A 144,179-nucleotide genomic window follows, 5' to 3' on the forward strand; every position below is an offset into this window, starting at 1 on the left:
GACATACACAACCAAAGAGGCATAATGACCACTTGCTCAATGAAAGACTGGGGAAGCAGGATGGCCATCTGTTGAATGAAGTGAGACAAAGCAGCATAATGGCCACTCGCTTGACAAAAGGAGACAGTAGTGGCATAATGGCCATATCCTCTAAGCCTCTGTACACACGGTCGGAGATTCTGCCAACCAAATCCGTCGGATTTTGTCCGTCAGATTTAGTCTGACGGATTGTGTCCGAAACTGTTGCATACACACGGTCGGACTAAGTTGTCGAAAAATCCGATCTTTCAGAACGTGATGACGTAATTTCGTTACGATGAAACCACATTCAGGCTAGTAACCAATAGCTTTGATGTAGGAATTTGATCTGAGCATGCGTGGCACTTGGTCCGATCAAAATTTGCTACACATGATCGGAGTATGTCCGATCGAACCAGTTGGTCGGGAAATATTTTAAAACATGTTGGAAAATTGGGTCCGACGGATATTCGGACGTAATCAGTCCGATGCATACCACACACAGTCGGATTATCCGACGACACGGTCCGATAGAACACATTCCGACGGATTCTCCGACCGTGTGTACAAGGCTTAAGTCTGAAGCAGTGTGATGATCACTACAGGATGGATGTACAGGACCGATGCAAGTGACCAACGTACACAACCAAAGAAGCGTAATGACTACTTGTTCAGTGAAAAACAGGGAATAATGTTGGCCATCTGCTCAATGAAATAAAATGAAGCAGTGTGATGGCCGCTCACTGCAATAGGAGACAGAAGTGGCATAACAGGCATGGGCTCAAAGACAGGAGTCCAAAGCGGTGTGTGATGATCACTTGCACAAAGAAAGAAGCTGGAAGTGTTGTAAAAAGCTGACAAAAATCGACAAACTTCACCACTCTAGCAACCAAAATACACAACCGATGTATACAACCAAAAAGGCATAATGACCACTTGCTCAATAAAAGACTGGGGGCGCATGACTTCGATTTGCTTAATGAAATGAGATGAAGCAGCGTGATAGCTCCTTGCTTAACAAAAAGAGACAGAAGCATAACAGCCATGTGCTCGAAGAAAAGAGTTTGAAGCGGTGTGATGATAACTAAGCATGAAAAGTATAAAATGCTGCATGAAACCAATGAACATGACCATGGCACTGAGAAGGTATGCAATTTACAAACTCGCCCGATGTACATGACTGACGTACAAAATTGTTGTACAGAACCAATGAAGGCCACCAACATACACAACTGAAAAAGCGTAATGACCACTTATTCAATGAAAAACTGGAGAAGAATGATGCTTATCTGCTCAATGAAATGAGATGAAGCAGCGTGATGGCCACTCACTCGACATCAGCAGACAGTATTGGCATAACGGCAATGTGCTCAAATAAAGGCATCCAATGTGGCGAGATGATCACTGGACAAAAGCTTGAAACGGTGTAAAAAGCTGCAAGAAGCCAACATACACAACAAACATAAAAGACCAATGTACGGAACCGATGTACACGTCCAACATACACAACCAAAGAGGGTAGTGACCAATTGCTCAAAGAAAGACTGGGGACGCAGGATGGCCATCTGCTGAATGAATTGAGACAAAGTGTCAAGATGCCCACTCGCAACAAACGGGAGACAGTGGTGGCATAAGGGCCCTGTCCTTGAAGAAAGGCGTCTGAAGCAGTGTGACGATCACTTGCATATAAAAAGAAGCCTGAAGTGGTGTAAAAAGCTGCAATAAACCACAAAGGAACTTACCATATGTTCAAATGTGTTGAGGACTTCCTTGAAGACAGCCAATGGTAATGTGCATTTTCCGGTTTTCAAGCAGCTTGGTAGGCTCATCATGATGCTCATCGTAAGCCTTCTCCAAAGGCATTTCAGAGAATTTGGCAGTACATCCAACCAGCCTCACAACTGCAGACCACGTGTAACCACACCAGCCCAGGACTTCCACATCCAACATCTTCACCTCCAAGATCGTCTGAGACCAGCCACCCGGACAGCTGCTGCAACAATCAGTTTGCATAATCAAAGAATTTCTACACACACTGTCAGAAACCATCTCAGGGCTGCTCATCTGCATGATCTTCGTCCTCATCGGGGTCTCAACCTGACTGCAGTTCGTCATCGTAACTGACTTGAGTGGGCAAATGCTCACATTCAATAACATCTGGCACTTGAGAGGTGTTCTCATCATGGATGAATCCTGGTTTTCACTGTACAGGGCAGATGGCAGACAGCATCTTTGTCATCATGTGGGTGAAGTCAACTTTGTGGAACAAGTGGCCCATGGTGGCAGAGTGTTCTAGTTCCTGCCAATATACAGCAACTTCGCACAGCCATTGAAAAGGACCAACATTCCACAGGCCACAATCAACAACCTGATCAACTCTATGCAAAGGAGATTTGCTGCACTGTGTGAGGCAAATGGTGGTCACACCAGATACTGACTGCACATTTTAGAGTGGTCTTTTATTGTGGCCAACCTAAAGCACACCTTTGTAAAAATCATGCTGTCTAATAAGCATCTTGATATGCCCCACCTGTGAGCTGGATGGATTATCTTGGCAAAAGAGAAGTGCTCACTAACACAGATTTAGACAGATTTATGAACAATAACACACCGCGGTCCGTCGTCACCCGATCTCCTATAGGGGAGAGCGGCACTGTGACAGGTCCGTCCCTGTGCAGTGTGCAGAGCCGGACTTGTCCTCTGCCTGCTCAGCGGAGATCGCTCCGGCGATCACCCCTGGGCAAGCGGATATCCACGGGGTGGATCAGCACTGATCTGCCCCGTGTGAAAGGACTCTTAATTAGACAAGCAACCAAGTCTATACCTCATAACTGTCATTTTTTAATAACAAGTAAAACGTCATGCAATGTCCACATTGTATTCCTTTTGTTTATTCTTGAAACCATAAAAACGATCGATGAAAAAGAAAAGTGATCCTGTTCAACCTTTTTACAGTTTTCCTTTTCTTTATACATTTTTTTATTAACACAAGTCATGAGCCCAATGGGAAAGGTGTTTGAAATAATCACCTTGGTAAAATAATCATGTACTCAAATCCTCTTAAAAACTTAGTAATATGGATGTTTATGGTGCACAAAATGTCCTGCTCTACTTCTCAATGGTTCCCTAATTTCTTCATCCATTTCAAGCACTAGGTTTATTTAAATAAAGCTGTATATAAAGACAAAGACAAATAGAATTGTTGAAAATACAAACATTGAATATACATTATTCAAAGAAGTAAAGTAAAGTGGTATTCAATAAGCACAATTCACAAACCTTTTTTAATTTTTAATCTGTTATTTCCTTGATAGCGCATGCCTGCCCCATGTATTCTAAATCTCATTTCACAAAAATGCATAACAAGCTTTATTTATCCTGTCCTGTATGTAGTGGTATTTTACTCGACTATTATAATACTTTCACCAAGTGGAAAAAACTAAATCCAATAGCAAGATTCCAGTGTTTAAAAGGCAGAAAAGCTGCGAACTACAGGGTTACCAGTTTTGAGTTACAGGGGAGGTCTAGGGCTAGAATTATTGCTCTCATTATAACGTTCGCAGCGACCGTTTCTTGTATTTCCCCTTCTGTCCCATGCATTGTGCATAAAAACACACAAAATGTGCGTCATGCTTCTGGTGGCATTAATTCTTAATTTCTTACTGGCATTCCAAATTCAGGTAACAGTCCCTCGTTTTGTTGCACATTTGTTGCGCAATGCAAAACACATTTGACTCCGTGCCAAACAAGGTACATAAGCTACTTCATCCAAGTGGATATGCAGCCCTTTGCTGTCATATGACAACCGTGGCAAAAAAAATGCAACGCATTACGCCACTCAGGTGTGAATGCAGCCCAAAAGGCTCAGTAACGCTTAGGATGTGCTTTTTACCAGTGCCACTGAACTGCACTGAAGACAGAGTTGTCCATGGACACTCAGGCCGTTTCATTGAGGTATTCCCACACTGGCACAGTGCTATGCTTTACAAATGTGATCTGTGCTCTGCCGGCATCGAGACTCCGAATGCTGGTGGAGCACAGTAAAAATGAATGGAGACCTAAAAAAACAAAAAGAAAGAAACCAGGAGTAGTGCTATGCACACCATGGCCCAGTTTTTATGACTGAACAAATCACAGTACGCATGGCGAATCACAATATGACTTTGCACAGAACAAGGTTAGTAAAGACAAACTCTTAATGGAGCACCCAAACCAAATAAACTTAACATGATACAGTTCATTATAAGATTTATATATTTTAGCTTCCTTTTATTATAATTTGTTTATTTTATTTTTTATGTTGGAAAATACAGAAAAACATACAGGTACAGCTATGTTGCAAAACATCTCAAAATGCTTAGGTAGCCACATTAGATTAATATATTTTATATTTATTCAAAAATAATTCTATGGGGGAGATTGCAATGAAAAGGGTGGAGAAATACATTTTCCTAATTTATTAAATTAAAAAAAAATAGTTCAAGTAAAAAAGGACATCAAGCATAAAGTGCTATGTCGGCCAATACAGTGTAACAACTCATTGGATCGGGTGTGAAGAGCACAGACCGACCCAAGTAGGTAATTTCAATACAGTCAGCTGGGTGTCATACAGTGTCATTTGCAAAAAAATTACTTGATGGCATAATACACCTGATCTAATAATGTTCAGTTTTAAACCTTCTTCAGAAAATATAAGTTTTCATGTTGTGGACAAGTTTGAAAAAAAAAAGTATTATATACACGGATATTTCTTCTTTTCCTACAATATCTTTTTAATATCTCTCTTACATTTGCAAAATCAATCCTGTTTCCCAACATTACAACTGGCACATTGTCCACAGACAACTCAATTATTACAATTTAGTGGTTGAAATCCACATAACCGAGATAGGAAGCTTTAGAGAATCCGGAAAAATAGTGCATTTTATTCATAGAATTAAAATTGTTCAAAGTAAAAAAAAAAGGTCTAAAAACCAGAGAAAATACATTATTTTGAATAGTAAATACATAAAATTCTTCTGTTTCCTTATCAGATGGTGCTGCTGTTTGCCCTTATATGTGAGTTGAGGTGTGAAATCAATTCAAGAGTTTCCTGAATCCCAACTGTACTCTTCCATTTGGTGCACTCAGTATAATTCTACAAAAGAAGCAGAGAATGGGATTACCTGAGATAAGAAAGAAAATACAAACAGAGGTATGTTTTACTGGCCCAAGATAAAACTGACACCAGGGAGAACACTTCAAAATGTTGTCAGGTAAAAATGTAATCAAAGAAAGTGAAACAATAGCATTGAACCCATAAGGATAACCTATAGCATTGCTATCCTAAAGCATTGATGTTGATATAAATAATCTGGTTCCTGGGTGAGCGCTTCTACACCCCACAGCAATGTAACTAAAATTTAATTGAAGTGCTATACCACTGCTAAAAGGTCCAGATATAAATGTACTACAATAAAAGTCAGGGCAAAAATGTGAAGAGTACCCAACTCGTAAGCTTAAAGTGAAAGTAAACTCCCCTATCGTTTTCAGCCAAGGAAGCTGCCATCTTTGCCTCTGTTTAATCTGCAACTGCTATGGTGCTGCACGTGTGATTCGTTATGACACCAGCCATTGGATGGTTTGATAGTTTGGCTGAGAGCACAGCCAATGTGCAGTTAGCATTCCCGGCATGCCTTTTTTTTTTAACTGTTTAAATCGATGGGTTTACTTCCACTTTAAAGTGGTTGTAAACCCTATTCATGAAATTTGATCTAAGCACATATATCTGTAGTGTTTACTTGTCTCTCTCGAAAACGCTAATGCCGCGTGCACACAATAGGAATTTTGGCCAGCAAAGGACCGATGAGAGCGTTTCGTTGGAAAATGTGACTGTGTGTATGCTCCATCAGACTTTTGCTGGCCGAAAAAAACATCCAAGGCTTTTTCAACGAGAATTACGATTGTATGTACGTGGCATAAGTGTTGTTTCTCTCTGGTGCTTCGTTCCTCTGTTATCATCATGAGTCACTTCAGACAAGTTCTCCGACACATGAGATAACAGGAGATGGAAATGTGTGTCAGGGAGGGAGCTTAGATGGAAATAAGCACACAGCTGGTCTATTCAGACTACAACTTTGGATGTTCCTTCACTCCTCTGCCTATGTGGAGGGGGTGTGTCCCTTTCTTCCAATCAGCTCTCACACAGTGTAAGTGCAGTATCCACACCCACCCCTATGTACTGCTGAAAGATTTTTTTTACACAATCCACACTTTTTAAAGGGTGTAGAGAAGAGAAGACAGCAGATATACAAGTACAACTTATATAGGAGGATTTGTTTCATCTTTGTGTATAAGCTGAGGCTATTCACTTCAGTGTGCATATATGAGGGGTTACAACCACGTTAAGCTCTCTGATCCCAGGGCGGGAAAACATTTAAGGTAAGTGTAGAAAGAAAGTGGGAGATTTTGTGGGGGCCTATGATCTAGATATGCAAATATAAAGATAGGAGGGCAATGAAAGGATGTAGAAGTAAACAGTCTGGAGGGAAAAGATTAGTTGGTAGGTGGGTGGGGAACAAAGGAATGGGTGAGGAGATTAATGATGGAGGGGGTTCCCATGGAGGGTTCCTCAAAAAGCCATCATACACTCTGTAGAGAGCGTTGGACGGTGACATTTAACCCATGGGTCACAAATTTTAAGAAATTCGTCATTTGTGTATTTGTATGGATACTAGCAAAGAAGACATCAATGTGATTTCCAGCTTCAGAAAATAATGTGAATTATTTTTTCTTTGGCCAAGCTATTGTCGATTCACAACTACGGTAATTACATTTCAAAACAAACACCCTGTTAACCATTCTGTTAAAATGATCAAAAATTACCTCTTTTCCCACTAAGGTGTCTAACTTTTTGAAGTAATCTTTGACGGGTTTTCGAAGAGGATGGTTGTAACTCTCTGCTGGTACCTAACAAAGTATGATTAAAAAAGAATAAATGAATAGCTTAGCAGGTAAAAAATAACCTAACAAAGAATTAAATGTATTCTTTCATGTCAAGTGCATGTATACCAAGTAACTTATAAATGTAACACTTCTAGTAATTTATTTAGAGATCTCAGTACTTCTATCCCTAACGATGCCTTAATCTGCTTTTCTCTCCAGAAGGTCGGAACCATCTTTGTTCAGCGTCAACTTCCTTGTCAGATGTGGTACTGTCTTTTAAATCCTGATGTCTACATGGTTTTTGGCTGTGTTAAAAAATATTGATTTTGGCTGAACTGCACTCTCTGTGTGGTGTTCAAACCTCTTCTAAGCCTGCCAAACCCTCAGTGACATGCTTGTGATAGTGTTTACAACACCTGCTTCAGGCTCCATGTTTCCCTACCTTGTTCCTGTGCCTTGACCTTCATCTTTGCCCGAGCCCTGCCAGTTAGTTTGTATTTCCTTGTTGATGACCTTGAATTGGATTTTGACTACGCTCAGAACTCAACCTGCCGTTTGACCTTGGATTTGACCCTGACTAGTCTTTGAACTCTGCCTGCTATGAACCCAGACTGTCACTGTGCGCTGTGCTTAGTTTGCGCTTGTCCCGGCATGGCAGCCAGGCACTGTAGCATTGTGTATAAGACCTGGGGGAAACAGAGTACCAATAGGCCTGCTTACCTTATGGGAAATGGGGTTGCTATAGGCGAAGAACACAGCAGCCAACTATAGTGCCTGACTATCTATGCTACAGATAGGCATGACATATGTATTCACTTTTGTTTTTTTAATTTTTAGGGCTTATTTTATTACAAAATTTCTATTTTTGTTCTTCTATGTTCAGCAAATTGACCTCTTAATACACATTCCATGTTTGTTCATCTAGATAAACAGTGAAAAATCAAAATCATCTGCTTATTGGTCACTTTTCCTTAAAACTTTTGATCATTGGTTCAACCTGACTATGTGCCTTTGGTTTTCTAAATAGGTCCATAAAAAAAATGAATTGGCACTTGCGAAAATCTCCACTTGGTGATTTAGTGAGGTGAACGCCATACTTAATCACTTAGCAGTTCCCTATGTACTATGATGGGTGTGCAGTGCCCCATCTTCCCCAACTAGCAAGCCCTGCTCATTGAGAGGGATCTAATGTTGCAGTGGTTATGGGAGTAGAATTTCCACCCCTTGTGATGTGAATAGTCTAATAGGAAAATACTACATCTATTTATTATGTATTATCCTAATACCTGTGGACAGCAATAGCACAAAGGGGATGTTCTGTTGGGTGGGCATACCAAGCATTCTGTTGGAACCAGAAAAGAACCAGTAAGTAATCATTTGGCCTTAATTAACTAAGTAAATCAGATTCTCCAGATGAGCCATTCCCCATTTCCTTTAAGAACATCAACTTAGGCCAAACCAGTAGGAAGGATGACAGTTTAAATTCAGTTAAGAAGTGAATTGTTGATAGACTTACACATCCAGCCATTATGTTGGTGTAGTCATCTAAAATCCCCATCATTCTATTGTATTCCTCCTCTCTATAGCTGAGTCCTCGGTGGTGTAAAAGAAGAAACTTAGTAATTTCATACCCAGCTTCTTCAATAACGATAGCTGCATCCTCCACCTGAAAACAGAGTACACAGCAATAGGAATGGATTACATTTTTTCTATGTGAGATGGAGAAATATTTTTTTAAAATTCTGACTCTTATATACTAAAAGAGAACCATTAAAAAAAAAAAAAAAAAAAAAAAAAAAAGAACCTAAGGAGAACATTCTGTTATCGCAGCTAGTGATAGATCATACCTAGGGACATGAGACATAGTACCACACGTACTTAATCTTTTGAGAATAATGTTAAAAACATATATATATTCTGTAGTGAACTAAGCCTAGAGCAGACTATAAGGCTCTCTATATTGTAATTTATAAATAAAGCTCTTAATGAAACAGAACTCACTGGAATATTGTAGATTCCATCATCTAGGAATTCTGGGGCACCACAGCTGTCATTTGGTGGATTTCTGCCATAAGGACTCTAAAAACAAAAAAGAAAACAAAATTACTGATCAATGCTAAACATTCACCCAATGATAGTCAAGCGCAGGAGAGTAAATTACATAAAAGCCCAATTCCTGGGAAAGAACACTCTTGTGAAAACTTCAGAGATCAATAAAACATTTTTTTTAGAAGAAAGATAAACCTATAACATATACAGAAGATTGGAATGACCAAACTCATGAAAATATACAAGCTACAGTACATGTACGATGTTTCTATCTTTATCTATTAAGTTATATGACTCAAAAAGAATTACATTTTTATAATGAAAAAATGTATAAAAACAGAAAAGTATATATATATATATATATATATATATATTGTATGAGGAATTTAGAATCCTTGTCAACTTATTATTGCTGTGTTTGTCTCTGTTGAACATGTTCCTTCCCTTTCTATTTGGTAAAATTGTTGTCACCAAGATAGTAAGTGAGGGGAAATCTCTGTAATGGAGTAGCGCAAAGCAGTGAAAAACCTGACAGAGGTTCCAACTCTTCCAGACTCTATCCATAACTAAAAACAAATGGCTTGACATCGAGTTTAAAGTGTCACATATTCAGTAAAAATGTAATTTAGACCAAAAAAGCAAGACATTCTTACAAATGTCAATACATTCTGAAACTTGTGAATAATAAAAAGAAATATTAGAACAATTTTTGAAACAAAGTGTTACTCTGTGATTGATGATATCGAATTATCCTGATTACCTATGCCATTTTTAAACATTAAAATGTTACTCATTTCACACCTTTCAGCAAATACATTTGTGTAAGAATATAATCCATAGCCTTGAATAAACTAAGCCAAACTATTATGGTATTCGTTTTTTTGTTAAGTCTGTTTCTCCATCATTCTATTTTCTTCCAATCCTGGATGGAGAGACAGGTTGACCACCGTTAGAGTTTAGTGTGACACTACCAGCAAGCAATTGTTACCAAACACAAATCATTTTAAATTGGTGTCAGTGCATCATAATAAGAGTGATTTCTTACACTCAGACATACAGAGCTTTGTGTACCTGTCTGCTCTCATGCCTGTACAAATGTGAAATGAACTGAGCATGCTCCACATATAACAACTGTGTGGTTTGCTTCACACTAGAACTCTCCAATGTAAAGGTTTCCCCACCCCCTACATAAAAGACACAGCCCGCAGACTGAAGCTTCACACTTGTGGAGCTCTGAAAGCTGTGAACACGGGGCAGCTGAACTAAACTCTGTGGAAGAGAGAACATATTTTAGCTGCGGATGAAGCGACTCGTTACTGCAGCAAATAATGCTGTGCTTGAAGAAGACACACCAAGTGCTTGAAGGAGATTACAGAACACAACATACTACCCGTACTGAGAGCCTTGGAGATCTCTGACTTCTCCTCACTGGATGATTTGAGCTGCTCAATGAAATGAGACAAAGAAGCAAGACAGCCACTCACTCGAAGAGACTGAAGTGGCACAACGGCTGTGTACTCAAAGAAAGGAGTCTGAAGCAATGTGACAATGTTTGCACAAAGAAAGAACCCTAAAGTGGTGGTAAAAGATGCAAGAAACCGACGTACATGACTGTTGTCCCGAACGACATACACAACCGATGTACAAACCCCAACATGCACAACCCTAAAAGCGTAATAATCATTTGTGCAATGAAAAACAAAGAAGCAAGATGGCTGCTTGCTTGACAAAAGAAGTTGCATGTGCTCAAATAGGAGTCTGAAGCAGTGTGCCAATCATTTGCAAAAAGAAAGAAGCCTGAAGTTGTGTAAAAATCTGCACGGCCAATGTACAAAATCAAAGAGGCATAATGACCACTTGCTCAATGAAAGACTGGGAAAGCAGGATGGCCAGCTGCTCAATGAAGTGAGATGAAGCAGCATGGTGGCTACTTGTTCGACAAAAGGAGACAGTAGTGTCATAACCACAATGGAAATGACCATATAAGTGTTGAGGACCTCCTTAAAGAAAGGCAATGATTATTTGCATTTTGTGGGTTTCGAGCAGCTTGATGGGCTCATCAAGAACATAAGCATCACAAGCCAGGTCATGTTTGCATGCATAATATATATTCTCTGGCCAAACTTCTATGGAGTTCTACAGATCTTCATCAAATGTTCACATCTCTATATATGTGTCTTATGCTCCACCCATAGTAGCCCAATTTCACTCAGCCCAGTATGAAGAAAGAAGCCTGAAGTGGTGTAAGCTGAAAGGAACCGACAAATGCAACACACAAACTCACCCAATGTACATGGCTATTGTACAAGATGGATGTACATGACCAATGTACTAGGCCAACATACACAAATGAAGAAGAGTAATGACCATTTGTATGGTGAAAAACTTGGGATGGATGATGGCCATCTGCTCAAGGAAATGAGAAGCAGCAGCATGATGGTCACTCACTAAACAAAAGGAGACAGGAGTGCCTGAAGCGGTATAATGATCACTTGCACAAAGAAAAAAGTGCAAGTGGTGTAAAAATCTTCAAGAAACGGCTGAACACGACCAAGGTAGACATATGCAACTGACACAGAAGACCAATGTACAGCACGGACGTACACAACTGAAGAGGCATAATGACCACTTGCTCAATGAAAGACTGGGGAGGCAGGGTGGCCATCTGCTGAATGAAGTGATACAAAGCAGCGTGATGGCCACTCACTCGACAAAAGGAGACAGTGGCATAAGGGCCATATCCTTGAAGAAAGGAGTCTGAAGCAGTTTGACAATCACTTGCACACAGAAAGAAGCCTGAAGTGGTGTAAGAAGCTGCACGAAACCAGAAGGGAACTTACCATATTTTCAAAAGTGTTGAGGACCTCCTTGAAGACAGCCAATGGCAATTCACATTTTTTGGTTTCCAAGCAGCTTGGTAGGCTCATCAAGAGTGTAAACATCACATGTCGGGCCATGTTTGCTTGCATAAAGTATATTCTCTGGTCAACCTTCTCTTGAGTTCTATAGATCTTCACCAAATATTCACATCTATATATATATGTGTCCTAAGCTCCACCCATAGTTGCCCGTTTAAACACAGGCCAGTATGAAGAAAGGAGTCTGAAGCGTTGTGATGATAACTTGCACAAAAAAGAAGCTGGAAGTGGTGTAAAAAACTGAAAAAAATTGACAAACTCGACCATGGTAGCAACCAACATACGCAACCGATGTACACAACCAAAGAGGTATAATGACCACTTGCTCAATGAAAGACTGGGAAGGCAGGGTGGCTATCTGCTGAATGAAGTCATACAAAGCGGCGTGATGGCCGCTCACTTGAAAAAATGAGACAGCGGCATAAGGGCCATATCCTCAAAGAAAAGAGTCTGAACCGGAGTGATGATTACTTGCACAAAGAAAGAAGCCTGAAGAAACCAATGAACATGACCATGGCCCCAACCAATGTATGCAACCTACAAACTCATCCGATGTACATGGCTCACATATAAGATCAATGTACAAGACCAATGAAAGCGACCAATGTACACAACTGAAAAAGTGTAATGACCACTTTTCTCAATGAAAAACTGGAGAACAATTTTGGCCATCTGCTCAATGAAATGAGACGAAGCAGTGTAATGGTTGCTGACTCAAAAGTAGACTGTATGTTTTCAAAGAAAAGAGTCCAAAGGAAGCAGCCTAAAGTGGTATAAAAAGCTGTAAGAAACCGACATACTCAATGAACGTAAAAGACCTATGCACAGGACCGATGTACATGGCTGACAAACACAACCAAAGAGGCATAATGACCACTTGCTCAATGAAAGACTCAGGACTCAGGATAGCCATCTGCTGAATTAAGTGAGACAAAGCAGCAAGACGACCACTCACTCAGCAAAAGGAGACAGTAGTGGCACAAGGGCCATGTGCTGAAAGTAAAGAGTCCGAAGCAGTGTGACGATTACTTGCACATAGAAAGTAGCCTGAAGTGGTGTAAAAAGCTGGAAGAAACCACAATGGAACCTACCATATGTTCAAACCTGTTGTGGACCTCCTTAAAGACAGGCAATAATAGTTCGCATTTTTCGGTTTTCAAACAGCTTGGTAGGCTCATCAAGAGCATAAGCATCACAAGTCGGGCCATGTTGGCATGCATACAGAATATTCTCTGGTCACCCTTCTCAGGAGTTCTATAGAATGTTAGCAAATATTCACATCTACACATATGTGTCTTAGGTTCCATCAATAGTAATCCAATTTCCCACAGCCCAATTTTAAGAAAGAAGCCTGAAGTGGTGCAAGCTGAACGAAACTGCTGAACGCGACCGCAGTCCCAACCGACATACCCATTTTACGACCCCCCCCCCCATAATGTATAGGACCGATGAAACCAACCAACGTACACAACCAAAAAGCCTAATGACCACTTATTCAACAAAAACAGAATAGTGACAGCCATCTGTTCAATGAAATAAGATGATGCCTTGTGACAGCCTCTTGCTCGACAAAAGGAGGCAGAAGTGGCATAACACCCATGTGCTTGAAGAAAAGAGTCCGAATCGGTGTGATGATCACTTGCACAAAGAAAGAAGTCGGAAGTGGTGTAAAAAGCTGCAAAAAAAAGACAAACTCGACCACGGTAGTAAAAGACAAGCGCAACTGACTTAAAAGACCAATGTACGGTACCGATGTATATACATGACCGACTTACAAGCCTGACGTACACAACCGAAGAGGCATAATGATCACTTGCTTAATGGAAGAGTGGAGAAGCATGATAGGGATCTGCTTAATGAAAAGAGACGAAGCAGCACGTTAGCCCCTTGCTCAAAAAAAAGAGACAGAAGTGCCATAACAGCCATGTGCTAGAAGAAAAGAGTCTGAAGCAGTGTGATGATCACTTGCACAAAGAATCCTGAAGAGTGTAAAAAGCTGCAAGAAACCGATAAATGTGACCATGTCTCCAACCAATGTATGCAACCTGCAAACTCACTCAATGTACAAAACTGACATACAAGATTGATGTACAGTAGAAATGAAAGCGACCAACGTATATGGCCGATCTACAAGACCAACATATGCACCCGAAAAAACACAATGACCATTTATTCAATGAAAAACTAGAGAAGAATGATGACAATCTGCTAAATGAAATGAGATGAAGCAGCGTGACAGCCACCCATTCGACAAAACGGGACAGTAGTGGCCCCGTGCTCAAAGAAAGTAGTCCGAAGAGGTGAGATGATCACTTGAAAGAAGCCTGAAGTGGTGTAAAAAGCTGCAAGAAACTGACATACGCAACGAACGTAAAAGACCAATGAATGTGACTGATGTACATGACTGACATACACAATCGAAAAGGCACAATGACCACTTGCTTTAAGACAGACTGGGGAAGCAGTATGGCCATCTGCTGAATGAAATGAGACAAGGAGGAAAGATGACCGCTCGTTCGGCAAAAGGAGAAAGTAGTGGCATAAGGGCCATGGGCTTGAAGAAAAGAGTTTGAAGCGATGTGTTTAAAGAAAGGAGTCCGAAGCCACAGTAAGAAGACTAAAGTGGTGCAAAAAGCTTCAAGAACCAAATAACCAAATACAAACTCGTCTAATGTACGTGACTGATGAACAAGATCGATGTACAAGACCAATGAAAGCAGTCCCTCCCCAATGTACATGACTGAAGTACAGGACTGATGCAAGTGACTAACTTACATGACTGATGTACTAGGTTGACGTAAACAACTGAAGAAACGTAATGACCACTTGTTCAGCGAAAAACAGAGAAAGAATGAGATGAAGCAGTGTGATGGGCGCTTGCTCGACAAAAGGAGACAGAAGTGGCATAACGGGCATGTGCTCAAAGACAGCAGTCCAAAGTGGTGTGATGATAACCTGCACAAAGAAAGAAGCCTTAAGTGGTGTAAAAAGCTGCAAAAAATCAACAAACTCGACCACGGTAGCAACCGACATATGCAACCGACGTAGAAGACCAATGTACAGTACCGATGTACATGAATGACTTACAAGCCTGACATAGACACAACTGAAGAGGCATAATGACCACTTGCTCAATGAAAGACTGGGAAAGCATGATGGCAATCTGCTTAATGAAATGAGACGAAGCAGCGTGATAGCCCATTGCTTAAAAAAAAAGAGAAAGAAGTGGCATAAAAACCACGTTTTCGAAAAAAAAAGAGTCTGAAGCGCTGTGATGATCACTTGCACAAAGAAAGAAGCCTGAAGAGTATAAAAAGCTACAAGAAACTGACGTATGCACCTTCAAACTTGCTGGATGTACATGAGTGACCAACATACATGACTGATGAACTGAAGAAGCATAATGACCACTTGTTCAGTGAAAAACAGGGGAAGAGTGATAGCCATCTGCTCAACGAAATAAGATGAAGCAGCATGGTGGCAGCTTGCTGGACAAAAAAGAGACAGAAGTGGCATAATGGCCATGTGCTCGAAGAAAAGCGTCTGAAGCAGTGTGATGATCACATGCACAAAGAAAGAAGACAGAAAAGGTGTAAAAAGCTGCGAGAAACCAACAGACATGACCGTGGCCCCAACCGACGTGTGCAACATAAATCTCGCCCAATGTACCCGACTGACATACAAGATCGATGTACAAAACCAATGTACACACCCGATAAAATGAAATGACCACTTATTCAATGAAAATCTGGAGAAAAATTATGGGCATCTGCTTAATGAAATGAGACGAAGCAGCGGGATGGTGGCTCATTCGACAAAAGGAGACAGTAGTGGCATAACAGTCATGTTAGTGGCATGATCACTTGCAAAAAGGAAGAAGCCTGAAGTGCTGTAAGAAGCTGCAAGAAACCGGCGAATGTGACTGTGGTCTTGACCGACGTAGACAACCTACGAACTCGCCTGATGTACATGACTGATGTACAAGGCCGACGTACACAACTGAATAGGCATATTGACCACTTACTCGATGAAAGACTGGGAAAGCATGACGACCATCTGCTAAATGAAATGAAGGGAAGAAGATTAATGGCCGCTTGCTTGACAAAAAGAGACAGAAGTCGCATTAGAGCCATGTTCTGCAAGAAAGGAGTCTGAATCGGTTTAATGATAACTTGCACAAAGAAAGACGCCTGAAGAGTGTAAAAAGGGGCAATAAACTGACACACATGACTGAGATTGTGGCTGACATACCCAACTAAAGAGATTTAATGACCACTTGCTCAATGAAAAACTAGGGAAGCTTGATGGCCATCTATTGAATGAAAATATATCAAGCGGGCACTCGCTCGACAAAAGGAGACAGTGGCATAACAGCCATGCGTCAGAAGAAAGGAGTCCGAAGCAGTGTACACACAGAAAGAACAAGCCGCTCACACATTAGTACAGTGCATAGCTCCTCCACCTTGTCAACACTGAAATCATTGTGTTGTGTTGACTTTTCTTCCACTCAGTGAGAACAATTCTTTATCCGACTCTGACTGCAAGAGTGTGATGGTATAACAGAGCAAGCTGCACCGTGGTAGGACTGTGACATTGCATTACATTCACATAGCTTTTCCCTGAAGAATTAAACATTCAGCATGACTGTAGGTAATAAGAGAACATTGAGATTGGTCGTTCCATCCTCAACCCAACCTGTGAATCAGCTGAGACCAGGCAAGACTTCTGCAAAACGATATTCAGTTTCTCATTCATGTTCAAGCAATAGAAACATTCTCTGATTTGTGAGCAGAGAGATCTCAGCACTGAATTCTGTTTCTTTCCACTTGGTGAGAACATTTCTGTATCTGACTCTTGTTGCCTGATGGTGTGTGATCACCAAACAATGCAACTGTTGTAGAACCGCCACACCTAGTACACCCCCCCCAAAATAAATAAATAAAAGGGATTTGTAGGGGATCATGGGGGTGAAGAGCTGGCTCAGAGGCAGTCCAGTAAAATAAAAGTGGCTTTTATTCAGCAAAACAGCAAAAAAAAAACAAAAAAAAACATAAGACCAGACAGACTTGTCTTAATACACGGTGTGCACACAGGTACAGCTCACAGTTCATCAGCACACAGGCTTAGAGGTAACAGTTCATGGCTCCAAACATAGCTACAGTCTTTTTGTGGTTTAAGCTCACCCAGCAGGTACACCATCTAGCAATGAACATTTCCACACAGCGTGCTGCTGTGTCTCTCTCTCCTCCTCAACAGCTCCACACTGACACTTTCAGCACACCTGACCATAAGCAGGTCTGAAGGGGAAGTACCTGCCCCAGGCTGACCGTCTACAGTTTACATTGACTATTTTTACATAATTACTGTAATTGAAGTCAATTGTAGCATGTTAATAAATTGTGGAAAATGCCCAAAACAGAAATTTGCACTGCTGCTTGTGTAAAGTGGAATATGCATATAAATGTAAATCTCCAAATGCATACAGTCTGAACTTACGGCTGTACACATGTTCTACTCTGCTGTACCATTCATGTCTATGGCAGCTGATTACAGCACCAGGAGCACCCGAACATCAAAATACTCCTGTGTGTTTACACTGTAAGGAGAAATTATTCCTTATACAAAGATCTCAGATTTATACTTCTTTCATAACCCCTGACTAACGAATCAGTGTAATCGTTTAGGTGACAATACTAACAAGCACTGTAGCTGTTAGGAAATAACAAGTTTAATAAATAACTGTCAATGGATCATATTGCTTAAGCAGTTTATTACAGATGTTAAAATACAGAGGACAGAAAATATGTCTTCTCAAATGCCTATACAGACATGAAATCAACTGAGCATGCTCCAACCGACATGTGCAAAAGTAAAAAATTAATTTAGTTTCGCTTTGTTTTAATTCGTTAATTAATTCATTTTGTTTAGTTATATTCGTTAAATTCGTTTTCGGATTTAGTTATGTTTTCTACCGAATTCGAAAAATCCGTCGCATTAGAAAATATTTCAACCAAATTTGAAAATATTTCTACCGGATTCGAAATTATTTCAACCGCATTCGAAACTATTTCAACCGGATTCGAAAATATTTTGCGACCTGAGTTTAGGGCCATGTATCTCGGGGTCACTTGGGGCTAGAAGATGGAGATGTTGTAGTGCTAGTTTTATTGTGTTTGCATACCAAATTTGGTGTTTCTAGCTATAAGTAACCCCGAGATATGTGGCCCCAAACTCGGATCGCAAAATGTAATTCGCTGCTGCAGAAAAGTGCTTGGCATATTGCCCACATCTGGGGTCACTTGGTGGCAGGTGACATGGCAAGTGGATAATCCACAACTTGTTCACATGGCAGGTGTCGTGGCAAGTGGACAATACAAAACTTGTGGCAGGTGACGTAGCAAGTGGACAATGACATACAGCATATGCACTTGCCTTGCGATCGACATCTGTGACTTCTTCAATCAGGCATGCTGACAACTTAATTGATACCATAAATATAAATGAAATAAGATGCGTGTGTTTTTTTTGCACTGGTACACTGCAAGTATGAAAAGTTGATGTGACAGATGTATATAAGTACGTATAAGTAACTAACCATCTTCCAAAATTTCTAATTCAAATAGAAAAGATTAGAACAGAATAGAAAAAAATATAATTTAATAGAATAAAATAGAAAGAATATGCAACCATCTTCTGAAATTTGAATTTGAATAGAATAAATTTTAATTTCGAATAGTATGAATTCAAATTTTTTAATTAATTAATTTTAAATTTTAATAGAAAAGATTATAATAAAATAGAAAATAGACTAGAAAAACGATAGAACAGAATAGAATATATTATATTTTATTCTCTTCTGTTCTATTGTTTTTCTTTTATATTCTTTTATATTCTATTAAAATCTTTTCTATTAAAATCAAAATCATCATATACTAAATTCGAATTTCGGAAGCTGGTTATATATATATATATATATATATATATATATATATATATATATATATATATATTTCTTTCCGACATTTGAATTTCATATAGAATGTATTCGAATTTGAATAGAAAAGAAAAAATTAGAATAGAAATAGAGAATAGACTAGAAAAACAATAGAACAGAATAGAAATAGAATAGAAAAAACACACACATCTTATTTCATTTATATTTATCACATCAATGAAGTTGTCAGCGTGCCTGATTGAAGAAGTCACAGATGTCGATCGCAAGGCAAGTACATACGCTGTATGTCATTGTCCACTAGCCACAAGTTGTGTATTGTCCACTTGCCACGCCACCTGCCACAAGTTGTGGGGTTCCTAGCACCAAGTGACCCTGAGATACGTGGCCCCAAAGTCGGGTCGCAAAAATGTCATTCTCTGCTGCAGAAAAGTGCTTGACATTTTGCGACCCGACTTTGGGGCCCCGAAACTGGGGATCACTTGGAGCTAGGTTTCTAGCTCCAAGTGGCCCTGAGATACGTGGCCCCAAATTCGCGTCGCAAAATGTCATTTTTCTAATTTGATTCCAATTTCATCCGAATTCGGTTGGATTTGTTAGCATTGTAATTGGGATGCATCCGAATGTCTGAATAATGAAAAGTCGTCCGAATTTCGATTCGGAACGAAACAAAATGCACATGTCTACAACTCCAGAGACACCCCCAGCTGCTTTGGAGGTGCTCCCGGCTGCTTTCCTTCACTCAACCATCACATTGTGAAAACCACTACTTAGTTGTTGTGAGTGAAGATTAAGCTGCCACTAAATAGAGGACTAAAACCTTTTCATTCCATGTAGAAGTAGATGAGATGAAGTTGAGAATGTTGAGCTTCTTCTTCTCCCATTGTAATGAGAAGTGAGTATGATTCATTCAAATTAACCTTCTGCAGAGCTGTGTTCAGCCGCTCACACATTATTACAGTGCACAGCTCCTCCACCTTGTAACTACTGAGATCTTTGTATTGTATTGACTTTCTTTCCAGTTGGTGAGAACATTTCTGTATCTGACTCTTTCTGACTGCCGGAGTGTGACGGTATATCAGAGCAAGCTGCACCATAGTAGAACTTTGACTTTACATTACATTCACATAGCTTTACTAACACATAGTTGTTGGATAATAACAAAATTAATTGTAGCAATAACCCCCAAAGGAGCTGCTGGTTATTTTTGGGCTTACCGTTACCTTCTGTTCTCCTGGTTGCAGGTCTAGAGGATGTCCCGTGGTAAATAGCCCAGTAACTCGAGACTGACAACAGATCCACTTGAATGGATTTTATTTGCAAAACTCAGTCAATTGAACAGTCTTTCAACTTGGGATCAGAGGGTTGGGAGGGAAGTTCAGGTACTCTCAGTGTCAAAGTCAAAAAAAAGTTGAAGAACTTGCTTACTTTGACTGCATCTAGAGCTGGATGATCACTCAAGTTGGACAACATGGTACTTACTCAAGAATAATGTCCCTGTCACAAACGTTGTTGTAAAACACGTAGGGAAACTAAGCTTGAACACTTGTAGGATACCTGGATCTTTCAGCCTGGTTGGCAATATCCACAAGTCCAGATTCTCTCGGTTACTTCAGCCCTTCCAGGCTCTTGTTAAGAAAACCAACCCTTACGTGGTGTTCTTCTAAAGAGTCCTCTCCTGGAATGCTTGAAGTACACTGGGTATCTCCCAAACCGAAGATGGCACCCAACCACCTCAGAATCCTCCTTTAGCTTCCTTGCCTTGGGGTAGCCAGCCCCGAGACATTAAAGTTGGGTAGATCCGCACCCCAGGCCATAGCCTTCCTGGGGGCTGGTCAGGAGGACCAGGACCATGAAGTCAGCACATCATTCTGGACCAGAACCCCGAACCACCTGACGTCTGCATCTTAAATACCCTCTCCCAGAAAGCACAGTGAGAGCGCCCCTCCCACTGACCTGGCTCAGAGAGAGAGTAACTTAAGCATCTGACCAGACCATAGTTCCATGCCTGCCATACGAGACAGTGCCCCCTGTGGCCAGGCTGAACATCTACAGGTCCAATCAGACTGATGCCGAGGTCCAATTTAGACAATTATACCCAAACCAAACTGAAGTTTAGGCAAAGTTTAACTTTGAAAAATGTATAGCGCATGCTCTGCAGAAGCTGCCGCTACATAATAAATAACTGTCAATGAATCATTTTGCTTAAGCAGTTTATTACAAATATAAAGAGCACAGAAAACATGTCTGTTCACATGCCTGTACAGACGTGAAATGTGCTGAGCATGCTCCAACTCTGGAGATGTCCCCCCCCTCCCCTAGTTGCCTTCCTTCACTCCACTGTCTCCTTCCGAAAGCCACTGCTCAGTTGTTGTGAGTGAAGATTACTCTACCACTGCATAAAGGACCAAAGCATGTAGATGGTGTAGCGCAACTTACTACCTGTAATGGGAGTCTTAGGGATTTCTCAATTTTTCGTTTCATCAGCTGAGAAGTAGAAAATGAGATGAAGTTGAGAATGATGAACTTCTTCTTTCTCATTGTAATGAGAAGTGAGTCAGATCAAATGAACCTTCTGCAAAACTGTCTTCACCCGCTCAAACATTAGTACGGTGCACAGCTCCTCCACCTGGTAAACACTGAGATCTTTGTGTTGTACTTACTTTCCTTGCACTCGGTGAGAACATTTTTTTATCTGACTCTTTCTGACTGCTGGAGTGTTATGGTATAACAGAGAAAGTTGCACTGTGATAGAACTATCATATTGCTTTATCCTGAAGAATTTTACATTCAGCATGACTCTGTAGACAAAAAGAGAACATTGAGCTGTGTCTTTTCTCAAACCAACATGTTGCTCAGCAAATTGGCTCAGACCAGATAAGATTTCCCCAAATCTGTATTGAGTTTCTCAGACATGTTGGTGTGATAGACACCTTCTCTGCCTCTACACAGGTGGGCACTGCTACAGCTCAGACCCGATCAAACTTCTGCAGAACTGTATTCAGTTTCTCATACATGTTGGCATGATAGAGACCTTCTCCGCCTTGTAAACACTGAGATCTCAGGACTAAGATCTTTTTCTTTCCACTTGAACAATTCTGTATCTGACTCTTGTTGCCTGACGGTGTGTTATCACCAAACAATGCAACTGTTGTAGAACTGCCACAAAAAGATTCTATCAAAGAGTTTACATTTACTAAAAACTTTGATTTGTAGGTTTATGGAGTTGATTTATTCAGTATAAAGTGTCCCAAAAAAAAAAATGTAATGCAAGATTTCACATTTAGTAAAAATGTAAGTTAAGCCAATTGTGGTATGTTAATAAACTGTGCAGAAATGCCCAAAATAGAAACTGACACTGCTTTATGCGTAAAGTGGTATATACGTACAAATGTAAGTCTCTCAATGAGTTCAGAAACTTATGGAACACGTGTTCTAATTTGCTATACCTGTGTACCGCTTTCTACAACCATTCATGTCTATGGCAGCTGAGCACAGCACCAGTAGCTCACGACTCTTTCTGACTGCCAGAGTGTGAGAAAGCTGCACTGTGGTAGAACTGTGACATTACATTCAGTTCATATAACTTTACCCTGAAGGATTCCACATTCAGGATGACTCTGTAGCTAATAAGAGAATGTTGAGATGCACCTTTCTTTCCCTTTTTCTCAACCCAACAAGTCGCTCCTTGAATCGACTCGGATCAAATAAGACTTCTGCAAAACTGTATTCAGTGTCCCATACATGTTAGCGTGATAGAAACCTTTACTGCCTCTGAGATCTCAGCACTGAGTTCCATTTCCTTCCACTTGGCAAGAACATTTCTGTATCTGACTCTTGCTGCCTGACGGTGTGTGATCACCAAACAATGCAACTGTTGTAGAACTGTCATGTTCAGTACATTCAGGATACATAGATCTAAGATTTACCCATGTCTGCTCACATGCCTGTAAAGACATGAAATTAACTGAGCAGAGTAAGTGGCCCCATCATGTTACCATTACCACCATATAATTTATATACTCATAATTTTTTCGGCCCTTTTTTAATCTTAAGTCTTTATCTTAAATTGATAGTTGGGGGTGGGGGCTCCCTCTTCCGTTGGCGGTTGACAGGGAGTCAATCCCTGGTATAGATAGCTAAAACGAAGGTTGGAGTCAGTGGTTAGAGGTTTGAATTTCTCGGGGAACCCTTGGCAACCTCTGGAGGAGCCCCAATTGAGAGAGGCTGTCCTATATTCTTTACCAGATTGATCGTTAGTATGTACCTCGGTAAAAAAAAAAAAAAAAAAAAAGAAATTAACTGAGTATGCTCAAAATCTGGAAACACTCCCAGCTGCCTTACTTCACTCCACCTTTACAATCTGAAAGCCGCTACTCAGTTGTTGCAAGTGAAGATTAATCTGCCACTGCAAAAAGAACTAAAGCGGCCTGACAATTGTATAACACAACTTACTACCCATAATGGGAGGCTCAGGAATTTCTCACTTTGTTATTTCATCAGCTCAGATGTTGGAAATGAGATGAAGTTGAGAATGTTGAGCTTCTTGTTTCTTCATTGTAATGAAAAGTGACTCAGGTGAGATGAACTTTCTGCAGAGCTGTGATCAGCCACTCACACATTAGTATGGTGCATAGCTCCTCTACCTTGTAAACACTGAGATCCCTGTGTTGTGTTGACTTTCCTTCCACTCAATGAGAAGATTTCTGTATCTGACTCTTTCTGACTGGCATAGTGTGATGGTATAACAGAGCAACTTTCACCGTTGTAGAACTGTGACATTACATTATATTCACATAGCTTTAGCCTGAAGAATTCTACATTTAGTAAAAAAAAACCTTAGGTAAAGTCAACTGTAGCATGTTGATAAATTCTGAAATGCCTGAAATATCTGAAATGTGTAGCTTTGAATTGCTGGGTTTATGCTGTTTGGTTTATTTTGAATAGTTTTCACTTGTCACACTCAGTCATAGGCTGGGAAAGTAAAATAAGGGTTGCCCCAAACTATAGGCGTTGATAAGGTAAAAGTCATTTTTTTTTTAAATTATTCTTTATTTATGCAAAAAGAAAAGAAGGAAAACAACGTCAACAGAGAAAAAAGAAATCACATCCTATGTCCATAGGAACATACACATTTCTTTTCTTATAGTCTTGCGGATTAAACAGAGTTAATATTCCTCCATTTATAACCTTCAATATATATACATTTTCTTCTTATAAACCCCTAAGTATTCACCTCTTTTCACCCCTGACTAATTGCATTCTTTTCTTCTTATACTAAGCAACCAAATACTTCCTACTCCTCCCTTCTATTTTATCTTTTATAACAAATAACCCAACTCATAATCAAACCCCCTCCTCTTGACCCCCTTCCCTTCTATGGAGGGTGAGCAACCCCCATATTATTATAGAATTTCAAGAGACTCAAAGCTTTCAGGGGATTAAAACTATTCAAAGACGGGCAGACTCAATCCTCTATTTTATTCCCCAACAGTTTCTTCCCTTCTTCTGAGTATACAAATAAGTTCCACGCTGTCCAAGCTTTGGTATACTGCTCTTTTCTATCTTGGCCCGAGAGAACTAAGTCCTCTATAGCACCAACACTTCTGACCCTATTAAGTCACATTGCAATTGAAGGTGGCCTAGGGTCTTTCCAACCGAGTGCAATACCAGCCTTAGCAGCATAACTAAATGACATAAAACAGATTTCTTGTATGTCTGTAAAGGTATTTGTGAGCAATGTAGCAAAAAGAGCAGGGTCATCTGGTATTGGAAATGCTGTAAATTTTTTGAAATCCTTTGTACCTCTAGCCAGTATTGTCTGATGCTAGGGCATGACCAAAATATATGGATCAAGGTCCCCTATTGCTTATTACATCGCCAGCAACAGTCTGAAGCCTCTGGAAAAAATTTACAAAGACTTTACGGGGTATAGTACCACCGCGTCATTACCTTGTAGTTAGACTCCTCGTGTACAGACTGATGAATTCAACGCAAGATATATTACCTTCTGACGTTGTGCTGGCATAAAGGTCTTATCAAGATCTCTCTCCCACTTCCCAATGCCAGGCATCTTAAAATCATCTGAGGGAGCAATTAGCATCGCATATAACTTAGAGATCGTCCGAGGAGGGGGTTCCTTCTCCTCGAAGTATAGTTCAAACTTAGTTGTCGTCGATAATTTGTTGCCGGTCCTAATGATTTAAAAAAATGGAGAAACTGTAATGCCTGCCAAAAATATATTTCAAACCGCCCCCCCCTCCCGTTGTGTCAATGAGGTGACCGTGGGCCAAGTCTCGGAGTGCAGTTACACTCAAAGTCAAATTTTAAATTCAGTTTAAGTGACCCTGTGTTCACTTCAAGCATCAAATAAACCTGCAAATGTAAGCTATTAATTTCTGTTTTGGGGCATTTCACATTTTTTTACATGCTACATTTTACTTTTATTAAAGTTTCTAGTAAATGTGAAATCCTTCAGTGTAAAAATGTGGCAATTCTACAACAGTTACATGTATAAGAAATGGAACACAGTTTTGCAGAAGTCTCATCTGGTCTGATCGGAGGAGCTGTGCATCGTACTAATGTGTGAGCGGCCGAAACATCTCTGCAGATGGTTGATCTGATCTGACTGATGTCTCACTGCGAGGAAAGAAGAAACTCAGAGGTCTGAGATCTTGGTGGTTACAAGCCAGAGGGGGTTTCTATCACACTGATAGTATATCACACTGATGTACTGTATGAGAAACTCAATACAGTTCTGCAGAAGTTTGATTGGGTGTGAGTTGTAGCAGTGTCTGTGTAAAGTCAGATACCAAACTTTTCTTGCCAAGTAGAAGGAAACAGAACTCAGTGCTAAGATCTTGGTATTTACAAGGCTGAAATGGTCATCAGTTCTACCACGGTGCACCTCGCACTGTTATACCGTCACACTTCAGCATACAGAAATAGTCAGATACAGAAATGTTCTCAGTGAGTGGAAGGAAAGTCAACACAACACAAAGATCCCAGTCTTTAAAGGGTGGAGGAGCTGTGCACCGTACTAATGTGTGAGTGGGTGAACACAACTCTGCCGAATGTTCATGTGATCTGATCTGACTCATTTCTTATTACAATAAGGAAAGAAAAAACTCAACATTCATCTCATCTACTTCTGAGTTAATGAAATGTAAAAGAAAGAAATCCCTGAGGCTACTGAAAAGTAGCTGTTAGAAAATAACAATATTAATAAATAATTGTCAATGGATCACATTGCTTAAGCAGTTTATTACAGATGTAGATCTACAGAGGACAGAAAACATGTCTTCTCACATGCCTGTACACACATGAAATGAACTGAGCATGCTCCAACTCCAGAAACGCCTCCTGCTGCCTTCCTTGACATTAGAAAAATCACCACTCCGTTGTTGAGCGTGAAGATTACTCTGCCACTGCCTAAAGGACTAAAGCCTGACGATTGTAATACACAACTTTCTACCCGTAATGGGAGGCTCAGGGATTTCTCACTTTTTCATTGCTCAGACTCGAGTCAACTTCTGCAGAACAGTAGTTCGTTTTTCATACACGTTGGTGTAACATAAACATTTTTTTGTCTTGTAAACACTGAGATCTCAGCACTTCTGTTTTTGCAATGTTGAGTTTCTTCCTTCCTCAAAGTGAGAAGAGAGTCAGGTCAGATGAACCTTCTGCAGAGTTGTGTTCAGCCGCTCACACATTAGTACAGTGCACGGCTCCTCCGATCAGACCAGATGAGACTTCTGCAAAACGGTATTCAGTTTCTTATACTTGGTGTGATATAAACCTTCTTAACCTTGGTGGGAACATTTCTGTATCTGACTCTTGCAGCCTGACGGTGTGTGATTGCCAAACAATGCCACTGTTGTAGAACTACCACATTTAGTACATTTACAATTATTTTACACTCAAGGGTTTCACATTTACTAAAAACTTTAAGTAAAGTCAATTGTAGCCCAAAACATAAATTTGTAGCTTTGATTTGCAGGTTTATGGAGTTGGCTTGTTTTGGTAATTTTCAGTTGTCACCCTCAGTCTTGGGCTGGGAAATTAAAATAAGTAGTTGATGCTGGAAGTGGACACAGGTTCACACAAACAGGAATTTACATTTTTTTCTTATCAATGCCTATAATTTAAAGCAACCCTTTTTTAAGTTTCCCAGCCCATGACTGAGTGTGACAAGTGAAAACTATTCAAAATAAACCAAACAGCATAAACCCAGCAAGTAGGCATTTCATAATTTATCAACATGCTACAGTTGACTTTACCTAACGTTTTTTTTACTAAATGTAGAACTCTTCAGGATAAAGCTATGTGAATATCATGTAATGTCACAGTTCTACCGCAGTGCAGCTGCACTGTTATAAAGAGTCAGATACTGAAATGTTCTCACCAAATGGAAGGAAACAGAAGTCAGTGCTGAGACCTCAGAGGCAGAGAAGGTTTCTGTCTCACCAATGTGTATGGAAATCTGAATACAGTGCTGCAAAAGTCAAGTCTGAACTGATTCACAGAGCGACATGCTGGGTTGAGGAAGGACACATCTCAATGTTCTCCTGTTGTTGAATGCGGAATCCTTCAGGGTAAAGTTATGTGATATCACAATTCTACCACAGTGTAGCTTGCTCTGTTATACTGTCACACTCCGGCAGGCAGATACGGAAATGTTCTTGCTGAGAGAAAAGGAAAGTCAACACAAATATCTTTACTTCCACTCGGTGAGAACATTTCTGTATCTGACACTTTCTGACCGCCAGAGAGCGACAGTAAAACAGAGTAAGCTATACTGTGGCATTACCTTCACATGGCTTAACCCTAAGAGATCCACCTTCAACATAAGTCATGGCCATATCTGAGTTCTCAGCATTGAGTTCTGTTTCCTTCCACTTGCGAGAACATTTCTGTATCTCACTCTTTCTGACTGCCGGAGGATGACGGTATGACAGAGCAAGCTGCACCGTGGTAGAACTGCAAAATCCCATTCCATTGAAACAGTTTTACACATTCAGGGTGACTCTGTAGGTAATAAGAGAACATTGAGCTGCACCTTTTTTTCCACCTTCATCTCAACACAAGACATCACCCTGTTAATCAGCTCAGACCAATTAAGCCTTCTACAGAACTGTATTCAGTATCTCAAACATTGGCATGTTAGAAATGTTCTCTGCCTCTGAGCTCTCAGCCCTGACTTCTGTTTCCTTCCACTTGGTGAGAACATTTCTGTATCTGACTCTTGCTGCCTGACGGTGTGCGACCGCCAAACAATGCAATTGTTGAAGAACTGTCATGCTTAGTACATTTACAAAAAAAATTACAATGAAAGAATTTATATTTAGTAAAAACTACAAGTAAAGTAGCATGTTAATAAATTGTGAAAAATTCACAAAATAGAAATTTGCAAGTTTATGGGGCTTGTATAACCACTTCCCCCCGATCGCCATCATATGACGTTGGGGACTTGAAGTGGCGACATCTGAATGATGCCTGCAGCTGCAATCTCTGTTCACTTCAAGCATCAAATAATTATTCAAATTTTCCAGCCAGAGTGTGTAACGCAACTTACTACCTGTAATGGGAGTCTTGGGGATTTCTAAATTTTTCATTTCATTAGCTCAGAAGTAGAAGATGACATGAAGTTGAGAATGATGAACTTTTTCTTTCTTGTTGTAATGAGAAGTGAGTCAGATCAGATGAACCTTCTGCAGAGCTGTGTTCAGCCGCTCACACATTAGTACAGTGCACGGCTCCTCCACCTTGCAAACTCTGAAATCTTTGTGTTGTGTTCACTTTCCTTCCATTTAGTGAAAACATTTCTATATCTGACCCTTTCTGACATTAAATTCACATAACTTTACCCTGAAGGATCCACATTCAACATAACTATCGCTGCCTTGTAAATACCGAGATCTTATCACTTAGTTGTGTTTCCTTCCACTTGGTGAGTCTCATCTGGTCTGATCGGAGGAGCTGTGCATCGTACTAATGTGTGAGCGGCCAAAACAGCTCTGCAGAGGGTTGTTCTGATCTGTTCTGACTTCTCACTGTGAAGAAAGAAAAAACTCAGAGTTCAGAGATCTTGGTGGTTACAAGCCAGAGGAGGTTTCTATCAAACTAATATGTACTGTATGAGAAACTGAATACAGTTCTGCAGAAGTTTGATTGGGTGTGAGTTGTAGCAGTGTCTGTGTAGTCAGATAACAAACGTTTCTTGCCAAGTAGAAGGAAACATAGCTCAGTGCTAAGATATCTGTATCTACAAGGCTGAAATGGTCATCAGTCATTGTGAATGTGGAATCCTTCAGGATAAAGCTATGTAATGTCACAGTTCTACCATGAAGCAGCTCGCACTGTTATACCGTCACACTTCAGCATACAGAGTCAGATACAGAATTGTTCTCAGTGAGTGGAAGGAAAGTCAACACAACACAAAGATCTCAGTGTTTACAAGGTGGAGGAGCTGTGCACTGTACTAATGTGTGAGTGGGAAACACGGCTCTGCCGAATGTTCATCTGATCTGACTCACTTCTTATTACAATAAGGAAAGAAAAATCTCAACATTCATCTCATCTACTTCTGTGCTAATGAGAGGAAAAAGAAAGAAATCCCTGAGACTACTAAAAAGTAGCTGTTATAAAATAACAATATTAATAAATAATTGTCAATGGATCACATTGCTTAAGCAGTTTATTACAGATGTAGATCTACGGAGGACAGAAAACATGTCTGCTCACATGCCTGTACATACATGAAATGAACTGAGCATGCTCCAACTCCAGAAACGCCTCCTGCTGCCTTCCTTGACATTATAAAAATCACAACTCAGTTGTTGAAAGTGAAGATTACTCTGCCACTGCCTAAAGGACTAAAGCCTGACGATTGTAATACACAACTTACTACCCATAATGGGAGGCTCAGGGATTTCTCACTTTTTCATTGCTCAGACTCGAGTCAGCTTCTGCAGAACAGTAGTTAGTTTTTCATACACGTTGGTGTAATATAAACCTTTTTTTGTCTTGTAAACACTGAGCTCTCAGCACTTCTGTTTTTGCAATGTTGAGTTTCTTCCTTCCTCAAAGTGAGGAGAGAGTCAGGTTGGATGAACCTTCTGCAGAGCTGTGTTCAGCCGCTCACACATTAGTACAGTGCCGGGCTCCTCCGATCAGACCGGATGAGACTTCTGCAAAACTGTATTCAGTTTCTTATACATGTTGGTGTGATATAAACCTTCTTAACCTTGGTGGGAACATTTCTGTATCTGACTCTTGCAGTCTGACGGTGTGTGATTGCCAAACAATGCCACTGTTGTAGAACTACCACATTTAGTACATTTACAATGATTTTACACTGAAGAGTTTCACATTTACTAAAAACTTTAAGTAAAGTCAATTGTAGCCCAAAACAGAAATTCTGAGCTTTGATTTGCAGGTTTATGGAGTTGGCTTATTTTGGTAATTTTCAGTTGTCACCCTCAGTCATGGGAAATTAAAATAAGTAGTTGATGCTTGAAGTGGACACAGATTCACTCAAACAGGAATTTTACTTTTTTCCTGTCAATGCCTATAATTTAAAGCAACCCTTTTTTAAGTTTCCCAGCCCATGACTGAGTGTGACAAGTGAAAACTATTCAAAATAAACCAAACAGCATAAACCCAGCAAGTAGGCATTTCATAATTTATCAACATGCTACAGTTGACTTTACCTAAAGTTTTTTTTTTTTACGAAATTTAGAATTATTCAGCATAAAGCTATGTGAATAACATGCAATGTCACAGTTCTACCACGGTGCAGCTGCACTGTTATACCGTCACACTCCGGCTGTCAGTTAGAGTCGGATACTAAAATGTTCTCACCAAGTGGAAGGAAACAGAAGTCAGTGCTGAGACCTCAGAGGCAGAGAAGGGTTCTATCTCACCAATGTGTATGAAAGTCTGAAAATGATTCTGCGGAAGTCAGGTGTGAACTGATTCACAGAGCAACATACTGGGTTGAGGAAGGACACATTTCAATGTTCTCCCGTGGTTGAATGTAGAATCCTTCAGGGTAAAGTTATGTGAAGTCATGTAATATCACAGTTCTACCATGGTGCGGCTTGCTCTGTTATACTGTCACACTCTGGCGGTCAGTTACAGAAAAGTCAATACAACAAAAAGATCTCAGTGGTTACTTTACTTCCACTTGGTGAGAACATTTCTGTATCTGACCGTCAGAGATCAACAGTAAAACAGAGCAAGCTATACTGTGGCATTACATTACCTTCATGTGGCTTAACCCTAAGAGATCCACCTTCAACATAACTCATGGCCATATCTGAGTTCTCAGCATTGAGTTCTGTTTCCTTCCACTTGGCGAGAACATTACTGTATCTCACTCTTTCTGACTGCCGGAGGATGACGGTATAACAGAGCAAGCTGCACCGTGGTAGAACTGTGACATTACATTACATTCACATAGCTTTACCCTGAAGGATTCCACATTCAGCATAACTCTGTTGGCAAGTAGACAATGTTTATAAGTGCCTCTTTTTTTTCTTTTCTCAACCCATGTCGCCCTCTGAATCGACTGAGACCATATAAAACTACACATTGGCATGATAGAAAGATTTTCTGCCTCTGATGTCTCAGCACTGACTTTTGTTTCCTTCCACTACAGCGAGAACATTTCTGTATCTGACGCTTTCTTACCCCCAGAAGAACAACAGTACAACAGAGCAAGCTGTGTTGTGGTGGAATCGTGACTTTATATTACAGTCATGTGGCTTAGCCCTAAGATATCCACCTTCAACATAACTCATGGCCATAGCTGCCTTGTAAATACTGAGATCTCAGCATTGAGTTCTGTTACCTTCCACTTGGCGAAAACATTTCTGCATCTGACTCTTGTTGCCTGACGGTGTGCGATCACTAAACTATGCAACTGTTGTAGATCTATCACACTTAGTACATCCTCAAAAAAAAATTCAATGCATTTCACATTTAGTAAAAACTATAAGTAAAGTCAATTGCAGCATGTTAATAAATTGTAAATAATGTACAAAACATAAACTTGCACAGCTGCTTGTGTAAAGGGGTATAGGCATACAAATGTAAAGCCTTATACACACGATAGGACTTTGTACAAACTTTCCCTTGGATTTTTGTACAAAGGGCGTCGGCCGAGAACTTGTATTGCATACACACAGCAGGACTTTTGCAGCCAACTTTCACCAAATCATGTGGTTTTTCTGCTCTTTACCGCCACCTTTGGTCAACTTCTGTATTGTTGTCTGATCTTTTGCATTGGTTCTGAGCATGCCTGTTTGTACCTTGTACAAAAGTCCTATGGTTTTCTGTACACACGATCAGACTTTGCTCCATCAGACTTTTGTTGCCAGAAAGTTTGTCCGTTCGCACAGCCAACAAAAGTCTGATGAAAACCAAAAAAGTTTGTCCGATGGAGCATACACACGGTCAGATGTTGCTCCAAAACAGCTAATTTGCATGTTTGTTGTCAAAAAGTCTAATCGTGTGTATGGGCCTTTAGTTTCCAAATGCATACTGTCTGCGTCTAGAGATTGACGACTGTACACATGTTCTACTGTGCTATACCTGTGTACAACTGTCTACAACCATTCATGTCTATGGCAGCTGAGCACAGCACCAGGATCTCCTGAGTGTCAAAATACACCAATATGTTTACTCTATAAGGAGAAATGAGTCCTTATACATAGATCTGAGATTTATAGTTCTTTCGTTACCCCTGACCAACATATCATTCTCATAGTTTAGGTGACATTACTAAAGGTGTAAAAAAATGAATCCTTCCTAACACGGTTCTCTACACAGCACAAACAAATTAAGAATATTTTTGAAAGACATTGGAGCATCCTAAGGAACGATAAAGTCTTTGGACCTCTCATACCGGAAAGACCCAAGGTGGTCTACCGGGGTTTACCTGCATTGAAAAGTAAGATTGCCCCCTCTATCATCAACCCCCCTGTAAAACCTATGTTCTTTCACAATTGGACAGGTTACTATCCATGCAAAAGGTGTACAGTTTGTCATCATAATAGCAGTGGACGCGGCAGTACTAAGGAATTTAAATCTACCGTAACGGGCCGCACTTATAAGATCAAACAGTTCTGTACCTGTGCCACAATAACCATAGTGTATCTACTGACTTGTCCTTGTGGCAAACAGTATGTAGGTAGAACTATAAGATCATTCACCACTCGTGTGTCGGAACACATTAACTTAATAAAACTCGGGAGCGTGAAACATACTGTTCCGCGTCACTATTGACAACACCATGCTCGAAATCCTATGGGAACTCAGTATCTGGTCATAGACAGATATATTGCACCATGGAGGGGCGGAGCTAACACCAGGGGTGTTTCAAGACTTGAAACATTCTGGATCTATGAGCTACAGACTTATCATCCTTTTGGAATGAACGTGGAGCTAGACATAAATTCATTTATTAATCAAGCATAAGGACAAAATAACAACTTTTTAATTTTTTTTTTTTAATATCTTTTTAGTTATTCATTGGCCCTCCCCTGATTGATCTACATTTGCATTAAAATCGATTGTTATTCAGTCAAACTATGTATATTTAATTTGTAGTGATTGCATGATGTACTCACTACAATGGTTTATTGATACAATACAAATGGTAATTGGTGGGAATACTATTTGATTGGTGGCCAATTGTTAGTTTTAATTTGTTTTAGTAGCGTGACTATTTTTATTTTTTTATTTTTTTTGGAGAAATTAATGATCCCCTGGTGAGGTAAATGTTTTATCTCCCCTTTTCTCCTCCTTTTTTTCCCTTATGGTGAATATGTTCATGTGAATATCTGTATATATATATACTTTGTATATCTACTAAATATGTGTAAAGTTTATATTGATGCCCCCCTTAAGACCATGACTCCGGCAGACGCTGTATGTGATATGTATGGCACCGCCCTGTTGCAATAGAGTTGCTTGATGCCCCCTATGGGGAGGTTATGTGGGGCGGGTTCATATACACACAAGCGGACAGTATGCGGCTTGATAATGATTGTTGCAGCCAGTCCGTGGGTTGGGCCGCAGCTGTGACAGTCTGGCCTCGCTTTCAGAGTGAGGCTTGACTACGTTGTATGCTGGAGTTTTGATGGCCTGGCCTCATAATCAGAGCGAGGCTTGGTTTTCAGAATGAGGCTTGAATATGCTGCATACTGGTGTTTGGATGGCCAGGCCTTGTGATCAGAACGAGGCTTGGTTACGACACAGGATGGATGCTAGTATGAGGCCTGGCCTCATGATCAGAGCGTGGCTTGGTTTTCAGAACGAGGCTTGAATATGTTGCATGCTGGTGTTTGGATGGCCAGGCCTCGTGATCAGAACGAGGCTTGGTTACGACACAGGATGGATGCTAATATGAGGCCTGGCCCCATAATCAGAGTGAGGCTTGACTACGTTGTATGCTGGAGTTTTGATGGCCTGGCCTCATAATCAGAGCGAGGCTTGGTTTTCAGAATGAGGCTTGAATATGCTGCATACTGGTGTTTGGATGGCCAGGCCTCGTGATCAGAACGAGGCTTGGTTACGACACAGGATGGATGCTAGTATGAGGCCTGGCCTCATAATCAGAGTGAGGCTTGGTTTTCAGAACGAGGCTTGAATATGTTGCATGCTGGTGTTTGGATGGCCAGGCCTCGTGATCAGAACGAGGCTTGGTTACGACACAGGATGGATGCTAATATGAGGCCTGGCCTCATAATCAGAGTGAGGCTTGACTATGCTGCATGCTTATGTTTGGATGGCCAGGCCTCATGATCAGAACGAGGCTTGGTTATGACACAGGACGGATGCTAATTTATGCCCAAGATGTGGAAAATCTTTCATATCCAAATATTCAGTCTCGTTTATATTTTGGATATTTGGCGGACATCTCTGATGGGGATGATGCTATATGTAAGGATAATAAATATATATGGAGGAGTTTTTAATATATACACTTCCGAAACATGTGACCGGAAGTGCCAAGTGCTTCCGGGGTCATTGGTTATTTTGGGGTCATTTTGTACTTATAAGCGATGCTGTTTGGGGGGGTCCACACCCCAGAGGATGACTGTTTAGTTGAAACGTGTGGGGTGGACCCCCTTAAAGACATCACTACTTTCTGACTATGTTATTACGATTGAACCAAATGTGAGTGTAATTTTATTATTATATTTTAATAAATTGGATGTTAAAACGGTATCACGCTATGCTAGTTTTCTACTTCCATGGTCTTTGATACCTGAGCCCTCTATTTTCGTGAGATGAGCACTATAGGAGGATCGCTACGGATGATTTCATGACCTGAAGACTTGCGGGAGATTACATACTAGATGTATGATTATCTGGTTTGCTAACCTACAGGCCCATATGACTCGAGAGGCGTAAGCCTTCCTCTGAGTCCACGTCATTTGGTAAGCCTCCTCTCCCCTTCTTTATCACGGTGGTGGTGGTATTATTCTACACATCAGAAGTTGAATTTCACCTTTTTTCACGTCACCTCAAGTTTGGAATTGTGATTGATATTACACATTTCAAGGACTGTTAGACGTTCACTTGATGGACTGTATATGTTAAATTAATTTTATTTACTTTAACCTTTTGTGTGCATGAGGTTCATGCACTCTTCCACCTGGGAGTAAGATCTCTTGATATACAACGGAATTTACACATATTTTCTTTTTTTGAAGTGTATGTAATTTTCTTTGCTTAAATTAGTGCCTTACTGGTTCATGTGGTTTGTTGCCACCTAAGCGCTACACTTTTTTGTTTTAATAGGTGACATTACTAAAAAGAAGCTGTTAGATAATAAGAATATTAATAAATAACTGGTAATGGGTCATATTGCTTAAACAGTTTATTAGACGTAGATATATAGAGCACAGAAAATGCGTCTGCTCACATGCCTGTACAGACATGAAATGAACTGAGCATGCTCCAACTCCGGAGTGGCCCCGGCTGACTTCCTTCACTCCACCGTCTCATTCTGAAAGCCACTACTCAGGTGTTGTGAGTGAAGATTACTCTGCCACTGCATAAAGGACTAAAGCCTATCGATTGTATTACACAACTTACTACCCATAATAGGAGGCTCAGGGATTTCTCACTTTTTTATTTCTTTCGTTCAGTAGTAGAAGATGAGATGAAGTTGAGAATGTTGAGCTTCTTCTTTCCTCATTGTTATGAGAAATGAGTCATATCAGATGAACCATCTGCAGAACTGTGTTCAGCCGCTCACACATTAGTACGATGCACGGCTCCTCCACCTTGTAACCACTGAGTTCCTTGTGTTGACTTTCCTTCCCTGACTCCATGAGGGTGAGAATATAACAGTGCAAGCTGTACCGTGGTAGAACTGCAAAATCCCATTCCATTCTCATAGCTTTACACATTCAGGGGGACTCTGTAAGTAATAAGAGAACATTGAGCTGCACCTTTTTTTCTCTCTCTAGCTCAACACAACATGTTGCTCTGTTAATCAGCTCAGACCAATTAAACCTTCTACAGAACTGTATTCACGTTCTCAGACATATTGGTGTGTTAGAAACCTTTTCTAACTCTGAGATCTCAGCCCTGACTTCTGTTTCCTTCCACTTGGTGAGAACATTTATCTATCTGACTCTTGCTGCCTGACGGTGTGCGATCGCCAAACAATGCAAGTGTTGAAGAACTGTCATGCTTAGTACATTTACAAAAAAATTTACAATGAAAGAATTTATATTCAGTAAAAACGACAAGTAAAGTAGCATGTTAATAAATTGTGAAAAATTCACAAAATAGAAATTTGCAAGTTTATGGGGCTTGTAAAACCACTTCCCCCTGATCGCCATCATATGACATTGGGGACTTAAAGTGGCGACATCTGAATGATGACTGCAGCTGCAATCTCTGTTCACTTCAAGCATCAAATAATTATTACAATTTTCCAGCCAGAGTGTGTAACGTAACTTACTACCCGTAATGGGAGTCTTGTGGATTTCAAAATTTTTCATTTCATTAGCTCAGAAGTAGAAGATGAGATGAAGTTGAGAATGATGAACTTTTTCTTTCTTGTTGTAATGAGAAGTGAGTCAGATCAGATGAACCTTCTGCAGAGCTGTGTTCAGCCGCTCACACATTAGTACGGTGCACGGCTCCTCCACCTTGCAAACACTGAGATCGTTGTGTTGTGTTGACTTTCCTTCCATTTAGCAAAAACATTTCTATATCTGACTCTGACATTAAATTCACATAACTTTACCCTGAAGGATCCACGTTCAACATAACTATCACTGCCTTGTGAATACTGAGATCGTATCACTTAGTTGTGTTTCCTTCCACTTGGTGAGTCTCATCTGGTCTGATCGGAGGAGCTGTGCATCGTACTAATGTGTGAGCGGCCGAAACAGCTCTGCAGAGGGTTGATCTGATCTGACTGACTTCTCACTGTGAGGAAAGAAAAAACTCAGAGTTCTGAGATCTTGGTGGTTACAAACCAGAGGAGGTTTCTATCACACTAATATGTACTGTATGAGAAACTGAATACATTTCTGCAGAAGTTTGATTGGGTGTGAGTTGTAGTAGTGTCTGTGTGGAGTCAGATACCAAACGTTTCTTACCAAGTAGAAGGAAACATAGCTCAGTGCTAAGATATCTGTATCTACAAAGCTGAAATGGTCATCAGTCATTGTGAATGTGGTATCCTTCAGGATAAAGCTATGTAATGTCACAATTTTACCGTCACACTTCAGCATACAGAAATGTTCTCACTGAGTGGAAAGAAAGTCAACACAACACAAAGATCTCAGTGTTTACAAGGTGGAGGAGCTGAGCACCGTACTAATGTGTGAGTGGGTGAACACGGCTCTGCCGAATGTTTATCTGATCTGATCTGACTCACTTCTTATTACAATAAGGAAAGAAAAAGCTCAAGATTCATCTCATCTACTTCTGAGCTAATGAAATGAAAAAGAAAGAAATCCCTGAGGCTACTATAAAGTAGCTGTTAGAAAATAACAATATTAATAAATAATTGTCAATAGATCACATTGCTTTAACAGTTTATTACAGATGTAGATCTACAGAGGACAGAAAACATGTCTACTCACATGCCTGTACAGACATGAAATGAACTGAGCGTGCTCCAACTCCAGAAACGCCTCCTGCTGCCTTCCTTGACATTACAAAAATCACCACCAGTTGTTGAAAGTGAAGATTACTCTGCCACTGCCTAAAGGACTAAAGCCTGACGATTGTAATACACAACTTACTACCCGTAATGGGAGGCTCAGGGATTTCTCACTTTTTCATTGCTCAGACTTGAGTCAACTTCTGCAGGACAGTAGTTAGTTTTTCATACACAATGGTGTAATATAAACATTTTTTTGTCTTGTAAACACTGAGATCTCAGCACTTCCGTTTTTGCAATGTTGAGTTTCTTCCTTCCTCAAAGTGAGAAGAGAGTCAGGTCGGATGAACCTTCTGCAGAGCTGTGTTCAGCCGCTCACACATTAGTACAGTGAACGGCTCCTCCGAACAGAGCAAATGAGACTTCTGCAAAACTATATTCAGTTTCTTATACATGTTGGTGTTATATAAACCTTCTTAACCCTCCAATCTTAAAATAAATTTTCGATAAATCTTATGCCCTAAATGTTTCCTTACCAGCAGAGACAGTAGCATTATGCCAAGCCAACTTTCCCTTCTCCTGGAATACCAAGGCTATATCATACCTTGGGATTCAACTCCCAACCGAACTTACGGACCTATACTCTTTAAGTTTCTCACCAATACTACATACGATCAAGACCTACATAAATGGGATAATCCCTCATTCTCCTGGTTCGGAAGAGCCACAATTCTTAAAATGAATATCCTACCCAGTACTCTATATGTCATGCAGGCCATACCTATCCATCTACCACCAGCATTCTTTGCTACACTTAAAACCTTATGCTCCAAATTCCTTTGGCACAATAAACGCCCCCGCATAAAATTTGAACTCCTTGCAGCACCCACTTCTAGAGGGGGCATAGGCCTACCCGATCTACCGAACTACTACAGGGCCTGTATGCTTACTAGAGTAGTTGACTGGAACCTACATGCATCCACTAAACAATGAGTTGAATTAGAAGAACAGTTAGCAGAAACACCCCTAGCGACAGCACCATGGCTACCCTCCAATCACATCCCGAACACAGCCTACAAACATATTCTTATAGCCCCCACTTTGCGTTGCTTCCACAAAGCATGCTCCAACTCGCAACTAGCAACAATAACGGGCCCCATGACCCCAATCCGAGCCAACCCAGATTTTCCTCCCGGAATGTCCCCAAACTTTCTTGCTTTTGTGTGGCCACACAAACACATAAGAGTAAAGCACTTCTTTCAGGCAAACTCTTTCACATCACGAGAAAGGCTAGCATCGCAAATGAAGGATCAGAAATTCCCTGTATGGACATATTTGCAAATACAGCATTTTCTCTCAGACCCCAAACACAGGCTGCATTGGTCCAGATCCCCTACTCCATTTGAAGCACTATGCTTGGAGTCTGCAACACAACGACACCTGATTTCTTACATATACCAGCTCCTTTTTAGTAAGCATCCAAGGAAACACAAAAACTGCCATTATTGGGAGAAAACACTTGCGATTACGATCACAGAAGACCAATGGGAACAAATATTTGAATATACTCTCAAGGGCTCAATAAACGTATCCACCCAAGAAAATGGATACAAAATTCTCAACCGCTGGTACAGAGTCCCAACCCTCATTAACAAATATTCACCAACCACCTCAAACTTGTGCTGGCGATGTAAATCCGAACCTGGCTCTCACGTCCACATATGGTGGTCCTGTCCCATACTTCAAAAATTCTGGCAGGAGGTTCACAACTTAACGTCAAAGATAACTACATACCCTTTGGAATTCACCCCCGCACAACTATTATTACATCACACCACATTATCTAGACGAACATATTTTAGGTCCTTAACAATGCACTTGTTGAATGCAGCGAAAATGTGCATCCCTGTTCTTTGGGGCACCTCCAGGCCTCCAACAATCAAAGAATGGTTCATGAGGATCAATAGAACTGCTGAAATGGAAGAACTTATAGCCATCTTACAGGAAAACACTAAACACAATTCTCGTTGGGCCTGCTGGTCCCACTTCACATCTACCCCAGACTACGCACGCACCATGCAATTAAACACTAACTCAACAGGCGCAACCCCTCACCCCCCTTGACTTTACGCATAAAAAACCCATGGGGGGATGGGGGAAACGGGTCGAAGTCCGGGGCTAGATTGGCGGCTATTGCCCCCCCTGACCCGTCCGGTTTCTCCCTCTCCCCCCCCCCCCCACCTGCTCCCACCTTCTAATCTTACGAACACCCCCTCTACAAATCCAATTCTTAAGTGCGAAAGATTTCCTCCTTTACTCCTCCCCCCTTACTCATCCAACAGATATAATCAAATAAACCAGCTGGACTGGTTACCTACATGCTTCTACAAAACATGAGACACGTGAGACACACGGAACTCTGGACCGATTCCCAGACGGATGTCTATCCATCCTACCTTACCACAAACACTCTACAGACCTACGTGACGCATTCCTCTGAATCAGAATCTGAATCGAGACTCCGACAGCCTACGAACACTTACAATCACAGAATGCGAAAGATTCTACCACACTGTTCACTCAACTATCACCTCTGGTCGTACAGGATAACTCTCTCATATAAACTCATTCACATGTCATATGCTCCTTACAGCTGATACTGTTACGTTTATTTTGGAACTTGTATAACATGTTTGCGTTCTTAATACAATGTCATTTTGTTTATACTGTTGTATCTTAACAACCTGTAAAACTATTTCTACTTATATTCAATAAAAACTTTAATGGTAAAAAAAAAAAAAACCTTCTTAACCTTGGTGGGAACATTTCTGTATCTGACTCTTGCAGCCTGACGGTGTGTGATTGCCAAACAATGCAACTGTTGTAGAACTACCACATTTAGTACATTTAAAATTATTTTACAATGAAGGGTTTCACATTTACTAAAAACTTTAAGTAAAGTCAATTGTAGCCCAAAACATAAATTTGTAGCTTTGATTTGCAGGTTTATGGAGTTGGCTTATTTCGGCAATTTTCAGTTGTCACCCTCAGTCTTGGGCTGGGAAATTAAAATAAGCAGTTGATGCTTGAAGTGGACACAGGTTCCCACAAACTTTTTTTTTTTTTCCCTTATCAATGCCTATAATTTAAAGCAACCCTTTTTTAAGTTTCCCAGCCCATGACTGAGTGTGACAAGTGAAAACTATTCAAAATAAACCAAACAGCATAAACCCAGCAAGTAGGCTTTTCATAATTTATCAACATGCTACAGTTATCTTTACCTAAAGTTTTTTTTTTTTTTTACTAAATGTAGAATTCTTCAGGATAAAGCTATATGAATATCATGTAATATCACAGTTCTACCACGGTGCAGCTGCACTGTTATACGTCACACTCCAGCCGTCAGAAAGAGTCGGATACTGAAATGTTCTCACCAAGTGGAAAGAAACAGAAGTAAGTGCTGAGACCTCAGAGGCAGAGAAGGTTTCTATCTCACCAACATGTATGAAAGTCTGAATATGGCTCTGCAGAAGTCAAGTTTGAACTGATTCACAGAGCAAAATACTGGGTTGAGGAAAGACACATCTCCCATTGTTGAATGTAGAATCCTTCAGGGCGAAGTTATGTGAAGCCATGTAATGTCAATGCTCTACCATGGTGCAGCTTGCTCTGTTATACTGTCACACTCCGGCAGTCAAGTACATAAATGTTCTCACTGAGTGAAAATAAACGTCAACACAACAAAAAGATCTCAGTGGTTACTTTACTTCCACTTGGTGAGAACATTTCTGTATCTGACCGTCAGAGAGCGACAGTAAAACAGAGAAAGCTATACTCTGGCATTACATTACAGTCACATGGCTTAACAAGATTCACCTTCAACATAACTCATGGCCATATCTGAGTTCTCAGCATTGAGTTCTGTTTCCTTCCACTTGGCGAGAACATTACTGTATCTCACTCTTTCTGACTGCCGGAGGATGACGGTATAACAAAGCAAGCTGCACCATGGTAGAACTGTGACATTACATTACATTCACATAGCTTTACCCTGAAGGATTCCACATTCAGCATAACTCTGTTGGCAATAAGACAATGTTTATAAGTGCCTCTTTTTTTTCTTTTCTCAAACCAACAAGTCGCCCTGTGAACTGACCGAGACCAAATAAAACTACACGTTGCCGTGATAGAAAAATGTTCTGCCTCTGATGTCTCAGCATTGACTTTTGTTTTCTTCCACTCGGCGAGAACATTTCTGTATCTGACACTTTCTGACCACTGGAGAGCGCCAGTAAAACAGAGCTAGCTGTGTTATGGTGGAACTGTGACTTTACATTACAGTCACGTGGCTTAGTCCTAAGAGATCCACCTTCAACATAACTCATAGCCATATCTGCCTTGTAAATACTGAGATCTCAGCATTGAGTTCTGTTACCTTCCACTTGGTGAGAACATTTCTGTATCTGACTCTTGTTGCCTGATGGTGTGTGATCACTAAACTATGCAACTGTTGTAGAACTGTCACACTTAGTACATCCTCAAAAAAAAAATTCAATGCATCTCACATTTAGTAAAAACTATAAGTAAAGTCAATTGCAGCATGTTAATAAATTGTAAATAATGTACAAAACATAATTTTGCACAGCTGCTATACCTGTGTACAACTGCCTACAACCATTCATGTCTATGGCAGCTGAACACAGCACCAGGATCTCCTGAGTGTCAAAATAAACCAATATGTTTACTCTATAAGGAGAAATTAGCCCTTATACATAGATCAGAGATTTATACTTCTTTCGTTACCCCTGACCAACACATCATTCTCATAGTTTAGTTTAGGAAAGAAAAAGTTCTGAGATTTAGGTGGTTACAAGCCAGAGGAGGTTTCGATCACACTAATATGTACTGTATGAGAAACTGAATACAGTTCTGCAGAAGTTTGATTGGGTGTGAGTTGTAGTAGTGTCTGTGTAGAGTCAGATATCAAACGTTTCTTGCCAAGTAGAAGGAAACATAGCTCAGTGTTAAGATATCTGTAGCTACAAGGCTGAAATGGTCATCAGTCATTGTGAATGTGGAATCCTTCAGGATAAAGCTATGTAATGCCACAATTCTACCGTCACACTTCGGCATACAGAAAGAGTCAGATACAGAAATGTTCTCACTGAGTGGAAAGAAAGTCAACACAACACAAAGATCTCAGTGTCCACAAGGTGGAGGAGCTGTGCACCGTACTAATGTGTGAGCGGGTGAACACGGCTCTGCCGAATGTTCATCTGATCTGACTCACTTTTTATTACAATAAGGAAAGAAAAAGCTCAACATTCATCTCATCTACTTCTGAGCTAATGAAATTAAAAAGAAAGAAATCCCTGAAGCTACTGAAAAGTAGCTGTTAGAAAATAACAATATTAATAAATAATTGTCAATGGATCACATTGCTTTAACAGTTTATTACAGATGTAGATCTACAGAGGACACAAAACATGTCTTCTCACATGCCTGTACAGACATGAAATGAACTGAGCATGCTCCAACTCCAGAAACGCCTCCTGCTGCCTTCCTTGACGTTACAAAAATCACCACTCAGTCGTTGAAAGTGAAGATTACTCTGCCACTGCCTAAAGGACTAAAGCCTGACGATTGTAATACACAACTTACTACCCGTAATGGGAGGCTCAGGGATTTCTCACTTTTTCATTGCTCAGACTCGAGTCAACTTCTGCAGAACAGTAGTTAGTTTTTCATACACGTTGGTGTAATATAAACCTTTTTTTGTCTTGTAAACACTGAGCTCTCAGCACTTCTGTTTTCGTGATGTTGAGTTTCTTCCTTCTTCAAAGTGAGAAGAGAGTCAGATCAGATGAACCTTCTGCAGCGCTGTGTTCAGCCGCTCACACATTAGTACAGTGCACGGCTCCTCCGATCAGACCAGATGAGACTTCTGCAAAACTCTATTCACTATTTTATACATGTTGGTGTGATATAAACCTTCTTAACCTTGGATGGGAACATTTCTGTATCTGACTCTTGCAGCCTGACGGTGTGTGATTGCCAAACAATGCAACTGTTGTAGAACTACCACATTTTGTACATTTACAATTATTTTACACTGAAGGGTTTCACATTTACTAAAAACTTTAAGTAAAGTCAATTGTAGCCCAAAACATAAATTTGTAGCTTTGATTTGCAGGTTTATGGAGTTGGCTTATTTTGGTAATTTTCAGTTGTCACCCCCAGTCATGGGCCGGGAAATTCAAATAAGTAGTTGATGCTGGAAGTGGACACAGATTCACTCAAACAGGAATTTTACTTTTTTCTTATCAATGCCTATAATTTAAAGCAACCTTTTTTTTAAGTTTCCCAGCCTATGACTGAGTGTGACAAGTGAAAACTATTCAAAATAAACCAAACAGCATAAACCCAGCAAGTAGGCATTTCATAATTTATCAACATGCTACAGTTGACTTTACCTAACGTTTTTTTCACTAAATGTAGAAATCTTCAGGATAAAGCTATGTGAATATCATGTAAGGTCACAGTTCTACCGCGGTGCAGCTGCACTGTTATACGTCACACTCCGGCTGTCAGAAAGAGTCGGATACTGAAGTGGAAGTGGAAGTGTGTGAAAAAACTGAATACAGTGCTGCAGAAGTCAAGTCTACATTTACAAGCAGTTTATTACAGATGATATATAGAGCACAGAAAATGTGTCTGCTCACATCCCTGTACAGACATGAAATGAACTGAGCATGCTCCAACTCCGGAGTGGCCCCCGGGTGACTTCCTTCACTCCACCGTCTCATTCTGAAAGCCACTACTCAGGTGTTGTGAGTGAAGATTACTCTGCCACTGCATAAAGGACTAAAGCCTGTCGATTGTATTACACAACTTACTACCCATAATGGGAGGCTCAGGGATTTCTCACTTTTTTATTTCATTCGTTCAGAAGTAGAAGATGAGATGAAGTTGAGAATGTTGAGCTTCTTCTTTCCTCATTGTAATGAGAAGTGAGTCATATCAGATGAACCTTCTGCAGAGCTGTGTTCAGCCGCTCACACATTAGTACAGTGCATAGCTCCTCCACCTTGTAACCACTGAGATCCTTGCGTTGACTTTCCTTGCACTTGGCGAGAACATTTCTGTTTCTGACACCGTGAGAATATAACAGCACAAGCTTCACAGTGGTAGAACTGCAAAATTCACATAGTTTTACACATTCAGAATGACTGTGTAAGTAATAAGAGAACATTGAGCTGCATCTTCCCCCCCTTCATCTCAACACAACATGTTGCTCTTTTACTCAGCTCAGACCAATTACACCTGCTACAGAACTGTATTCACTTTCATAGACATGTTGGTGTGTTAGAAACCTTTTCTGACTCTGAGCTCTCAGCACTGACTTCTGTTTCCTTCCACTTGGTGAGAACATTTATCTATCTGACTCTTGCTGCCTGACGGTGTGCGATCGCCAAACAATGCAAGTGTTGAAGAACTGTCATGCTTAGTACATTTACAAAAAATTTTTAAATGAAAGAATTTATTTTCAGTAAAAATGACAAGTAAAGTAGCATGTTAATAAATTGTGAAAAATTCACAAAATAGAATTTTGCAAGTTTATGGGGTTTGTATAACCACTTCCTCCCGATCGCCATCATATGACGTTGGGGACTTGAAGTGACGACATCTGAATGATGCCTGCAGCTGCAATCTCTGCTCACTTCAAGCATCAAATAATTATTAAAATTTTCCAGCCAGAATGTGTAACGTAACTTACTACCCGTAATGGGAGTCTTGGGGATTTCTAAATTTTTCATTTCATTAGCTCAGAAGTAGAAGATGAGATGAAGTTGAGAATGATGAACTTTTTCTTTCTCGTTGTAATGAGAAGTGAGTCAGATCAGATGAACCTTCTGCAGAGCTGTGTTCAGCCGCTCACACATTAGTACGGTGCGCGGCTCCTCCACCTTGCAAACACTGAGATCGTTGTGTTGTGTTGACTTTCCTTCCATTTAGTAAAAATATTTATATATCTGACTCTTTCTGACATTAAATTCACATAACGTTACCCTAAAGGATCCACATTCTACATAACTATCGCTGCCCTGTAAATACCGAGATCTTATCACTTAGTTGTGTTTCCTTCCACTTGGTGAGTCTCATCTGGTCTGATCGGAGGAGCTGTGCATCGTACTAATGTGTGAGCGGCCGAAACAGCTCTGCAGAGGGTTGATCTGATCTGACTGACTTCTCACTGCGAGGAAAGAAGAAACTCAGAGTTCAAAGATCTTGGTGGTTACAAGCCAGAGGAGGTTTCTATCAAACTAATATGTACTGTATGAGAAACTGAATACATTTCTGCAGAAGTTTGATTGGGTGTGAGTTGTAGTAGTGTCTGTGTAGAGTCAGATACCAAACGTTTCTTACCAAGTAGAAGGAAGCATAGCTCAGTGCTAAGATATCTGTAGCTACGAGGCTGAAATGGACATCAGTCATTGTGAATGTGGAATCCTTCAGGATAAAGCTATGTAATCACAGTTATACCATGGTGCAGCTGCACTGTTATACCGTCACACTTCAGCATACAGAAAGAGTCAGGTACAGAAATGTTCTCAGTGAGTGGAAGGAAAGTCAACACAAAGATCTCAGTGTTTACAAGGTGGAGGAGCTTTGCTCCTTACTAATGTGTGAGTGGGAAACACGGCTCTGCCGAATGTTCATCTGATCTGACTCACTTCTTATTACAATAAGGAAAGAAAAAGCTCAACATTCATCTCATCTACTTCTGTGCTAATGAAAAAGAAAGAAATCCCTGAGGCTAATGAAAAGTAGCTGTTAGAAAATAACAATATTAATAAAGCTTAAGCAGTTTATTACAGATGTAGATCTACAGAGGACAGAAAACACGTCTGTGTGAGCGGGTGAACACGGCTCTGCCGAATGTTCATCTGATCTGACTCACTTTTTATTACAATAAGGAAAGAAAAAGCTCAACATTCATCTCATCTACTTCTGAGCTAATGAAATTAAAAAGAAAGAAATCCCTGAAGCTACTGAAAAGTAGCTGTTAGAAAATAACAATATTAATAAATAATTGTCAATGGATCACATTGCTTTAACAGTTTATTACAGATGTAGATCTACAGAGGACACAAAACATGTCTGCTCACATGCCTGTACAGACATGAAATGAACTGAGCATGCTCCAACTCCAGAAACGCCTCCTGCTGCCTTCCATGACGTTACAAAAATCACCACTCAGTCGTTGAAAGTGAAGATTATTCTGCCACTGCCTAAAGCCTGACGATTGTATTACACAACTTATTACCCGTAATGGGAGGCTCAGGGATTTCTCACTTTTTCATTGCTCAGACTCGAGTCAGCTTCTGCAGAACATAAGTTCGTTTTTCATACACGTTGGTGTAATATAAACCTTTTTTTGTCTTGTAAACACTGAGATCTCAGCACTTCTGTTTTTGAGTTTCTTCCTTCCTCAAAGTGAGAAGAGAGTCAGGTTGGATGAACTTTCTGCAGAGCTGTGTTCAGCCGCTCACACATTAGTACAGTGCCCGGCTCCTCCGATCAGACCAGATGAGACTTCTGCAAAACTCTATTCAGTTTCTTATACATGTTGGTGTGATATAAACCTTCTTAACCTTGGATGGGAACATTTCTGTATCTGACTCTTGCAGCCGGACGGTGTGTGATTGCCAAACAATGCAACTGTTGTAGAACTACCACATTTAGTATATTTACAATGATTTTACACTGAAGGGTTTCACATTTACGAAAACTTTAAGTAAAGTCAATTGTAGCCAAAAACAGAAATTTGTAGCTTTGATTTGCAGGTTTATGGAGTTGGCTTATTTTGGTAATTTTCAGTTGTCACCCTCAGTCCTGGGCTGGGAAATTAAAATAAGTTGTTGATGCTTGAAGTGGCCGCAGATTCACTCAAACAGGAATTTTACTTTTTTCTTATCAATGCCTATAATTTAAAGCAACCCTTTTTTTAAGTTTCCCAGCCCATGACTGAGTGTGACAAGTGAAAACTATTCAAAATAAACCAAACAGCATAAACCCAGCAAGTAGGCATTTCATAATTTATCAACATGCTACAGTTGACTTTACCTAACGTTTTTTTTTACTAAATGTAGAATTCTTCAGGATAAAGCTATTTGAATAACATGCAATGTCACAGTTCTACCACGGTGCAGCTGCACTGTTATACCGTCACACTCCGGCTGTCAGAAAGAGTCGGATAGTGAAATGTTCTCACCAAGTGGAAGGAAACAGAAGTCAGTGCTGAGACCTCAGAGGCAGAGAAGGTTTCTATCTCACCAATGTGTATGAAAAGCTTAATATGGTTCTGCAGATGTCAAGTTTGAATTGATTCACAGAGCAACATACCGGGTTGAGGAAGGACACAGCTCAATGTTCTCCCGTGGTTGAATGTAGAATCCTTCAGGGTAAAGTTATGTGAAGTCACATTTCTACCATGGTGCAGCTTGCTCTGTTATACTGTCACACTCCGGCGGTCAGATACAGAAATGTTCTCACTGAGTTAAAAAAAAGTCAACACAACAAAAAGTTCTCAGTGGTTTCTTTACTTCCACTTGGTGAGAACATTTCTGTACCTGACCGTCAGAGCGCGCCGGTATATCGGAGCAAGCTATACTGTGGCGTTACATGACCTTCACATGGCTTAACCCTAAGAGATCCACCTTCAACATAACTCATGGCCATATCTGAGTTCTCAGCATTGAGTTCTGTTTCCTTCCACTTGGCGAGAACATTACTGTATCTCACTCTTTCTGACTGTCGGAGGATGATGGTATAACAGAGCAAGCTGCACCGTGGTAGAACTGTGACATTACATTACATTCACATAGCTTTTCCCTGAAGGATTCCACATTCAGCATAACTCTGTTGGCAATAAGACAATGTTTATAAGCGCCTCTTTTTTTACTTTTCTCAACGCAACATGTCACCCTGTGAATCGTCTGAGACCAAATAAAACTACACATTGGCGTGATAGAAAGTTTCTCTGCCTCTGATGTCTCAGCACTGACTTTTGTTTCCTTCCACTCGGCGAGAACATTTCTGTATCTGATGCTTTCTGAACGCCGGAGAGCACCAGTAAAACAGAGCAACACGTACTGTGGTAGAACAGTGACTTTACAGTTTACAATTACATTCACGTGGCTTAACCCTAAGCAATCCACCATCAACATAACTCATGTCCATATCTGCCTTGTAAATACTGAGATCTCAGCATTAAGTTCTGTTTCCTTCCACTTGGTGAGAACATTTCTGTATCTGACTCTTGTTGCCTGACGGTGTGTGATCACTAAACTATGCAACTGTTGTAGAAATGTCACACTTAGTACATCCTCAAAAAAAAAAAAATTCAATGCATTTCTTGTTTATTAAAAACTATAAGTAAAGTCAATTGCAGCATGTTAATAAATTGTGAATATTATAATGTCCAAAACATAAATTTGCATAGCTGCTTGTGTAAAGGGGCATAGACATACAAATGTAAGTCTCCAAATGCATACTGTCTGCATTTAGAGACTGACGACTGTATACATGTTCTACTTTGCTATACCTGTGTACAGCTGCCTACAACCATTCATGTCTATGGCAGCTGAGCACAGCACCAGGATCTCCTAAGTGTCAAAATACACCATGGCCTATGCATTCGGTAATTACCCCTTCCGTAAATATTCCCTTTTACTACCCATACCATTCCCATTTTACCTTCCCCATTCCCAATAAATAGACCATGCCGGAGTTTGGAGTATAAATTGGCCATAGCAGCCTTTTATTTAACCAAAAACTTTAACCAAAATAAAATAAATAACTTTAATGTTATAATAAAAACATACTTATATATATTGCAACAGCAATTACAACTCCCAGTCGTTTGGTCTTTGACGGTACCTCGGTTCCATTTAACGTTACCTTTTTCCAAAACCACTGAGTGACCCAAATTTTTACCATACCAGGCCTCCGGCCGTTTAACAGCCCGGAGACAACCCCACCTTCCCGCAGTGTCACCAAACCCGTATCCCAGCCTACCCTTCCGCTGGGATACACCAAAAGGGGCACATACCACCTATGAGCCCCCCACACAGTTCCATCACCTAATTTCCTTTACCCCGTCAAAGACCAAAGACACCGCCACCGCCCGCAAGGATGACCACCTTAGCCTTAAGGGCCCCTCCACACCCGCAGAGCCCGTTCTATCCCCTCCTGCACCCCCAGGGACCAAAGGTCAGTTCCCACCGCCGTGAGATGCACGCCATCCCCCCTAAGGTACATGCCCACATTCACCTCCAACTCTGTGTGCCGTATCACCAATCCCCCATTCCGGGACACAAACCTCCCCAGGGCCTTATTAACCTTAATCCTAGCTTTATTGAGTCGAACCACAGAGCGAGCCATACGCCACGCGGTCCGTGCAACGATGTCCGACCAGATCACCACCATACTCGGAAAATCCCTCCGAAGCATGAGAAAATCCCGTTTTACGTCCGCAACGAGGTCCCTAGTGGACCGGACCCCTAAGTCGTTACCCCCCACATGCAACACCAACACATCCGGGGGCCTATCCAGTCTGGCGTACCGATGAAATTCCGGCACCACCCTGTTTCATTTTAGCCCGGGGATCCCCAACCACCTTATGCTCGCTTCCCCCCGAGAAATCCCCAGCTGCCTTCCTTCCGGCCTGACATCTGCTCTCCTGGCACCCCAAAAAACGTAGGAGTGCCCCAATATCCAGACGAGGCGTTCGCGACCTCCATCTGAAAGGAAAAAACAAAATACTAAAGCAACTATGCAACACCCGACCACGACCCCCAAAACATCCGCCCCCCCCTCCACCTGTAAAACATGAACCAAAACCACGAACTCCTCCTACATCAAGTGTGGCCGCACGTACGACCTAAACCTCCATGATTCCCAGCGCCCAATCCTCTGGACCACAGCCTCGTCCAACCCGCACCTGGCCGCCTCAGTGGCTGCCCCGATGCGGAAGGAGTGGGAGGCGAACTGAGAGCAATCCAAACCCCCCGCCCGCAGACACCTCCGAAACATGGCCACAAATTGAAATCGGGATAAAAAGGTCCCGTCCTGATGCACCAGCAACGGGCCCACCCTTTGCGGCCTAACCCCCAGGAACTCCGATACCACCCTCACCGGGCATAACCCCGATCCCGGCAGCGCAAACAACCATATGTCCACCCCAGTCCCCGTCTGATCTGTCTTGGACCTACGCAGCCGCAAACGCACCCTATCCGCCCCCAAGGTCACATCCTGACCCAACAGTCCCCCCCCAACAGTCTTAGCCGGACTGACCAACTCCCCCACCCAAAAAGCCCCAAAGAACGCTAACGAAAAAGCCGCTCGGAACAACCGCACCTCATAACTAGAAGTGCACTGTTCCCCCAATCGCTCGCAGATAACCTGCAGGACCTGGAAGGTCACCGGCCTCCTCATATCACTCCGCGGATTGCCCTTCTTGTACCCCTTGGCCGCCTGCTTGACTCAAAAACCTTTTGTGTGATCAACCTCCCCACGCAACTTAAACCAAAAAGCCAGCGCCGCAAGCTTACGCTCAATCGAGGACACCGACCCCGCGCGTTCCATGACCTTAGAAACAAAGCACAACACTAACAGCCCCTGATCGCCACCCCCACCCAGCTCAGCGTCCGCTAGCCGTGTAAAATCCATCCAGTCCTTCCAAACCTTACTGTATGCCGCCCAGGTCGCACTGCTCACCGACCTCCTGATCCATTCCGAGGCGATTCCAACGCAACCTCCCAGAGCCACCCCGGGCAGGGGATCCCCTCTCTCGCCGCCTCCGGAGCCAACGCCCGAAACCTCTCCCACTGGAATCGAGATAAGGCATCAGCCACGTTATTGTCCACCCCCGGGATATGGACGGCATACAAAAATATGTTCGCCTGCAAACACCGCAGCACCAGGTGGCGCAGCAGCCGGATCACCGGCTGCGAAGACGCCGACATCCGATTGATCACCTGCACCACTCCCATGTTGTCGCAGTGCAACCTGATCTTCAGATCCCGGCACGACCCCCCCCAAAGCTCCATTGCCAGCACCACCGGAAACAATTCCAGCAGCACCAGGTTCTTCGTATACCCCGCCTCCACCCGCGCTCCATTGTCCCTGAAAAAAGGCCCCATAGCCCGTGGACCCTGCCGCATCCGTCACTAATTCCACGTCAAAATTACTTACCGGCCCCTCCATCCAAACCGACCGTCCATTGAAGCCTTCCAAAAATGTCTGCCAAATCCGCAAGTCCTCCCTAAGTTCCCTCGTCAACCGAATGAAGTGGGTCGGAACCAGGGCACCTGGCGTAGCCCCCGACAGATGGCGGCAAAAAATCCGCCCCATCGGAATGATCTGGCAAGCAAAATTTAACTTACCCAGGACCGACTGCAACTTCCGCAGTTGCACTTTCCGCACGCTGACCAACTCCCGCAGCTCTCGCTTCAGTCCCTCGACTTTGTCTTCCGGCAAGCGGCACTCCATCACCTCCGTGTCTATTTCAATGCCCAAAAAACTCAAGACCGTGGCCGGCCCCTCCGTTTTGTCGGCCGCCAACGGCACCCCAAAGCGATCCGCAATGTGCTGCAACGTGGCCAAAAGGATCGCACACACATTGGAGGACGGGGGCCCCCGACGAGAAAGTCATCCAGGTAATGAATCACCGACGCCCAGCCCGACACATCGCGCTCCACCCAGTCCAAGAATGAACTAAACAGTTCAAACAAGGCACAGGATACGGAACAGCCCATGGGCAAGCACTGGTCCTCGTAAAACCGGTCCTGCCAATAACACCCCAAGAGCCAAAAGCTCTCCGGGTGCACTGGCAACAGCCGAAACACCGCCTCAATGTCCGACTTCGCCATAAGGGCCCCTTTCCCGTAATGCCGCACCCAGCCCACCGCCGCGTCAAACGACGTGTAAGACACCGTGCAGGCCTCAGGATCTATGGCGTCGTTCACGGAACCCCCCTTTGGGAAGGACAGATGATGGATAAGCCGGAACTTGTTAGGCTCCTTCTTAGGCACCACCCCTAACGGCGACACCACCAAAACCGGCAACGGTTGTTCCACGAACGGGCCACACATCCTCCCCAAGGAAACCTCCTTAGCCAATTTTTCGCTGACCACCCCCGGATGCCGCAAGGCGGACCTCAAGTTCTTAGCCACCGGAGGAACTACTTCCAACGAACACGGAATCCGAAAACCCACCGCAAACCCCTCCCCCAGCACCCTCGCAGCCCCCTTGTCCGGGTACCTATTTAGAAAAGGACGCATCCTTTCCACCCTCACCAGGGTTGTTCCCCTCGAACGCAGGTTCCCCGACACGCATGCCCTTTTTAAAACAACGGGAGAGGGAGTGAGTGCCACCGCAACCGGAACACTCATGTTTAAATCGACAGGACCCCCCGAACTTGCAGGCCCCTTCGTTAAACTGCCAGCACACGCCCATTTTTTTCCCGGCCGGAAGTCCAGAGGCGGGGGTTCCCCCGGCCCCCCCCTAAAAAAACTGCGAAGGCGTCCGCGCCGACGCCATCAACCGCATCCAAAGGCTGATATCCTTGTGATCCCACCGAATATCAGGCCGCACCGCCCGCCATTGCCTAAACTGCTCGTCGTAACGCAGCCAAGCCGTACCCCCATACACCCTATGCGCTTCCCCGATAGCGTCCATGTAACAAAACAGGGCCGAGCAATGCTCCGGCGCCGTCTCGCCAATCACGCTGGCCAGAATGGCAAACGCCTGCAGCCAATTAGGGAAAGTCCGCGGTATCAGCCGATACCTTCTCATCGTCCTTCTTAGAGCTATCAGGCTTGACCCTATCCAAATTGAACTTCTCCAAGGGGAGCAACGAAAAGATCTCCACATACTCACCCTTCTTGATCTTGTCCCGTACCTCCTGCTTGAGATGCGCCCCCAATGGCCCTTCGTAACAGACATAAACCTCACACCTAGCCGCGTCAGCCAGCCGAACCAAATCGACCCGAGCCGCGGCCTCTTTCGCCGCCATGTCGTCCCCCGTACTTACCGAGGATGCTCCAGCCACCGGCGCCTCCTGTTGCGAACTTACCTCCACACTCCCGGACGCCTGCACCTGAAACCCCGAGGGGGAGCCGCCGGAGGCAGGCAGACCGCCCGCCTCCCACGGCACCTCCCCCGCGCGGCCCCACGACGCGCCCCCAACCACCCCCCCCGACAGACACCCCAAAGCATCAGGCAAAGCATTAGTAGTAAAATGAAGCCCCTTACCTGGCTGCCTGGGTCCCCTCCCTTCAGCCGTCCCTCCGGATGCTCCAGCCGCTTCCACCCGACCAAGGACCTCCTCTTCGGAACCCGACAGCTCCCCTTCGGAACGCACATCTGCCGCGGATGGCATAGGCGTAGCAGACCCTCCGGCCGCAGGGCAGCCCGGGGGTGCGTCAGCGGTGCTGGTAGATGCTCTTTCGTCGTCATAGGCCCGACCGACCCTCCTGCCGAGCAAGGCGCCCGCACCGCGTCCCCGTGCGGGCACCATAGGCCTGACCCCGTCCACCCTCATGGCTCCACTTCCCCTCCGCTCGGACCTGCCCGCCGCGTCTGGTAGCGGACGCGCAGGTGTGTCACTGGATCTCCTCCGCCGTGTCCCCCCCTGCGGCGGCAGCATCGCGGCCGCAAGGGGAACCGTGCTCCGTCCGTCTCCTGACCGCGCCGGTGGGGAGGGGGTGACCTCTGGCTCCAACCCCCCGCTCCCCGAGCCCCGCCCACGAAGAGGATTCTGCCCGGACCCCCCCCGAGCCCCCGCTGAGGACCGTTTTGCGGGGGGGGCGGCGGGTCCGCTATCGGGCTCCTGGTAGGGCGCTGGACTCTGGTGGAGGGGCCAGGCGAGAAGCGCTCCGGCGGCCTGGACCGCCGAGCGCGTGGTGTGCCATCCCCCCCTTCTACAGGCCCCCCCGCCGCCGCTCGTGTAATGGCCGCACCTGCTCTTGCAGCCAGTCCGTCCCGCATGCTCCCGCCGCCGCCCGGAGCCGCTCCAAAAGATCAGCTGCGTCCCCCATAGCCTTGACAGTCCAGCAGAAAGCCTCCCGTGCAAAAAACCCACCCGTCCCGCCCGCGATACCGCCGCACGGCCCTGCGCTTGTCCTCAGCGTCCTCACCTCCGGCCAACTTCCAGATTGTGACCCCACGCTTCCTGCCTTAGCTCCTCCCCCTTCTTATATGGCGCTCCGCCCTCTCTTCTTTCTCTCCTGCCGCTCCACCCCTTCCTCATTCCTCTCTCTAAACTTAACCCTATAGGGGCTACCTAGCATCTGTCATGCCAGCCCTGCACCTCCGTCCAGCCTGCGTTTCCCGGCCTCCCTATATGTTTACTCTATAAGGAGAAATGAGCCCTTGTACATAGATCAGAGATTTATATTTCTTTTGTTACCCCTGACCAACATATCATTCTCATAGTTTAGGTGACATTACTAAAAAGTAGCTGTTAGATAATAAGAATAAGAATAAATAACTGGTAATGGGTCATATTGCTTAAGTAGTTTATTACAGAGGTAGATATATAGAGCACAGAAAATGTGTCTGCTCACATGCCTGTACAGACATGAAATGAACTGAGCATGCTCCAACTCAGGAGTGGCCCCCGGCTGACTTCCTTCACTTCACCGTCTCATTCTGAAAACCACTACTCAGGTGTTGTGAGTGAAGATTACTCTGCCACTGCATGAAGGACTAAAGCCTGTCGATTGTATTACACAACTTACTACCTGTAATGGGAGGCTCAGGGATTTCTCACTTTTTTATTTCTTTCGTTCAGTAGTAGAAGATGAGATGAAGTTGAGAATGTTGAGCTTCTTCTTTCCTCGTTATGAGAAATGAGTCATATCAGATGAACCTTCTGCAGAGTTGTGTTCAGCCGCTCACACATTAGTACGGTGCACGGCTCCTCCACCTTGTAACCACTGAGATCCTTGTGTTAACTTTCCTTGCACTTGGTGAGAACATTTCTTTTTCTGACTCCATGAGAGCGAGGGTATAACAGTGCAAGCTGTACCGTGGTAGAACTGCAAAATCCAAATCCATTCTCATAGCTTTACACATACAGGACGACTATGTAGGTAATACGAGAACATTGAGCTGCACCTTTTTTCTCCCTGTAGCTCAACACAACATGTTACTCTGTTAATCAGTCAATTAAGCATTCCCCAGAACTGTATTCACTTTATCAGACATGTTGGTGTGTTAGAAACCTTTTCTAACTCTGAGCTCTCAGGACTGACTTCTGTTTCCTTCCACTTGGTGAGAACATTTATCTATCTGACTCTTGCTGCCTGACGGTGTGCGATCGCCAAACAATGCAAGTGTTGAAGAACTGTCATGCTTAGTACATTTACAAAAAAAATGTAAATGAAAGAATTTATATTCAGTAAAAACGACAAGTAAAGTAGCATGTTAATAAATTGTGAAAAATTCACAAAATAGAAATTTGCAAGTTTATGGGGCTTGTATAACCACTTTCCCCTGATCGCCATCATATGACATTGGGGACTTGATGTGGCAACATCTGAATGATGCCTGCAGCTGCAATCTCTGTTTACTTCAAGCATCAAATAATTATTACAATTTTCCAGCCAGAGTGTGTAATGTAACTTACTACCCGTAATGGGAGTCTTGTGCATTTCTAAATTTTTCATTTCATTAGCTCAGAAGTAGAAGATGACATGAAGTTGAGAATGATGAATTTCTTCTTTCTCGTTGTAATGAGAAGTGAGTCAGATCAGATGAACCTTCTGCAGAGCTGTGTTCAGCCGCTCACACATTAGTACGGTGCACAGCTCCTCCACCTTGCAAACACTGAGATCTTTGTGTTGTGTTGACTTTCCTTCCATTTAGTAAAAACATTTCTATAACTGACTCCTTCTGACATTAAATTCACATAACTTTACCCTGAAGGATCCACATTCAACATAACTATCACTGCCTTGTAAATACCGAGATCTTATCACTTAGTTGTGTTTCCTTCGACTTGGTGAGTCTCATCTGGTCTGATCGGAGGAGCTGTGCATCGTACTAATGTGTGAGCGGCCAAAACAGCTCTGCAGAGGGTTGATCTGATCTGATCTGATTTGACGTCTCACTGTGAAGAAAGAAGAAACTCAGAAGTCTGAGATCTTGGTGGTTACAAGCCAGAGGAGGTTTCTATCACACTAATATGTACTGTATGAGAAACTGAATACAGTTCTGCAGAAGTTTGATTGGGTGTGAGTTGTAGCAATGTCTGTGTAGAGTTAGATACCAAACGGTTATTTGCCAAGTAGAAGGAAGCATAGCTCAGTGCTAAGATATCTGTATCTACAAGGTTGAAATGATCATCAGTCATTGTGAATGTGGAATCCTTCAGGATAAAGCTATGTAAGGTCACAGTTCTACCATGGTGCAGCTGCACTGTTATACCGTCACACTTCGGCATACAGAAAGAGTCAGGTACAGAAATGTTCTCAGTGAGTGGAAGGAAAGTCAACACAACACAAAGATCTCAGTGTCCACAAGGTGGAGGAGCTGTGCACCGTACTAATTTGTGAGCGGGTGAACACGGCTCTGCCGAATGTTCATCTGATCTGACTCACTTCTTATTGCAATAAGGAAAGAAAAAGCTCAACATTCATCTCAACTACTTCTGTGCTAATGAGATGAAAAAGAAAGAAATCCCTGAGACTACTGAAAAGTAGCTGTTATAAAATAACAATATTAATAAATAATTGTCAATGGATCACATTGCTTAAGCAGTTTATTACAGATGTAGATCTACAGAGGACACAAAACATGTCTTCTCACATGCCTGTACACACATGAAATGAACTGAGCATGCTCCAACTCCAGAAACGCCTCCTGCTGCCTTCCTTGACATTACAAAAATCACAACTCAGTTGTTGAAAGTGAAGATTACTCTGCCGCTGCCTAAAGGACTAAAGCCTGATGATTGTAATACACAACTTACTACCCGTAATGGGAGGCTCAGGGATTTCTTACTTTTTCATTGCTCAGACTCGAGTCAACTTCTGCAGAACAGTAGTTAGTTTTTCATACACGTTGGTGTAATATAAACCTTTTTTTGTCTTGTAAACACTGAGATCTCAGCCCTTCTGTTTTTGCAATGTTGAGTTTCTTCCTTCCTCAAAGTGAGAAGAGAGTCAGGTCAGATGAACCTTCTGCAGCGCTGTGTTCAGCCGCTCACACATTAGTACAGTGCACGGCTCCTCCGATCAGACCAGATGAGACTTCTGCAAAACTCTATTTAGTTTCTTATACATGTTGGTGTGATATAAACCTTCTTAGCCTTGGATGGGAACATTTCTGAATCTGACTCTTGCAGCCTGACGGTGTCTGATTGCCAAACAATGCAACTGTTGTAGAACTACCACATTTAGTACATTTACAATTATTTTACACTCAAGGGTTTCACATTCACTAAAAACTTTAAGTAAAGTCAATTGTAGCCCAAAACATAAATTTGGAGCTTTGATTTGCAGGTTTATGGAGTTGGCTTATTTCGGCAATTTTCAGTTGTCACCCCCAGTCATGGGCCGGGAAATTAAAATAAGTAGTTGATGCTTGAAGTGGACACAGATTCACTCAAACAGGAATTTTACTTTTTTCCTATCAAGGCCTATAATTTAAAGCAACCCTTTTTTACGTTTCCCAGCCCATGACTGAGTGTGACAAGTGAAAACTATTCAAAATAAACCAAACAGCATAAACCCAGCAAGTAGGCATTTCATAATTTATCAACATGCTACAGTTGACTTTACCTAAAGTTTTTTTACGAAATGTAGAAATCTTCAGGATAAAGCTATGTGTATATCATGTAATGTCACAGTTCTACCCTGGTGCAGTTATACCGTCACACTCCGGCCGTCAGAAAGAGTCGGATAGTGAAATGTTCTCACCAAGTGGAAGGAAACAGAAGTCAGTGCTGAGACCTCAGAGGCAGAGAAGGTTTCTATCTCAACAACATGTATGAAAAACCTGAATACGTTTCTGCAGAAGTCAAGTTTGAACTGATTCACAGAGCAATATACTGGGTTGAAGGACACATCTCAATGCTCTCCTATTGTTGAATGTGGAATCTTTCAGGGTGAAGTCATGTAAAGTCACATTTCTACCATGGTGCAGCTTGCTCTCTTATACTGTCACAGTCTGGCAGTTAAATACATAAATGTACTTACTGAGTGAAAAGAAAAGTCAACACAACAAAAAGTTCTCAGTGGTTACTTTACTTCCACTTGGTGAGAACATTTCTGTATCTGACCGTCAGAGAGCGACGGTAAAACGGAGCAATCTATACTGTGGCATTACATTACAGTCACATGGATTAACCCTAAGAGATTCACCTTCAACATAACTCATGGCCATATCTGAGTTCTCAGCATTGAGTTCTGTTTCCTTCCACTTGGCGAGAACATTTCTGTATCTCACTCTTTCTGACTGCCGGAGGATGATGGTATAACAGAGCAAGCTGCACCGTGGTAGAACTGTGACATTACATTACATTCACATAGCTTTACCCTGAAGGATTCCACATTCAGCATAACTCTGTTGGCAAGAAGACAATGTTTATAAGAGCCTCTTTTTTTTCTTTTCTCAACCCATGACGCCCTCTGAATCGACTGAGACCAAATAAAACTACACGTTGGTGTGATAGAAAGATTTTCTGCCTCTGAGGTCTCAGCACTGACTTTTGTTTCCTTCCACTCGGCGATAAGATTTCTGTATCTGACTCTTTCTTACTCCCAGAAGAACAACAGTACAACAGAACAAGCTGTGTTGTGGTGGAACTGTGACTTTACATTATAGTCACGTGGCTTAGCCCTAAGAGGTCCACCTTCAACATAACTCATGGCCATATCTGCCTTGTAAATACTGAGATCTCAGCATTGAGTTCTGTTACCTTCCACTTGACGAGAACATTTCTGTATCTGACTCTTGATTAGGGATGAGCTTCGTGTTCGAGTCGAACGTACGTTCGACTCGAACATTGGCTGTTCGTCCGTTTCGGCGAAGTCCGAACATTTTGGTCCGTTCGTGCCAAATTCGTGTGGCGCTCACGGCCCACAATGCACTGCGATGGCGCAGTGCATTGCTGGCTCATGATTGGCCAAGCATGCACTGTGACCCCGCATGCTTGGCCAATTGCAGCGCCAGCAGCGAGGAGAGCCATGATTGGCCACAGGCAGGATGCCTGTGGCCAATCATAGCTCAGGCTGTGTAGTGCACGCCCCACACTATGTAAGGCCGCCAACGCAGCGGCCTTGTGTAGTGTGTTGGCGTCTGAAGCAGTGGGTGTTCTGTGTACCTTCAACACAGTACACACCGATCGTTTTCGGCTGATTTTCGATCTTGCTGTTGTGTAGTGGTTATTGTCTGCGTGCCCTGACCGCAGTATACACCACTATATTCACCTCACCTATATAGCTAGTGATCTATCTTTTATAATAGAGCTTGCAGTCAGTAGTGTTAGGAGATAGTGCGTGCTGTCTGCGTGCTCTGTACCCAGTACATACCGCTATATCCACCTACATAGATCTTCTCTATTTGAGACCACTTGCCATCTGCAGTTATTGGAAGTTGTGTGTGCCTCCAGCACAGCACAGTATACATCTGTATATACCCCTTTATCTCTGGTGTTCTATAATAAAGGCATCTGCAGGAGTTAGTGGGTGTTGTGTGCCTCTAGCACAATATACACTACCCAACTGCTTTTTTACCCAACTCCCTTCAGGCCATTACCATGTCTGGAAGGCCAGCAAGGAGAGGCAGACAGGCGCGAGACGATAAAAGAGGGCAAGCAAGCTCTGTGTCTAGAGACAACAGTGGTGGTCGTGGACGCGGTGCATTGTCATCAGCACGTGGCCATGGGACACGCTTGTCCTTCTTTTCGGCAGCTGGACATGTTGAACCGCAACATGCCAACGACTTGGTAGAGTGGATGACCAAGCCCTCTTCATCCTCCTCATCCTCTCTCACCCAGTCTCAGGGTACTAGCAAAGCAGCTGCCAACGCATCGTCTTCCCTCCTCTCAATGTCATCATCAGTGACGCCTTCCCTAGACCCACTACGTCCTCCTGAGGAGTCTCCTGAACTCTTTGAGCACAGTGTTGGGTACATGCTCCAGGAGGATGCCCAGTGTTTTGTGGGCTCTGATGATGACACTCAGCTAGAGGAAGGCAGTAGCGTGAGCGCAGAGAGAGGGGATGCTCAAGAAGGACAGCAATCTGGCAGTCATGTTCCACAAGCTGCAGCATACTGCCAGGTTTGCTACAGCGATGAAGAGGGAGGGGATGATGAGGGCACTGACTCCACGTGGGTGCCTGGAAGGAGAGAGGAGGAGGAGGAGGCACATGTCCAACGAGGCAGGATGCCCTCCGGGGGCCAGCTTAGGGGCAGCACACCGACAGAATCACACCGCAGAGCTCCGCCTGTGCAGGGCGCTGCCTCTGCGCGTTATTCTAAAAGTTCTTTGGTGTGGGCCTTTTTTGAGACGAGTGCATCAGATCGCACCGCTGCTATTTGCAACATATGTCTCAAGCGTATCTCACGTGGCCAAAACATCAGTCGCTTGGGCACCACATGCTTGACCAGACATATGTTGACCTGCCATGCAGCTCGTTGGCAAGCGTACCTCAAAGACCCACACCAAAGAACAAAGCGGACCTCTCCTTGCTCCTCATCAGCTGGCATCTCCAACCCCACTAGACCTTCAGTCCTCTCTGAAACCTGCTCTGAGAGGAATGAAGGTGTAGAATTAGGTGTGTCACAGCCAAGTGCTTTCGGGAACTCTGCTAGCGGTACACCCACGTCCGATTATAGCAGACAAATGTCCCTGCCCCAGCTGCTGGACCGGCGAAAGAAGTTCACTCCCAGCCATCCACATGCCCAGCGGTTGAATGCTAGCTTGGCTAAATTGCTAGCACTTCAACTTCTGCCTTTTCAGTTGGTAGACTCGGCCCCCTTCCGTAAGTTTGTACAATGTGCGGTTCCTCAGTGGCAGGTCCCCAAACGCCACTTTTTCTCACGGAAGGCGATTCCAGCTCTCTACCGGCATGTGGAAGGCAATGTCCTTGCCTCGCTGGACAGGGCGGTCAGCGGTAAGGTGCATATTACCGCTGACTCATGGTCCAGCAGACATGGACAGGGACGTTACCTGTCTTTCACGGCCTATTGGGTCACTCTTCTGGCAGCTGGGAAGGATGCAGGACAAGGTGCAGTAGTGTTGGAGGTTGTTCCGCCACCACGCCTCCAAAATGCTACTATTGGTTGTGACACACCTCTCTCCTCCACCCCCTCCTCTTCTTCTTCCTCCATGGCCTCTTCCAGTGCTCTGTCCTCAGAACCAGCGGTGCTCCGTAGGCGTTCCAGGGGCTACGCAAGTACGCAGGCAAAACGATGCCATGCCGTGCTTGCGCTGGTTTGTTTGGGGGACAGGAGCCACACTGGGGCAGATGTTATGTCAGCTCTGCAGGGGCAGGCCGAGAGGTGGTTGATGCTATGCCAGCTTAAGCCAGGAATGGTGGTTTGCGACAATGGCACCAACCTCCTCTCCGCCCTCCGACAGGGACAACTGACCCATGTGCCCTGTGTAGCTCACGTCCTTAACCTGGTGGTGCAGCGGTTCTTGGGCAGGTACCCCGGCTTACAGGATGTCCTGAAGCAGGCCAGGCAAGTCTGTGTGCATTTCCGCCGATCATTTAATGCCTGTGCTCGGCTGGCTGAGCTCCAAAAGGAGTTGAACCTGCCCAAGAACCGCCTTATATGTGACATGCCCACCAGGTGGAACTCAACGTTGGCCATGCTGCAGCGGCTGCACACGCAGCAGAGGGCCATCAATGAGTACCTGTGCGACTACGGCACCAGGACAGGGTCAGGGGAGCTCGGTTTTTTCTCACCACCCCAGTGGGGCATGATCAGGGATGCATGCACTGTCCTGTCACCGTTTGAGGAGGCCACAAGGATGGGGAGCAGTGACAGTGCATGCATCAGTGACACTGTACCTCTTGTCCACCTCTTGGAGCATACGCTGCGTGGAATAATGGACAGGGCACTTGAGGCAGAACAGAGGCAGGAAGAGGAGGACTTCCTTGCCTCTCAAGGCCCCCTTTATCCAGACAGTGTTCCTGCTGTGCCACCCATCACACAGGAAGAGGATGAGGAGGAGGAAGAGGAGGAGGAGGATGATTGTGTCAGCATGGAGGTGGAGGCTGGCACTCAGCATCAGCATCAGCAGCAGCAGCAGTCTTGTAGGGATGATTTACAGTCCCAAGAAACACGTGGACTTGTACGTGGCTGGGAGGAGGTAGCTGCGGATCATGTTGTCCTTAGTGACCCAGAGGACTCCGGACCGAATGCCTCAGCTAACCTACGCTGCATGGCCTCCCTGATCCTGCAAAGCCTGCGGAAGGATCCTCGTATTCTTCGGATCAAGGAGAGGGACCATTACTGGCTGGCCACTCTCCTTGATCCACGGTACAAGGGTAAGGTTGCCGACCTTATCTTGCCATCGCAGAGGGAGCAGAGGATGAGACATCTCCGGGAGGCCTTGCAGAAAGGTCTGTGCAACGCGTTCCCAGAGACTGGGAGGTTACAAACTCCTGGTCCTGGACAACGTGTTGCTGAGGCATCGGTCAGAAGGAGCGGTGGAGAAGGTGGCCGTCTGACTGATGCTTTCAGACAATTTTTTAGTCCGCAGCCCCAAGGTATGATCGGTTCCAGCACCCATCGCCAGCGTCTGATTTACATGGTGCAGTTATACCTAGGGGCAAGGTCAGACTTGGACACCTTTCCCACCGAAAATCCTCTGGCTTACTGGGTCTTGAGGATGGATCACTGGCCAGAGCTTGCACAGTATTCAATTGAGCTACTGGCCTGTCCTGCATCCAGCGTTCTTTCGGAACGCACCTTCAGTGCTGCTGGTGGCTTTGTTACCGATCACAGGGTGCGCCTGTCCACCGAATCAGTTGATCGACTGACCTTCATCAAGATGAATCAGTCTTGGATCACCCGCAGCTACCAAGCACCTGAAGCTGATGTAACAGAATAATTTTTTTTTAAATATCACATCCCTTCAAGACTGCCTATGCTGATGCTGAGTGACTGTCCTGTTATGTTGATTGTCTATCCTCTTCCTCCTCCGCTGATATGTTGGAAGAACATTTCTGGTTCTGGTTGATGCCATCAGCCCAATTTTCCTGCCCCTGTTTAACAGGGGTGTTTAATTACAATTTTTGATGCAATGCTTTGCAGCAGGGCTAATTCCTGCAATAAAACTAGAGTATATGGCAGAGGTTGCAGTGTGGTGGCACCAGCACCAGTGCCTAAGGCCCAATTTTTCTGCCCCTGTTTAACAGGGGCGTTTAATTACAATTTTTGATGCAATGCTTTGCAGCAGGGCTAATTCCTGCAATAAAACTAGAGTATATGGCAGAGGTTGCAGTGTGGTGGCACCAGCATCAGTGCCTAAGGCCCAATTTTTCTGCCCCTGTTTAACAGGGGCGTTTAAGTACAATTTTTGATGCAATGCTTTGCAGCAGGGCTAATTCCTGCAATAAAACTAGAGTATATGGAAGAGGTTGCAGTGTGGTGGCACCAGCAGCAGTGCCTAAGGCCAAATTTTTCTGCCCCTGTTTAACAGGGACATGTAATTTCAATTCTTGATATAATATTTCACAGGAGGGCCCCTTCCTGTGCCCACCCAGAGTAACGGTGAGGACTTATAGTGTTGTGGCACCAGCACCACAACCACCAAAGGTCAATTTTTCTACCACTGTTCAACAATGGCATGTAATTACAATTCTTGATATACCGTATATACTCGAGTATAAGCCGAGATTTTCAGCCTCTTTTTTGAGGCTGAAAGTGCCCCCCTCGGCTTATACTCGAGTCATCGCTGTCTGCCCGCTCGATCAGCGTGTCGAGCAGACAGACAGCGGCCATTCTAGAATTCAAAAGCCGCGCCTCCGGCTCCGCCTTCGCCTGTGATAGGCGGAACACTGAATTTCCCAGCAGCCTGTGTTCCGCCTATCACGGGCATCGTCTCATCCTCGTACTACGGACGAGGATGAGACGATGCCCGTGATAGGCGGAACACAGGCTGCTGGGAAATTGAGTGTTCCGCCTATCACGGACATCCGATAGGCGGAACAGCAGTCAGTGGGAAATTGAGTGTTCCGCCTATCACCGACGGAGGCGCGGCTTTTGAATCCTAGAATGGCCGCCGACGAAGAGCTGAAGGACGGAGGCTCGGCTCGGGACGGGACGGGCCGGGCCGAGACGCAGGCTGGACGGGACGCAGGCTGGACGGGACGCAGGCTGGACGGGACGCAGGCTGGACGGGACGCAGGCTGGACGGGACGCAGGCTGGACGGGACGCAGGCTGGACGGACACAGGCAGGCTGGACACAGGTAGGCTGCACGGACACACACACACACACACACACACACACACACACACACGGATGCATGGACACACACACACACACACACACACACACGGATGCATGGACACACACACACACACACACGGATGCATGGACACACACACACACACACACGGATGCATGGACACACACACAGGGATGGATGGACCCACAGGGATGGACGGACACACAGGGATGGACAGGCATGTCTCACCCTCGGCTTATACACGAGTCAATAATTTTTTCCAGTTTTTTGGGGGTAAATTGGGGGCCTCGGCTTATATTCGGGTCGGCCTATACTCGAGTATATACGGTAATCGTTCACAGCAGGGCGCTCCAGCGCCCACCAAGAGTCACTTTGAGGGCTTACAATGTTGTGGCAAAACCAACACCTTGTTCCGCCATTTCTGCAGAGCATATAGGGCAGGCCCCTACTGTCAAACATCCAATTTACAAACATCTCCTACTTGCAAACGGAAGGAGACAACAGCAAGTGAGATGAAAAAAGATGGACGACAAAACAAATTATACAGGGGTGATAACCCTTCCCTATGTTTTCCAAAAAGCTTAAAAATAGTTTTTTTGACTGGAGCTACACTTTAAAAATGTACCAGTTGAAAATTACAAACAGATTCAACTTAACACAACAAACCTACACAGTCCCTGTCTTGTTTGCACCGCCTGTATACTGCTGTTCTGAGTATATAGGGCCTGGGGGCCACACGCATTTCCTTTTTTTAATATGGGTACAGGGTTCCCCTTAATATGCGTACAAGACCCAAAGGGGCTGGTAATGGGCAGGGAGGGCTACCCATGCCATTTTTCTCAATGATTTTCAACCATATTGCAGGAACCAGATATAACATTAAAACCGCAAGCAGTTTTAAATGGTGTTATTTCCGTTTAATGTCATTTTGTGCAGGGACTGTTCTAAACACGGGAAACACGTGGCACTTCACAGGCATACTACAGACACCCCCCAGGCACCATATTTAAAGGAATATTTCACTTTTTTTCACTTTAATTGTCATTAAAATCAGTGCTCCCGCCAAAACGGCCATTTTTAAAAACATTTAAGGCATTGACCCATGTCCCCTGGTCCCCAAACCCTTTTTAGGACAGTATCTTGCATATTAGCCGTTAAAATTAGCACTTTTAATTTCGAACGTTCGAGTCCCATAGACTTCAATGGGGTTCTAAAGTTCGTACGAATTTGGGGTCCGTTCGAAAGTTCTGCTGCAAACCGAACCGGGGGGTGTTCGGCTCATCCCTATTGGTTAACATGTTTTGGTAATGTGAGCTAAACCTCACTATTGAGAGAAATGTTATTATTTAAAATTTTTCAATTTGTTTATTTACAAGGCTGTTTTGTAAATGGACTATTGGTAATGATGGGCAGCTGGCTTAAACATATAACTATTGTCTAAACGGAGATATTTTTTGCAACCACTAGATGGCGGCATTTTTTAATTCTATTTTAATTTTTACATTTTCCATTTTAAAGTTATAGAAAAGTTTTTCCTAAAATGGAAATTTGGATACTTACAGACCCCGATCGGTTTGTATTGTTATACGGCCATTTTATTAATTTGATTATTTTGTGATATTGGCCCCTCTCTCTGAGTGTATAACACTTCCGGTGGTTAGTATACTAAGCCCTCAATGGGACGTTCGTTTTAAGCTATGGCAGGGCTCCTTTCCTTACCAGTAGGCTATAAAAAGCTTTGGCACAATGGTGTGGGCGTACCCCTGATGACGTCAGACCTTTGACGAAACAATCGTAGGCTCATTCACCATTAGTCCTATCCAAAGGGTGCTTCATTTAATGATGGAGTTTCAGAAGTAGAGATGGCCTTGCGGTTCGCCCGGCGGACGGTTTGCAGCGAATTTTGCATGTTCGCAATTTGACAAACCGGCGGACTTCTGGCACTGTTCGCCCGGCGGACATATGCGTTTACATTATGAAAGAACTTTGACCCATGATGACACATCCATCATGGGGTACAGGACAGCCAATTGAGACATTTCAGCACATGGACAATTGGACTTTCCCCCTACCTTATAAATAGACCGGATCTGGCGGCCATTTTACATTCTGTCTTATGTCAGTGTAGGGAAAGGTTGCTGTGTGGAGCAGGGAGAGACTGTAGTGACACAAATCACTAGCTATTAGGTCCACAAAAGTCCTTTTAAGGACTGGTATAGGTGTACAGTATATAGGTGTCACGATCTGGAGTCAGGCTCAGAGGCCAGTAGCTATAGCAGCAGAGCAGATATTCATACAGGTCACCCTGGCTGATGACACGGGTTCACCTGAGGTGCGGGGTCTAAGCACTAACCGGTATTCACCAGAGCTCCCGAAGGTGGAGATGGGCTTGGCTGCGTGTTAGTGCCAGGTTGCGGTCCTCAGGATAGCCCCACCAGGAGGTGAGCAAGCCGGGGTCTGGTAGCAGATATAGCAGGTAGGGATCAAGCAGAAGCGTAGTTGAGAAACAAGCCAAAAGTCGGTAACAAATAGTTGCAGGTTGGGATTCAGCAGAAGCGTAGTCCAGGAACAAGCCAAATGTCGGTAACGAATGGTAGCGAGGATACGGTCGGCAGCAGGAGAGATAGGAGCAAGATATTGGCTGGTGAAGGCACAATATTCTGGCAACCAGGAAGTGCAGAGGCATGGCTTAAATCAGGAAGTTCATGGGAGGAGGGTTCAAGGCAAACAAGATTCAAGACAAGATCATTCAAGGAATTGTCCAAGGAGCTGTCCAAGGAGCTGTCCAGCATTCCAGGTGGCTCAGCAAGAAGAGTCACTGCCAGACACACCAGAGGTCCCAGGTTCAAGCCCAGGTCCTAACAGTACTCCCCTCCTACCAGGATGTCTCCTGGACATCCTAGGGCCAGGTTTCTGAAGAAACCTCTGGTGGAATTCCCTTGCTAATCTAGGGGCATGAACATTCTCCTCCGGCTCCCAAGAATTTTCTTCTGGCCCATATCCTTCCCATTGAACCAAATATTGCAATTTGTTCCTAGAGATCTTGGAGTCAAGAATTTTTCCCACCACAAATTCTTCTTCACCCTGTACCTCAACAGGTGGAGGAGGAGGATGAATTCTTCCAGAAAAAGTATTTTCATGAAATGGTTTGAGTAGTGATATATGAAACACAGGGTGAATCTTCATATTGTCAGGAAGTTTTAGGCGAAAAGTGACCGGGTTGATTTGAGCAGAAATCTCAAAAGGTCCCATAAACTTTTGACCCAACTTAGCACATGGAACTTGAACTTTAAAATTTTTGGTAGATAACCATACTTTCTCACCTACTTGAAAAGTGGGAATAGACCTATGATGTCTGTCAGCAGCCTTCTTGTAATATTCCTGCGCCTCTTTCAATGTATCAGTCAATTTCTCCTGTATCTCATGTAATGAAGTTAGTCTGTTGGTAACAGCAGGAATTGAAGTTGAGATGGGGAGAGCAGGAATAAAAACTGGATGATACCCGGTGTTTAAGAAAAATGGGCTTTGGGATGTGGAACTACAGTGGTGTGAAAAAGTGTTTGCCCCCTTCCTCATTTCCTGTTCCTTTGCATGTTTGTCACACTTAAGTGTTTCGGAACATCAAACCAATTTAAACAATAGTCAAGGACAACACAAGTAAACACAAAATGCAATTTGTAAATGAAGGTGTTTATTATTAAAGGTGAAAAAAAATCCAAACCATCATGGCCCTGTGTGAAAAAGTGATTGCCCCCCTTGTTAAAACATACTATAACTGTGGTTGTCCACACCTGAGTTCAATTTCTATAGCCACACCCAGGCCTGATTATTGCCACACCTGTTCACAATCAAGGCATCACTTAAATAGGAGCTGCTTGACACAGTAAGGTCCACCAGAAGATCCTTAAAAGCTACACATCATGCCGAGACCCAAAGAAATTCAGGAACAATTGAGAAAGAAAGTAATTGAGATCTATCAGTCTGGAAAGGGTTATAAAGCCATTTCCAAAGCTTTGGGAATCCAGCGAACCACAGTGAGAGCCATTATCCACAAATGGCGAAGACATGGAACAGTGGTGAACCTTCCCAGGAGTGGCCAGCCGCCCAAAATTACCCCAAGAGCGCAGCGACGACTCATCCAAGAGGTCACAAAAGACCCCACAACAACGTCCAAGGAACTGCAGGCCTCACTTGCCTCAGTTAAGGTCAGCGTTCATGCCTCCACCATCAGGAAAAGACTGGGCAAAAATGGCCTGCATGGCAGAGTTCCAAGGAGAAAACCACTGCTGAGCAAAAAGAACATCAAAGCACGTCTCAATTTCTCCACAACACATCTTGATGATCCCCAAGACTTTTGGGACAACATTCTGTGGACCGATGAGACAAAAGTGGAACTCTTTGGAAGGTGTGTGTCCAAGTATATCTGGCGTAGAAGGAACACTGCATTTCATAAAAAGAACATTATACCAACAGTAAAATATGGTGGTGGTAGTGTGATGGTCTGGGGCTGTTTTGCTGCTTCAGGACCTGGAAGACTTGCCGTGATAAAAGAACTATGAATTCTGCTGTCTACCAAGAGATCCTGAAGGAGAATGTCCGACCATCTGTTCGTGTACTCAAGCTGAAACGAACTTGGGTTCTGCAGCAGGACAATGATCCTAAACACACCAGCAAGTCCACCACCGAATGGCTGAAGAAAAACAAAATGAAGACTTTGGAGTGGCCTAGCCAAAGTCCTGACCTGAATCCTATTGAGATGTTGTGGTATGACCTTAAAAAGGCCGTTCATGCTCGAAAACCCTCTAATGTAACTGAATTAGGACAATTCTGCAAAGATGAGTGGGCCAAAATTCCTCCAGGACGCTGTAAAAGCCTCATTGCACGTTATCGCAAACGCTTGGTTGCAGTTGTTGCTGCTAAGGGTGGCCCAACCAGTTATTAGGTTTAGGGGGCAATCACTTTTTCACACAGGGCCATGATGGTTTGGATTTTTTTTCACCTTTAATAATAAACACCTTCATTTACAAATTGCATTTTGTGTTTACTTGTGTTGTCCTTGACTATTGTTTAAATTGGTTTGATGTTCCGAAACACTTAAGTGTGACAAACATGCAAAGGAACAGGAAATGAGGAAGGGGGCAAACACTTTTTCACACCACTGTATGTTTAGAGTTATTATAAGCAAATTCTGCCGTAGGAATGTAGTCCACCCAGTCATCCTGAAGATAACTCATGAAACATCGAAGGTATTGCTCCAGAGTTTGATTGGTCCTCTCGGTCTGACTATTAGACTGTGGATGAAAAGCCGAGGACAGATTAACTGTTACACCCAAAGCTGAGCAAAAACTTCTCCAAAATTTTGAGGTAAACTGTGCCCCTCTGTCAGACACCACATCATCAGGAATTCCATGAAGTTTAAAAACTTCTCTAACCATTACCTCAGCAGTATGTTCGGCGGAGGGTACCCCTTTAACTGGAATAAAATGAGCCATCTTAGTGAGACAGTCAATGACTACCAGAAAGGTGGTCATCCCTTTTGAAAGAGGAAGGTCAACCACAAAGTCCATAGAAATTGACCCCCATGGTCTTGATGGAACAGGTAGTGGTAGAAGTAACCCCAGAGGAGAAGATCGAGGTGTCTTATTGCGAGCACAGGTTAGAAATGAGGCCACATAACTCTTAACATCTTTCTTGTACCCAGGCCACCAAAAGGAACGTGATAAGAGTTCTTCTGTTTTAGAAACCCCAAAATGACCAGCAAGTTTAGAGTCATGTACCAACCTGAGGGCTTCTACCCGAACTGATTCAGGTACATAGAGGCAATGCGCTTGAGTCCAAAAACCATGGTTGTACTTGAGGTTAATGTCCTTAGGAGGATTATTAAGAAGTGGGTCATTCTCATACCCCTCCTTGAGAAGATTAAGAAATGTTTTCGAACTCATGGCCCCTAGAAAGTTCTTTTGAGGCAGGATTGTACATTCAGAGGTGCTTTCCTGGAGAGGCCCAGACAACATCCGTGAGGTAGGGCATCATCCTTACCATTCCTTGACCCAGGGCAGTATGAAATAACAAAATTAAACTTAGAAAAGAAAAGGGTCCAACGTGCTTGTCTAGATGACAACCTTTTAGCAGACCTAATAAATTCTAAATTTTTATGATCGGTGAGAACGGTTACAGGGTGCTTAGCTCCTTCCAGCAGATGCCTCCACTCAGAAAATGCTTCCTTAATTGCCAGCAGCTCCTTGTTTCCAATGTCATAATTCATCTCGGCTGAAGACATCAGTCGAGAGAAATAAGCACAAGGATTAAGCTGCATTTTTTCTCCTATTCGCTGAGAAAGGATAGCTCCCACAGCAGAATTAGAAGCATCAACTTCTACGATGAAAGGTAGTTCTGGATCTGGATGTACCAGTATTGGTGCAGAAGTGAAGAGAGTTTTCAGTTTACTAAAGGCAGCCTGTGCCTCAGGTGACCACAAAAAGGGCACCCCTTTCTTTGTCAACTGTGTAATTGGAGCAATTACCTTAGAGAAATTCCTTATAAATCTTCTGTAAAAGTTGGCAAATCCAACAAATCGCTGTATCTCTTTAACATTCTTAGGGGCGGGCCAATCCACCACAGCTTTGATCTTATCAGGATCCATGCTTACCCCTTCAGAAGAGATTATGTATCCCAAGAACTGGATCTGAGTTTGTTCAAACTCGCATTTCTCTAGTTTTATGTAAAGTTGATTTCGCCTTAATCTCTCGAAAACAATACAGACATGCTTGCGGTGTTCTTCCAAAGTATCAGAGAAAATGAGAACGTCATCCAAATATGCTATTACAAACTGATCAAGCAAATCTCGAAAAGCATCATTAATAAAATGTTGAAAAGTTGCAGGAGCATTGCAAAGCCCAAAGGGCATGACCAAAGACTCAAAATGTCCATATCTGGTTCTGAAAGCAGTTTTCCATTTATCTCCGGGACGAATGCGGACAAGGTTGTATGCCCCCCGTAAATCTAATTTGGTAAAGAGCTTGGCAGAGCGGAGTCTCTCAAGCATTTTCTGGAATCAGTGGGAGTGGATAGCGATTCTTAATTGTGATCTTATTTAAATCTCTGTAGTCAATACACGGACGCAGGGTGGAGTCCTTTTTCGTCACGAAGAATAAGGCTGCGCCAGCAGGAGAGGTTGAGTGTCTGATAAAACCCTTCTCAAGATTCTCATTAATCCACTCCCTGAGCACTTTCAGTTCAGGTTCTGATAAAGAATAAAGGCGACCAAATGGTATTTCTGCCCCTGGAAGCAATTCGATGGGACAATCATAAGAGTGATGAGGAGGCAGCTGATCTGCGTTTTTTTTTTTATCACAAAATGTCCCAAAACTCAAGATATTGTGGAGGTAGCTTGTCATATGACTGGATAGTTGCAAAAACTGCTTGTAAATCTTGGGTTGGTGGAGGGCTTATTTGATAAGATTCTTTGCAATGTTTCTTGCAATGGTCAGATGTAAAGCTTAAAGAACGTGTCTCCCAGTTGATGGAGGGATTATGGATAGAGAACCAAGGAATGCCCAGGATAATAGGGAACTTGGGTGATGTAATCAGCTCAAAACTGATAGTCTTCTGATGGTCAGTTTCAATTAGGAGTTTAAGTGGGATTGTCTCGTGGGTAACCGGGCCTGAAGACAAAGGTGAGCCATCCACAGTTTCCATATCAATTGGGGCGAGTTTATTTCTTATTTGAATGTTATTACTTTGGGCAAATTCGATGTCGATGAAGTTTCCCCCAGCCCCTGAGTCCAGCATAGCAGAGCAAGGTATTTCATTGCTTTCAACAATAAGCTTTATAGGGATGACAAAATGAGTTGATAAAGAATTAACTTTATTTGCTTCCTGAATCAAAGGGGAGATGGACTGAGAAATTGAGTTTATTTGTTCAGATACTGTAACATCCGTTGCTGCAATTGTTCTTTTAAATTTATTGGGACAATTGACTGCGTAATGTACAGAGTCTCCACAATAAAGACATACGTTTTCTGAACGACGCCTTTCTTTCTCCTGAGTAGTAATAGATCTTTCAATAGCATCCACCTGCATAGGTTCAGGAGTGTCAGAATCACAAAAACTCTTGGACCCTTAGGAGGATACTGAGTAGTAGAAAAACGCATGCCACCATTACTGCCTAGGATTCCCAGTCTCTCCTTTCTCCTTTCAGTAAGTCTCTGATCAATTCGAATACATAATTTAATAAAAGCTTCAAGGTCATCAGGACTTTCTACTCATCTTTTACTTGTTCCGAGAGTCCTTGACGGAACTGACTCTTTTGTGCTGCTGGATTCCAATTGGTATCTGAGATCCAACGTCGGAATTCAGTTGTGTACTCTGCAACAGAGCGTCTTCCCTGCCGTATATTGTGCAATTTTGCCTCAGCAGTAGCACAGCGGTTAGGATCATCAAAAACTTGGTTCATCGCAGTCACAAAAGAATCAAAATTATCCAGGATGACATCATCTTTCTCCACATAAGGGGAGGCCCAGGCTAAGGCTTCCTCAGTCAGGAGGTTGATAATAAACAGCACCTTTTTCCTGTCAGAAGTGAATGCAGCAGGTTGCATCTGAAAGTATATACGACATTGATTAAGGAACCCTCTATAATGGCGGCGGTCTCCGCTAAACTTGAGTGGTAGGGGCATTCGTGCATTAGTTTCTATGGCAGCAGTATCTCGGGCATGAAAATCCCATAATTGTTTGTGTAGATCAAGGATTTCCTCTTGTAGACCTTTCACTTCAATTTGTAACTCAGAAAATTTTTCCTGGTAGTTGCCAAATGTCTGCAACTCAGCAATTTGAACCCTGAGAGGAGCCACAGCAGCTGCTACAACGGCCTCCATGTTTTTGGCCAGAATATTCTGTCACGATCTGGAGTCAGGCTCAGAGGCCAGTAGCTATAGCAGCAGAGCAGATATTCACACAGGTCACCCTGGCTGATGACACGGGTTCACCTGAGGTGCGGGGTCTAAACACTAATCGGTATTCACCAGAGCTCCCGAAGGTGGAGATGGGCTTGGCTGTGTGTTAGTGCCAGGTCGCAGTCCTCAGGATAGCCCCACCAGGAGGTGAGCAAGCCGGGGTCCGGTAGCAGATATAGCAGGTAGGGATCAAGCAGAAGCGTAGTTGAGAAACAAGCCAAAAGTCGGTAACAAATAGTTGCAGGTTGGGATTCAGCAGAAGCGTAGTCCAGGAACAAGCCAAATGTCGGTAACGAATGGTAGCTGGTGAAGGCACAATATTCTGGCAACCAGGAAGTGCAGAGACATGGCTTAAATCAGGAAGTTCATGGGCAGAGCAAAGGGTTCAAGGTTCAAGGCAAACAAGATTTAAGACAAGATCATTCAAGGAATTGTCCAAGAAGCTGTCCAGCATTCCAGGTGGCTCAGCAAGAAGAGTCACTGCCAGACACACCAGAGGTCCCAGGTTCAAGCCCAGGTCCTAACAATAAGGTTCTGGTGTGCTGGTGATTGCTGAGTGCACTGCTGACTGATTCTGCAGCTGTCTTTTATCAGTGTAGGGACTGAGGGACAGTCTGCAAATCACTAGCTACTAGGTCCCCAAAGGTCCTTTTAAGGACTAGTATAGGTGTACAATATATAAGGTTGTGGTGCACTGCTGCTGTGCTGCTGATTGCTGCCCGATTCTGCAGCTGTCTTTTATCAGTGTAGGGACTGAGGGGCAGTCTGCAAATCACTAGCTACTAGGTCCACAAAGGTCCTTTTAAGGACTGGTATAGGTGTACAATATTGTAACGGCACCCCTAATATAAAGGGGGTTAACGCCGTTTACGATGTTCCCTCTCCTAGACACACATCCACTCGCTACCAATATCCACAGCTAAACGACCCTTTACTATAGGAGCCGATCCCTCTGGCAAAAGGACGAGACGCACTCTGTCTTTTCTGTAGTAGGAATGACTTTATTAATGAGAAACATTGTAACTTTATACACAATTCAAGGCACATGCTTTAACATGAACAAGGGCCCAGCTCCACCCACACATCCCAAGACTCAACACCTCATCCTGACGTCTGCTAGGCTTCAAACGATCCCACCCAATACACATCTTTTCACAAAGGGTTGGCAGCCAGTCTGTCTGGCACTTTACAATACACACAAGGACAGACTTAAATGAACAATAGAAATGCAAAACAACTTAATTCCTCACAGCAATGATACTTAACCCCCATATACAGTATACATCCAATCTATATACAATGTATATACAGCCTTGAATATGGCTAGCACAGACCATATCGGGGGTTTCTTTTATTCACCCTGTGTCCAAAGTGACCCCACTGTCACAAGTATATTGTACAGGAACTGTTGGCTTGCCCCTCGTCCAGTGTCCTGTCCGAAAGGACGTTCAGCGCAGCATGGGGGATCGTGACTGCCTAGCTCACGACAGTGTTGACTACCTGACATTTATAAAAATGAATGAGGCATGGATCTCAGAGAAATTCAAGACATGTGACCAGTAGACCATGTATATGCATAACTCTATAAACAATTTATTTAATCGAGCACACGTACCTTTTTTCTACCTTTGGCTCACTTCCTTGTACAAAAAAAGTACACTGTACTATATGCCCGTACCCTCCTGTTTGAAGAGGTTGAGCAGTGTCATATATTTGGGTCCCGCAGCCAGTTGCTGGTATCAGTGCTCTCTATCTCGGTGCTGGTGTCAGTGCTCTCTCTCTATCTTGGTGCTGGTGTCAGTGCTCTCTATCACGGTGCTGGTGTCAGTGCTCTCTATCTCGGTGCTGGTGATCATCTCCTGCACCCCCTTCATAGCCTGCCCTGACCTTGCCTCTCCTCCATGACCTTCATGCGCTCCTGAATTGTCAAAATTTCACAGATAAAAAAAAGAATGCTTGTAGTTGTCGATGCCAGATTCACTTCATACTTTTGTTATGTCAGTGTCCATGTGGTGGGACTATGCGTGCACAGCTAGTAAGTATTTTATGGCTGAAAATATGACCTGTTGGTTTTTAAGGTTCGCTTGCCATTAAAGTCAATGAGGCCCACCGCGAACTTTGCGGTTCACAAACTTTTGTCCGCGTTCACGGTTCGCGTTCGCGAAACGTCCCATCGTCCCATCACTATTCAGAAGTAATAGCCCCTGTTTCTTACTCCTCTTTTGATGAAGCGCTCGTGCTTTTAAGAACTTTTGGGCAGGGAGAATTGTTAGCGAAAGCAGACATCAAATCTGCTTTTTGCCTGCTACTCGTGCATCCACAAGGTTTTAATTCCCTGGGTTTCCAATTTCAAGACCAATTTTATTTTGATAAGTGTATGCCCATGGGTTTCTCTTTATCGTGCTTTTTATTTTGAGGCTTTCTCTAAATTTTTACATTGGGTCTTGTCAGAATGTTCCCCTGCGGTTGGTTTTCTACATTATTTAGATGATTTCTTGTTCATAGGTCCGGTGGACTCACACTTATGTCTTGAGTCTCTGAACAGATTCTTTCATATTTGTGATTGCTTTGGAATCCCTATTGTGCATGAAAAGACAGTTTTTCCGTTGCTCACTATTGAGTTTTTGGGAATTACTATTGACTCCTCCTTGATGGAGTTTAGACTGCCCAAGGAAAAATTGCACCGTATGAGATTAACCACTTCAATACCAGGCACTTAGACACCTTCCTGCCCAAGCCAATTTTCAGCTTTCAGCACTGTAGCAATTTGAATGACAATTGCGCAGTCATACAACACTATACCCAAACACATTTTTATCATTTTGTTCCCATAAATTGAGCTTTCTTTTGGTGGTATTTGATCACGTCTGCAATTTTTTATTTTTGTGGAACAAATAAAAAAAGACCGAAAATTTTGAAAAAAAAACAAGTTTTCTTTGTTTCTGTTAAAATTTTTAGTAAATAAGTAAGTTTTCTTCTTCAATGATGGGCACTGATATGGCTGCACTGACAGGCTCTGATAAGGCGGCACTGATGGGCACCGATGAGGTGGCACCAATGAGGTGGTACTGATGAGGTGGCACTGATGGGCACTGATAGGCGGCACTGATAGGTGGCACTGATGGGCACTGATAGGTGGCACAAGTATATAGCACTGATGGGCACTCATAGGTGGCACTGATGGGCAATTATGATGGCCAGGGGGTACATACCTGGCCATGCACATGTTGCCCACTTCCCTGGTGGTTCTAGTCGAGTCCCTGGTGGTCCAGTGTGGGTATCTGAGGGGGGGGGGGGCAGACCCTCCTGTCAGGAGAGCCACCAATCGGCTCTCCTCTACTCACATCTGTCAGACGCGAGTGAGGAAAAGCCGATCACCGGCTTTTCCTGTTGACATCATGATCAGCCGTGATTGGACATGGCTGATCACGTGGTAAAACTCCTTCGCCGGAGGCTCTTTACCGAGATCAGTGTAGCTGTGTGTCAGACTGACACACCGCTCCACCGCTCGCCGCGATGGGTGCCCCCATGGTTCCTTGAGGAACTGACACTGCCTGGCCGTCATTCTGCTATAGGCCGGGCGGGAAGTGGTTAATGATCTCATAATTTTTATCTAAAAGCAAAGTATTGTTAAAAGAGGCACAATTTTTATTGGGTCTTTTTGCATTTGCAGCCAGAATCATCCCAATAGGCAGAATTTCTTCTAGGCGTTTTGCTCTGGCTACAAAAGGATTGAAGAACCCATACTCTCATGTTTGCATTTCTGCAAGTTTTAAAGAAAACTTAAAAATGTGGGATTTTTTCTGTGTAATTTCAATGGGCAACAATCTTTTACCAATGATTTTCAGCTGAATTTCTTTATGGATGCCGTGGGTTCATCCGGCTTTGGAGCCTTTTTGGACGTCCATTGGTGTGCCTCTGAATGGAATTCTAGTTGGCTACATCAGGATATTTTGCATAACATAGTCCTCCTTGAATTATTTCCTGTGATAGTCTCAATTGTAATATGGAAAGAGCAGTTTATGAACGTAGGGTTATAGTGCATACTGATAACAGAGGCGTACTCTTTGTCATCAGTATGCTATCATCCATATCGGAGCTAGTCATTAAGCTTTTACATTTCTTAAGCCCTGTACACACGAGCGGACTTTTCAACATCCAAAGTCCGACGGAATGATTCCGTCAGACTATTCGATCGTGTGTGGGCTGCAACGGACTTTTGATTCGCAAAAGTCTGACGGACTTTAGAAAATGGAACATGCTTCAAATTTTTTACCGAAAAATTCGCTCGTGTGTATGCTATTCCGACGGACTAAAACCGACGCTAGGGCAGCTATTGGCTACTGGCTATGAACTTCCTTATTCGAGTCCAGTCGTACGTCATCACGTTCGAATCCGTCGGAAGTTTGGTGTGATTGTGTGTGGCCAAGTCCGCTCAGTCGAAAAGTCCATCAGAAATCTGTCGGAACTCCGGCAGAACTCAGGCAGAACTCCTTCGGAAGTCTGTCGGACATAAGTCCTCTCGTGTGTACGGGGCTTTAGTATTACACTGTATGTGCTTCAATATTTGGTTAAAAGCGTGTCACATATCTGGTTTTGATAATAACATAGCTGACGCTTTATCTCGTTCACAGTTCCGGAGATTCTGGCATTTGGCTCCATCAGCGGATCAGCATGGTACCCTTTGCCCAGATTTCCTCTGGGGCTTGATTTGAGACTGATATCTACTCACCTCTAGAATTCATTTGTGCAGAAGACATGGCGGGAATATAAGTTGGCTTGGTCCAAATGCTGTTCCTTTTGCTCTAGCATGCTTATTGATGTATTGGATGTAAATGCATATGTCTCATTAGTGATTCAGTCTCAGCTTAGTCCTGCCACAGTTGGTAAGATTTTGGCTGGAGTTTCCTTTTTTTCTAAAATTCTCCATCAGACCAGCTTTGACCTCTTTCTTTCAGGTCTGTCAGATCCTCAAAGGATTTCGGAAATCCTCCCCTACTAAGGATGACAGACGGCCTATTTCGGTTAATTTACTGATTGAATTAATGTCGATATTGGAAGTTGTTTGTTTTTCTCATTTTGAACTCCTGCTTTTCAGGGCTGCCTTTTCAGTTAACTTTTTTGGTGCTCTGAGAGTTGGAGAGTTTACAACTCAAAACAAATCATCTTCTTTTCTTTTGTTCGATCATGTGTCCCTGTTTATGCCTATTTCTTTATAGGTCAAAGACTTTTGATGTGAATAATGGTCAGTGGGTATCTCTGGCTAAATCCCCCAATACCATGGTATGCCCGGTGTCCAATACTGCCAGTTACATGTCAGTAAGATCCTCCTTTGAAGGTCCCTTTTTTATCCACCAGGAATTGTCCCCTTTGACCAGATATCAGTTTTCCGCTGTGTTAGCTTCCTGCCTTAAACGCCTTAACCTCTCTGGTCTAAAATTCTCATCCCATTCCTTTAGGGTTGGGGTCGCCACAAGTGCCAATCTGTTGGGATTCCCTCCGGAGAGGTCAAAAGAGGGTTGGTAGGTGGGCTAGTAGCAGATACAAGATTTATGTTCACCCCGAATTATTAAAGTTAAGATTTTCTAATTTCAGATCCAACTAAAAGTACAATCTGGATAGTAGGCCACATGTTTTCTGGGCTGGTAAGCAGGCTGCATTCAGGATGTATTCAAGCAATTTAGGTCTGGATCTTAATGACTTTATAGTTTTATGGTCTGGTATTCGGGGTCTAAGATGGCGTAATCTTAGAGGCCACTTAATTCATTTATCTTTCATTTGGCCCTCACCTAAGGTTCTAGTTATTCACTGAGGAGCAAACGACGTTGGTAAAGTTATAACTTGGGAACTGCTTTGCGAAATAAAGGATATTTATGCTATCAAATTTCTGTTTCCGGGTACTACCTTGGCCTTTTCCGAAATGGCTCCTTGACTCCTTGTGGAAACTTATTCTATGTGGATAAAATTAGGAGACGTCTAAATAGGACCATGCATAATTTTCTGGTATCCTTGGGTGGTTTGTCATTTCGCCACTTAGAGCTGGAGGGTTTTATACCTGGTTTATTTAGAGAAGATCTGATTCACTTTTCAGACATTGGAATTTATATATTTAATATGGGTTGCAAAGCTTAATTGAGAGAGCCATGGTGTGGGGGGACCTCGGCCAGCAGCTTCCCTCCTGGCCTCGGTCGGCGGGGAATAGTTGTCCAGCATTGTCTGGATGGACAACGTATAAAATTTTGGGTTGTTTTATTATAGTCAAGATGGCTTCATATTTAGTTTAATTTTCATAATACATTATCAGGTTAATGTATTATACCTTTTCAGCATCATCCGCTATAAGACAGAGGATTATGATGTGCGCGGGTGTAGTCCGTCAACAGAAGAGCTTTAATTGTGTTATATCTAGCCTTTCGTCCACTGATGAAGCCAACTTGGTCGAGATGTATTAGTTGGGGTCATTAATGGTTGTATTCTGCTGGCTAAAACCCTGGCAAATATTTTCAGACCTATTTCTATTAACAGTATCAGTCTATAATTAGAAGAAAAAAAAAGAAAGAAAAGAGACTTTTCCCCTGCTGTTGTGTCCCGCTTTTAACTTGCGGACCAACACCAGGAAAAAAGAAAAGTAGCTACCTTAGGTTTCGGTGAACACATAGGACATTTGATTAATATCAAAAATATTTTTAATTTCTTTCTATACATAAAACAATGAACCTTGATTGAATTGCATCAATCGATCCTAGATGTTTACACAACATTAACCAAAGATGACCCAAAGATCATCCTTATCTGCACAGTTCATACACCCTGACTTTCAACAAACAAAACCAGACATACTCATACATACAACAATAAAACAGATAGAGGCGCCTCCTATGGCCATACATGTGGGGATATACCGAGTATGATCAAATTGTACCAATAATACGCTTCTATTTGGAAGCATGAGATAAAAATCTCTCGGAAATCTGCACATGTATGGTCATCAAAGTAGCAGTAATTGGAAATGGGGATAATTATGACCAGACAACGGTCCTAATTTCTCATTAGTACCTCCATCTAACCTACATAGCAATTCTCTTCGGTTGAAAATAGGAATAGGTTCGTGATTATAACAGTCTCATGAAGATCTTTAGTTCAGTCAATTTATTATAACTCTGAGTCTCCTTCTACTTAATCACTTATAGCAAAGTGTAGCAAACCTGAAGCCTTCACTTTCAGCCTTTTGTAAGCAGTGGCATAAATGACAGACAATACTGAAAATGTAACAATCAATGGCAGTGAATTGAATATATTCAAATCCAGTTGTATTTAAAGTGCACTATTTGTCACACATGTCAGGCTTTCCTATGATACTGTGACTGAAAGTTCCATATATTCAGTGGTTCCAATATTACGCTTCTATTAGGAAGCATGAGATAAAAATCTCTCAGAAATCTGCACATGTATGGTCATCAAGGTAGCAGTAATTGGAGATGGGGATAATTATGAGCAGTCACCAGTCCTGATCCTATCTAGTACCTCCATTAAACCTACATTGCAATTCTCTTTAATAGAAATAGGAATATCACAGGCTTGTGATTATAAAAGTCTCATGAAGATCTCTCAGTTAGTTCAGTCAATTATTATAGCTCTGAGTCTCCTTCTTAATCACTTGCAGCCGAGTATAGCAAACCTGAAACCGACATGTGAAGCCTTCACCTTCACTTTTAGCCTTTTGCAAGCAGCAGCATAAATGACAGTCAATACTGAAAATGTAACAATCAGTGGCAGTGAATTGATTATATTCAAACTCAGTCGTATTTAAAGTGCACTATTTGTCACACATGTCAGACTTTCCTATAATACTGTGACTGTTTTAAAGTTCCATATATCCAGCGGTTCCATAAAAAATGCCTTGCACCAAAAATGAATGGTTCTCAGACACACTGGCTTACCATACCCTGGGGATTTCACTCTGATTTGCTGTGTCAATATATATATATATGAGATTCTCAGGCAGTTCATCAGACAAGCTGAATACTTGGATGCAATCTTTTTCCACAAACGATTTTAGTCGATGAAAAGTCCAATAAATGTGTGTAGGATCCTTCACCACTTGTTTTATAACATCCAAGTCTCACCACCTCTGTTATACTGAATCCACTCCAGGGTCTTTTGCAATCAGCTGCGCCTGAAGCCTTTCAAACAGGTGTCTGTTCAGATGCTCACTCATTCAGATATTCCATATTTCCGATCCAAACTGCTAATACTTTGATTCATGCCCAGAAGGGCGCCTACTATCCACACAAACGTCAGCGCGTTTCGCAACGTGGCATCACATAGCTTCAACTGGACATAACTTCAAGTCTGACTATATGTTAGCTACGGCTTCGGCCTTGTAGACTCTGAGGAGTGACATAAGGACTTATTTCTTTCAGAGGGGCCCACTGCCACTATTTGGATTTATTCGGTAGTGACAGTGGATATGGTCATGTAATGGTATAAATAGTCAGTCTATAATTAGCACAGAGGGAGGCGTCTTTTTCTGGTTTCGGAATAAGCGAGATGTGTGCCTCCAGGGTCTGTGTAGAGAAGATGGAACCATTTGCTATAGAGTTTCAATACCTTAGTCAAAAAAGGAATAAGGGTAGGGGCCTGGACTTTTACCTGCTAGAGTATTAGCAATGGCCCTAGCATCCTCTTCCTCAGTAAGTATGTTTTCCAGGTTGACAATTGTGAAGGTTGGTAGTGGGGTATCTGCAATATAGTATGTTGATTTCTCTAGTCATAGTGGAGTTTGCAGATTGTTGAGGGGATACATTGTAGAGAGATTGGTAAAAATTATGCAACTTCTTCGTGATTAAAGATGGTGAGGTTATCATTTCTCCATTTGGTCCCTGGAGATGCGGGATGAAGGGATGATGACAATTCTCAGTAACTTTTTTTTTTTTTTATCTCATGAACGAAATGTGAAAAATAACATATATATCATAAATCATTCTATAAACACATACCACATACCATGAAAAATAGTTTACCATTTGCCAATAATAAATAAAATGTCCCCGGATTTCATTTTAAAAATCTGGTCACCTTACCCTATGGGCCTAACACTGGTTTCACTAAAAGGCCCTCGAGAAAAGTGCACTTTGATGTAGAAGAGCCTGATGGGTGTCTGTTGGAGGGGAATGGTTGCTGCCCTCAGAGAGTCCTGGCCCTCTTTTGCTCAATGGATGTCTGCTGGAGGGTGACTGAGTGTCTGATCTCAGAGAGTCTTGGAACTAATTGAAGCAACGCAGTCTGGAAGCCTGTTTTTTATTGGGTACCTAACCCTAACCCTCTCCCCACGTGAGATGGAACAATAAAACTTCAAAATCCTAAAGTGACTGGCACCCTTCCTTATCATGTAAGGTTCTCCGCTGTAGTCATGGATCCACCCTGAGGTAATGCTAGCCTTCTCCCTGCTGGAGGTGAGCCCACACTCTCTTACCCATGCAGGAGGAGTGCTACATTGCATTTATCGAACAGCCAAATATTTTGATGTTTGATAAATATACTGTGTATATATTGATTTATTGAATTGCCAAAAACCTTTTTTTTTTTTTTTTTTTTTTGAATAGAGAGGTGAGGAGCTAGAACCTGTTGATCTTCTGGTCCTCTGCTCTTACCAACCATTAGATCTCTACAAGACACAGGTACAGTATATTGAGGCATAGTATTTTACAGTTCCTAGTGTATTTCCTTTGCGGTTCAAATGATTTTTTTTTTTTATGTATTGATCCAACAATTTTTCTGTGACACATATTTATCTGAGACATCTAATTTATGTTTAGTTCAAGCAACCTCTACCAGTTTCTAGCAGCCTTGTGCAACATTTAAGCAGCGTCTGAACAGGCTTGTGCAGAATCCAAATAGTTTTTCTATCCATAGTAGGTTTATATGTAGTTTTATTACCATTATTACAATTATTGCCATGGAGTCTCCACAGATATATTGGTTTTGACTCTCCTGAGGAAGTTAACGCTGCTTCATGAAACGCGTTGAGATATCATTCCAACATGCCCTTACTTGCTTATACCCATCATGTTGTTCACACTTAACCAATATATGTCAATTCATATTTGTATATCTCCTATTTTAACATTAGGACATGTGTATTATTTACTGTGTCTATTTTTAATCTTGAATATGGAATAAACTTTGTACATTATATGTAAAACTGGTATTAACTTGTTTCTGGTGCAACTCTTAAAAGTCCTATGGGCACATTTTCCTTCTGTGAAAATATGATATTAGGTACTGAGTTCTGCCAACATCTTTGCACTCTAGGCCTCCTTTGATTTATGCTAGTGTCTCTACCAGTTTTTTGCAACATGTAGGTAGTCCCTCTAGAAGCCCAATGTAACATTTCTATTTTGTAAAATTCTTGTTATTCGACTTTTTGGCATTGCATAACAAGGCAACAGTTTATAAAAGCTGTCAAGTTGAAAATAAAAGTAAGAAAACAAAACAAAAAAAATTAACAGCACAAAAGTAGCCAGTTCAATGTACGCCAGTGTGAGGTCACCTAAAAAGTGTGAGACCTCTGACCAGCACAGTACAGTCACCCCACATAACAAATGTACAGGGATATATCAAACTTCATATTCCTCCCACTTCCCACCTCCCAACAATCATAGCAAGGAACATACACTATATTACCAAAAGTATCGGGAAACCCCCGCCTTTACACGCACATGAACTTTAATGGCATTCCAGTCTTAGTCTGTAGGGTTCAATATTGAGTTGGTCCACCCTTTTGCAGCTATAACAGCTTCAACTCTTCTGGGAAGGCTGTCCACAAGGTTTAGGAGTGTGTCTATGGGAATGTTTGACCATTCTTCCTGAAGCACATTTGTGAGGTCAGGCACTGATGTTGGATGAGAAGGTCTGGCACACAGTCTGCACTCTAATTAATGCCAAAGGTGTTCTATTGGGTTCAGGTGATGACTTTGTGCAGGCCAGTCGAATTCCTCCACCCCAAACTCACTCATACATGTCTGTATGGACCTTGCTTTGTGTACTGTGTGCAGTCATGTTGGAACAGGAAGGGGCGATCCCTAAACTGTTCCCACAAAGTTGGGAGCATGAAATTGTCCAAAATTTCGTGGCATGCTGATGCCTTAAGAGTTCCCTTCACTGGAACGAAGGGGCCAAGCCCAACCCCTGAAAAACAACCCCACATCATAATCTCCCCTCCACCAAATGACTTGGACCAGTGCACAAAGCAAGGTCCATAAAGACATGGATGAGCGAGTTTGGGGTAGAAGAACTTAACTGGCCTGCCCAGAGTCCCAATCCCAACCTGATAGAACACCTTTGGGATGAATTAGAGCAGAGACTGCAAGCCAGGCCTTCTCGTTCAACATCAGTGCCTGACCTCACAAATGTGCTTCTGTAAGAATGGTCAAAAATTCCCATACAAATATGTAGCTTAATTTACCAATGATTTCCATGCCTGTAAAGATGGTGCTGATGTTTTCTTCCAGGATAATCTAATCATCTTCCTGGCATAGAATACCCAATGGAACATTTGAACCGTTAACCTTTAAAGCAAACCTATTTGGTCATGCTTATATTCATTAAGCTCATCCCTGTCTTTATGGACCTTGCTTTGTGCATTGGTCCAAATCATCTGGTGGAGGGGGGATTATGGTGTAGGGAGTTGTTTTTCAGGGGTTGAGCTTGGCCCCTTAGTTCCAGTAAAGGGAACTGTTAAGGTGTCAGCATACCAAGACATTTTGGCCAATTTCATGCTCCCAACTTTGTGGGAACAGTTTGGGGACGGCTCCTTCCTGTTCCAACATGACTGCCCACCAGTGCACAAACAAGGTCCATAAAGACGATGGGGTGGAGAAACTTGAATGGCCTTACTAGAATCCTGACCTCAACCCGATAGAACACCTTTGGGATAAATTAGAGCAGAGACTGCGAGTCAGGCCTTCTCTTCAAACATCAGTGCCTGACCCCACAAATGCTTCTTTGGAAGAATGGTCAAACATTCCCATAGACACACTCCTAAACCTTGTGGACATTCCAGGATTGGTCAGGCTTGGTGTCCCCCCATCACCTGGCCTGGGCCAGCTTCTTTTACTTGGGCACTGGGGACTGAGCGAGGAGCCTGCCATACATTTCCTGGATTTTGGAATTCTCTGTCTGGATGACTCGAGAACAGAAAATGCCAGATCTCTGGTTTCATCACCCACCAATACAAGGGGGTCATAGGATCAATAGGGGGGCGGTGCTCACTGTCACCAACCAGGAGCAGGAAACTCTGCCGGATCTCATTGATCACATCTTACCGGACACAGGGAGATCAGAGTACACCAGATCATCCTCTATGGGGGAGAGGGTTGGGACTTTCACACCCACGATCACCGCTATCTATAGGGAAGAGGGGCAGGACCTCCACATAGATGGACGGGACCTCCAAACAGTTGGGCGGAAAATTTCATGGAGGGGCAGGACTTCTGAACAGTTGGGTGGAATCTATGCCATGAACGACATTGATGAACAGATTGGCAGATCCTGGCATAGAGGGGCAGGACAGTGCTTCTCCTGCGGGGGGTCCTTTGGAGCTGGGAGCCCAGGGACCAACCCAGCACTGCAAATACTTCCCCACCAGGCTCTTCCTATGAGGCACCGAGCCCAGCATTTTCCCCATCCCCAATCGACTGGACCAAGTGGATAGACACATCCTCAGCCAGTTCTACTGGCTGCCTTGGAAACAGGACGTTGAGGCCATCTACCCCAAGCTACTGGACATGACCATGTCCCTTCTGCCTGGCGAAGTGGGGACATGGTCGCCCCCACGAAAGATGATGTGCAAGGCAGATGCCTTGTTTGACTCACGGTAGATCTACTCCTGCCTGTAGCAGAGGCATTCAGCATCTCTTGATATGCAAAGGAACCAAAAAAAGCAGTCCAAGAATGCCAGGTATCACAAAATTATTCTTCTCTATGGCATAAGGAGGCTTTGCGATTTGGCTTCTTCCACAGGTTCAGGGATGCATGTCCTAAATCAGTGGTTGTCAACTTATGAGCTAATGTGGGTCTCAAATGTGGCCCTTGACATCACCAATGGACCGCACATTATTGAAATACTTGAGAGGACTGTCAGAAACTGCAGACCTAGTAGAGGAAACAAGGGTCGGAGAGCGTGATTGGCTACATTTTGGCTGGGATATGTTGCAGAAGACAATACAAGACTGGGACATGTTATAGGAGGTTATTAGAGATCAACACAATTGCCCTTATCAATGTCCCCACTACAGACTGCTGAGGTCCAAGGGCCTCACATCATATACCAAAGGGCTGCAGGTTGGGGGCCAGGGCCCTAGAGCAACAGTAGGTACATCGCGCAGCAGCGGGGACATCAGGAAGAGGCGGGCATCGCACAGCAGCTCCTGTATCTTCTCCTCCTCACTTCTGCCATGCGTCTCCTGCCCTTCTCCTAGTCCAATAGGATTGTCTGTCCATTCAGCTATTCGGGTGATGGGTATCAGACCGCTTCGGGAGGAGGATCAGTGTTGCAACAGTGAATATTCATTCACTGTTGCAATACACCTGGCTCCAGACGCAGTTCTCTGCACCTCGAGCCCATCCTATTTTAAAGCCTATTAAAGCCTCTGGCTCTAATTAGGTGCTGTAAAAACACCCCCTCCCCCCTGCCATAGGAATTCATGCGCCCGGTGCTATGATAGGGACTGTGCGCATGGATAGGGAGGGCGGTGGCATGGATAGGGTTACCACCTTTTCTTCAAGCCAAACCCGAACACAGGGCCATTTTTTTTCTTGCAGTAAAGACTATAGGATTATAAAAGACCTGGGACACATTTGGGTGCCCCCCGAAGATAGTAGTAATGTAGCGCACAGAGCGTGCCAATGGGTGTGGCCAAATTGCCCTTGCTGACATCATCACCCCACCCTTCAGTGAAGCCAAACCTGCCCCCAAACAGCCACCCACAGCAGCAACAGATTTGTGTATGACTATGTCAGTCACTTGGGGAGCCACAGCCTGGTCTGAATAATGTGTCCGGGGTTCAGGTGGACTGAAGCCCTGACACATGATTCAAAACCCGAACTGTCCGGGTGAATCCTGGACAGGTGGCAACCCTAGGCATGGATAGGGGGGCCTCGCCCATGCCCCCACAATGAACGGGCTGCCCCTGATGGGCAAGCTGCAAACTATTAACATGTAGTAAGCAACTCAAAGGTTGATGAGAGATCTACTGAAGTGAGCTGGAGTACAAATGATCTTATTTTCTCCCAAAATGGATGAACTTGTGATCAGCTCTTTACCTTATTATTTTTGATACCGCGTCCATAATAAATCCTTCTGTTGAAATTGTGACATTCAGAGTACTGCACATAACCATACATTTACACTGCATTTTTTAAAAAGACCACTAGGTGTCATGCTAACTCAATCTGCAGAAGACATGAGAAAGGTTGTATTACCCTAGCAAGCCACTAGAGGTCACAAAGAGATAACACTTTGCACAGCTTTCTTATTGCATTTTCTTTCCTTTCTCTTCCTGACCTGTGATATCCAGATGCAAAATTAGGGGAATAGGAAAAAGGAAGACACTGATAGTAAAAAAATAAAAAACATACAGGGTCAGGGCCGGTGTTGTGTCGAATACTGTCCCCCGTCGGATAGTGTCTGCCCTGTACTGCACTTGCGCAGTACGGAAGACAAGGAGACGCCGAAAGTCCCGAAGATGAACGGTGCCTGTGCACTGAGTCCAGGTTCAAGCCCCACCATCCAAGTGGACATAGAGTTAGAATAAAAAATTGCCAAGCGAAGCGAGCCCGCGAGGGGCCGTCTTACTAACTGCTACCGTATGTCCACTTGGATGGTGGGGCTTCAACCTGGACTCAGTGCGCAGGCGCCGTTCATCTTCGGAGTCTCCTTGTCCTCCGTACTGCTCAAGTGGTGCGCCAGCGCAGTACGGAGCAGACACTATCCGATGGGGGGACAGTTTTTGGCAGAACACCGGCCCAAGATATTGTGCTGCCTGATACCAAGAATAAAATGCTGCCCCCCCCAAAAAAAAAAATCACGCCCATCAAAAGGCCCCCACATCCATTATTTTATATAATGATAACTAAAGTGGACTTGCCATGGATGTATACAGTGGCGGAATTATCAGGGTCGCAACAGTCGCAGTTGCGACTGGGCCCTGGAATTCCATCACTGTGGGGGGGCCCCGGCGTGGTTGCTTTTCACAGGGCTGTGAGTGGAGAGCGTGTCTCATGTAAACAGCAGCACAGAGACACCGGCACTCGGGAGTGAAGTTTCATTTTCCCTCGTCCTCTCGCAAAACACACAGCTGATCCTGCTCCCCCTTCGGCCCCCCTCCCCTCCTCTCCTGTGTTCTCCGCGGAAAAATGTGAGCTTGTTAGCTTCACACCTGAATGCCCGCGGAGAACACAGGAGAGGAGAGGAGGGGAGGGGGGCCGAAGGGGGAGCAGGATCAGCTGTGTGTTTTGCGAGAGGACGAGGGAAAATGAAACTTCACTCCCGAGTGCCGGTGTCTCTGTGCTGCTGTTTACATGAGACACGCTCTCCACTCACAGCCGTGCTGACCCCTCTCCAGTGTGTGTGTAGACTCGGGAAGATCCCGCCGCCCATCAACATCCATAGAGCTGCTGATCGCTGCCTCCCCCCAGGTGCGTGGGGGGGGGGGGGGTACAGAGATCTGCTGGGGGCCAAGGTGCACAGCGGAGTCCAGCAAGGTACAGCGAAACCTCTTTAAGGGGGGTGACTGTCTAGGGACCCTAAAGTAAGGGGGGCTCTCTGGGGACCCTAAAGTAAGGTGGGGTATCTGGGGATCCTGATGTCCAGTACCACCGCCACCCCTCCTCCAGTACCACCACCACCACCGTGCTACCCACCTTCAGTACCACCGCCACCCCTCCTCCAGTACCACCACCACCGCCACCCACCTCCAGGACCACCGCCACCCCCTCTCCAGTACCACCACCATGCCACCCCCTCTCCAGTACCACCACCATGCCACCCACCTCCAGTACCACCGCCACCCCTCTCCAGGACCACCATGCCTCTCCAGTACCACCACCCACCCTCTAGTACCACCACCGCCACCCACCTCCAGTACCACCGCCACCCCTCTCCAGTACCACCACCCACCCTCTAGTACCACCACCCCTCTCCAGGACCACCATGCTGCTCCAGTACCATCGCCACCCTCCTCCAGTACCACCACCACCCACCTCCAGTACCACCGCCACCCACCTCCAGTACCACAATCACCCTCCAGTACCACCGCCACCCCTCTCCAGGACCGCCATCCCTCTCCAGTACCACCACCCCCCCTTCAGTACCACCACTGCCACCCACCTCCAGTACCACCACCACCCACCTTCAGTACCACCGCCACCCACCTCTAGTACCACCACCACCGCTCTCCAGGACCACCATCCCCCTCCAGGACCACTATCCCCCTCCAGGACCACCACCACCACCCACCTCCAGTACCACCGCCACCCCTCTCCAGGACCACCATCCCCCTCCAGTACCACCACCACCCCTCTCCGGGACCACTATCCCCCTCCAGTACCACCACCACCCCTCTCCGGGACCACTATCCCCCTCCAGTACCACCAATGCCACCCCTCTCCAGGACCACCATCCCCCTCCAGGACCATCACTGCCACTCCCCTCCAGGACCACCATCCCCCTCCAGGACCATCACTGCCACTCCCCTCCAGGACCACCACCACCACCCACCTCCAGTACCACCATCCCCCTCCAGTACCACCACCGCCACCCACCTCCAGTACCACCACCCCTCTCCAGGACCACCACTGCACTGGTGACACAGGTTCCACTGGGGACACAGGCTGCACAGAAATGTTTTACTTTGTTGTACAGTGGAAAAAAATATAGTATCAAAATCATGCTTTTCGGGGGGGGGGGGGGGGGGGCCCTTCCTGATTTCTTGCACCGGGGCCCTGAGGTTTCTAGTTACGCCTCTGGATGTATACATGTATATAGGAGTATAAAAGGACACGTCAGGGCTCAATACATGTATATAGGAGTATAAAGAGGACCTGTCATGGCTCTATACATGTATATAGGAATATAAAGAGGACCTGTCATGGCTTTATACATGTATAGGAGTATGGCGATGACCTGTCAAGGCTCTATACATGTATATAAGAGTATGGAGATGACCTGTCACAATTCTATACATGCATATAGGAGTATGAAGAGGACCTGTCATGGCTCTATTCATGTATAGGAGTATAAAGAGGACGTAAAAAAAAAAAAAAAATTTTGTTTCAAAATTGTCGCTATTTTTGTTTATAGCGTAAAAAATAAAAACCGCCTGAACTGCCCCCCATGCCATCTGTTCTAAACCCTGAAAAACTCCCTTACCGTTTATCCAGTTCCTTTATTTTTTTTATTTTTTAAACTGTCCCACCAAACTCCTTTTTCAATCCACCCTGCCCACCAGCTCAACCAAACCAAAAACCCACCAGTTCCCGCTCACTGGCAGACACAAACCCCGTTTTCCAAGTTCTTGGGACCAAAATGCCCAACCAGCAACCTTACTCCCCCATACATCGGCGTTCAACCTCAGCTACCTGCACCAAAATAGAACCCACCCTGCCTTACATACCTACACATAAGCCGCCCTGTGGACTTACTGACTGCCTGGGTACCTCCCGTGCTGACTCCAATGCCATCTCACATATCCAGCCCGAGTAGGGAATTCCTCCCTCCTCTGTGGCCGGCTAACACTCTGAACCCGTCCCACTGAAAATCAAGGCAAGGAATAAGCCCCTGTGTTGTCAATGCCCGTAAGATGAATAGCATAGTGAAAATATTCCACCGCACCCAACACTAAACGGATAGCAACCACATGACCAGTTGTGACAGCGTGGACATGGGTTGCCCCATAACCCCACCCCCATGATCACAATTCAGCTCCGTGTCATGTTCCTGCATGACCCTTATCCCAGCTCCCAATTCTGAACCACTGGAAAGTCCCAACAGCACAAGTGTACAAATAAATACCCCACTTCCACTCCACAAATTGGGGTCAAGGATCCGCACTCCATTGCTCCTGAGGGAAAAAAACCCCAAACCCGTTGACCCTGACGTGGTCGTGACCCCTTCCCTGTAAAACTTACCCACCGGGCCGGCATCCACACCAATCGTCTATTGCATGTGACCAAAAACTTGTACCAAACCTAGTAACCCTCCCTATTTTCCCTTCAACCGTTCTAAATGGATCAGAGGCTGAAACCCCCCCACTGTAGCAGCCGATAACCGTTGGCCAAAACCCACTCAGCATAATAAAATGGCAGGCAGCATTGAACTTAACCACCAACGAATGTCAAGTCCACAACTGTACCTAACGCCGTCCCTGGACCTCCTGAAACTCTTTCTATAGTGCCTCCAACTTGTTCACCGGCAGACAACACTCCGTATCCCCTGAAACAATCACAATGCCCAAAACAATTTAATATTATATCCCTCGTCGTGCCCCCTGCTTTTTGATGCCTATGGCACTACGAACCTACCTGCAATGTGCTGCAACGTATACAATAGAATCGCACACACACCGGAGGAAGGCAGCCCAACACCCAAAACATCCAAGTCCTGGATGATAGAATCAGGGACCTACACGTCCCTGCTCCCCCGACCCCCCCCTCCCCAGTAAGGAATTAAACGTCTATCCATGAAACACTAAATTTAACCAGCCTTGGCTGGCACCAAAGCAGGTAAACTCCTCTTACCAGCATCCATCCAGCAGCCAAAGCTCTCCAAATGAACTGTAAGCAAAATGAACCCGGAGTCCATGTACGATTCCCCCCTAGGCGCCCCTTTTTTGTCACGCCCAACCCACCTTATAGCTGTGTACATGAAGCATCGGACACAATAAACCACATCGTGGTTATGACAGGACCCCATTTTTGGAAAGTTAAGTGGTGAAGGAGGCAAAACTTGTTCAGTTCCTTCTCAGGCATCGCCCACACTGGATACATCATTTATAAACCCGGAGGCAAGCAGCCTCGCTGTTTCCTATCCTATTAACCAAATAGGGGAAAAAGGCAACAACCTCTCCCCCCCCCCTTTCCACACTCATCCCTTTTGTGACTAGGCTCGCCCGTACATAGCTTTTTTCTTTTTTTTTTTATATATATATATATATATATATATATATATATATATATATATATAGCCACGAGACAATGGATGGGGTCCCCCCTGTCCCCTTAAATACTTGCATTTAAAATGTCAGGACCCCGAACTTACAGGAACTCTCGTTGTCCTTCACATACCCCCTTTCTTACGGACCGTCAAACCTGAGGAGAGTTTACCCCTTCCTCCCTTGAAGAAACTGATACAGGGCCCTTGCCTACTACATAACCGCATCCATAGGCCGATATCTTTTGATCCCCAGTAAAGAGACTGTGGTACTGCCCTGCACTGGCCAAATTGCTCACCCACCGAAGCCAAACAGATCCCCCTTTATAACCTGCGTGCCTCACCAACGGTATCCATATAACTGGGATTCTTCCCGCCAATGACCCTCACTGTAATAGCGACCGCTTACAGCCCCTTAACAAATGCCCGCAAAATCAATCAGCCCCTTTTTCCCATGGGGGGGTCGGATTGTTCCCCAGAGGGCTCCTAGGGTGACCCAATCCCGGGTGGAAGGCCCCAGTGAAAATACTCGCCGGCGGCCTAGACCGTCACAAGCGTGTGGCCCCTAACCTCCTTCCTTGGTCCGCCCGCCTGTTCATCCTCCATGCAGCCACCCGGCTGTGCTGCCCTCTGGTCCCCTGCTCACCATTTCAAATTGCACCTGACATGAGAAGCCATGATGGAGGAGCAGTGAGGAAAACTGCTTCCTCTTGTCCTTCTCCAGTCCCCAGCTCAGTACCGCCTCCTCCTTATATATTACTACTCCCTCTGGATTATTCTCACTGTCCCCTCCCCTCTTAGCTTTCTTATTAACCCATGCCTTGTCTCCCCTAAACACACGGCCATGCCCGGCCCTACACTATTTTCCTTTCTGTCTTTTCCGTTCTGGGCCTCACTTTGCGGATTGTCACTTGCCATGACATCACACATTGCGGGTTGTCACAGCACTCTTTTTTGGTTATTGGCAGGGGCATTGGGAGGGGGTGGCTAGGAGGGGCTGTAGCCCCGTGTCAGAAACCATGAAACAGACTGAGACAGAAGTACAATCAAATCACACTTGTTTATTAATAAAAATAAAAGGTAAATAGAAAAAAGCGTAGTCAAGCATAGCCAGAGTCCTGTAGCCAGATCAAGTAGTCAGCCAGTCCAAAGTTCATTAACCAGAACGGGTAATCAGCCAGGCCGGTAGTCAGGGATCCAAGGAGAGCAACCGCAAGCAGGATTAGAAGCCAGGTGGGATGTCAGCAAGCCAGTCTTGAAACAAACAGCAGGAGATGGTTCCCTGTGATGTGACCAACGTGAAGGCAAATGAAAAAGTGAGCAGGAAGGCTTTAAATAGGCAGGTCAGACGAGCATCATCGGGAACAGCTGGTAACTGTGGAAAGAGAAAAGAGCTGGCAATTAGCCGACAGCTGAGTGGCCAGCCCAGAGGAGGAAGGGCTAAGCCAGCCCTGACACCCCAAATGTGACCTAAAAAAGTCCAGAGTCTCAGGAAGGCACCGCCCAATTGTTAGCCCCAAGCACCGCCGGCCGCCGCCGAGCGGGGACCGATCTGATCCGCTGAGTGCGGCCGAGTGACATGTTCCGCCTTCTGGAGCTATGATGGATGTCCCACTGGTCCAATGACGTCCATCATAGGTGCTGCAGGCTCCAGAAGGCGGGAATTACAATGCCCCCCACATCCCTGAGATGCCCGCTCCCCACTCTGCGCTTGGAAAGATCAGGGCAACGGAGGAGAGATTGGGTGAGATCTGCCAGTGACTGTCTGCACCGATGATTGTAGAGGAGGGGATGAGAATAACCAGAAGAGGAGCCCGCCGGGGTGTGCTGATGACCTGAGCTGTATTGAGGGCAGATGGCAGAGTGACTGCTGTGACACATGATGGGCGCGCTGCACACCGCACACTGTGGCTGAGGCTGAACTGAACTGTAGGATACCTGGACACAAGAAGTCTGTCTCCTGGTGGTCAAGTAGGTGAGGTCAGTGTATGTATTTTAGGTAGGTGTATGTATGTCAGGTAGGTCAGTGTATGCATGCTAGGTAGGTGTATGTATGTCAGGTAGGTCAATGTATGTTAGGTAGGTGTATGTATGTCAGGTAGGTCAGTGTATGTTAGGTAGATGTATGTATGTCAGGTAGGTCAGATGGGGGGGGGGGGGTCACAGACAGCAATGGGTTCTAATTCCTCTTTACTCTATCCAAAACTATAAATACACTTTAATCCCTCCACCCCCTTTAGGCCCCCCCCCCTTCTCCCCTATCCAGCGATCTTCACTATGTGGCCCTTCCTCCACCGCACAGTTCTTTGCAATAAAAACATCCCCACCGTGTCTTTTCTGTACTGCGCATGCACGCCACAGCCCTATCTAATCCTATGGGTGAGCCGTAATCTCTTGGATGGCTGAACACAAGTACAGTTAGAATGATCACAGGGTGTACCAGAAGAGGGAGCTGTTGCTCCTAGTATTGCTAATCCTCAAGGCTAGACTATGAGAATCATTTGTCATGCTTCTGAACAAAATTTCCCCTATCTATTCTGCAACACCATTATTCAAGTGATTTCTTTTTGTAGCAACAACAGATTAAAAATCACGCACATATTTTATGTGCTATACTGATCTGATAATTTAACCCTGTTACCCACCAAGGTATTACAGCACGGAAGTTTCAGACCATCCTGCCTGTGGCCAATTATGGCTCTCCTCGCTGCTGGCGCTGTGATTGGCCAAGCATGCGGGGTCACAGTGCATGCTTGACCAATCATGAGCCAGCAATGCACTGCGATGGCGTAGTGCATTGTGGACCGTTCGTGCCACACTAATTTGGTGCGAATGGTCCACAAAGTTCTGAATTCGCCGAACAAACGAACGGCCAATGTTCCAGTCAAACATGCATTCGAATCGAACACCGAGCTCATCCCTAGTGATGATGTATGACCGGACTAGAATAAGGAAGTTCGTAGTCAGTAGCCAATAGCTGCCCTTGCATCGTTGTTTGTCTATCGGACTAGCATACCGATGAATGGATTTTTCGGCCAGACTCGAGTCTGTTGGAAAAATTTTAAACATGTTCTATTTCTAAGGTCCGTCTGACTTTTGGACAGCAAATTTCCGATGAAGCCCACATGCGATCGAATTGTTTCGATTCGTTCCATCAGACATTTGCTGTCGAAAATGCCGGTCATGTGTGCATGGCATAATGGATGTCTGGCAGCAGGGTGAAATGTGTGGATGCTGTAACATGTAGCAACCCCCGCGGAGCCATCGCTACACATATAAATGTGAAAAATCAAAACAAAAATTAAAGCCCATAAAATGTGCTCTGTGAACAGATCCAAAATTTGATGCGTGATTTCCACGTCACAAGTGTCTCCGCCATAGTTGCCAACTGTCCCGAAATTCGCGGGACATTCCCGCGATTAGGACATTTGTCCTGAATTAATTTTGTCCCGGGAAATGTCCCGCGAAATTCGGTTTGTCCCGGGAAATTGAATTTCCAGTTTTTTTGCCGCCGGCCGCTAGAGGTCAATGTCTCCGCCGGCGGCCATTTTTAAGAAGACCAGAAGTTGGTCTACACCTGTGGCGCCGCCCACCCCCGCTGCTAGTGTGTGTTTGTGTCAGTGTAAAGGGCGGTGGGCGGCGCCACAGTTAAATGTCTGCGCGCGGCAACGGCGGCCAGTCTGTCAATGTGGATGTTGGGGGTCAGTCAGATGTCAGGGGCCAGTCGGATGTTGGGGGCCAGTGACAGTCATGGTATGTGGATGACGGGGACCAGTCTGTGAATGTGGGGGGCCAGTCTGTGAATGTGGGGGCCAGTGGTATATCGGGGGCCAGTCTGTGGGTGTGGGGGGCCAGTCTGTGGATGTGGGGGCCAGTCTGCGGATGTGGGCGCCAGTCTGCGGATGTGGGGGCCAGTCTGCGGATGTGGGGGCCAGTCTGCGGATGTGGGGGGCCAGTCTGTGGATGTTGGAGACCAGTTGTATGTCGGGGGCCAGTCTGTGGATGTTGGGGGCCAGTGGTATGTCGGGGGCCAGTCTGGGGATGTGGGGGCCGGTCTTTGGAGTATGTGGGGGCAGGTCTGTGCAGGATGTGGGGGTGGTCGCCGCATTTTTACCTTTTTCTATGCCACACCTACAAACGCATGCCCCGCCCCCTAATTATACCACGACTCCGCCCCACTGCCAAAAAAGTGTCCCGAATTTATTTTTTACAATGTTGGCAACTATGCTCCGCCACCACACAGACCTACTGAGGGGCTTACCAAGAATACAAGACTCTCAGATTACAGAGAAGTCATATAGAACTGTATGTAGCTGTCCCTGTTGTCACACCAGGTCATCGGCAGCACTCCTTGAACACATAGACATCTCATAAGGGGTGTGACCTCCCTGGATCTTCTCCGATTCTCACTCCATGCATGTGGATATGTTGGGAAAGAAAGGAGACCAAAAGCTCCACATAGTTTAAAACCCAACATATAATTTAATAAAATTGCTATAATGCACTTACAAAAGAATAAGAAAGCTGTATAGCAACCAAAACGTATAGAAACACCCCACTTCTGGGGTCACTTCTGGTGAACGTGAACAAGCTCTCCACAACACAATGGTGTGAGCTATCTAAGTGTGGTCACCTGATGGGTGCACGTCAATTGAAAAAAAAAAGTGTGTGGCTATTAAAACCTGCATTGCCATGCACAGGCTACCTTACTGCAATGCAACAAAATTAATTTACCAGTGTAGCCCATAAAACCAGACAATATATGAGCATTGTGGTGTGCTGCAGTGTGGCTTAAATAGTACCTACTGTACTGTAGTGCTATGCATTGCGGCAACGTTTGGTAAGACACATTGCGTGTTTCCCCAATTCATAGGTGCTGAGCCACTCTACCTGAATGATGCTGTATATGTACAGAATACAAGAGCCACCAGGGCTTTTCCTGTCGGCAAAGCTTTGCTGGAATATGAAAACAAAACAAAGACGGTCCTAAAACGTATGGCAAGAATGTTGTGTCACCTGAAGTAACCTTCTCGCCTCGCCCCATGGTAGCAACAACATTGTGTATATGAGATTCTTCATGGTGAATGCTCTCTTCTGTAAATTGTCAGTGAAGGCCTGATTCTGATTTTGGCCAACAACACAATTTTTATAGAGGATTTGGGAGAACTATTATTATACAGTACAGTATATATATTGCGCCAACAGCTATTTACAAAAAAAGGAGAAAATACTATTATAAAACACAATAGGACAAAAAGGTTAGGAGTTACAAGCCAAAGAAACACATGAACTGTTCCTGGTCTGTTCAATGCAATAATGCCCTCTGTCTTCTTCAGGAAAGTTAGAAGGACCCGTTTGTGAGAGTTTACAATCTACAGGGAATGGTAAAGAGATACAAAAGGTAATAAATATGAGGGATAAATTAACTGAGAAATTACAAGTACAGGCTATGAGCTGGAGGGGGAGATGGGCTTCCGTAAAGAGCCAAAAGGTGGACAGAGTAGGAGATAGCCGAACAGGTTGGGATTAGAAAGTCCAGAGGATTGAAGAGGCTCTGGAGAAGTCCTGGAGATGAGCATGGGAGGAGGCGACAAGGGAGCTAGGGAGCAGCAGGTCTTATGCCGCGTACAAACCTATCAGACTATCCAGTGGACATTCACAGGTGAATGGGCAGGGGTACATTGTACCCCATACTCATTCACATAGGGTGAGGGGCCGGTATCCGGGGGACCCCTTATTAAAGGGGGCTCACGGATTCCGATAGACCCCGACAACCAACGGCCAGGGTTGTCGGGAAGAGGCCATTGTCCTCATCAACATGGGGACAAGGTGCTTTGGGGTGGAGGGGCCGCACGGCCCCCCTTCCCCAAAGCACCCCCCGTGTTGAGGGCACGCGGACTGGTACGGCTCAAGAGGGGAGCGCTCGCTCGTCCCCACCCCCTTCCCTTGCCGGCCGGGTAGCGTGCTCGGATAAGGGTCTGATATGGACCTTGGGGGGGACCCCCACGCCGTTTTTTTGGCATAGGGATTCCCCTTTAAGTCCATACCAGGTGACAGGGCCAGCAACGCTTCCTTCGCTGGTCCCGGCTACCTAGAGCCGCGCTCAAAATGAGCGGACTTTTCTCCGGGCGGGAAGAGTCCATTAATTTCACAAGTACGCCGGAGTAGCACACACACGCCCGTATTGTCCGCCGAAATGCGAGTCCGGCGGACAGATTGATGTGCAAAACTACTTTCTTAGTCCGTCGGACTTTTGGGTAAAAAAAGTCCGCCGGAGCCCACACACGGGCGGACTTGAGTCCGCTGGACTTTTCCACCGCATTGTTTGATCGTGTGTACGCGGCTTTAGAGGAGCGAAGAGGACAGTTTGGTTGGTTTTGAGATGGGGTTAACCATGTAGCTAGAGCTACAGTTGTAAATGGCTTTATAGGTTGTATTTTGGACAATGGGAAGTCAGTGGAGGGAATTGCAGAGAAGAGTGGTGGACACTAAATAGTTGGAGAGTTGGATGAATCTGACAGCAGCATTCATAATACACTGAAGGAGGGATAGCCTATGTAGAGGTAAGGCAACAAGCAGAGAGTTGCAATAATCAAGAGATAGCCAGTCAGGGAGTGAATTGGTAGCTTGGTGGTGTCTAGAGATGGACCGAACACCCCCATGTTCGGTTCTGACTTGAACAGCGAACTCTTTCAACCACCTCAATACAGTGCAGTTACACCCCCTTCCTGACCAGACCAATTTTCAGCTTTCAGCGCTCTCACAGTTTGAATGACAATTACTCAGTCAACCAACACTGTATCCATATGAAACTTGCGTCCTTTTTTCCACACAAATAGAGCTTTCTTTTATTGGTATTTAATCACTAGTGGGTTTTTTATTTTTTGTGCTATAAATAAAATAAAACGTAAATTTTGTGAAAAAAATACCTTTTTCTTTGTTTCTGTCATAAATTTTTGCTAATTAGTAATTTTTCTTCATAAATTTTGGCCAAAATTTATACTGCTACATATCTTTGGTAAAAATAACCCACATTAGTATATATTATTTGGTCTTTGTGAAAGTTATAGAGTCTACAAACTATGGTGCCAATCACTGAAAATTGATCACTTCTGATCAGGCCTTCAGTACATCAGGTGTATCTCATTTCTTGAGACACTAAGGCCGGGTTAACACCGCTGCGATGCGGGAACGCCGCGAATCCGCGGCGTTTTCCCGCATCGCATTACTCCCGCCGGCAGTTCACACTGCCCTATGCGGACGGCTGGGAGTGTCAATGTTATGTTAATGACACCCCCAGATCCGTCCGCATATCGCAGTGCGATCTGCCGACTCGCACAGGAATCGGATCGCATGGTGTGAACCCCCATGCGATCCGATTCTGTTGCGGACCAAAAAAAGGGTCCCGTGCGAGTTTGCTGCGGGAGCGCTGCGAATTCAGCCATACTATCTGTATGGCTGAACTCGCATCGCTACGGAGATCGGATGTGATTTGCGGTGCGAATCACATCCGGATCTCCCCCCGCAGCAGTGTGAACCCAGCCTAACAAGTCAGGAAAGTACAAATACCCCCCAAATGACCCCTTTTTACAAAGTAGACATCCCAAGTAGTGATGGACGAACTTCCGACGGGACGTTTCGCGAACGCGAAATGCGAACGGACCCAAACGTTCGCGAAACCGAACGTTCGCCGCGGGCCCCATTGACTTCAATGGGAGGCGAACTTTGCAAACCTTCATGTCGAATTTGCGGCCACGTGGTAATTATTAGGGGGTAAAACGTAGTCCCACCATCTGGACAATGACATAATACATGTATGAGGTGAATTTGGGATCGATAACTACAAGCATTTTTATTTTATTTGGGAAATTGTTCTAACAATTCAGGACTATGGAGCTAATGAAGGCAATGGAGGAGAGGGAAGGTCAGGGACCAGGGTAGGCAAAGAAGAGGGTGCAGGAGATGATCACCAGCAGCGTGACATACCGGAATGACACATGCACCGTGATAGAGGCATCTGACAGCAGCACCGTAATACAGAGCACTGACAGCAGCACCGTGACATACAGCGCTGACAGCAGCACCGTGACATACAGCGCTGACAGCAGCACCGTGACATACAGCGCTGACAGCAGCACCGTGACATACAGCGCTGACAGCAGCACCGTGACATACAGCGCTGACAGCAGCACCGTGACATACAGCGCTGACAGCAGCACCGTGACATACAGCGCTGACAGCAGCACCGTGACATACAGCGCTGACAGCAGCACCGTGACATACAGCGCTGACAGCAGCACCGTGACATACAGCACTGACAGCAGCACCGTAAGCAGCCCCAGGAGGAAGTCAGCACAGCACAGGGATGGTGTGATCCCCTCATAATAAGAACCCCCAGGAGGAAGTCAGCACAGCACAGGGATAGTGTGATCCCTTCATAATAAGAACCCCCAGGAGGAAGTCAGCACAGCACAGGGATATCATAAGCAGCCCCAGTAGAAATATGACACCGCTCAACCTCTTCAAAGAGGAGGGTAGGGGCATATAGTACGGTGTGCTTTTTTGGGTCAAGGAAGTGAGCCAAATGAATTAAGAAGGTCTGTGTGCTTGATTAAAAAAATAGTTTATAGACATATACATGGTCTACTGGTCACATGTGTTGAATTCCTCCGAGATCCATGCCTCATTCATTTTTAGAAATGTGAGGTAGTTAACACTGTGGTGAGCTAGGCGAGTACGCTTATCGGTCACAATCCCCCCTGCTGCGCTGAACGTCCTTTCGGACAGGACACTGGATGAGGGGCAAGCCAACAGTTCGATTGCAAATTGGGCAAGCTCTGGCCAGAGGTCAAGCCTGCCCACCCAGTAGTCTAGGGGTTCATCACTCCTCAGAGCGTCCACATCGGCCGTTAACCCAATGTAGTCGGACACCTGACGGTCTAGGCGTTCCCTGATGCTGGATCCGGATGACACCTGTCGATGGGTCGGCTGAAAGAATGACCTCATATCCGAAGTCACCAACACATCTTCAAACCGGCCTCTTCTTGCAGGCGCTGTTGGATTGGTACCCGCAAATCCTTCTCTGGGAGTGGGAATTGCTCCTCTGCCAGCGCACGCAAAAGCAGAATGCAGCATTTCTCGAAGCAAGGCCTGGAAGTGCTGCATTCTGACAGCCCTCTGCGACGGCGGTAACATTTCCGCCATTTTGTGTTTGTACCGGGGGTCTAAGTACGTTGCCACCCAGTACTGGTCCTTGACCCTCATGCTTTTTATACGGGAGTCCCTATTAAAACACTGGAGCATGAAGGCCCCCATTTGCACTAAAGTGGAAGCGGTGTGGTGGCCTGGCTCCTGCTCATCATCCAGGATAATGTCGCCCTCTTCATTCTCCTCTCCCCATCCTCGCACAACAGGGATCCCAGAAAGGTTTAAAGCATGCTCTTCTTGCTCCTGCTCATCCGCCCCGGCACCATCCTCCTCTGACTCCTCATCAGACTCCTGTTGTTGACTTGTCTCAGATAGAGTAGCCCCCCCTGGGAATTCATCCAGCATTGCGACTTCCTCATCTTCCCGCTCCTGCTCCTCCACAGCCTGATCAATGACACGACGCAATGCACGCTCCAGAAAGAAGGCATAAGGTACCATGTCACTGATGGCGCCATGGCTGCGACTGACCAGTTTGGTGATCTCCTCAAATGGCCGCAGAAGTCTGCATGTGTCGCGCATGAGCAGCCACTGGCGCGGTGAAAAAAAACCCAGCTCCCCAGAACCGTTTCTTTCGCAGAGTTCATACAGGTAGACGTTAACTGCACGTTTCTGCTGGAGCAGCCTATCAAGCATATAGAAGGTTGAGTTCCATCGCGTCGGGCAATCGCAAATAAGACGTCTGACCGGCAGATGGTGTCGCCGCTGAATGTCAGCAAGGCGAGCCATGGCCGTGTAAGATCTTCTGAAATGGGCCGAGATTTTCCTTGCCTGCCGCAAGATGTCCTGGACCCCAGGGTATTTGACAAGGAATCGCTGCACGACCAAGTTTAAGACGTGTGCCATGCACGGCACGTGCGTGATTTTGCCCTGTTTCAATGCGCTAAGCAGATTGGCACCGTTGTCACACACCACTTTACCAACTGTCAAATTGAGCGGTGTTAGCCACTCATCTGCCTGTGAACGCAAAGCTGAAAGGAGTGCCGGGCCAGTGTGGCTCTTTGCTTCCAGGCACAACAGACGCAGCACGGCATGGCAACGTCTCACCTGGCATGTGGAATAGGTTCTGGGGAGCTTGGGCGGTGCAGTGGAAGAGACGCTAGCAGCGGAAAAGGAGGAGGCAGCTGAGGAGGAGAGGGAGGAGGATGGAGTAGGAGGAGGAGAAGAAGAGTCAGGCCTGCATGCAATCCGTGGCGGTAAAACCAAATCTACACGGGTGCCACGGGTTACATGCTTGACGGCCGTCAGAAGGTTCACCCAGTGGGCAGTAAAACTGATATACCTTCCCTGCCCGTGTTTGCTAGACCACGTGTCTGTGGTCAGATGTATCTTGGCACCGACACTGTGTGCCAGAGATACATTCACTTGCCGCTGAACATGGCCATATAGCTCTGGGATGCCCTTCTCTGAGAAATACTTCCTTCCTGGGACCTTCCATTGTGGTGTTCCAATGGCCACAAATTTGCGAAAGGCCTCCGAGTCCACCAGTTTATATGGCAGTAGTTGGCGGGCTATGAGTTCTGACAAGCCAGCCGCCAACCGTTGGGCAAGAGGGTTATCCGGCGTCATCATTTTTTTACGCTCAAACATTAGGCCCACGGAAGCCTGCCTTTTTGCAGAAAAATGTGAGCTTGGCGTGATGGAAGGTGGAGTGGAGGACAATTGTGAGGAGAGAGGAGAAGGAGAAGTAGAAGACGAGGCTGGACGGTGAGAGCCTGCAGTGTGGCTTTGTGTGTTCCGTTGCTCCCACTGGGCTCGGTGATGGCTGCTCATGTGCCTTCTTAAGGCGGTCGTCCCTAGGTGAGTATTGGGCTTACCGCGACTAACGCGTTGACTGCAAAGATTGCAGATGGCAACGCTATTGTCAGCAGCGGACACGTTAAAAAAAGCCCACACTGCGGAGCCATGTGCCGGTGTCCTGGGAGCGCCAGATGTGACCGTACATGGTCGATGACTCGCTCCTGATACATTTGCAGTCTGCTTTGTCCCTGCTGTGCAATGTAAGTCATTGCTGCTTCTCCTCCCTATCTGCTGGTCCATATCTCCCTCTGAACTCCCCTCCTCTTCCTCTCTTGTGGGCACCCACGTGACATCACTAGACACGTCATCATCAACGTCACCTTCCCCACCGCTATAAGTAGAGATCTCGGAGTAGGCAGCAACACCGGGGACCAACCTCCTCCTTGGGCTGATCTGGGTACTGGCGTCAGACTGCTGAGTAGCGCTTGTTGCTACCTCCTCTTCCTGATCCAATACCAAGAGTGGCTGCGCATCAGAAATGTCCTCTTGATATGGATCGGAAAATAATTCCAGTGACTCAAGCGGAAGGTATGTGGTGGTGGTGGTGGTGGTCGTGTTGTTGGTGGTAGTGTCTTTGGGGGTGCACATAGCAGAGAGTGAAGAAGAGGGTGCAGATCGAGAGGATGAGGAGGGTGCAGAAGAGTAAGGCTGAGCGAGCCACTCAACCAAGTCTGGTGCATCCTTTAAAGTAATTGAACGCACCTTCTGCAACTTCCCACTTTGGCTCAAGCCTGTTGCTCCTGCCCTACCCCTACCACCCCTGCGGAAGGGCCTGCCTCTTCCTCTGCCTGTCATTTTTTAAATGACCCTGTGACAAAACTCTTAGTCCCTATACCGATGAAGGACTGCTGCAGTATAGGGCAGCGGTCAGCAGTGGTGCACGTCAACCCTATCTATTGTGGACCGATAGCGGTCCTTACAGAACAGCAGACTGTACCGCACTCAAGCCTATGTACCGTAGCACCCTATACCAAGTTACTAGTCCTTATAAGAACTTTTGTGGACCAAGCAGGTTGTGTATTAGTGTTTAGCAGACTGTACGTCAGTCCCTATACCGCTGAAGGACTGCTGCAGTATAGGGCAGCGGTCAGCAGTGGTGCACGTCAACCCTATCTATTGTGGACCGATAGCGGTCCTTACAGAACAGCAGACTGTACCGCACTCAAGCCTATGTACCGTAGCACCCTATACCAAGTTACCAGTCCTTATAAGAACTTTTGTGGAACAAGCAGGTTGTGTGTTAGTGATTAGCAGACTGTACGTCAGTCCCTATACCGCTGAAGGACTGCTGCAGTATAGGTGAGCGGTCAGCAGTGGTGCACGTCAACCCTATCTATTGTGGACCTATAGCGGTCCTTACAGAACAGCAGACTGTACCGCACTCAAGCCTATGTACCGTAGCACCCTATACCAAGTTACCAGTCCTTATAAGAACTTTTGTGGACCAAGCAGGTTGTGTATTAGTGTTTAGCAGACTGTACGTCAGTCCCTATACCGCTGAAGGACTGCTGCAGTATAGGGCAGCGGTCAGCAGTGGTGCACGTCAACCCTATCTATTGTGGACCGATAGCGGTCCTTACAGAACAGCAGACTGTACCGCACTCAAGCCTATGTACCGTAGCACCCTATACCAAGTTACCAGTCCTTATAAGAACTTTTGTGGAACAAGCAGGTTGTGTGTTAGTGATTAGCAGACTGTACGTCAGTCCCTATACCGCTGAAGGACTGCTGCAGTATAGGGCAGCGGTCAGCAGTGGTGCACGTCAACCCTATCTATTGTGGACCGATAGCGGTCCTTACAGAACAGCAGACTGTACCGCACTCAAGCCTATGTACCGTAGCACCCTATACCAAGTTACCAGTCCTTATAAGAACTTTTGTGGAACAAGCAGGTTGTGTGTTAGTGATTAGCAGACTGTACGTCAGTCCCTATACCGCTGAAGGACTGCTGCAGTATAGGTGAGCGGTCAGCAGTGGTGCACGTCAACCCTATCTATTGTGGACCTATAGCGGTCCTTACAGAACAGCAGACTGTACCGCACTCAAGCCTATGTACCGTAGCACCCTATACCAAGTTACCAGTCCTTATAAGAACTTTTGTGGACCAAGCAGGTTGTGTATTAGTGTTTAGCAGACTGTACGTCAGTCCCTATACCGCTGAAGGACTGCTGCAGTATAGGGCAGCGGTCAGCAGTGGTGCACGTCAACCCTATCTATTGTGGACCGATAGCGGTCCTTACAGAACAGCAGACTGTACCGCACTCAAGCCTATGTACCGTAGCACCCTATACCAAGTTACCAGTCCTTATAAGAACTTTTGTGGAACAAGCAGGTTGTGTGTTAGTGATTAGCAGACTGTACGTCAGTCCCTATACCGCTGAAGGACTGCTGCAGTATAGGGCAGCGGTCAGCAGTGGTGCACGTCAACCCTATCTATTGTGGACCGATAGCGGTCCTTACAGAACAGCAGACTGTACCGCACTCAAGCCTATGTACCGTAGCACCCTATACCAAGTTACCAGTCCTTATAAGAACTTTTGTGGACCAAGCAGGCTGTGTATTAGTGTTTAGCAGACTGTACGTCAGTCCCTATACCGCTGAAGGACTGCTGCAGTATAGGGCAGCGGTCAGCAGTGGTGCACGTCAACCCTATCTATTGTGGACCGATAGCGGTCCTTACAGAACAGCAGACTGTACCGCACTCAAGCCTATGTACCGTAGCACCCTATACCAAGTTACCAGTCCTTATAAGAACTTTTGTGGAACAAGCAGGTTGTGTGTTAGTGATTAGCAGACTGTACGTCAGTCCCTATACCGCTGAAGGACTGCTGCAGTATAGGTGAGCGGTCAGCAGTGGTGCACGTCAACCCTATCTATTGTGGACCTATAGCGGTCCTTACAGAACAGCAGACTGTACCGCACTCAAGCCTATGTACCGTAGCACCCTATACCAAGTTACCAGTCCTTATAAGAACTTTTGTGGACCAAGCAGGTTGTGTATTAGTGTTTAGCAGACTGTACGTCAGTCCCTATACCGCTGAAGGACTGCTGCAGTATAGGGCAGCGGTCAGCAGTGGTGCACGTCAACCCTATCTATTGTGGACCGATAGCGGTCCTTACAGAACAGCAGACTGTACCGCACTCAAGCCTATGTACCGTAGCACCCTATACCAAGTTACCAGTCCTTATAAGAACTTTTGTGGAACAAGCAGGTTGTGTGTTAGTGATTAGCAGACTGTACGTCAGTCCCTATACCGCTGAAGGACTGCTGCAGTATAGGGCAGCGGTCAGCAGTGGTGCACGTCAACCCTATCTATTGTGGACCGATAGCGGTCCTTACAGAACAGCAGACTGTACCGCACTCAAGCCTATGTACCGTAGCACCCTATACCAAGTTACCAGTCCTTATAAGAACTTTTGTGGACCAAGCAGGTTGTGTATTAGTGTTTAGCAGACTGTACGTCAGTCCCTATACCGCTGAAGGACTGCTGCAGTATAGGGCAGCGGTCAGCAGTGGTGCACGTCAACCCTATCTATTGTGGACCGATAGCGGTCCTTACAGAACAGCAGACTGTACCGCACTCAAGCCTATGTACCGTAGCACCCTATACCAAGTTACCAGTCCTTATAAGAACTTTTGTGGAACAAGCAGGTTGTGTGTTAGTGATTAGCAGACTGTACGTCAGTCCCTATACCGCTGAAGGACTGCTGCAGTATAGGTGAGCGGTCAGCAGTGGTGCACGTCAACCCTATCTATTGTGGACCGATAGCGGTCCTTACAGAACAGCAGACTGTACCGCACTCAAGCCTATGTACCGTAGCACCCTATACCAAGTTACCAGTCCTTATAAGAACTTTTGTGGAACAAGTGAGTTGTGAATGTTTAGCAGACTGCAGCAGAAGGGCAGCAGTCAAGTATAATATCCTTTCTATATTTGGAAGAAAGAATATTATACATGTACAAGCCTATTACTGTACCACTGATACCAGTCCTGAAAAGAACCTTTGTGGAACTAATAATAACAGCAAGTCTTTAAAATTACCCTCACTGCCTGACAACACTGCTTCCTTCCTGTCCCTATACAAATTGGCAAAAAAAGAGAACGATTAGTGGTTACTGGAACAGCTCTTTTGTGGACCTTGATAGTAACAGCTAATGATGATGATGATGATGATGATGATGAAAGACTAATCTGGCTGTCCCTGTAGCATACACCGTCCTTTCCCTTTCTCTAAACTAACAAAAGACACTCAGGCTGCTGCAAGAATCAGCAGCACAGCAAACCTATCAACACCTAACACCTATACCAGTCCTGAAAAGAACTTTTGTGTACCAAATAGCTAGTGGTTTATCTCTCCCTACTCCACACAGGAACCTGTCCCTATCGTAACAGAAGAAAGAATGTAAAATGGCCACCGGATCGGGTGTATTTATAGGTTAGGGGGAATGTACAAGTGTCCATGTGCTGTCATGTCTCAATTGGCTGTCCTGTATCACATGATAAACGTGTCACCAAAGGTTAAAGTTCTTGTATACATTAAACACGTAAGTCCGCCGCGGCGAACGACGGAAAAAGGCGTTCGAACGTGCGGACCGCGAATGTCGGAAATTCGCCGCGAAACGACCGCCGGGCGAACCGTTCGGCCATCACTAATCCCAAGGTATTAAGTAAGTAGCATGGTGAGTTTTTTTAAGTTGTCATTTTTTCCCACAATTCTTTGAAAAATTAAGATTTTTTTTTGATTTTTTTTTACTAAATTGTCATATTATCAGGTTATTTCTCACACACAGCATATGCATACAACAAATTACACCTCAAAATACATTCTGCTACTCTTCCCGAGTACGGCGATACCACATGTGTGAGACTTTTACAAAGCCTGGCCACATACAGAGCACCAACATTGATGTAGTACCTTCAGACGTTCTAAGAGCAAAAATGACGCATCTCATTTCTCAACCACCTATTACACTTTTGAAGACCCTGGAGTACCAGGACAATGGAATTTCCCATAAAATGACCCCATTTTGGAAAGCAAACACCCCAAAGTATAATCTGTGAGGCATAATGAGTCTTTTGAATGGTTCATTTTTTTTCCAGAAGTTTTTGGAATATGTGGAAAAAAATTAAAATGCATTTTTTTTTTACACAAAATTGTAAATTTATAAGATATTTCTAACACATAGCATGTATATAGCAAAAATTACACCCCAAAATACATTCTGCTACTCTTCCCGAGTATGGCGATACTACATGTGTAGGACTTTTACACAGCCTGGCCACATAGAGAGGCCGAACATTGAAGTAGTACGTTCAGGCATTCTAGGAGCATAAATGACACATCTCATTTCATTCCTACCCATCAGGACAGTGAAATTACCCACAAAATGACCCCATTTTGGAAAGCAAACACCCCAACGTATATTCTATGAGACATGGGCTGGAGATAGGTACTCGGGTACTCTGATGGCTTGGTGACAGGTACTCGGGTACTCTGATGGCCTGGTGACAGGTACTCGGGTACTCTGATGGCCTGGTGACAGGTACTCGGGTACTCTGATGGCCTGGTGACAGGTACTCGGGTACTCTGATGGCCTGGTGACAGGTACTCTGATGGTTTGGTGACTGGTATTTGGGTACTCTGAAGGGCGGTGACAGGTACTCATATGGACTGTGACAGCTACTCGGGTACTCAGATGAACTGTGACAGGTACTCGGGTACTCAGATGGACTGTGACAGGTACTCTGGTACACAGATGGACTGTGACAGGTACTCGGGTACTCAGATGGACTGGAACAGGTACTCGGGTACTCAGATGGGCTGTGACAGGTACTCGGGTACCCTGATGGACTGTGACAGGTACTCGGTACTCTAATGGACTGTGACAGGTACTCGGTACTCTAATGGACTGTGACAGGTACTCGGTACTCTAATGGATTGTTACAGGTACTCGGGTACCCTGATGGACTGTGACAGGTACTCAGGTACTCTAATGGACTGTGACAGGTACTCGGGTACCCTGATGGACTGTGACAGGTACTCGGTACTCTAATGGACTGTGACAGGTACTCGGGTACCCTGATGGACTGTGACAGGTACTCGGGTACCCTGATGGACCGTGACAGGTACTCGGGTACCCTGATGGACCGTGACAGGTACTCGGGTACCCTGATGGACAGTGACAGGTACTCGGGTACCCTGATGGGCCGTGACAGGTACTCAGGTACCCTGATGGGCCATGACAGGTACTTTGATACTCTGATGGGCTGTGACAGGTACTCGGGTACTCTGATGGTCCGTGACAGGTACTCGGGTACTCTGATGTGCCGTGACAGGTACTCGGGTACTCTGATGTGCCGTGACAGGTACTCAGGTACTCTGATGGGCTGGGACAGGTACTCGGGTACTCAGATGAACTGTGACAGGTACTCGGGTACTCAGATGAACTGTGACAGGTACTCGGGTACTCTGATGGGCCGTGACAGGTACTCGGGTACCCTGATGGGCTGTGACAGGTACTCTGGTACCCTGATGGGCCGTGACAGGTACTCGGGTACTCTGATGGGCCGTGACAGGTACTCGGGTACTCTGATGTGCCGTGACAGGTACTCGGGTACCCTGATGTGCCGTGACAGGTACTCGGGTACTCTGATGGGCTGGGACAGGTGCTCGGGTACTCAGATGAACTGTGACAGGTACTCGGGTACTCTGATGGGCTGTGACAGGTACTCGGGTACTCTGATGGGCTGGGACAGGTACTCGGGTACTCTGATGGGCTGTGACAGGTACTCGGGTACTCTGATGGGCTGGGACAGGTACTCGGGTACTCTGATGGGCTGTGACAGGTACTCAAATACTCTGATGGACTGTGACTGGTACTCTGATGGACTGTGATTGACAGGTACTATGAGGGGTGGTGACAGGTCCTCTTTATTGGGGGGGGGGGCAGGCAGGCAATCAGTGTGATTGGTGTACACTAGGCGGTAACGAGATGTTACAGCAATCTCCTCCTCACACGCGATCGGTGTGTGAGGAGGAGAACAACCCGGTAACATCTCGTTACCGCAGTTTGTTTACATTTTAGTGATCGGCTGTGAAAGGATCACAGCCGATCACGTGGGTAAACAGCCGGCCAATGGCTGTTTACCAGCATTGGTGACGAGCAGTGTTCCCGGGGAACACGCCACCACCGACGTGCACGCGCAGCGCGCTCACGATCGCGCGCATGCGCCGTGCACAGTCGGGGTGTGACCATCTGTGATCGGCGGCCGATCACGTGGTAAACAGCCATAACCAATGGCTGTTCACCCCCTTCGGTGGCGAGCGGTGTCTCCGTGACACGCCGCCACCGAAGAAACAGGGATGCGCGCGCACGATCGCGCGCATTCCATGTTTAAACGGCCTCCCACCACAATAGGTGCGCCGCCTGGCCGTCATTTGTATTATGCTAATTTTTTATTTCTTTTTTAATAGTTTTTACAGGAGCATATATTTAATCATGCTTAAAGTGCAACAATAAAAATTAAAAATTATCTTAAGCACTTAAGGACCAGCCGACGCAGTTGTACTGCGCGAATCGCCGTCATTGTACATCGGCTCGTACGGGCACAGTTGCAGGTGGGAGCATGCCTGTGGGACGGGCGGACCCAATGTCCACCGGCGACCCACGATCGCCTAGGACAGAGGCAGAATGGGGATCTGCCTTTGTAAACAAGGCGATTCCCATTCTGACAGGGACCATGACAGAGATCTACTGTTTCCAGTCATCGGGAACAGCGACCTCTGTCATGTCCTAAGCAGCCCACTCACCCCCCCTACAGTTAGAACACACCTAGGGAACACAGGTAACCCCTTGATCGCCCCTAGTGTTAACTCCTTCCCTGTCAGTGTCATTTGGGGTCACATTTGTAAACCGCGATGTCGCAATCCCACTAAAAATCTCAGATCATCGCCATTACCAGTAAAAACAATAAGAAAAAACAACTTTTGTGGAAACCAATCAATATACGCCTATTACGTGTTTTTTTTTAACCAAAATATGTAGAAGAATATATATCAGCCTAAACTGATGAATACATTCATTTATTTTTTGGGATATGTATAAAAAAAAGTATGTATAGCAAAAAGTATAGTAAAAACAATTGTTTTTTTTTCCAAATTTGTCGATCTGTGTTTGGTTATAGCGCAAAAAATAAAAACTGCAGAGGTGATCAAATACCACCAAAAGAAAGCTCTATTTGTGGGAAAAAAAGGACGTAAATTTTGTTTGGATACAGCATCACACAACTGCGCAATTGTCAGTTAAAGCAACGCAGTGCCGTATCGCAAAAAAATGTCCTGGTCATTAAGGGGGCAAATCCTTCCTGTCCTTAAGTAGTTAAATATAGTACCTGGAGGGTCCCATTAGTCTGCCTTGTAAAGTGGCGCATCAGTACCATGTATAGTGCCTACTCTAGCAAAGCTGAGATTTCTAAAGAGAAAAAAAAAAGAAGTCCCAGAGGATGCTGGGACTGTGACATCATACTGGGCGGGGACATCATCCGGTGATGTCCCTATATAAGTCGCCGCGCGCCTTGTCCCCGTCATTGTGAGCAGAGAGAGCGACGAGGCAACATCTGAACAGAAGAACAGAAGGCGGCGACAGCGGCGACAGAAGACCGCCACCGCCTGTAAAAGAGCTAGAAGAAGGCATTTCAAAAGTACGGCGGATAGTCCGGCGGACTTAGTACGCCGTATTAGTCCGCTGAAAAAGTGCTGTGTGTGGGCAAGTAGACCGTTCGGAAAGTCCGGCGGGAAGTCCACCGGACTAAGTCCGCCAGATAGTCCACTACGTGTGTACGCAGCATTACAAGCAGTAAAACAATCAATCAAAGCTTTGCCCAATCAGGGCTTAGAATGCACTGTGCAGCGAGCAGTGTATTGCAGGGCGTTCGGTGGCGAACACCCACCGAATGTCCTGCAAATTCAGATGGTCACCAAAAGGGCGAACAGGCCATGTTCAGGCCAAACCTTCACTCGGCCCGAACTGTTCACCCAACTCCAGTGTTGTCCTGTTTTAAGAGCAAATTGTGAAATTGTTGAAGATGGCAATATTTGGATAGTGATTGGATGTGGGGCTGGAAAGAGAGGTCAGAGTCCAGGCTAGGGATGAGCCGACCCCCCCCGGTTCAGTTCGCACCAGAACCTTCGAACGGACCTAAAATTCGTACGAACTTTAGAACCCTATTAAAGTCTATGGGACTCGAACGTTCAAAATCAAAAGTGCTAATTTTAAAGGCTAATATGCAAGATATACAGCAGACAACACCAGAAATAAGGGGTATCTTCAGGTGTATACTGTGCTGGAGGCACACAACACCCACTTTAACTCCTGCAGATGCCTGTATTAGAGAACACCAGCAATAAAGGGTAGATACAGGTGTATACTGTGCTGTGCTGGAGGCACACAACACCCACTAACTCCTGCAGATGCCTGTATCAGAGAACACCAGCAATAAAGGATAGATACAGGTGTATACTGTGCTGGAGGCACACAACACCCACTAACTCCTGCAGATGCCTTAATTAGAGAGCAACAGCAATAAAGGGTAGATACAGGTGTATACTGTGCTGGAGGCACACAACACCACGTTAACTTTAAGATGCCTGAGAAAAAAACACACCTATCTAGCTCTTTCCCTGTACGCCGGAACACACTACACAAGGCCGCCGTGCTGGCAGCCTTATATAGTGTGGGGCGTGTACTAAACCCCTTGAGCTATAATTGGCCACAGGTACCCTGCCTGTGGCCAATTATAGCTCTCCTCGCTGCCGGCGCTGTGAGTGGCCAACCATGCGGGGTCACAGTGCATGCTTGGCCAATCATGAGCCAGCAATGCACTGCTATGGCGTAGTGCATTGTGGGCCGTTCGTGCCACACGAATTTAGTGTGAACGGTCCATAAAGTTCTGAATTTGCCGAAACAGATGAACGGCCGATGTTCAACTCGAACATGCGTTCAAGTCGAAAACCGAGCTCATCCCTGGTCCAGGATTACACCTGGCACCCTAGTATGAGGATAGGGAAGGATAGAACTACTAATCATGATGGAAAAGTCGAGGTATGGGGAAGGAGGATAGAGGAGTATTATAAACAAATTTGAAGTAATGGCCATCATTGAACTGATACCAGACAGGTCCTCTTCTGTGAATTAACTGCTGGGAGTGCAGGCAAGGACTGAGTTCGTCCCAGCTCCAAATACCGATACAGAAGGAAAAAAGGTCCTATAAGCCGCACATCATTACAAGACCCTAGGGGTTATTTACTAAAGGAAAATCCACTTTGCACTGCAAGTAAAGTCGCTATAGATCCGAGGGGGACATGCAAGGAAAACAAAAAACAGCATTTTAGCTTGCACATGATTGGATGATAAAATCAGCAGAGCTTCCACTCATTTCAGATCTACCCCTTAGATTTAGAGCGACTGCACTTCCAAGTGCACTTGCAGTGCAAAGTCGATTTGCCTTTCGTAAATAACCCCACCCACCTGTGTGTAGAGTGTGGAACAGCCTCAGCTCCGGCTCAAACCCCCCTCCGCAACGTGTTTCACCCCACCCTCTGAACTTATTCTTGACTAAACAAAACACAATGTGGGCTGGGGGGTTGATTTACTAAAGGCAAAAACACTGTGCACTTTGCAAGCTGCTGCTGAGCTTAGTAAATGAGGTAAAGCTTCACATTGCAAAGAATACCTAATCACGTGCAAGGAAATAAAAAAAACAGCATTTTTGCTTGCACATGATTGGACGATGGAAGTCAGCAGAGCTTCTGCTCATTTACTAAGCTCTACAGCACCTGCCCTATATGTCTTTAGTAAATTAACCCCAGGGTCTTTTAGTGATGTGCAGCTTATAGGACCCTTTTTTTATTCTATAATGGCCATCATAGCTTTGAACCTCTATCCCTCTAAAGCAGGGGTGTCAAAACTCAGTTTCATCATGGGCCATATCAGTATTATGGTTGCACTCAAAGGGTCAGTTATATCTGTAAGACAAGATGTTCAGAGTACCCTACCCCTCCTTACATCAGATCTCAAGAACCCCCCCCCCCCACCATCAGAAGTCAAGAGTCCCCCACCCCCCTTACCCTGTGCTGCAGGAGGACCAGAGGATGGCTTTTGTCAGTTGCCGGAGTCTTCTGAATGCTGAGACCAGGGTAGTTGGAGGCGAGGGTATGCTGTGGCTGCCAGAGAGAAGCAGGATCTGGCAGAGTAGCTCTGTCCTAATCTCTGCTGACTAATGCTGAGACAAGGTGGGGGCAGAGATGAGGCACTTGCCGAACCTGCAGCAAAGGAGCGAGGGCCACATGAAATGGCCCAGCGAGCTGGATTCCACCCCTGGGTCTTGTGTTTTGACACGTGTTCTAATGCAGTGGTCATCAAACAGGGCTTTTTTTCTCAGAGAAAAGGTGCAACCATGCCCACCACACACATATACCTGCCAAATGGCATCAAATAGTAGCTCTTCCCCCTGCATACAACCCCTCCCTCCACTGCCCTCATCTTCTCCCTCCTCCTTAAAAGCTCCACCATCTGTCATGTGTCTTACCTTTGTTGCAATATTAATCTGAAACACCTATCCGGCTGTAGTACCTCCCAGCATACTATACTATAATACAGTCACTTGCAAGGGAGATTATGCAGTAGGAGCATCAACAACTGGTCACCAGGGAAAAATGTAGACCACAGAGGGTGCAGCCTACCACGCACTCTCTCTTGCCCATGACTGCACTGAACCCTGGGCACCTGTTCTGTATCTCCCTTGTCCCTGTGTGGCACTCAGTGGGATCTACGCTATGCTACGCTAAGCTATCACTTGTAAACGCAGAAGCTGGACTTCGGTGTTACCAAGTGATAGTGGTGAGCAGGGAGCAGAAGACCTGAGCCAGAGGTGGTGGAACTGAGTTCCCCCTAGTTCCTGCTGAAAAAAAGCCCTGTCATCAACCCTGTCCTCAGGGCCCACTAACAGGCCAGGTTAGCAAGATAACTGAAATACAGTGCCTTGCGAAAGTATTTGGCCCCCTTGAACTTTTCAACCTTTTGCCACATTTCAGGCTTCAAACATAAAGATATAACATTTTAATTTTTTGTGAAGAATCACCAACAAGTGGGACACAATTGTGAAGTGGAACGAAATCTATTGGATATTTTAAACTTTTTTAGCAAATAAAAAACTGAAAAGTGGTGCGTGCAAAATTATTCCGCCCCTTTACTTTCAGTGCAGCAAACTCACTCCAGAAGTTCAGCGAGGATCTCTGAATGATCCAATGTTGTCCTAAATGACTGATGGTGATAAATAGAATCCACCTGTGTGTAATCAAGTCTCTGTATAAATGCACCTGCTCTGTGATAGTCTCAGGGTTCTGTTGAAAGTGCAGAGAGCATCATGAAGACCAAGGAACACACCAGGCAGGTCCATAATACTGTTGTGGAGAATTTTAAAGCTGGATTTGGATACAAAAAAATTTCCCAAGCTTTAAACATCCCAAGGAGCACTGTGCAAGTGATCATTTTGAAATGGAAGGAGTATCAGACCACTGCAAATCTACCAAGACCTGGCCGTCCCTCTAAACTTTCAGCTCAGACAAGGAGAAGACTGATCAGAGATGCAGCCAAGAGGCCCATGATCACTCTGGATGAACTGCAGAGAACTACAGCTGACATGGGAGAGTCTGTCCATAGGACAACAATCAGTCGTACACTGCACAAATCTGGCCTTTATGGAAGAGTGGCAAGAAGAAAGCCATTTCTCAAAGATATCCTTAAAAACATAAAGTTTGCCACAAGCCACGTGGGAGACACACCAAACATGTGGAAGAAGGTGCTCTGGTCAGATGAAACCAAAATCGAACTTTTTGCCCACAATGCAAAACGATATGTTTGGCGTAAAAGCAACACAGCTCATCACCCTCAACACACCATCCCCACTGTCAAACATGGTGGTGGCAGCATCATGGTTTGGGCCTGCTTTTCTTCAGCAGGGACAGGGAAAATGGTTAAAATTGAGGGGAAGATGGATGCAGCCAAATACAGGACCATTCTGGATGAAAACCTGTTGGAGTCTGCAAAAGACCTGAAACTGGGACGGAGATTTATCTTCCAACAAGACAATGATCCCAAACATACAGCAAAATCTACAAAGGAATGGTTCACAAATAAACGTGTCCAGGTGTTAGAATGGCCAAGTCAAAGTCCAGACCTGAATCCAATCGAGAATCTGTGGAAAGAGCTGAAAACTGCTGTTCACAAACGCTCTCCATCCAACCTCACTGAGCTCGAGCTGTTTTGCAAGGAAGAATGGGCAAGAATTTCAGTCTCTCGATGTGCAAAACTGATAGAGACATACCCCAAGCGACTTGCAGCTGTAATCGCAGCAAAAGGTGGCTCTACAAAGTATTAAAGCAAGGGGGCTGAATAATTTTGCACGCCCCACTTTTCATTTTTTTATTAGTTAAAAAAGTTTCAAAAATCCAATAGATTTCGTTCCACTTCACAATTGTGTCTCACTTGTTGGTGATTCTTCACAAAAAATAAAAATTTTATATCTTTATGTTTGAAGTCTGAAATGTGGCAAAAGGTTGAAAAGTTCAAGGGGGCCGAATACTTTCGCAAGGCACTGTACATCACAGGTGATATCATTTGCTGCTCAGTGATTGCCGTATTCTAGTCTGCATCTCCCTAAGGTAATACATAAAACCTGGCCTGTTAGGCTGCTTTCACACTGGGGCGGTATTCAGGCGTTACAGCGCTAAAAATAGCGCCTGTGTAACGCCTGAAAAAAACCGGCCCCTTTAACTCCAGTGTGAAAGCCGGAGGGCTTTCACACTGGAGCGATGCGCTGGCAGGACGGTGAAAAAAGTCCTGCCAGCCGCATCTTTGCAGCGGTGAAGGAGCGGTGTATTCACCGCTCCTATACCGCTGCTACCCATTGAAATCAATGGGACACCGCGGCAATACCGCCGGCAAAGCGCCGCTGCAGCGGCGCTTTGCGGGCGGGTTTAACCCCTTTTCGGCCGCTAGCGGGGGTTAAAACCACCCCGCTAGCGCCCGCGCACCGCCGCTAAAACGACGGTAAAGCGCCGCTAAAAATAGCGGCGCTTTACCGCCGACGCTGCTCTCGCCCCAGTGTGAAAGCAGCCTTAGCGGGCCCTGAGGACAGGGTTGATGAACACTGCTCTTCTAATGGATAGTCATTTACTCTTTCTTTTCCTGCAATGATTTAATGAATCTGTAAAATGAAGATTTATGAGGGTCAGGACCAAAACACAACAGGCAGTGTGTATTGTGGATGTGTGTGGCTTCTCCCTTGTCCCCCGCTATGTGATCTGTTTCATGGCTTTGTGATAAGATATCTGTGTCAGGTTACCCCAGGAAGGCACACTAAAGACCAGGATCCAGTATCCTTAAAAAAGACACCTCTCTGACCTTGACAGCCAAGAACAGGTTGGACAAGGTTATCCTGTAAAGGAATGTCACTCAGATGTAAGGACTGTGTGATTATCAATATACCGGAGATGAGGGCTGTCTGCCGCAGGGGTGTCAACAGGCCTGAGCAATGCTGGCGCAGACAAACTACAAAAAGTGGGTGATAAGGGTGGCATGTTTGTTTGTGTGCTACCCGACACGTAGCACTGCCTTTAAAATAATTATCTATGTGAGGAGAAACATGTTTGTATGCTGCATATTTCATGGGGATCTGTGTTTGCTTAACAAATGAGTTGCCATTGATATTTTTTTTTATGCGATACATGTATTAACACCACAAATCCCCTGTCCATACCATGCAACTGAACACGTTCGATAGTGGTTTAAATGCATCAGTAACAAAGACAGTGCAGGCTAGACACATAAAAGTGTATCATAAGTAGGGATGAGCCGAACACCCCCCGGTTCGGTTCGCACCAGAACTTTCGAATGGACCCCAAATTCGAACGAACTTTAGAACCCCATTGAAGTCTATGGGACTCGAATGTTCAAAATTAAAAGTGCTAATTTTAACGGCTAATATGCAAGATACTGTCCTAAAAAGGGTTTGGGGACCTGGCTCCTGCCCCAGGGGACATGGGTCAATGCCTAAAATGTTTTTAAAAATGGCCGTTTTGGCGGGAGCACTGATTTTAATGACGATTAAAGTGAAAAAAAAAAGTGAAATATTCCTTTAAATATGGTGCCTGGGGGGTGTCTGTAGTATGCCTGTGAAGTGCCACGTGTTTCCCGTGTTTAGAACAGTCCCTGCACAAAATGACATTAAACAGAAATAACATCATTGAAAACTGCTTGCGGTTTTAATGTTATATCTGGTTCCTGCAATATGGTTGAAAATCATTGAGAAAAATGGCATGGGTAGCCCTCCCTGCCCATTACCAGCCCCTTTGGGTCTTGTACGCATATTAAGGGGAACCCCGTACCCATATTACAAAAAAGAAATGCGTGTGGCCCCCAGGCCCTATATACTCAGAACAGCAGTATACAGGCGGTACAAACAAGACAGGGACTGTGTAGGTTTGTTGTGTTAAGTTGAATCTGTTTGTAATTTTCAACTGGTACATTTTTAAAGTGTAGCTCCAGTCAAAAAAACGATTTTTAAGCTTTTGGGAAAACATAGGGAAGGGTTATCACCCCTGTATAATTTGTTTTGTCGTCCATCTTTTTTCATCTCACTTGCTGTTGTCTCCTTCCGTTTGCAAATAGGAGATGTTTGTAAGTTGGATGTTTGAAAGTAGGGGCCTGCCCTATATGCTCTGCAGAAATGGCGGAACAAGGTGTTGGTTTTGCCACAACATTGTAAGCCCTCAAAGTGACTCTTGGTGGGCGCTGGAGCGCCCTGCTGTGAACGATTATATCAAGAATTGTAATTACATGCCATTGTTGAACAGTGGTAGAAAAATTGACCTTTGGTGGTTGTGGTGCTGGTGCCACAACACTATAAGTCCTGACAGTTACTCTGGGTGGGCACAGGAACGGGCCCTCCTGTGAAATATTATATCAAGAATTGTAATTACATGTCCCTGTTAAACAGGGGCAGAAAAATTGGGCCTTAGGCACTGGTGCTGGTGCCACGACACTGCAACCTCTCCCATATACTCTAGTTTTATTGCAGGAATTAGCCCTGCTGCAAAGCATTGCATCAAAAATTGTAATTAAACGCCCCTGTTAAACAGGGGCAGAAAAATTGGGCTTTAGGCACTGGTGCTGGTGCCACCACACTGCAACCTTTCCCATATACTCTAGTTTTATTGCAGGAATTAGCCCTGCTGCAAAGCATTGCATCAAAAATTGTAATTAAATGCTGGCCAACGTTGAGTTCCACCTGGTGGGCATGTCACATATAAGGCGGTTCTTGAGCAGGTTCAACTCCTTTTGGAGCTCAGCCAGCCGAGCACAGGCATTAAATGATCAGCAGAAAAGCACACAGACTTTCCTGACCTGCTTCAGTACATCCTGTAAGCCGGGGTACCTGCCCAAGAACTGCTGCACCACCAGATTAAGGACGTGAGCTACACAGGGCACATGGGTCAGTTGTCCCTGTCGGAGGGCGGAGAGGAGGTTGGTGCCATTGTCACAAACCACCATTCCTGGCTTAAGCTGGCGTGGCGTCAACCACCTCTCGGCCTGCCCCTGCAGAGTTGACAAAACATCCGCCCCAGTGTGGCTCCTGTCCCCCAAACAAACCAGCGCAAGCACGGCATGGCATCGTTTTGCCTGCGTACTTGCGTAGCCCCTGGCATGCCTACGGAGCACCTCTGGTTCTGAGGACAGAGCACTGGAAGAGGCCATGGAGGAAGAAGAAGAGGAGGGGGTGGAGGAGAGAGGTGTGTCACAACCAATAGTAGCATTTTGGAGGCGTGGTGGCGGAACAACCTCCAACACTACTGCACCTTGTCCTGCATCCTTCCCAGCTGCCAGAAGAGTGACCCAATGGGCCGTGAAAGACAGGTAACGTCCCTGTCCATGCCTACTGGACCATGAGTCAGCGGTAATATGCACCTTACCGCTGACCGCCCTGTCCAGCGAGGCAAGGACATTGCCTTCCACATGCCAGTAGAGAGCCGGAATCGCCTTCCGTGAGAAAAAGTGGCGTTTGGGGACCTGCCACTGAGGAACCGCACATTGTACAAACTCACGGAAGGGGGCCGAGTCTACCAACTGAAAAGGCAGCAGTTGAAGTGCTAGCAATTTAGCCAAGCTAGCATTCAACCGCTGGGCATGTGGATGGCTGGGATTGAACTTCTTTCGCCGGTCCAGCAGCTGGGGCAGGGGCATTTGCCTGCTATAATCGGACGTGGGTGTACTGCTAGCAGAGTGCCCGGAAGCACTTGGCTCTGACACACCTAATTCTACACCTTCATTCCTCTCATAGCAGGTTTCAGAGAGGACTGAAGGTCTAGTGGGGTTGGAGATGCCAGCTGATGAGGAGCAAGGAGAGGTCCGATTTGTTCTTTGGTGTGGGTCTTTGAGGTACGCTTGCCAACGAGCTGCATGGCAGGTCAACATATGTCTGGTCAAGCATGTGGTGCCCAAGCGGCTGATGTTTTGGCCACGCGAGGTACGCTTGAGACATATGTTGCAAATAGCAGCGGTGCGATCTGATGCACTCGTCTCAAAAAAGGCCCACACCAAAAAACTTTTAGAATAACGCGCAGAGGCAGCGCCCTGCACAGGCGGAGCTTTGCGGTGTGATTCAGTCGGTGTGCTGCCCCTAAGCTGGCCCCCGGAGGGCATCCTGCCTCGTTGGACATGTGCCTCCTCCTCCTTCTCCTCCTCCTCCTCTCTCCTACCAGGCACCCACGTGGAGTCAGTGCCCTCATCATCCCCTCCCTCTTCATCGCTGTAGCAAACCTGGCAGTATGCTGCAGCTTGTGGAACATGACTGCCAGATTGCTGTCCTTCTTGAGCATCCCCTCTCTCTGCGCTCACGCTACTGCCTTCCTCTAGCTGAGTGTCATCATCAGAGCCTACAAAACACTGTACATCCTCCTGGAGCATGTACCCAACACTGTGCTCAAAGAGTTCAGGAGACTCCTCAGGAGGACGTGGTGGGTCTAGGGAAGGAGTCACTGATGATGACATTGAGAGGAGGGAAGACGATGCGTTGGCAGCTGCTTTGCTAGTACCCTGAGACTGGGTGAGAGAGGATGAGGAGGATAAAGAGGGCTTGGTCATCCACTCTACCAAGTCGTTGGCATGTTACGGTTCAACATGTCCAGCTGCCGAAAAGAAGGACAAGCGTGTCCCATGGCCACGTGCTGATGACAATGCACCACGTCCACGACCAGCACTGTTGTCTCTAGACACAGAGCCTGCTTGCCCTCTTTTATCGGCTCGCGCCTGTCTGCCTCTCCTTGCTGGCCTTCCAGACATGGTAATGGCCTGAAGGGAGTTGGGTAAAACAGCAGTTGGGTAGTGTATATTGTGCTGGAGGCACACAACACCCACTAACTCCTGCAGATGCCTTTATTATAGAACACCAGCGATAAAGGGGTATACTGTAATGGAGTCACACAACACCCACTAAGCCCTGCAGATGGCTCTATTAGAGAACAGCAATAAATGGTAGATACAGGTGTATATTGTGCTGGAGGCACAAAAAACCCACTAACTCCTGCAGATGCCTTTATTATAGAACACCAGAGATAAAGGGGTATATACAGATGTATACTGTGCTGTGCTGGAGGCACACACAACTTCCAATAACTCCTGCAGATGGCAAGTGGGCTCAAATAGAGAAGAGCTATGTAGGTGGATATAGCGGTGTGTACTGGGTACAGAGCACGCAGACAGCATGCACAAGCTCCTAACACTACTGACTGCAAGCTCTATTATAAAAGATAGATCACTAGCTATATAGGTGAGGTGAATATAGCGGTGTATACTGCGGTCAGGGCAAGCAGACAACAACCACTACAGAAGAGCAAGATCGAAAATCGGCCGATAACGATCGGTGTGTACTGTGTTGAAGGTACACAGAACACCCACTAACTGCTTCAGACGCCAACACACTACACAAGGCCGCCGCGCTGGCAGCCTTATATAGTGTGAGGCGTGTACTACACAGCCTGAGCTATGATTGGCCACAGGCATCCTGCCTGTGGCCAATCATGGCTCTCCTCGCTGCTGGCGCTGTGATTGGCCAAGCATGCGGGGTCACAGTGCATGCTTGGCCAATCATGAGCCAGCAATGCACTGCGATGACGCACACGAATTTGGCGCGAACGGCCCATAACGTTCGGAATTCGCCAAACGGGCGAACAGCCGATGTTTGAGTCGAACGTATGTTTGACTCGAACTCGACTCATCCCTAATCATAAGTTCTATGTCTCATGTGTCAAACACAAGGCCCGCTGGGTGAATCCGGCCCGCCATGCTATTTCATGCAGCCCTAGCACCCAGGGGAAGGAGTGAAAGTGAGATGTGGACAGCTTGTGAAAGAGAGTTGAACCCTGCATGCAGTTCATAGCACCCCAGAACCCTGCACCAGGGCTGTCTTTAATGCAGGGCAAAAGGGGCAGCTGCCATGGGCCTTGTCATTGTCGGGGGCCCACCAAAGCCCCTTGAGCCGGCGCTGCCCGCAAATTGGCATCCCATGATAACACTGCCGAGCGCAAAAATACATCGATGTATTCCCCAGGCAAGCAGGGTGAGGGCGGGAGCTCCACTGCCACTCTGACCCCGCCCCCATGCAGCCTGTTTGCCTGAAGGTGATATTGGAGTAGGAGCACTGAGAGACCTGACCTCCAAACCTCTTCGAGTGCCAACCCCAGAACTTTGCAAGCCCTGCCTCTGGACTCTTGAGGGCCCCGAACCTTGACGTCTTAGGGCCCCGCACATGGACCCCTGAAGGCCCCGTACCTGGACCTGAGAGCCCCGCACCTGGACCTCTGAAGGTCCTATACCTGGACCTGAGGGCCCCACACCTGGACCTCTGAAGGTCCTATACCTGGACCTGAGGGCCCCACACCTGGACCTCTGAAGGCCCCGTACCTGAATCAATGAGAGCAGGTGGTAAGCCTGGCTGGCTAGGTAGGTCCTTCTTCCCCATAGACTGCTTGTTGACTGTTATCCTAGCCCTGACCTCTTGTTTATGAACAGTATAGCTGTACAATTTTAAAATGGTTACTTAGTTGATCACCTCCTGTACTCTGGTCTCTGATTATCTCCTGTATTAGATACACAGTCTCTGGTTAGCTCCTGTTGTAGATCCGCAGTCTCTGGTCATCTCCTGTATTAGACCCACAGTCTCTGGTTATCTCCTGTACTAGATCCGCAGTCTCTGGTTATCTCCTGTACTAGATCCGCAGGCTCTGGTTATCTCCTGTACTAGATCCGCAGGCTCTGGTTATCTCCTGTACTAGATCCGCAGGCTCTGGTTATCTCCTGTACTAGATCGGCAGTCTCTGGTTATCTCCTGTACTAGATCCGCAGGCTCTGGTTATCTCCTGTACTAGATCCGCAGGCTCTGGTTATCTCCTGTACTAGATCGGCAGTCTCTGGTTATCTCCTGTACTAGATCCGCAGGCTCTGGTTATCTCCTGTACTAGATCCGCAGTCTCTGGTTATCTCCTGTACTAGATCCGCAGGCTCTGGTTATCTCCTGTACTAGATCCGCAGGCTCTGGTTATCTCCTGTACTAGATCCGCAGGCTCTGGTTATCTCCTGTACTAGATCGGCAGTCTCTGGTTATCTCCTGTACTAGATCCGCAGGCTCTGGTTATCTCCTGTACTAGATCCGCAGTCTCTGGTCATCTCCTGTACTAGATCCGCAGGCTCTGGTCATCTCCTGTACTAGATCCGCAGGCTCTGGTTATCTCCTGTACTAGATCCGCAGTCTCTGGTTATCTCCTGTACTAGATCTGCAGTCTCTGGTTATCTCCTGTACTAGATCCGCAGTCTCTGGTCATCTCCTGTATTAGATCCGCAGTCTCTGGTTATCTCCTGTACTAGATCCGCAGTCTCTGGTTATCTCCTGTATTAGACTCTAAACATGTAACCTGTAAAAATTTGATAGTGTCGGCTTTGGAGATTTTTAAGTACCGAAGTTAGGCGCCATTCACAAGTGTGCACAATTTTAAAGCATGATATGTTAGGTGTCTATTTACTGGGCGTAACATTATCTTTCAGATTATACAAACAATTCGGGCTAACTTTAGTAGTTTTTTTTTTATATTCATGAAACAGCTTTTTATTTTTTTCAAAAAGAACGCGTTTAAAAAATTTCTGAACAAATACCGTGTAACATAAAAAATTGCAACGACCATCATTTTATTCCCTAGGGTGTCTGCTAAAACAATATATATAATGTTTGGGGGTTCTGAGTAATTTTCTAGCAAAAAAATTATGATTTTTATAAGTAGGAGAGAAATGTCAGAATTGGCCTGGGTGGCAAGGAGTTAATTACCATAAGTAATTAATATACAAATGATTATTATATATTTTTTAAGGTAATTTACTATATTTTCAAAAACTGTACTCAAGCAGGTGGCTTAACAGGCAAATTACTGAAGTTTGAAGTTATTAGTTAACTTCAAATCAGTAATTTCACAGTAAGTACATAAATAATAAATGATTATGTTATAACATATAGAGGTTTATTTACTAAAGGAAAACCCACTTTGCACTACAAAGTGCACTTGGAAGTGCAGTCACTGTAGATCTGAGGAGGACATGCAAGGAAAATAAAAAACAGTATTTTAGCTTGCACATGTTTGGATTATAAAATCAGCAGAGCTTCCCCTCATTTCAAATCTTCCACTCAGATCTACACTGACTGCACTTCACTGCTTATTGGACAGCTTGTTCCAATATTGCTTTACCTTTGGTCCAAGGCTCCAAGCTGTCCCTTGAGCTCAGTGTTTACAAGAAGTGAGAGGCACTGTGAACTCATTCTCTCAGTCTGCTGCAAACAGAATGTGCCAGCTTGTATTTAACCACTTGCCGCCCGCCCTATTACAAATTGACGGCGGCAAAGTGGTTTCATTATCCTAACCGGACGTCATATGACGTGATTAGGATAATGAGCCGCTGCGCGCCCCCGGGGGCGCGCATCGCGGCGATCGTTGTTGCGGGGTGTCAGTCTGACACCCGGCAACTACGATCTCGGTAAAGAGTCTCCGATGGAGACTCTTTACCATGTGATCAGCCGTGTCCAATCACGGCTGATCACAGTGTAAATGGGAAGAGCCGGTGATCGGCTTTCCCTCACTCGCGTCTGTCAGACGCGAGTAGAGGAGAGCCGATCGGCTGCTCCTCTGACAGGGGGGGTCTGTGCTGATCGATTATCAGCACAGCCCCCCCGAGGATGCCCACACTGGACCACCAGGGACACCACTAGACCACCAGGGAAAAGGTAATAAAAATCCATAATCCTCCCTAGACCACCAGGGTGCCAGTCAGCACAATGGGTGCCAATCAGTGCCCATAATGGATGCCAATCAGTGGCCACAATGGGCATCACTGATTGGCATGCATTATTGTTTGGCACTGATTGGCATCCATTACTATAACACCGATGCCGCCTATGAGTGCCCACCTGTGCCGCCTATGAGTGCCCACCTGTGCCGCCTATGAGTGCCCACCTGTGCCGCCTGAGTGCCCACCTGTGCCGCCTATGAGTGCCCACCTGTGCCGCCTATCCATGCCCACCTGTGCCGCCTATCTATGCCCACCTGTGCCGCCTATCTATGCCCACCTGTGCCGCCTATCCATGCCCACCTGTGCCGCCTATCCATGCCCATCCGTGCCGCCCATCCGTGCCAGCTATCAGTGCCAATTTGTGCCACCTATCAGTGTCCGTCCGTGTCGCCCATCCGTGTCGCCCATCCGTGTCGCCCATCCGTGTCGCCCATCCGTGTCGCTCATCAGTGCCGCCTATCAGTGCCACTTCATTGGTGCCACATTGGTGCCCATCAGTGCCACCTTATCAGTGCCCATCAGTGTAGCCCCATCAGTGCCCATCAGTGAAGGAGAAAACATACTTATTTACAAAGTTTTGAAACTGAAACAAAAAAAAACATTTATTTTTTCAAAATTTTCGGTATTTTTTTATTTGTAGCGCAAAAAATAAAAACCGTAGAGGTGATCAAATACCACCAAAAGAAAGCTCTATTTGTGGGAAAAAAATGATAAAAATTTAATTTGGGTACAGTGTAGCATGACCGCGCAATTGTCATTCAAAGTGCGACAGCGCTGAAAGCTCAAAATTGGTCTGGGCAGGAAGGTGTTTAAGTGCCCTGTATTGAAGTGGTTAACCTGGCCGTTCTGTATGTAGTTTCTGACAGGCTGTGCAAGGAGCCCTGTATCTCCGGAACTATAGGTGGCAGGAGCCCCAAATTTACAACCCTCGAAGCTCAATCTTTTATTTATGTATTTTTATCTTTTTCATGACAGGTGAGGCTCTGCCTCACCTGCCTCCCCTGACTACACATCCCTGCTTTGTCCCTCAGTGCACCCCTGAACTCTGCACTCTGTATACAGCACACCCCTGAACTCTGCACTCTGTACTTAGCACACCCCTGAACTCTGCAGTCTGTACACGGCACACCCCCGAACTCTGCACTCGGTATATTGTGCAACTCCAAACTCTCCACCAGTGGCGGCTGGTGGTCAATATTTTGGGGATGGCGGCAAACCAGCACCAACCCCTCCTCCCCTCTCCCGTGCACGAGAGTTGGACAGGAATGCAGTGATCCCTTCCATGCGTGGGAGAAGGATGAAAATGCTGCAGCGATCAGAGGCCTCCTTACCTTAGGAAGGAGGCAGATCAGGCAGACATGGATCCGTCTGCAGCTCCTCGCTCTGGGGCCATTGCTTCTCCTCCAGGCTGAACAGGAAGTGGGTCCTCACTGAGATCGGATTGGCCAGGAGTCCTAAGACTCCCTGGCCAATTGGGTCCCAGGAACTGCTTCCTGATTGGTCAGGAGTAGAATCGGGAAGACAATAGTGAATATTAATTTTCCATTGTCACACAAGTGGGTAGGCTCGAGGCGCAGTGCTCTGCGCCCCAAGCCCACCCTTTTTGAAGCCATTTAAAACCTCAGGCTCTAATCATGTGCTTAAAAAACAAACAAACAAAAATAAACATTGAAATCCATGCATCTGGCGCCTCGCATGTAGATTAGGGGGCCGGACATATGGATAGGGAGGGCGGCACCACTACTGTCCACTATGTAGGTACCACACCCTGAACTCTGCACTCTGTGCATATGGCACCCTTAAAACTTCACTTTGTACATAGTGCACCCCTGAACACTGGACTCGGTACATAGCACATCTCTGAATTCTGCACTATGTACGTAGCACACCCTAAACTTTGTACATAGTGCATTCCTGAACTTCACAAATTTCTCACTCCTTTCTATTAATTGCCCCTTTTAAGATCCTCCCCAATTTGGCCACACCCACCGTTCGATGCGGTTTGGCGTGGGGGGCCATGATTGAGTTCCTGCACCTATTCGCATAGAAATAAAAAGCCCTGGAAAAATCTACTTAGTCTTGTGACTATAACTGGCCCTTTGAGGACAACCATAATGCTGATGCAGCCTGAGATGAAGTTGAGTTTGACACCCTATTCCGTGTAAACACCAAAATGGTGATCAAACACATGTAAAGCGATTCAATTATTTATGAAAAGTTTTTTTTAACCCCCGAAAAAGATCATACACACAATCTTGAACACACTTCTGAGTTTACAAGTGATAGCTTATCTCCCAGTGGCTCCCACAGGTCAGCTCCTCCGCAGATCCCACTGAGTGCTGGACACAGGGACAAGGGAGATACAGAACAGGTGCCCAGGGTTCAGTGCAGTCAAGGGCAGGAGAGGGTGCATGGTAGGCTGCACCCTCTGTGGTCTCCATTTTTTCCCTGGTGACCAGTTGTTGATACTCCTACTGCATGACCTCCCTTGCAAGTGACTGTAGAATAGTATAGTATGCTGGGAGGTACTACAGCCGGTTATGTGCTTCAGCTTAATATTGCAACAAAGGTAAGACATATGACAGATGGTGGAGCTTTTAAGGAGGGGGGGGAAGATAATGGGCAGTGGAGGGAGGAGTTGTATGCAGAGGGAAGAGCTACTATTTGATGCCATTTGGCAGGTATATGTGTGTGGCAGGCATGGTTGAGTTCCTGCACCTCTTCTTTGAGAAAAAAAGCCCTGGGGTGATGTACTGTATGCTTTTATGAAATCACCATCCCAACAACGATCCTGGTCCATTGATGCATTGATATGAAAAGCCTTGATTTATGCAATCTACCAATTTTCGTGTGCAGCCTGTTCTTTTTGGGGAGAGTGTAATTCACAGAGCGCTGGGTTCAGGAGACCATAATACACAAAGTGACAGGTTCAGGAGAGAGTAATGCACAGAGTGCTGGGTTCAGGGGAGCATAATACACAGAGCGCTGGGTTCAGGAGAGTGTAATACACAGAGTGCTGGGTTCAGGAGAGCATAAGGGCATTGGCAATCCCCATTAATGCAGCCACACCTGGCCCATCAATGCAGCCTCAACAGTGCCCAGCCATCTGTACCCATCAATGCAGCCTCAACAATACCCAGCCATCAGCACCTATCAATGCAGCCTCATGATCAGTGCCCGTCCCAATCCCATCAGCTCAACCTTACCTGGCTGTGCCCAGGCATCTGGAGAGGAGAGCCGCCACAGCCAGTTTACACAGAGGGGGCCCCAGGAATATTCCACTTACCCAGCAAGTTCAATGTCACACTGAGTCCCGCCTCCTGGACCACATTGGCTCCTATTATGGATTGCTCAGCCGGTCCAGGAGGCGGGACCTCGTGTGTCACTAGACTGCGGTGGATAAGCGGGAGATGGAGATCCCTGCTCTATTAACTGGCGGTGCTCGCCAACCCCCTTCCCTTCAGAGGAGGTAGCCTGGTGGCAGGCGGCCAATAGCCCAGAGTTCCTGGCCAAACCCAGGCCTTGGGTCTCGGGCTAATAATTGGCATTATAAAGACTGAAATCTGGGGCTTTTTGGAGGCCCACTCAGGGCTATAGCCCCGGTTTCCTCCCCAAAATGCCACTGAGCAGCGTGCTGTAACTTGTAGCACAGAAGCTGGGCTTCTGTGTTTACCAGTGACAGAAAATAGTGGTGACAATGAATCTGGCCAGCCAGGGCCTATTTTATAGTAGGGGCCTGGTGCTGCAGCTCCAATTGCCCCTATGTTAATCTTGCCCTGCCCAAGAGGAATCCAGAGGAAGAATCATGTTGGTTATCAAATAGCTGTCTCCTTGCCAGTTACATTGTTGGAAGCTGCTGGGGGAGGGGTGGCGCACTGTCAGAACCCGTAGCTGGGCTTCCAAAGCTTATAGGGATATGGGAGAAACTATTAAATGTACTTTTCAGAACACTAAGAAAAGAAATGTAAGTTTTCTTTAAAGATTCTCTATAGTAGAAGAGCTTTTTTTGCTTAGCTATCTGGTGCACCAAGTGTTGGATGCCTGTATCCAGGGCAGGACTTAGGGCGGTGGGGGCCCCTGGGCTTGAGTCACTTTCGAGCCCTACCTTCTATACATTACCGTATTTATCGGCGTATAACACGCACCGGTGTATAACACGCACCCCAATTTTAGGAGGGAATTTCATCTCACAGTCACGCTCAGTCCCTGTGTTATGTCCATCATAGGGCGGGACTGGGCGTGACTGTGAGCGGAGCTGAGCCAAGTACACTCGGCTATGTATCTCGGTATAGCCCGCGGGGCCCCCTATTGGGCGGGGCCCATGGGCTTGAGCCCAGTCAAGCCCAATGGTAAGTCCGGCCCTGCCTGTATCCTCCACTATTATGCCACTGTCCTATGGGTTAGAGGAAAGAACAACTGCTTGTGGCGTGGGCACTCAAAGAAGTGTTGAACATCGAAGAGGCTTATGGAGGCTGCAATGCTGGTATGGACAGGAGTAGAAGACACAAGTTGGCAGAGAAGTTAGTATAATATATGATACAAGTATGGTCCAAACTGCCTAGTGACTAATATTAGTGATGGTTTACTAAGTCAGTGAATGTCATTTTTTTTTCTTTGCTCATATATTAATTATTATTATTGTTTATTATTAGTTGCATAATTCCCCTGACGAAGAAATCTGCGAAACATGTTGGGAATAAGTGCTGTCAGCCTGTCAACCAGTATTTTTGGGATGTTATCCGCTGAGTAAACACTGTGTACTTTGTTTTTATTTCCTTACACATCGTATGTGTTATTGCTATGTTTTTTAATGCATATCAATAAATATTTTTCTATGAATTTTTAATACATTGTTATCTGATCTGTTGTTATATCTAGCACCGCATAAAAATCCCCCTTTCTCCCCTGCCCTTTGTATGTATTAGTATAATATATATTTTATTGCAGGAGACCTTTAACCTAGATTTTTTTTTAAATCTGAAAGGAGAGATTTAACCAATGCCAACAGCGTGCTTTTTTTTCTGGGATAATGGATTGGTGAGCCATAGGCTAACAGTCATTATCCAGAACATCATTCACCCACATCATTGCGTGAGTGCTGATCATTTTGAGTCAGCAGATGGGACAACTGTGATACAACACTGCAGACATTGAGTAAGTAAACTGAAGATTATCGCATGCAAAGCATATACATTCACCGTGACTCAGCCCAGGAAGATGAATTCCCATATTGCTCTGAATGCCCTGCAGCTTCCCGCAACAACTCATCCTGCACACTGCACACTCCATCATCATGACAGGCGGAGTTGGGAGAGGTTTTCAAACACACCTTGCAGCACGGGATCATATGTATGTATTCCCACCCTCCCTGTCTGCCCGCTGACAGAAAAGTAGGATCACCTACACTGTGCATGTGCCAAGTAGTTTGAAGGGCAATACTTCTATCAGTCACTCTTTTAAAACCAAATCCATCTATCCTTCTAGCATACAAAATTTACTTTTTAATTATCGTTTGTGTTTCTGTAGGACTTGATGACACTTAATAATAATAATTATGTTTCTATATCAACAAATGTTCTAATTAAAGGTAAAGTCCAGGTATGGTCTTAATTGCATATTTATATTGATCCAGCTTTGACTAATTTAGGTTTGTGCAGCACCCTGGGGTTTAGTCAGGGAGCTCCTCACCAAATTCCTTGTCAGGAGTAGCTACTGCAGTTAATCGATAGATTTATATTGATTTCTCCCTAGGTTTGGCCTTGTTGCACTTTTCTCTTCTAACACTATGTGACCAGGAACTTGGTGGTACTAGATATGAAAAGGGCAGCCCTAGGTCAGGTTATGAGTATATGGGGTATCTCAACAAATGGGCAGGGGTTTTCTTGAATCCCTTGGCCTGCTGGGAGAACCTATATATTCGGGTGAGGTCAGGTGATCTACGTTCTGTGCTGGGTGGACATGTGTCGTACAGCCTGGGCTGCTAGGGCAGAGATTGGGCCTATCCTGGGGGCATATGGCTGCCAGGCTGTGTGAGGGCCTATCCATAGGTAAGAGGGTAGCACAGGGTTGGGACTGCGACTTGCAGTCCAACTGAAAGTGGCGGTTCTGCCGGCTTGAGAACTTGTCGTGGTCAGAGGTAGAAGGAAAGCTGTCGCCACTAAGGGACCAACCACCTTTACCAGGGAACACAGTGAGTAACTGAAGCAAGTACCGGAGCAGTATTCTCACTGAACGGGCACGGTGGAGAATCTTGAAACTTCAGGTGGTGATCAAGTCAGGGACCCAACCAGCAGAGGTGACGCTTGCAGGGCAGCCTTGTGAGTCAAGCCAGGGACTGAGCCGGTCACCAGGGGTGAAGCTTGAGAGGTATCTGGAGTGCCAAGCTAGGGACCCAGCAGGGAAGCGTGGGTGACGCTTGAGGGAGATACCACCGGAGGAGCTCACGGGATTTAAAGTCAGTGAATCAGAGAGTCGAGTGAGAGACTAGGAGCTCAAGGGGCTGAAGGACTACAAGTAGAAGTTGTAGTGAAGCTGAGTGAACTGTTGAACTTTGTGTTAGGAACTGTTAAGTACTGTTGCCATAGGAGACATCAATTCTGCACGTGCAGAGGTGGTGCAATTCTGGAGCCTTTCCTCCTATTGAAGTCTCAGAGTCTGCTAATTGAAATTGCAACCACTTAAGGGTGTCCTGGCCCTAACCTTCTTTCCCTTCAACATATAAAAAGACTGTTAAAAGAAATAAAACCTCTTTTGCATCCAAGAAGAGTCTGGCACCCAATGACTTTCACCACCTTTGCACCCACTATGCCTCACAACCCACCACATATGAAAGGGTGTCAGTTGTCTTTGGCTTTGAAGGTCCTCATTAGGCTGGAAGAGGTTAAAGGCCTTGCTACATGTGCATATCTTATACTTGGGCTGCTGGGGAAGCTGTCAATAACTGTAGTAATCGGCACTACTACAATGATCATCACAATCTTTCAAGTCATGTTTCAAGTGGCTGCTACACTTCATACAGAGCTTGCTTAGTCGGCATCACCATCATTCAAGGCTCCCTTGTATTTTTTCAAGGCATTCTCTGACTGGACGAGGTGGAGAGGAGATACGGTGACCTCACAATCTCTACCTACTCCAGTCAATACAATGACTTGTATTCACTTAGGTATAAGATGCATACCTAATTATATTGCTGGATCAACCTAATGCCACGTACACACGACCGGACTTTTTCGAGGGACTAGCTCTGACGGTCTTTCCGACGGACCTTCGGTGGAGTTCCGATGGACTTTCCGAATGAACGGACTTGGCCACACACAATCACACCAAAGTCTGACGGATTCGAACGTGATGATGAACGACCGGACTAGAATAAGGAAGTTCATAGCCAGTAGACAATAGCTGCCCTAGCATCGTTATGTGTACGTCGGACTAGCATACACACGAACGGATTTCTCAGTCCGGCGAGTTCCAGTGGGAAAATTTTAAACATGTTCTATTTCTAAAGTACGCTGGATTTTTGGCAAGCAAAGGTCCGATGGAGCCCACACACGATCAAATTGTTTGACCTTTGCTGTCAAAAAGTCCGGTCATGTGTACGTGGCATAAGAGTTCAATTAAGATTGTAGCTGAAGTTCAGGTGTGCCAAGGGAGCAGCCCTCTGTGGTCAGTAGTCAATGGTGCTACTTGGCACAGAACCCAGAATATTACAGAGATCACCTATGCACAAGAAGGCTGGATAGTTGGGTAACCTGGAAGTGCTAGTAGGACTGATAAGAGGAAAAGAGGTGCAGAAAACAGTGTGGAAGACCAGCACTGGCCACTTTATGGCAACATGTCTAAAGCTAGTTATATACAGTACGACTCAATTAGTGGATTCCCTTATCCACGATAAACAGCACTCATGGCTGCCTGAACACCCAAACAATGATTGCATCTGATAGGAGGCCAATACTGCTTGGCTGATAATTTTCCACCAAAAGTTGAATTCAAAATTTTCTGAGCTGAGTGGGGCCACCTACCACTCGAACTTCGATGGCAAGTGAGCAACTGGATCATAAGTGTCCACAGGTTCCTTTTTTCAGTGCTCTGCTGGCATCATTTATCATCATTGAAGAGGATCTGCATTGCTGGACAACACGATTGACAATGTATTTAGATGGTTAGACTTTCTTTAGTTTTCTTTTAAAATGAAGGACTTGTCAAAGTGGGCAGTCTATTGTCAGCAGTCTTTCTGAGATGGGAATAAGTCTCTAACCTACTGCATAGTATCTTATAGCAAACTCACGCGTTACTGTAATGCAAGACATGTAATATATGTACATTTTCCACCAAAAGTTGGTATTTACATCGTTGGACATTTTTGGAGTTTTGTTTTAAAATAAATGACTTGTGGGCAAATATTGAGCAGTCTATGGTCAGCAGTCTCTCTGAGATGGGAATGTGTCTCTAACCTTTGGCATCTCATAGCAGTCTCACTTGTTACTGTAAAGCAAGACATGTAATATATGTCCATTTTTAACAACCATTTGACAGCACCCAATCCCAACAATGATTCTGTTTCCACTTCTGACCTTCAAACACACTGCTCACATCTCATTGTATCCGGAATGTGCATAAAAAAGCCTATAATGCTCAAAATAGTGTTAGACCATAAAACTTTTATTAAAATAAGGTCAAATCTGAGCCCTCTACAAATAAACTCAACTTTCATGGTGCAACAACCTGCAATGATATGACATACCTTGGTTTATACAGTTTACCTATTCGCATTTGAAAATCCACATTGACCTCAGCCCCTCTCGCTCGCCCTGTCAATAAAATTTTGCAGCTTGACTTGTCTCTCCTCTCATTGCTTTGTAAATTCATAACAGCACGTGCCCTGGCCACACTACTCGATGCGTTTCATCACAAAACGTTTTTGTCTAGCTTAGACAAAGTTATTTGTGACAAAAGATTGTCCACCAAAAGTTGGTATTTACATCATTGGACATTTTTTAAGTTTTCTTTTAAAATAAAGGACTTGTAAGGTAAACCAGGCCTCCATCACTAAAAAGGCCAGTGCAGATGAATGAATGAATGAATGAAATACTTGTATAGCGCACAATGTGAACTGAATCGCCTCTAGGTGCTGTTTGCGAGCTTTGATCATCTGCTAAAAGAGGAAGGTCTTGAGTTTTTTCCTAAAAGCCAGGTGATTTTCTTCCAGGCGGATGTTGATTGGTAGAGCATTCCATAGCCGAGGCCCTTGGACAGCGAATCTCCGATCACCCTTGGATTTATACCGGGCTTTGGGCACGAGGAGAAGGTTTTTGTTGGCTGATCGAAGACTGCAGTTTGGTGTGTAATGATTTATTTTCTCCATTAGGTATTGCGGAGCTTCTCTATGCACGCATTTGTGGGTGAGGCAAAGGGTCTTGAACGTGATCCGATTTTTTACGGTTAGCCAATGTAAGCTCCTCAGCGAAGGAGAGATGGATTCCCAGGGTTTTTTCCCTGTTATCAGCCTTGCCGCCGTGTTTTGGATAAGTTGTAATCACGCAAGTTGATATTGTGGTAATCCTATGTAAAGCGAGTTTGCATAGTCCAGTCGTGAATTAATGATTGTTCCAACTACCACTGCTTTGTCATTCTTTGGGATAAAAGGGATGAGTCTGCGAAGCATGCGTAGCAGATGGTGAGATCCACTGAATACAGATCCTATTTGCACATCCATTGACATTTGTGCGTCTAAAATAACCCCGAGACGCTTCGCTTTGGTCTTTGGGGAGATAGTCTGCCCAAAGACGGTTGGTGGAGACCAGGAGGTTTTGGTTGCGGGCTTATGATTTGGGTGTAAGATAAGAAGCTCTGTCTTTGATTCGTTCAGCTGGAGGGAGTTAGTGGTCATCCAGTCCTCTATTGATTTGAGGCAGTTTTCAAGTTGTTGTTGGTGATGTTTTTTTCCATTGATCCGGAAATAAAGTTGCGTGTCGTCAGCGTAAGAGTGGAAGCAGAGATCTGAGCATCTGATGATTTGGAGAAGTGGGCGAATGTAAATGTTGAAGAGAACGGGTGATAAAGGAGAGCCTTGAGGGACTCCGCAGGTGACTGCCCGAGTTTCGGGGAGGAATTTTCCTAGTTTCACTGTCTGTGACCGATTTCCTAGGAAGGACGCGAACCATTGGAGATCTATGTCTTGGACTCCGGCTACTTCTGTGAGTCGGACGAGTAGAGTATTGTGATCTACTGTATCAAACGCTGCACTTAGGTCTAGCAGTACGAGGAGACACGGCTCTCCATCTTCTGCTGCTTCGAGGGCGTCATCCCAAATCTTGAGGAGAGCTGTTTCTGTTCCATGACCCGAGCGGAAGCCTGATTGCAGTGGGTCCAGGAGCTTGTGAGTATCCAGGTGAAGTTGTAGCTGATGTACTACAGCTTTCTCCATGATCTTAGAAATGGTGTTGAGGCTTGTAATTGGCCTACGGTTGTTTGGATCCTGAGGGTCCAGGTTTGGTTTCTTGAGTAGAGGTTTGACGATGCCTTGTTTGAGGATGCTGGGAACAATCCCTTTGTGGAATGATCGGTTTATGAGGTGGGTTATGGTTGGAGCCACGATGTCGGAGCATTCTTTCAGTAGTTTTGTGGGGATGATGTCAATAGGTGAGGTACTGTCACGCAGTTTATTAATGATGTTTTTTGCAGTGTCTACGGTAATTGGGGATAGTGAAAATTTCGGCGGTTGCGGTATGTTGGTGCAGACATCCTCTTTATGTATTTGCTGGCTGAGGTTGGATGTTTTCTTCTGACAAATTGTTTCCCTGATGGTTTTGATTTTATCGATGAAAAAATCAGACAGTTTGTCACAGTAATCCTGGGATTCGCTTTCTGGGGGTTCTAGGCACACTGGATTCATTGATTGATTAACCAGTTTAAACAGTTCCCGTGGTTGGTTTGCGGCCGTTGAGATTGTATATGAGAAGTGGTCCTTTTTGGCTTTGAAGATTGATTTCCGATAATTCTCTGTGAGACCTTTGTAGTTAAAGTGGTTTTCCTCTGTGGTATTTCTTCTCCATGTTCTTTCCGCTCTTCTGCGTTCTTGCTTTAGTACGGCGAGGGAGCTATTAAACCATCCAGAGTTTTTCTTCCTGATGAGAGCCCTGCGTTTTGGTGCTACCAAGTCTGCTGATTGCAGCAATGCCCTGTTCAGGGAGTTGAGTGTTTCCTCCGTAGAGTGGTTTTAGGTTATTGTAGTTATCCTGTTGGACAGAGTGGATTTGAAGGATTCGGAGTACAGTTTTTTATGAGATCTGGTCCAGTGCGTTGTTGTTACAGGTTTCCGTTTTTCGTTGGTGATGTTGGTAGCTATTTTGAATTTGATGGTGTGGTGATCCGTCCATGGCAGAGTTATGTTGTCGAGTATGTTGACGTCAATGTTCTGTTTGAAAATGAGGTCCAGGGCGTGTCCTGACCCATGCGTGGGAGTCTTTATCAGTTGCTGGAGATACCTGCTCATGCTCGTACACATTGCACATGTGCTAATATTCATAAGCAAGGGACCAACATAATGCCCGCAATGCCAGTTCATCGCACACGGATATGTGCGTGAACAAGTGTGCATGTGTAAACACCAATTAGCACTTAGCGCCCAGTGGCCTATTTAAACTGCTCTGTCACTGCAAACAAGTGCTGGATGATCTTCAGCTCCTTCCTGACCCACCAAGTCCTGATCTGGTGCTCCTGTTTGTTCATGTATGACCCGGCTCGTCTTTGGACTTCCCCTCTGTTTGCTCCTCTGCTCTGTTACCTGGTATCCTGACTTTGGCTTGTTTGTTTGGACTTGATCTGCCTGCTGACTTGGTACTGCCCTCTGGACTTGCTTTTGCCTGCTGACTACTGCTCTTCTCCTTGTTTCACCCTTGTCCACGCCCTGGTGCCCAGCTGCTTTTGCTTCCTGCTCCAAGGACTGTGACTGCCAGCTCTACAGCTCTACTCATCTTCAGAGGGGACATCACCAGCGAGCTACCCAGCACTCATGCCACTCCTTGCCTTTACACTTTCTGTTCCCACCTTCAGGAGTGTAGGCGGGAGGAGCAAGGGAGGCCTCCATCACATTCCAGTCTCCACCAGGTACGTGATAGGACTTGTCAAAGTGGGCAAATATTGAGCAGTCTGTGGTCAGCAGTCTCTCTGAGATGGGAACATGTCTCTAAAACATATAGCATCTCGCAGCATATATAATGCAAGCTGTGATGGGAGTCACTTTGGGCCGGGGGCCCGTGGAACCCAGCTTACTTTAGAAGGGTCTGGAAACTAATTTTTCAGCTCCCCAGGCACCTCTTATGTGCAAGTCACCCTGTTTCTATTAGGGGCACAGGGTGAGCTGAGAAGCCCAGTCTGGTCTGGTCTGATCTAACGAGGCTCACCGTACAACCACACTGGACTCTGCATTTCATTTTACCCTGGAACCAGCCAGGTTGTCTACACCACGATTAGAACACTGACATTGGACATTTGAACTATGTGCAGGTCTCTCCAAAAGAAGTGATCAGCATGTCCAGGTACTGTTTTAAACAGTTGTTGAAAGGTTAACGCTCCATGCACATCTAGGTGTTGCTATTTTACAGGCGTTTTTCGGGGGGGGGGGGGGGGGGTTGGGCATTTTTGTACAGGCGCTTTTCGGGGGGGGGGGGGGTTTGGGCATTTTTGTACAGGCGTTTTCAAGGTTAAATGATCACCCATGTAAAACCAGTAAAATGTCTGTAATCTTCCAAAAAAGAAGCTTATGTACTTGTAGCGCCGGCTCCTGAAGAGCACGCGCTATATGTTTTGAAAGTTAATGTTACACCTGAACTGCAGTTTGGTTTGGGTATAATTGTTCCAAATTTAGACCTCAGCATCAGCCTGACTGGACTATAGGATGTTCAGCCTGGCCATAGGGGGCACTGTCTCTTCTGGCAGGCATGGAACCAGTTTGGTTGGGTACTTTAAGGTTACTTTCTCTCGGAGTCCGCCTAGTGGGAGTGTCACTATTGCTGTGCTTTCTGGGAGAGGGTACTTAAGATGCGGATGTCACGTGGTTTGGGGTTCCAGTCCAGAAGAATGTCCTGACTCTGCGGTCCTGGTCCTCCTGACCAGCCCCCAGGAAGGCTATGACCTGGGGTGCGGATCCACCCAACTTGTTGTCTCGGGGCTGGCTAGCCTGAAGCAAGGAAACTAAAGAAGGATTCTGAGGTGATCCAGTGCCATCTTCGGTAGTTGGAGAACCAGAAGAGGACTCTTCAGAAGAAGGCCACGTAAGGGTTTGTTTCTTAGCAAGAGCCTGGTGGGGCCGAAGTACCTAAGTGAATCCAGTCTCGTGGGTATCGCCAAACTGGTTGAAAGATCCAGGTATCACATGAGTGTTCCACAAGTTTTAGTTTCCTGCATGTTCTACAACAACGTCTGTGGCAGAGACTTGTTCCTAAGTTAAGCACCTTGTTGGCTGGTAGGCCTTGTGAGAGAGGGACTGTCCAACTTGAGTGAACATCCAGTTGTGAATGGTTATTCTCTGGATTTGGTCAAAGTAAACAAGTCCTTCATAATTGACTTTGACGTTAAGAGTACCTGAACTTTATTCCTAACCCTCTGATCCTATTTTAAGAGACTGTTCGTTGACTACGTTTTTTGCAAATAAAAATCCCTTTATGCGGATCTGTCGTCAGTCTCTGAAGTTACTGGGCCATTAACCACGGGACAACCCTAAACACAAATCGAGAAGTAGAAGGTAACGGTAAGCCCAAATAAAACTAGCAGCTCCTTTGGGGGTTAGTCCTACATACTTTTTTGGGCGACGGGCATTTTGCTTTAAGCAACAGAACGCTAAAGCCCCATACACACTATCAGATTTTCTGCTGATTTTTTCCTTCAGATTCACCAAAACCATATAATATGAGGTCAAACCTTAGGAGTTTCAATTTGTATGCAATCAGGCAGGCCCTTGCACTACATGGTTTTGATAAATCTGAAGACAAAAATCAGAAAATCTGATAATGTGTATGGGGCTTTAGATGTGAACAGTGAACTCCCATTGAAATGAATGGGATTTGTCCTGTTGGGCGTTTTTAGAGAAAAATGCCCAAAAAACGCCTAGGTGTGAACGGAGCCTAAATGTTTCAGTACCTATTTGTTGGCTGTGTGCCCAGATTTTGTTTATAGATGTGTTGAAATGTTTGTACCTGTGCCTCATGTGATTGGATGTGAAGTTTATTCCACCCTGTGTCTCTATGTCAACAAGGAGAGATATATACTTGTGTTTGTTCTTCCATTAGCCTTATGCTGCTATTCACCCCCCCCCCTTTTTTTTTTTTTTATCAAATACTTTTTTTATTTTTTGTTGCATAAAACATATAAACAAATATAACAAATTAGTTCATATCATATCATAAAGTAAAAAGTCAAATAGAAAACAAAGACATAAACCATGTACATCTCGGAGTGACTTAGCATATAATGAATAGAACATACTAAAATTATAAGTACACTCTGCACATCAGCTTGCCCCAGTGTCAATCATCAAGTTCCATCTTCAATCATCAAGTTATAGCCATTTCCTCCAAGCAGCAACACGTTACCTTTCTTTTACACCCTCTATGTGTCTCTCTTCTACCACTACTCCTTACTCCTCTCTATCTCCTCTACCTTCACTCCTCTCTACTAGGCAAACCATCATATAATTCATTAGTAGGTTCTATCCAATGTAACCATATGTTATTAAATCTTTGGGATGTGCCTCTATGTTTGTATGTTAATTTTTCTCTTTTAAAGTGGTTGTAAACCCTTACAACACACTTTGACCTACAGGTAAGCCTAGATTAAGGCTTACCTGTAGGTCCAAGAAATATCTCCTAAACCTATACGGTTTAGGAGATATATTTGCCCGAAGACAGGCACCGCTGTCTATGGCGCATGCGCCGTAGACTGCGGCGTACAGGCGCACTGAGCGCGGCATCGTCAACGATGAAGATGCAGCGCGTGTCGGCTCCCGTGCGCATGCGTGGGAGTGACGTCATCGCGGCTTCGCCGAATGACAGCGGCGGAGCTGCGAGACCCACCGAGAAGATGGATGCGGCGGACTACAGGGGACAGCGGTGACTTCGCTGGCTCCTGTGTCAGGTAAGTGACACATAATGGGCTACTATGCGATGCATAGTAGTCCATTATGCTTTGCCTTTGCAGGGACTCAAAGAGGAAGTAAACCCATCAGTGTTTACTTCCTCTTTAAGTGTATAATTGAGTTTTTCAACCCATTGTTTATGGTTCGGAGAATCAGTGGATGTCCATTCTTGTAGAATAACTTTAAACACTAAATATAGGGATCTTATCCATATAATATGCATTTCTACTGGTAATGCGCCATCAGATATTTTACCCAGTAGTGCCAGTTTAGGCATCCTTATTATCTCAGTTGAGCACACTAAGTTTAAGGTTATAAATATGTTTTCCCAATAACGATGACGTTTTGGAAATCGCCAGAGCATATGGATAAGGGAACCATTGAATAGAGAGCATCGTGGACATAGTGGCGTTATATGTTATATATTTTCCTCCGGCATAAAGTTTTTGTGGAGTATAATGAGCCCTATGTATAATAAAAAGCTGAGATAGCCTTTGAGAAGGCGAGAGAGATGTCCTAGTCCTCCTCATCTAAACCTCTATATCTTCTTGCCACCGAACAAAGCTATGTTTGTGTTTTTCAGTATTCTCCATTATTTGTAAATTAGCATAAAGATCTCCTATTAATCCTCTCTTCCTACAGGCAGCCGAGGTTGCCTTTGTTAATATTTTAGAGTATTCATACTGTAATTGACTTTTTGAGCTTTGGATTTGTAATGCATGATGTATTTGGAGGTATTGATAAAAGTTTTTATTTGTTAGCTGATACCAGCCTTTCACTATGTTAAAAGGAAGTAAAATGTCCCCTTCATATAACCAATAAAGGAATATCATGCCCTCCTTTTTCCAGTCTAAATATTCTGATAGTTTATTTACCCGCTTCCTGACCGTCTCACGCTGATATACTGCGGCAGAATCACGTACCTGTACGCTGCCATTTAAGAGGAGGCTTGCGGGCGAGCACACGCGCCCGCCAGGAGCTTCGTGAGTGTGATCGCGGGTCCAGCGGACTCGATGTCCGTGGGGATACCCGCAAGCGTCTCACAGGGAGGAAGAACAGGGAAATGCTAATGTGAACAAGCATTTTGCCTAGTGAACCTGTCACTGATCACTGCTCCCTGTAATCGGGAGCGGTGATCAGTATTGTGTCACACACAGCCCCTCCCCCCACAGTTAGAATCACTCCCTAGGACACACTTAACCCCTACAGTGTTGGTCTAGTGGTTAACCCCTTCACTGCTGGTCCCAAAATCATGCCAAATGTGTCCGATCTGTCCGCCATAATGTCGCAGTCACGATAAAAATTGCTGATTGCCGCCATTACTAATAAAAAAATATATATATGTATTAATGAAAATGTCATAAAACTATCCCCTATTTTTTAAAAGCTATAACTTTTGCGCAAACCAATCAATAAACGCTTATTGCGATTTTCTTTTTTTTGTTTGTTTTTTTGTTTTACCAAAAATATGTGGAAGCCTACGTATCAGCCTAAACTTATATTTTTTGGGGATATAAAGTAAAAAATCCTTTTTTTATTATACAAATGCTGTTCTACTATTAATTGAACTAAAGGGTCATTTTTAATACTATTCAAACTATACTGAGTTACGGCCAGTGACTGGGTGCTCTGAGGGATCTTGGATCGTGCTGGTATCGGGCAAGAGAAGCCACTAAGGGCGGACATACTTCTCAGGAGCACGGGGTTCGTCACACAAAGCCTTGCAATATATGTATAATGTTCATTTTTAACAACCCTTTGATCTCACCACAGAGCAAAAAGCACAGGTCTTCCTTATTACCCTAAATCAGGGTTGCTCAACCAGGGTTCCATGAAACCCAGGGGTTTCCCCAGAGGTTGCAAGGGGTTCCTTGAGCAATGAGCAATTTCTGCCTCATGTTCCCACTGACACTAGTAATCCTTATAGCTACCTGT

At 45.1% G+C, this 144,179-nt stretch overlaps 1 protein-coding gene and 1 long non-coding RNA gene across 2 annotated transcripts; both read right to left on the minus strand.

Annotated features, from left to right (window-relative positions):
- Positions 1-4,281: 4,281 nt before the first annotated feature.
- On the minus strand, positions 4,282-83,077 carry LOC143981766 (uncharacterized). The gene is made up of 5 exons (XM_077479847.1): positions 82,394-83,077; positions 8,944-9,021; positions 8,459-8,608; positions 6,883-6,966; positions 4,282-5,155 (listed from the first exon to the last, which is right to left on the minus strand). Exons 1-5 carry the CDS (start codon positions 82,394-82,396, stop codon positions 5,048-5,050), a joined length of 423 nt encoding a protein of 140 aa, XP_077335973.1. The 5' UTR covers positions 82,397-83,077; the 3' UTR covers positions 4,282-5,047.
- Positions 35,735-38,407, minus strand: LOC143984238 (uncharacterized). The gene is made up of 2 exons (XR_013274738.1): positions 37,983-38,407; positions 35,735-36,298 (listed from the first exon to the last, which is right to left on the minus strand). It is a non-coding gene; the product is annotated as an uncharacterized LOC143984238 (long non-coding RNA).
- Positions 83,078-144,179: the final 61,102 nt, after the last annotated feature.

The sequence above is a fragment of the Lithobates pipiens genome, unplaced genomic scaffold (assembly GCF_037356315.1).
Source record: "Lithobates pipiens isolate NorthernLeopardFrog02 unplaced genomic scaffold, aLitPip1_a1.2 Scaffold_16, whole genome shotgun sequence".
NCBI lineage: Eukaryota > Metazoa > Chordata > Amphibia > Anura > Ranidae > Lithobates > Lithobates pipiens.

Bases quoted from the DNA above. Each gene is read 5' to 3' on its own strand.
- LOC143981766 (XM_077479847.1), bottom strand. The intron at 8,609-8,943 runs GTGAGTTCTGTT...CTCTGTTTTCAG, and splicing joins ATGGAATCTACAATATTCCA to GTGGAGGATGCAGCTATCGT. The intron at 6,967-8,458 runs GTAAGTCTATCA...ATACTTTGTTAG, and splicing joins CCAACATAATGGCTGGATGT to GTACCAGCAGAGAGTTACAA.